The sequence below is a fragment of the Cydia fagiglandana genome, chromosome 9 (genome assembly GCF_963556715.1).
Source record: "Cydia fagiglandana chromosome 9, ilCydFagi1.1, whole genome shotgun sequence".
Lineage (NCBI taxonomy): Eukaryota > Metazoa > Arthropoda > Insecta > Lepidoptera > Tortricidae > Cydia > Cydia fagiglandana.
The window spans coordinates 7,869,298-7,972,780 of record NC_085940.1 but is presented as its reverse complement, the minus strand read 5'-3'; the positions used below and the strand labels follow the sequence as shown (position 1 = coordinate 7,972,780).

Below are 103,483 nucleotides of genomic sequence, written 5' to 3'. Positions count from 1 at the left end.
ACATTTGCTGCAAGGATTGGCTACGTCAGTCACCTGAGAGCGCACCAGCGACGCTCTCAGCTGTAGCATAGCAGTCGCTGTAGCCGAAAACGGCTAGGAGGAGATGATGATGAGTTGGTTGGTTGGTTGGTGGTTGGTTGGTTGGTTGGTTGGTTGGTTTGTTGGTGGTTGGTTGGTTGGCGACAATTTAAGCATTATCAGAAATCACACTAACGCTGTTTATCTTGGGAACATTTTTGGCAAATATTCCGATCTTCTTCTTCTTCCTCGGTCCCTCATTGCTGAGGATCGCGACCATTTATGTATTCTCCGTCTCCATAGTGTGCGGTAATAAGCCATATGGGTCACGCACTTCATGTTGCCGCCAATCACCTTTCAGACAAACAAACTAGACAAGGCAAACAGTATGAGGATTCCATACAAATGACACCCACCTTACCTTATTTATTCTTAAAGCACACTAACTAACACTGCGTTAAATCAGGGGTGCGACGCTCCTGACTTCGGCCAAACTCGGCTTCGCTCGGCTCAGCATTGCTCCGAGCAATTATTAGGGTCGACACAACTTGACGTCCCTTTGCGTACACGACCACAGATAAGATAATGGCTTCAATTTTGACAACCCTAAATAGCCGAAAGGGATAGTGCCATATATTAGAAAGGGACAGCATGATTCAACCCTGAACCGCTAAATGCAAGAGGCTCACCACGCTGTTTTATTCCGTTACAACGCCTTCGAGTGACATAATTTATACCTACATAAAAGGGACCAATTAATTTTAAAATAAATAAACAAATCCAAAATTATCAAACAAAATACAAATTACCCTCATTTTTGCCGTATCTCGAGGTCAGTTTATCTCCAGAACTTTTCACAGACCCTCGCAACCAACGGGAACAGCTACCGGGCCAGAAATGCTGAATTTCCGTGCCACCGCCACACCCTGGCGGAAGGTGCGTGAAATATAAATCAGTTAGCTGTGATTTAGGTGAACCGTCCCGGAAAGTTTTAATTCTGTTTGCCCCGAGCTCTCTGCCATTTAATTTATCAATTATTTATAGCACGCCGGAACTTAGACAGTTTGTTCATTACCTTTTCAATTAGACTATTATCTGGCTGCAATGCCAAGGATAATGTATGGACAAAAACAACTTAGGTTCAGGGTACAGGTTTAAACTGGGAACAAAAGATAGGTTTCTTTTAGCTGGTAATATTAATTAATTCGTGTTAGTGACATAGGAAATGATTATAAGAGTGGCTAATAAATCACTGCATTCCTGGGATTTTTGCTGACGACGGGAATGCGGTAATTTTTGTACCACCCTGTATACATTATACACAAAAGTACGCGTCATTTATTAAAATATCTACTAAAATAGGTACTTTCCTAAATAATCCAATATGGTATATAATACCGCAAGTTAATATTAAGACGCTTGAGATCTGTGTGAACTACAATATGTTCCAATTACAGGCAATATAATTCAGACGCGAGAACACTTCAGCGTAATATAATTACTGTAATTAGAACTGTATCATATTGAACGTAACACGTGTCGTGTGCGCGGGAATTATTATACAGGGTGGAATCGTAACCACTTGAAGGCTGATTTAGACGGCGCGCGAACTCGCATGCGATTCATAGTCACATTGTGAACTCAACCGATCGATCAAAAACCACAATATAATAAAACTCGTATGCGAGTTCCCGCAACGTCTAAACGATCATTTCTAAACTTTTCATCGTTTCAACATAGGTATTTAAAAAATAAAAAACGTATATTTTGTAACATTCCAATTGATAATGACAACTTTTTTTATCCTAAAATATCACAGAAATTTCCCTCGAGTTTTCATTAATTCCAGAAGCAGTATTTGACTATTTGATTGACGTCTGATATTATTGCACAAAACTGTGAAAGGTGACGACGTCGACTGCAAACAGTCAGGTTTTTTATTCGAAATTCATTTAAAATAACGTTGAAGGCATGTAGAAGGTAACATCACCAATGAATTAATAGAACTTAGGAATATCACGAGCCGTCAAAACACAACGTCGAATACGGTTCGTGAACTTACTTACATAGCGAAAATGTAGAAATTAGGCGAGTTTAATGTTTCACGTTCAGAGGCCCAGGAGAGGCATCCGGTGAAACGGGCCCGGCCACGGCAGAGGAACTTTGCCTCGCTTCTCATATTCACTGTATGTGCATTTCAAAACTTGTTCAAATGTGCACTTTAATGCATGACCACAATGTATATTATCGTTTGAGTATATAGGAGCACATTGGGTGGTCATGTTCAGCGCGTCAGCTCTGTTGCATGCATGCAAATATCTCGCTAAATTTATTTTTTACTACTTTCATTGTAAGGTACAGTCCACGTATTGTTCTACAAAAGTTAAAAGGTTAGTTTGATCCTCACTTTTACAAAAGGAAGAGAGACCCCAGCCGCTAGATGTAGGTAATCAGATATCACATTCTCTGCCATGCGAATACGATAATGATAATGTAAAACAAATGAGCATCTTGTATTTATGTAAAAATAAGTAAATAAGTACTTTTTTAAATCGTAGGAGTAAAATTACCAATAAATAAATTATCTCAGCGTGTTTATTTATAAAGAGGAATTTACTATTGCAGTGGCAACATTGTCTTACTTTTTTTGGTCTTGAATTAAGATTTTCAGTTTAGACGTATGTTAAATGAGCACATTATGACTGCCGCGCGTGTAATGAAAACATACAGCTTCGTAAGAACTATTATATAATCTGTAACACAGCCTCCGCCAGAACTCTAACTCTGACCATACCCGTGGTGTCAGCATTATATTACTGTCGCAGCTGACTGTACCTTAACGGGCAGATGTAATGTTAAATGAGCAAAGTGTGGCTACCGCGTAACGAGAACATAGTCTCCGCCCGGACTCTTAACTTTAATCTTTTCCTTGCCATGATCATAGCGTTATTGTTGCAGATGGATGTAATGGGCATGTGGCTACCGCGAGTGCGTAATCAGCAGACATCGTAACCCAACAAACAATTAAGCGACACATAGCACTTATTTTATCACCTTAAGACATAGAACGGCTGTAGAATAGCTACATATTCTAAGCTTACAGGCTCTGGTGACATCAACGTCTTTAAGAGGTCCATGTATAGCTTTAAGATCCACAGTAGCCGTTTTGGCCGCTAATGCATCTTAAGCCGCTAGTGTTATAGCTCAAAGTGAATTCTACCACCTTAATATCTATATAAGTAATAAGCAGCTGCAATTTTCACTTAAGGTTCTAAACAGGCGATAAAAAGTCTTTTATAGCTCCGTGTATCATAATCGCTACTTAACTCTCTTGTATCACTTACAGTCGAAAAGAGAAGTTATGAGTCACCGTTATCGATCATGTAGTCGCAGACGAGCGTTATTCAATACCTTGTACATCTTATACTGTTATTAGAGTCTTAGCGCCATGTTAAGATGACCGATGAATCAATAAGCAAAACAAAAACTATTAATTAATAAAAATCGATACTTTTACTCAATATTGACCTAATGTTAGTATTGTTATAGGGTCATTCCATAAGAAACGCTACCAAAGGGTTGAAAAATTAAAACTGGTTTAAGAAGTCAAAACTAACCTATTTCCATAGAAAACATACCGAACCTTCATGTCACAAAAAAAAAAACCGAAATAAAATGTTTTTTTAAGGTAGCTCCTGTACAAAAAAAATATTTTTAATTTTTTTTTGCATTTAATCCTGTGATGTGTGGTGTCGTTGGATAGATCTTTCAAAATGAATAGGTGTCACCATCAACAAGTTTTTGATTTAGTGAATATTTTCGGAAATATTCGCATCGAAAGAAAAATAATTATGATATCTTCGAGAAACAGTTTTTATTGTTAAGATAATGTATTTTAAAATAATTCAGCATTTATTACTTATATTTTTAATCGAATTTATTAAAAAGACAATAATTTCAATAAAATGAGCCATAATTTCGTATAAATCTGTCTTAATTTCGTACTCGTAACACCCGAAACGAACCATGAGTAACACCCGAAACAGGTAATTTATTTTATTAAAATTAAATAAGAAGTGATACTAAGTGTTACTTCAGTGTTTCAGTAGACTATACTAACTATTATTACTTGACATAAATAAAACTGGAGCTTACTTGATAAAATTCGCTTAATTATGCATTTTGGTACTGATGGTCAGAAGGTATAGGCCAATTCGCGTAACGCCCGAAACAGCTACTTTTTAGTGATTCTCTCGTTATTTCTCTTATACTTTAATAATGTGCGTACAGGAAAGGAAAATATTATCAGAGTAGTAGATGAATCAATAGTTATAACCTCCTAGTTCCTGTTACAATATCGAATAAAACCTTATTTTATGAGTTCAAGTGTAACACCCGAAACGGTGGAATGACCCTATATTTAAAACCGGACTTCACGTATATTGAGTAATTTTTCGATAATTAAATACGGTGGACCACAAATAAAAAAATATTATATTCAGATAAATATGCAAAGGATCAGAGGCCCATTAAAATTTTGTTAGTAATACATATAGTTTTTTACAGTGTAATTAATTTCGCCATCATAAATCCGCAGATAACTCCTGCATCAGAGAACTAAAATAATTATTTGCTTTTATTTATCCGCCATTACATTTCACTTCAAGCTGTCACAGAGCAAGCTTACGAATAATAATACAAAATGGAAACATCTGCAACCAAAGCAGATAGGGCTAAGAAAAAAAATGTGCAATTACCTTCTTGAGTGTTACAAATATTGACTTTAAATGCTAATATACCATCTAAAGCTGAAAGTATCATCTATATGGCCCTACACTACTACTCAAATAGTTATTATTCGCTTATTTGGCACCCTTTTAAATCCTAAGTACTTAATCAATGCTATTACAAACACTACTTTAGCGCTCTTCTACTACAACAGTTTGTAGTCACCTATATGCAACCCATCTAGCTCCTAAAGAATTAATTAACACTATTGTAGCTCCACTATACCGCTCTTATGTCTCTTTTTTTATCCGCTAACCCTACTGTAGCACTGTTATAAATCTTATGGTGATAAAATTTGTGCCCAATCCGGGGTTAAAACGGGGTTATAGCCGGCTATAACTCCTATTTTTAGAGCACGAACAACACCTAAAGAGTAAATAGGCGCTTATATAAATCTCTTCTAACCCTTAAATTTAGCGCCTAATGTTAGTTGGGAATTTTATAACATTTTTGTTGCAGCGGAGTACAGTGTTAACGGAATCGGTATAGATAATTCCCACTGAAATGGTAAATTAAGGTTAATATTAACGCTAATTAATCACTAGGGTTGAAATCGTTTATACCAATTCCGTTAACACCATTCCGCTGCACCGAAAATACTATAAAATTTACGATGTCTGCTCATAAGTTATAACTCATAACGACGCCATGATATAAGTGATATAACCACTGCCATCAACCCACTAGTCGCGCTGGCAGTGAATGTGTTAAGCAGACCACTGACGAGCCTTCCAAATGGATGCCGTTACAATGGATTCATCCAAATGCCGCCCATTTGGATGAATCCATTGTAACGGCATCCTAATATTAAACATTGTACGTTTTTGACATTCACGGACCGATTTTGGATTGCAGCCATGCAATTTGGACTGTTGGAAGGCTCGTCAGTGGCCAACTTTAAGGATGAATAGGGTAATTCTCGGCGGCCACAGTTACTAAAAGTGGCCAGTTACTGAACTGGTCACTTTTAGTAACTGGTCGCCCTAAACAAAAAATGAATTCTATTCACCTATAAACATAATTAATTTTAGTATAAGGTTTCAATAACTAGCCAGCTTTCAATAACTGGCCACCTTATACTGGAGTCAGTTATGTAACGCTGCCATACATGACCCAAAAAAATTTTATTAAGCTATGAGCTTCATCACATCTGATATTTGAGTAATTCTAAGCATTTCTAGCGTGAAGTGGGGGGGAGGGTGGGGTACAAAGACGGCCGCCATCCGTCATCTTTAAAAAAAATCTACTCTGATCCTGGTGGGTACTAGGGCAAGTTTGGTATCATTTTCGTATAAACCAAAGACGTAGAATTCATTGCTGATATTTGTTTTTTCAATTTCATAGTAATTTTACAAGAAAAACGTAAAAAGGTGAAAAATTTGGTTGGAGATTTTTGCTACGCGGAGCCGAAACTACAAAAGATAGAAAGTTGAAATTTGCACACTAGATTACATTTATAAAGTGTACAAGAGATAAGAAGCGATTTTGAGAAATTCAACCCCTAAGGGGGTTAAAAAGGGGATGAAAGTTTGTATGGGGTTCAAGTTTTATTTTAAGCTAGGAATTTGAAACTTCGTAAAACGATATATTATTAAAATACAAGAAAACTAATTTCAGCGTTTTTGAAAATTCATCCCCTAAGGTGGTGAAAAAGGAGTTGAAAGTTTGTATGGATATCAAAAAAATTTTCGAACGCGGGACTTGAATCTTTGTATTTGGGGATATTATTAAAAGACAGGAAAAGTAATTTCAGCGTTTTGTAAAATTCATCCCCTAACAGGGTTAAAAAGGGGTTGAAAGTTTGAATCCATTACAAATCCGAGTAGACACACATTTCTTATTGGCTCCCAGGCTTGAAATGCTTAGAATTACTCAAGGAACATATGTGATGAAGCTCATAGCTTAATAAAAAATTTTTGGGTCAACTTTATAACTGCTTCCGCTATTACACCTGCATTCGATTTTATTTTTCAGCTCATTTTGGCCATATTTTAATAACAGGGAGTACTAGGAGAGCAGTAGGTATGTAAGAATGTAATAATTTTGTTGTTTTTCATTGTTATTACCACAATTTTCACATAAAATAAAAGTAACATCCCTTACCACGCAGACGTGTTAAATTAGCATAGTTTGACCGCAACGAGCGAGCCAGTAATGAGAACTTACCGCCTCTACGGTTCCGAATCCAAACTTCGACTGGTAAATTATAATACCGTTATTTCAGACGACAGGTTAATGTTTGCAAGGGGCGGTTACTGGATACATTTGCCTAAATAATTTATTCTACAAACTATAGAGGCATACGTAACATTATCGTAAGATTAGTTAAGTACGTATAGTTTCATATTGAAACAATTATATCTTTATGTACCTATTTAAAAATGTCTACTACTACTTCTCTGACCTTTATCGATATTTTAGGCTAACGGACATTTTAGCAGTCAGCAGCGGCATTAGTGATTTAACGAGCTACGAGCTCTAAATAATGCAATGTAAGACATATTATTTTAATTTAAAGCACTTAGGTATAGTGCGTCATTTTTTCTCCAGTCCTGTATTTAGTGCCATAGTAAAAGTTGTTCACCTACGTACATACTTAGTTCGCAAAATAAAGCAGTATTTTTTAATGATTATTTGTATAAATAGGTAGATTAAGACCATATTAATTTGCATGTACTTGTTCGCACAAGTACATGCAAACCCTTACCCTTACCCTTGTACCCTTGGTTAACAATCTACTATTATTTGTGCTTACTTCAATTGGGTAGGTTTCAACATCGACCGTGAAAAGTGAAAAGTATCTTACATTCTCTATAATAGCAAAGATATATGTAAGTGTAAATGTTGTACATTGATTGTTCCGGATAATCCGGATACTTTAAAACGCGATATGTTGAGATAGAATGTAGCATGTATACATATTTGAAAAAGTCTTCCATTATTGAAAATGCTTTACGCTGCAATAACACAGATACTTATTACCTATTTATAGGCCAAACGTAGTTTAATAGTCGGAGGACTTAAATTGATGCTTGCAATTAACGTCACAAAATTAGACTCTCCTTTTAACATCTAGAAAGTTACCTTCCTGCCTAAGGTCAACGAATATACGATTGCTTTACAATTGCTTGTCGTAAAAGAAGCGACCGAGAGTGGCCATCACAGTAAACGTTTGTCAGGCTCGAGCTTTCGCTCCTCATGCATTTTAACGTCTAAATACTGCAGTGCATTGCCTATAAAATGCACTTTACTCGATGGAATGTTTCAGCTGCAATGCGATTTATACTATAAATCTGTTTGGCGGGTCGCTCACCTATAAACGAGATGTTTGTATGATCTGGCTTTATTTTTCATACATAATTCATAATTAATTTATTTGCATAAGATAGTGTAGACAACGTAATTTGTGGTTCATAAAAGCTTACATATAGAAATCAACTACTTCGATTAAATAGGTAGATTAAGACCATATTAATTTGCATGTACTTGTGCGAACAAGTACCCTTAAATTTAGCGCCTAATGTTAGTTGGGAATTTTATAACATTTTTGTTGCAGCGGAGTACAGTGTTAACGGAATCGGTATAGATAATTCCCACTGAAATGGTAAATTAAGGTTAATATTAACGCTAATTAATCACTAGGGTTGAAATCGTTTATACCAATTCCGTTAACACCATTCCGCTGCACCGAAAATACTATAAAATTTACGATGTCTGCTCATAAGTTATAACTCATAACGACGCCATGATATAAGTGATATAACCACTGCCATCAACCCACTAGTCGCGCTGGCAGTGAATGTGTTAAGCAGACCACTGACGAGCCTTCCAAATGGATGCCGTTACAATGGATTCATCCAAATGCCGCCCATTTGGATGAATCCATTGTAACGGCATCCTAATATTAAACATTGTACGTTTTTGACATTCACGGACCGATTTTGGATTGCAGCCATGCAATTTGGACTGTTGGAAGGCTCGTCAGTGGCCAACTTTAAGGATGAATAGGGTAATTCTCGGCGGCCACAGTTACTAAAAGTGGCCAGTTACTGAACTGGTCACTTTTAGTAACTGGTCGCCCTAAACAAAAAATGAATTCTATTCACCTATAAACATAATTAATTTTAGTATAAGGTTTCAATAACTAGCCAGCTTTCAATAACTGGCCACCTTATACTGGAGTCAGTTATGTAACGCTGCCATACATGACCCAAAAAAATTTTATTAAGCTATGAGCTTCATCACATCTGATATTTGAGTAATTCTAAGCATTTCTAGCGTGAAGTGGGGGGGAGGGTGGGGTACAAAGACGGCCGCCATCCGTCATCTTTAAAAAAAATCTACTCTGATCCTGGTGGGTACTAGGGCAAGTTTGGTATCATTTTCGTATAAACCAAAGACGTAGAATTCATTGCTGATATTTGTTTTTTCAATTTCATAGTAATTTTACAAGAAAAACGTAAAAAGGTGAAAAATTTGGTTGGAGATTTTTGCTACGCGGAGCCGAAACTACAAAAGATAGAAAGTTGAAATTTGCACACTAGATTACATTTATAAAGTGTACAAGAGATAAGAAGCGATTTTGAGAAATTCAACCCCTAAGGGGGTTAAAAAGGGGATGAAAGTTTGTATGGGGTTCAAGTTTTATTTTAAGCTAGGAATTTGAAACTTCGTAAAACGATATATTATTAAAATACAAGAAAACTAATTTCAGCGTTTTTGAAAATTCATCCCCTAAGGTGGTGAAAAAGGAGTTGAAAGTTTGTATGGATATCAAAAAAATTTTCGAACGCGGGACTTGAATCTTTGTATTTGGGGATATTATTAAAAGACAGGAAAAGTAATTTCAGCGTTTTGTAAAATTCATCCCCTAACAGGGTTAAAAAGGGGTTGAAAGTTTGAATCCATTACAAATCCGAGTAGACACACATTTCTTATTGGCTCCCAGGCTTGAAATGCTTAGAATTACTCAAGGAACATATGTGATGAAGCTCATAGCTTAATAAAAAATTTTTGGGTCAACTTTATAACTGCTTCCGCTATTACACCTGCATTCGATTTTATTTTTCAGCTCATTTTGGCCATATTTTAATAACAGGGAGTACTAGGAGAGCAGTAGGTATGTAAGAATGTAATAATTTTGTTGTTTTTCATTGTTATTACCACAATTTTCACATAAAATAAAAGTAACATCCCTTACCACGCAGACGTGTTAAATTAGCATAGTTTGACCGCAACGAGCGAGCCAGTAATGAGAACTTACCGCCTCTACGGTTCCGAATCCAAACTTCGACTGGTAAATTATAATACCGTTATTTCAGACGACAGGTTAATGTTTGCAAGGGGCGGTTACTGGATACATTTGCCTAAATAATTTATTCTACAAACTATAGAGGCATACGTAACATTATCGTAAGATTAGTTAAGTACGTATAGTTTCATATTGAAACAATTATATCTTTATGTACCTATTTAAAAATGTCTACTACTACTTCTCTGACCTTTATCGATATTTTAGGCTAACGGACATTTTAGCAGTCAGCAGCGGCATTAGTGATTTAACGAGCTACGAGCTCTAAATAATGCAATGTAAGACATATTATTTTAATTTAAAGCACTTAGGTATAGTGCGTCATTTTTTCTCCAGTCCTGTATTTAGTGCCATAGTAAAAGTTGTTCACCTACGTACATACTTAGTTCGCAAAATAAAGCAGTATTTTTTAATGATTATTTGTATAAATAGGTAGATTAAGACCATATTAATTTGCATGTACTTGTTCGCACAAGTACATGCAAACCCTTACCCTTACCCTTGTACCCTTGGTTAACAATCTACTATTATTTGTGCTTACTTCAATTGGGTAGGTTTCAACATCGACCGTGAAAAGTGAAAAGTATCTTACATTCTCTATAATAGCAAAGATATATGTAAGTGTAAATGTTGTACATTGATTGTTCCGGATAATCCGGATACTTTAAAACGCGATATGTTGAGATAGAATGTAGCATGTATACATATTTGAAAAAGTCTTCCATTATTGAAAATGCTTTACGCTGCAATAACACAGATACTTATTACCTATTTATAGGCCAAACGTAGTTTAATAGTCGGAGGACTTAAATTGATGCTTGCAATTAACGTCACAAAATTAGACTCTCCTTTTAACATCTAGAAAGTTACCTTCCTGCCTAAGGTCAACGAATATACGATTGCTTTACAATTGCTTGTCGTAAAAGAAGCGACCGAGAGTGGCCATCACAGTAAACGTTTGTCAGGCTCGAGCTTTCGCTCCTCATGCATTTTAACGTCTAAATACTGCAGTGCATTGCCTATAAAATGCACTTTACTCGATGGAATGTTTCAGCTGCAATGCGATTTATACTATAAATCTGTTTGGCGGGTCGCTCACCTATAAACGAGATGTTTGTATGATCTGGCTTTATTTTTCATACATAATTCATAATTAATTTATTTGCATAAGATAGTGTAGACAACGTAATTTGTGGTTCATAAAAGCTTACATATAGAAATCAACTACTTCGATTAAATAGGTAGATTAAGACCATATTAATTTGCATGTACTTGTGCGAACAAGTACATGCAAATTAATATGGTCTTAATCTACCTATTTAATCGAAGTAGTTGATTTCTATATGTAAGCTTTTATGAACCACAAATTACGTTGTCTACACTATTTCACCCGAGATATTTTGGCGCTCGAACGAAGAGAGAGCGCCAATAGTTCGAGGGTGAGATGGTTACTTTTACCCGAGTTAAACACTCTACTTTTCATTTCGAATATGAGGAAAGTCAAACACGAGAAATGTAGGTTGATATATTATCATTACATTACATTCATTCAATTTTACTTTTTTCAAGGCGCGTATACATTAAGGCCGTTTCAGATACATCCCAATTTAAGATCGGATTGTCTATGGTTTTCGATTTTTTTCGATCAAAATGTAAAATGTAAGCTGTTGCTCGAAGTAAAAATCACTTTCCACCCTAGGGTGGGAAATGAAATTTTCCACCCGGCTATCAGCCTACGAAAGGTGAACTTTCCGAACAGGAGAGATGAAAAATAAATTATAATAATGTCTTGTTATTATACCAACCAACATTGCGCTTTTTCAGACATTATCTAAGTTGAACCATTATAATTAAAAGCCGGCTAACACGAGTCACGCCTCTAGCCTAGTTTATTTAAGGCGCCTGTTTTTCGCGAAAAAGTCTCCATAAAGACTTTCATGTATGCGCATATTAAATAAATGACGGCATATTCGCGCCTCCACAAAATCTGGGTGACGACATGAGAAATTTATGTTGTTAATATGGGGTGAACATACCGTAATTGTTGGAAGTTATGTGATCACGGTAACGAACGGATTTAGGTATGTATTAAAATTTGTATATGATATTAATAACTTACGCTACGTCTTACGTAGGCGAACAACGCGCGAACGCGGCGCGGCGCGGCGCGGCGAAATCAATCCTTTGATGCCCATAGAAGTGTCCTACGTAAGCGATCTCGTTGCGAACGCGGTGCGGCGCGATTTGCACGCGAATGTCAGGCGGCGCGGCGCGGCGCGGCGCGGCGGCGGCCGCTTTCGCCGCGCCGCGCCGCGCCGCGTTCGCGCGTTGTTCGCCTACGTAAGACGTAGCGTTAGACATCACATGATGAGGCATGCTATTCAGGGTGTATTTATTAAATGGAGCACTGAGGGCACCTATCATATCGGAGTGCTGTTACGCGAAAATGGCCTTAGAAAACCTTTCCTAATCTCTAACTAAAGGCATACATATCAAATTTACGGCTGTAAATTCACTGACTAGTGACAGTCGATTTTGACAAAAAAATATGCCAATCAATTAAAATTTTGTACAGGATCAAAAGCTTTTCACATATAACCTCGGTTAGGGCACCAGAAATGAAAGGAAATGTCCATCATACATTCAGTTGTGTAAGCTAATCTTTTACCAATGGGGTACAGGTGGGAAAAAAATCCCAGTTGTATGGTAACAACGTGGTGGGTACGCCCGGGAATAACCTGAAATCTAGTGGTTCTATTATGATGTGTCCATACAACATTATGGTGTAAGCATAATAAGGCATGATTGACGTGAAAAAACATTAAGCATCTTTCATTTCTGGCTTTTCTAGTGCCCTAACCTATAGGCTGGTCTTGGGTAGGGGAGACCAAGGTGAGTTGTGACAGAGGAGAGTTGTGACATTGTCGATTTTTTGGAACCTAATAACTGTTAGCGAGCTCGCAACAGTGTGCATTTGTTAGCTCGTAACTTGAACTAACAAACGCGCGCTATTGCGACCTAGTTTTTAGTTAATAGATTCCAAAAGATCGACTATGTCACAACTCTCCTCTGTCACAACTCACCTCGGTCTCCCCTATAAGTCGTTATGTCTCTTACATAGTCTAATAAAACATGGTCTTCTCTTCCCAGAGTGACACAAGCCTACGTCACAATAACATGGCCGCTATATATAGCGCTATCGCATATTATCATATAGCGCTGTCGCATGACTTGTGTCAGTCAGGTGACCTAGAAAAGACGGGAAGAGAGTACCAGGCGGAGTATATTATTATACCATGGTCTCTTAGGTATATACTTACAGATTGAGTTCAGCGTAACCTTCAAGACGAACTTAGGCAAACTCCACTGTCTCTGAATGTCTATGAAGCTGATACATTATGTATGCCTGTATATCAATGCAGCAAAATACTACGATATGCGCATACATTTAGAGTATCGTGAGATGCCGCATTGCCCTCTGCGGGTAACGACGCATGAAGAGTGGCGTCTAATAGCCGTTCGAGGGTGGATTCTGCCTAGGGGTTATTTTGGTTCCTTAGAGATTAGCCTTATAGGTGCTTGAACAAAGTTTATTTTATAAGCAAAAATGTACGGTTAAACACAACATTAGGGTTCTTTAAAAACGTACACAGGTGTTTTTAAAAGGTTGGCATTTCGGCAAAGTATTGAGTAATATAGTATAGGTAGGTAAATAGGGTAAGCACGGTTGAAACAGTTACAGAATATTTACAGGTTTTGAGCAGTGCGTAGCACATGATTTTCGATGCTGCTTCCAAAGAGAATATAACTAGTATGTACAGTCGCCATCAGATATATCGGAGCGGCCGAGGTTCTCAAAAACATCTGAACACGCACTCTAATGCCTTGACAATAGAGGCGTGTTCAGATATTTGTGAGCGCCTTGGCCGCTCCGATATATCTGATGGCGACTGTACGTAGATGCTGCGCCCTCCAGTGTTACATCTTTCCAAGCGTATATACATATACATACACTTACCGCTTACCTTTTTACATTTACCTAGTCATAAATATTATAGGTGTATAATTTATGAACGCTTATTGCATGAATTAATTGGTTAAAAAAAAGTCCTGTCCGAGACTGTCGGATAAACTAAGTAGGTAACTAATTGCAAGTAGGTAGCTACGTAGGTAGGTAAGTAGGTAGGTGGGTAGGGTAGGTAGGTATTGGTAGTCGGCAGCCCACCAATGTTAAGCACGTTCAACTAAGGCAATTCCTACTGACTTATAAGGGCCACTTGATCCATTCACTAACCCGGGGTTAACCGGTTAAAGGCAGAATTACCATGGTTACCAGTACAATTTGACACTGGGTTAACGGCTTAACCGATTAATCTCGGGTTAGTGGAATGGTGCAAGCGGGCCTAAGTCATATAAGTTATTTATAAAGGCCGCGTCACTGTGACTGCATAATGCTTTTCGGTGCCAATGATGAAGTAGTTAAATCTATCTAAAGCAATTTCGTTTTAGCTTCTCTAATAAAAGTAAAAACCGGGCAAGTGCGAGTCGGACTCGCGCACGAAGGGTTCCGTACCATAATGCAAAAAAAAAAACAAAAAAAAAAGCAAAAAAAAAACGGTCACCCATCCAAGTACTGACCACTCCCGACGTTGCTTAACTTTGGTCAAAAATCACGTTTGTTGTATGGGAGCCTCATTTAAATCTTTATTTTATTCTGTTTTTAGTATTTGTTGTTATAGCGGCAACAGAAATACATCATCTGTGAAAATTTCAACTGTCTAGCTATCACGGTTCGTGAGATACAGCCTGGTGACAGACGGACGGACGGACGGACGGACGGACGGACGGACGGACGGACGGACAGCGAAGTCTTAGTAATAAACAACTTACCTTCTATGAGAGATTAATTTATGTTTGTTCGGCAAGGCGCGGCCAAAACTCATCAACGAGCAATCTAATCCTAATCCATCACAAAATACTGCTTAAAAACTTCGACGTAAACACTCGAATTGCGACTTGAGAAGTTGACAAAATGTATTTTAGCAAGCGCGTTAAATTTGGGTTTTATTGCAAAACTTGGGAGTTTGTATAAATCAAGCATTTCCTCTGCGTCAGTGGATGTATTGGATAAATTATCTTTGCTTTGATGTTACATTTACGTGCAAACACTGTAGGTTGATAAGGAGCCGTTTCATAAAGGCTTGTTCCTAACTAATTTGTGGATTTTTAATACTCGTACCCCTGTATTAGGAAAAAAAACTTCCGCTCTGTAACTACTTCAATGCCATTTTTAGGGTTCAGTACCCAAAGAGTAAAAACGGGATCCTATTACCAAGACTCCACTGTACATCTGTCTGTCCGTCTGTCTGTCACAAGGCTGTATCTCATGAACCGCCGTGAGCTAGGCAGTTTAAATTTACACAGATGATGTATTTCTGTTGCCGTTATAACAAATACTAAAAACAGAATATAATATTAATAAATATTTAAGTGGGGCTCCAACAGCAACTGACTTTTTTGCATAATGTTACGGAACCCTTCGTGCGCGACTCCGACTCACACTTGGCCGGTTTTTAATTATTATACATAATTATCTTGTGAGTGACTCAAGTAGGTACTTAATACATTAAAACAAGGTAAAAAATCAAATGTGGGAAAACTATCTGTCAATCATAAACATGTATATATGTCGGCGGCCCATCGTAAGATCAGGCAGATCGTAATGTTCCTGTGTATTGTTTTGAGGATAGTTACATTAAACCAATATATAGGCAAGATAGGTTCGTTAGGTTGCTTCAGATGCCCGAAGGGTAAACTGCCTACGCGGGGCTCCGTCGACTCAGGGAACGAGTCAAACATTTTCACGTTTCACGATATGCCTAGGAATTTGACGATATGCCTGATCTTATGATCAGCCGCCGACTTATAGATAAAGGTACTTAATTAAAACGAATACATTCATAATTTTCAATTTATTGTATAGATATACACATTCGCATATAAAATTGTCTAGTAAGACTATCTAATAAATTAGACCTAAGCAATTTCATACATAGTACAGTCACCACACGGGAATGTTGAGCCACTTACCACTGTTCGCAACTTGGTCGAATAATCCAAGTCGGGGTCCGAACTCTTACCAGTCTCGTATCACGACTTCGGCCGAACTCTGCTGACCAATGGGGCGGTCGTTGCTACAGTTACGTAAAACCAAATACGGTTAGCCAATGACCGCCCGTGTTTTCTTCGGAAGGTGGCGTTACTATGGTTACGTAATAACAAAAATATTTAACCAATGATTGATAGCGATTTTTCCGGAAGCTGACGTTACTATGGTTACATTACAACATCCGCTTTAGTCCTAGAAACGTCTATTTGACTGCTAAGCTGCTATGTAGAAATTTTCGTTCACTTTCCTTTTAACGGCAGCCATTTCCATATAATTCATAAACTGAAACTCATGTAGATAACAGCTGTCAAAAGGAAAGTGAATGAAAAATATAATTATAAATAAGCAGAAGTTCATTATTTTACGAATATTTTATTGTGTTCTTTTTATTGGAATTTAAAACATTTCTTTGTAATGTTGTCTAATACCCTCATTACTGTCTCGTAAAGATCTATGTCAAAATATTTATTATTATTTAAAAAATATTTACGTTTAACTCTACTATTTAAAATGTAAAAAACATAACAAATAGACCAAAATCTGTTTATTCGTATTAAAGCAAAGAGATATCTAAAAACTAATAACTTGTATATGACCCATCGTTATCAATGACAGCTTGGAGACGCGAAGGCATGGACTCCACAAAACGAGTGCAATAATCAGTTCCTCGCAAGTCTTCCCAAACTTCTTGGCAATGATTTTCCACAGCTTGTCTTGATCGTTCATTTCGATTTTCCCATCTTTGGACCATTAAACCCCATAGATTCTCTATGGGGTTTAGATCCGCAGACTTAGCAGGCCACGGTATGACCGTTATTTCCTGTCGACGTTGATGGAGCCAGTCTTTTACAATCCTGGCCCTGTGTATCGTGCAGTTGTCGTGCACAAAATGAAAATGTGGCAATTCTTCCCGTGGATAAAATGCCCTTACGGTGGGAAGCATGCTTTCCTGTAACACGCTGAGATAACATTGAGCGTTGGTCCTGGGAGGTAAAGGAACCAGCTCACCTACACCGTCCGAACTCATCCACCCCCACAAATTTGCACTGATGCGACCCGACTCCCTGTTTGGTATAACATGGTCTTCCGCATATCGCGTATTGTCATAACGCCAGAGATGTAAACGACCGTGGTCACTTGAATTAAACGACTTCTCATCGGAAAATATTGTCGAACCCCAATCAAAATTTCGGTACTGTTGAGCAAAATTGACTCGAGCGATTTTGTGATCTTCCGTCAAAGCAATTTTGTATGCGGGACGTCTATGGTGAAGATCCATAGAATGCAAATGCTTTCGGATGGTATTGGGGTGGCAATTGAAGCGGTCTGCGAAATAGTTGGTAGATATAAACCCATTTTCCATGTAGCTCTCTCGCATTTCATTGCGTTGTTCCATTGATAGTATCGAGACACCATGATTGCCTTGACGGTGATCATTTATATCTCCTTCTGCGGCATACCTATTTACCCACAAACTGACAGTATTTCGCTAGAAAGGAATGAATAGGTTAGATATTTTCTTAATAAAATCAATGTGTTTGGAAATTATTATTTTGTAGAACCTTATACCTGCACATTTAACGCGTTTGCTATTGCACGCATGCTTAACCCTTGCTGGTGCAAAAATATAATTTCATGTCTAGTTTCGTCGTTTATTGCCGGTGGCATATTTGATTTTTTTACTAGATTTAGATAGCTACTTTTCCGCAATTAATGTTACAGCGAAAAAAAAATTGACAATACTCATTGTCAGATATTTTTTCAAAGTTAGAATTTGAGTCAGAAACTATCAAGTCTCTATTAAACATTTCTATAGCTACTGACAGATTATAGGATTATATGTAGACTATCAAAGGTTATCTACCATATTTCCACAAAGGTTACATAAGTATTCAATTAACGTCAACTAGGAGCTGTGACACATTTAATGATAGTAAAGACAGCAATAGCATTTGTCTCTCTCAATGAAAAAATAATTTGAAATTGCCTGATAACATGGATATTTATATAAATATCTCGACTTGAAAAAAGATCTCGCCTATTAATGTCAGTTAAATCATGGCATCCAATTTGAAAAAAATACTAGTAGATTACTAAACGGTTTTAGACGAATTCATGAAGAACTCTCGTTATCCAGTTTCCGCTAGGAACAACGACATCTAGCGTCTGATTCAAACGAGTAACTTCAAAATTTAATGGCCGTTGGCTAATCCTTTTCGTAGACGAAGGAATTTTTATTACGTCAACTAGTTTTGACATAGTGAAATTTTGACGCAACAAAGCAACCAAGATATCATCGGGTAACATCGGTCATATCGCGATCGTGTCTACTAACGAAAAATACCGAACCCATTATATTACACGACTAAATTGCGTCCATTGCCAAGTGGCTCAACATTCCCATGTGGTGACTGTACTATCTGGTGGATTTGTAAATATAGATAAATATCACGTACCCTCAATGTACACAATACCTATTCAATATCGTAACACCTTAATTTTATAATAATTGTATGAAAGAGTACACAAACTATATGAATGTTAGAATCAACAATAAAATGTAATTATACATAATTCATATTAAAAATTGCAAATTTCATTAATTAATGACATGAAATCAGTACTTACCATAACATATTGTACAGTTGAGAACGTTATTCCGATGTATACTTTTAAAAGGAAGTTCATATGCAGTCTAAAATAAGTTTCAGAAAAATAAGTCAAAGAGTGCAAATAAATTCGTATTTTAAAAGACTTGTTGTAAATGAACTTCATAATTTATTGTTGCGACATCAAATTTCTAAAAGCTATAAGTACACTTATAATAACAAATAAGTGTGTTCTCATCATGCAAATTGATAATAACAGATAGACAATACACATAATTATGTACGTTTGTATGGACAGGTCAAAAATAAGTTAAAGAAATCACTAGATTCAATAAAGTAGGCAGGCTGGTCATACACAGGTTGTATTTTTTGTCTTTTTTGTTTCCGACAGTTTAAGAACGTTATTCATACAAATTTCCGCAATTTAAATACTTCCGAAAACTACGTCAGCACCAAGACCGATGCCGGGCGATGTAAGCCAAAAAAAACCGGTGGTTTGATTTTCGGGTACAGATCGAACACTTTTTTTCGTCTTTTGTGTATACCCAGTCAGATAAAAATTAATACGTTTCTCAAAACTCACATGCAACAGTAACACCAGATATAGTTATTTGAGATAAAAGTGCGGAGAGTGAATTATTAAGTGACAGTGATTTAAACGAACGAAGAGTATTTAAGTCGAGGTTTGTGTTACAAAATGGTTGATAATGCATTAGGCTAGTGCAATCTTAATCAAATAAACAAAAAAAAAATCATTTTCAGAACCAAAGTATACTCAACTATTCCAAATATGGTGAATTTTTAGACCTGACTCGAGACAATACAATTGACGTACAAAACTTAATACACTCCCAATTGCTGGCAAAACATCGTAAAAGGTATTATGGACGCACAGACCTCACGGAATCTTAAGACATATCAGCAGATTGCAAAACCTTATTACTATTGGTCACTCGCTTGAGATTGGCAGTGCCTGTTATACAATTGATTCTTTTATATATATCAGTAGCAAAAAGGCAATGTGCAAAAGGACATGTCCATGAAATAATATTTTAAACGTTACTTTTATATTTTTCCAAATGTGCTGAATAGCTAAGCTACATATGTAGTGTATAATTGTTTCCATCGTATTTTCACGGAAACGTTCCTATTTGTCAGGCTACTTCAGTCAATGTCAGCACTTTTTGTAGCGAGACTGACTGAAATAGTGACACGTTCGTAAGTTTCCGTGAAAATACGATGGAAAATAATTATGAACTACATCTGTACACCGAAACGAGATTTCTATAAGCACAACAAATGTTGAGAATGTGGGTTATATAAATCTAAATTATTGCTTTTATACCTGTTATATAATGGTAAATTCAAATGGAAGTACATAGGAAATGGGAAATTTATACATCAAAAAAACTTGACAGGAACTATAGCTACGACAGTCTCACATAATCAAACCGGGTCAATAAATATAATGTATATTATGCATGATAAGTATCATTAGACAATTCCTTACGTCACATTAGGGAGTCAACACACTTTGCGACACCGAATCAGCTTAAGCCGATCACAATATCAACGAATTGTCGGATGTTTTATAAAGCGATTGAAGCCGTTTGGATTTAATGCAATTGCACTTTACCCTCGTGTACAATACAGATGTAGTGCATAATCCTTCGTATTTTCTCGGAAACGTTCGTATTTGTCATGCTACTTCAACCTCAGTACTTTTGTACAGAGACTGACTGAAATAGCAAGACACGTTCGTACGCTTCTGTGAAAATACGATGGAAAATAATTATGCGCTACATCTGTATATTTTTTTGTAACGTAACTAAGGACGCAGCTTTATTTGTAATGGAAAGAAACAGCAATATTTTTATTTCATTTAATTAAACAGTTAACTGTTTCCCCACTACAAAAAAATTACAAGTGGCATGGCACCTGTCTGACCAGCGCCGAAAAAGTGACTTGCGACCGATCATTCTCTAATATGTGTTGTATGGTTCAATTGTATATAAAGATATAGAGAACCCTTGTAAATAAAAAGTTGTATACATTAATCGTAGATTTATTTCACATTTCCAGCGAGGTTTAAAATTAGAAGCCCTCGCAAAGAAAACATGCTCATCGGCGCTGGTGCGACGGGTCATCACAACACATCATGCGGCCAAGGGGACGATCGCTTGCGCTTCGCCGCCGAATCGCTTTAAGTGTATCACTCTTCCATATTAGTGTGACAGTTTCGTTTCGTTCGCTACAGAGCGTTAGCGATTGGCATGTTGTCTACGGGGCCAGTGTGGTGGGCTATGTCAAGTCGACGAGTGTGATAACTCCCTTAGTAGATGCTCATGGGATATTTTACCTCTTTCCGACTTCAAGGGGCATAATCGCTTTTATCGCAATTACAAAGACAAGATAAAGCATTTTTTTCAATAATGAGGCATGCCTTATTTTGTCTTCATAACACAATTCATGCAATCATCATAGGACTGCAGGAAACCAAGATTGAAAGTTGCCGAGTTTGACATTATGAGCATGTATAATTGCAAAAGATGTTAGATGTGCGACCTACTTGGAGTTTGATTGTCTACCTGTGAACAAAAAAAGAGGTAATGAATGATGTGGTCAAATTTTTAGGGGTTAACAGCTAGAGGTGATTTTTAAGTTCATGGAATTCAAAAATATTCCATGGTTCTGTATAATTAATTGTATTAAAATATTTTACAGTGCATATGGTGTAACTTTACCGCCCTAGGGCGGGATAAAGGACAATACGTACCTAATTCATAAAAAAATAAGTATTCATTTCATTTCAAAATTTGGTAGACCAAAACGGAGATAAAAGATTTATCTTATGATTCTATCTGTAGTGCAAAAAAAAGGAGATACGATTCAAAACTTGTCAGAAATCGATGAAAACCTCGGACAGCCCCTTAGTCGTGGAGTATGAAACAGGTTGAAGTATAAACACCATGTTTATACTTCCTTATTTTTTAATCCTCCAGAAAGAAATAAAAAAGAAGTAGACGATTATTGTTATTACCTCTTCTTGGGCCCCTCGTCCTTGGCCTTCTTGTCGGCCTCGCGCTTCTTGGCGGCCTCCTCGCGCTGCTGGCGGATGATGGCGAGGCGCGCCAGGTCGGCGCGCGCCTGCTCGGTCTTGCCCTCCGCGTGCGCCTTCTGGTACGCCGCCGCCGCGCGCGCGCGCTCGATCTCCTCGCGCTCGCGTCTGACGTGTACACATACACAGGTAAACAATAATACTACTAAAACGTGTTGTTGGCTTTCATATCCAAATTTCATAAAAGATGGCGCTGTTACAAACGCAAACTAGGCAATGGTAGTTCATCATAGAATATAACTGCCAAAGGAGAGAATCAGGGTTGTTCGGACAATATATCGCAAAAATAAAAATGGTATGGAACATGATACAATTTTCTAAACAATTAATTGAAGTTTTTGAGTAAAATCTGGAAATTTTATAAAGATACTGTGTACATAATATGAGTTTAATAAATCTTGTCCTATTTTGAGATATAAATTATTTTTGATGGTTTTGCGAAGATTTGTCCGATCACTGGTGAGAATAAACGATAGGCGTCATAGTCATAGCAATAGAAAAAGGAGGATCTCATATCTTAGTTCAACCCTCAAATAAAAAAGAGAATAAACGATTGGTATTGGTAATTTAGCAACTTATTTAAACACGTGTCTAGACATCATTATTGCCTGGAAAAACAATTTCCATAGCTGAACATTTTTTTTACAATTTTTTTCTAAGATCAACAACTCACGCTTCACGTTTTTATGTTTTCCTATAATCTGCTTATATCCATCGACACAAAAACATATCCCCAACCTCCAAACAAAAAACAATCTTTCAAAATTATGAATTTATGATATTAATAGAGTGCCCACCTAGATAACTGAGGTTTCTCTCCTTCACCTAGTGAGGTATTCAGGTTGGCCAATTTCTTGTTCTTCTTTACCACTCTGTTGGGATTTTCTACTTCAATTAAACCAGAGACTCCCTTTGCTTTTGTTGGGTGCTGAAAAACACAATTTAAAGTATTAATTGAGTGTATAATATTATTATTATACCACCAAAAATAGTGTATAAAATTATTTGCCACCCACACCAAAAGTATTTGCCACCCTGGAATACTTTCCTAAATTGGGTTATAATTTAATAATAATCTTAATCAAACTCCAGTGTCCTTGCTGAGGTAATGGGGTTGGCATCTGCCAAAGGTTTGCACAGATGGCGCCTCCATAGCTTGCCCCTTTCTCTAGTTAAGTTCTATAAGATTTGGCTTAAACAGCTGGCATCCTGGCCATAAAATTCTATTAAAAAACAAGAATTTGACACAAACATGCTGATGCCATCTGCTAAATACTTCGACTGGCCAACCTCATTGGATCACCCTTTCTAAATGTAAGGACTGATTTTAGTTACATTGCGGACTGTTGGTTACATCCAATTTAACCGACCGATCAAAAACTGCAATGTAATGAAACTCGCATGCGAGATCTCGCATCATCTAAATGAGGCCTAAGGCTTGTATGTGTGAGTGGCACCATGACCACAAACAATGAATTAATCAACTAAATATGACCGCAGCAACTGTCACCCCATAGAGCATTGTCAAACTATTGATACAAACAAATTTTAACAGATTTTGATAATGCATTACTATGACGAAACTTTGATAATGATAGATGTTTTGGTGCAACTAGTCTAAGCCTAGGACCATTTGTGTAGAAGAACAGGTTACTTCTTAACATATTAATAGAAGCACAGACTTGATTTTAAGCTTCATATGCTCGTTAATGAGTCAAACAGACACTATGCTGGTCTAAAAAGGGTGTTTTGGCATGGCAGAATTATTATCATAGCAAAAAGTATAATAATATTAAAATGTGACTTACATCTTCATCTGAGTCACTTTCATCACTGCTGCCCGAGCCAGATTTGTTATCTCCCGATTCTGCCTCGCTGGAGCTCTCGTCATCCCCACCATGCTCCTTTCTCCATCTGTAATTCAAATCAGTACCTACTTGTTCAAATTATTGTATTATCCTCCTTCTGTGTCTCCAGTCGATCAAAGGATATTTCGATAGATAAAAAAACTGTATGTAACATACAAGAGTCAAGGTCTTAGTGTTATCCAAAGTCCATCAGCTACTGCTTCGGAAACCAAGGGCCACGGAATGTTTAAGAGACCATCAACATGCAGTCGTGCACACTAGCGCCACTGCTAAATAATCGATAAATTTAACAACAGGTATTGAAAAAACCGTATTTTGTATTTAATTATGTACCTTTTGAATAGAATTGATGAATCCAGCAACATAAAAACTAGTATGATACTAGTTTTTATGTTGCTGGATTCGTCAATCTATGGGTCCAAAATTAAAACGGCCGTTTTTGTTTTCTGTTCATAGAATGAGAAATCTAGAAACATAAAAACTATTTTGATATATTCAAAAGGTATTTATGTAAATACAAAATATAGTACATAGCGTCCCCCTTTTCTAAACATGCACGCGCACGCAGTGTGCACATTGATGGGCTCTTTACATCTCTCTTTCTTTTCTTCCAGCAAGTATTAGGAAATAAATCCCAGAATGCATACATCTAATCACATAAGGTATCACATCCTGTTTTATACATTTTCTGCATGTGTATCTCCATTCATAAAAAATGTATTTCACAATGATGATGAAATTGTATGCCAATTACTCAGATATCAACTTGTCATTGTTTTTATGGCATCTTTATATGTTATGCATGCGGCATTTGAAAGGATTGAATGGTAGGTATCTATTTAGTATTAGCAGAGACAGTTATTTCAAGAAACAAAAATCTATATACCTATTAAATACTTGCAGGCTGAACGCATAATCAGTATTTTGCCATTTATGCGAGGTTACATAGGTTATAATAGCTTGTTTATTGAGTTATGACAGATGAACGCTACATAGCTATTTTGGCATTAACGCGTACTGCCACTGTGCTAAGACGCAGAATATACTTGCTTTTGTTTCAACTCTTCCTGCTTTCGTTGTTCTTCCAACTCCTCGGGGCTGGTGAACTTACGGTTGCGGCCCTTATGATTGGTGTATTTACCTGGAAAACAAAAAATATATGACGTGAAAACAATAAAGCACATTTTCTAGTAACATTGGATCGACATTGAAAAAACACAAGACCTTATTAAAGCGTACTTACCACGTGGCATGTTGAATTAAAACAAAACTACTTAAGATAAATAATATTCAAACAATAATATTAGGTCGTTTAGTGCGCTAGAAGATTTTAGTCAGCAAATTTTATTTCGTACAAATTTAGAGTTGACGTTCTTGCCGGAATTGGAGCACAGATAAGCTAAAAAATATGAAATCGAAAACGTCAACAGTTAACATGATTACGCCAACATTACAAAAAAAAACTTTTATGATTAATGTTACAACCTCATTTCATACCGCATATCACATTATCGACGGTCTTCATATGTCATGTCTGTCAGTTCACTTTTCATTGTCAACGTATTTATAAAACATTAATTAAGCCAATAAATATGTAATTTATATCAGTGGCGACGAGGATTAAAGAAAAATCGTCACAAAATGAACAGCGAACAATTTGACAAATTCCTTGCATTGCAAGCTACACAACAACAACAAATCTCGGACATATTACAATTGCTGTTAACGCAACAGCAAAAGGCAGCTGCCGCGACTCCCACACCAACAACGACACACGGCACGGAGTCGCCCAGCTCTTCGAACACGAACGGTAACAGAAACAATGTTTACAACGGCTTTAAGAGCGACAAATTCAACCCGGATGACACCGCAGTTGAAAATTTTATCGACTATTTCGAAACCAAATGCAAACTTTGGGGCGAGGATGCACGTATCATACAGAAGGAACTGCTATTTACCTGCCTCTCACCGGAGACCTTTCACGAAATTAAGGTTGCCCTTACACCGCACTTTGAAAACAGTACATATGCGGATATTCGAAATAAACTGCTCGACCTATTTAGAATTAAACGCACACGATACAGAGCATTAACGGACTTTTGGAACTGCATACGAAAAGACAACGAATCTATGGAACATTACGCTAACAGATTGAAAGAAATAAGTAAAGATTGTGGCTATAGCGATAACTTATTAGAACGACAGTTACGTGACCGATTTGCAACCGGGCTTAACCACGAACAATTACAGATCGACCTGAAACAAAAATGGCCGGATCTACAAGAAATTCAAGATGGTACGACGAAAGAAGTCACCTTCTCTCAGATTTTTAGCGTTGCTCAATCGCGGGAACGAGCAGAAGGCGATACAGACACACACGTCAAAGTCAATAAGATTAAAAGAAACCCCAAATCTTACCAGAACACGTCACCGCGCAAATTACGGACCCATCAATGCTTGAGATGCGGTGAGCCCGAAAGACATCCATTAAACCAGTGTGCTGCCAAAGCACATACATGCAAACAGTGTAACACACCAGGTCACTTTGAGGATTGCTGCATCAAATCAGGCAAAGCATGCTTACCTAATCGGAACTATAAACAAACAACATTTACTAAAGGAAACAAGCTGCACAAACTTAAGCATGACGGGAGCAGCAGCCACTCGTCTCAATCTTCCTACTCAGACGACAGCGGAGATGAAACGGACGTTGTCTGTCAAATAAGCAAAACTAAAAGCAAGGACAGCAAAAAAATTGATGTTTTCATTAACGACATTCCGTGCACGATGGACTGGGACCCCGGTTCACTCTATTCAATTATTAGTACACAATTGTGGGCGCGTATCGGAGCTCCTTCCCTCATGAAGGCTCCCAGCTTGCGCGCATATGGAAATACAAGACTCAAACCAAAGGGTCTAACAAACGTTACCGTACGCATTCAAGACGAGGAAAAACTACTTCCTGTTGTTGTAATGAAGTCAGCTGACCCTATGTTGTTCGGCCTACAGTGGAGCGAAATGTTCCAGATGGATTTCCCAAAGCCAGTCTATTCCATCAAGAAAACTCGACACGAATCCATTACACTAAAACAACTCTTGGACAAGCATACAACTCTCTTCGACGGCAAACTTGGAAAAGTAAAAGATTATCGAGTAAACATACATATCAAGCCCCATGCTCAACCGAAACACATCCCAGCCAGATCAATTAAATTTTCAATGAAGAAAAACATTGAAGTTGAACTAGATCGTTTGGTCGAAGAAGGAATTATAACCAAAGTAGACCCAAATATAACTCCGGTTCAGTGGGCAACGCCGACAGTTAACGTGGTGAAAACCAATGGCCAGATCAGAATCTGTGGTGACTTCCGCAGTACACTTAACCCTGTTCTTATAACACACGCACACCCTGTTCCTTTATTTGACCAACTACGCCAGAGTCTAGCGGATGGTGAGAAATTCTCGAAAATTGACCTAAAAGACGCGTACTTACAATTTGAAATTGAACCTGAATCGAAACAATTCCTGACAATATCGACACACAAAGGATACTACGTCTACAACAGAATGCCGTTTGGCATTTCGACGGCGCCGTCAATATTCCAACATTACCTTGACAAGCTTCTAGAGGGATTGCCAAATGTAGCAGTCTATTTTGATGACATTGCGGTTACAGGGAAAAATGACAAAGACCACCTTGAAACATTACGTACCGTATTCGAAAGACTGGAACAGGCCGGATTGAAAGTCAATTTAAAGAAATGCACCTTTTTACAGCCAGAAGTCGAATATCTTGGACACACAATTGACAAAAATGGAGTACGCCCTACAAAATCAAAGATTGAAGCCATCACCAAAGCCTCCCCGCCAGCTAATGCCAAGGAGCTACGAGCATTCCTTGAGTTGGTCAACTTCTATGAGCGGTTTATACCACACTTGCACAGCGTCTGTGCTGATCTTCACGCACTAACTGGAAACAGGGTGAAATGGCAATGGACCGACAAGGAAGCTGAGGCTTTTGAACGTGCTAAATTAATGATTGTACATTCTAAACCACTTGTAGCTTTCAATGACAAATGCCCACTTTATCTAGCCTGTGATGCTTCAGAAAAGGGCGTCGGAGCAGTGCTTTTTCACATGAGGAATAATATTGAACAACCAATCGCTTTCGCATCACGAAAACTCCGACCCGCAGAGTCAAAGTATTCTGTCATAGACCGCGAAGCCCTAGCAATATTTTATGGAATTAGAAAATTTGACCAATACCTTCGCGGCACGAAATTTACATTAGTCACGGATCATAAGCCCCTAATACACATTTTGGGATCTCAACGAAACTTACCCAAACTCGCTAACAATCGCCTAGTACGATGGGCTTTAATAATTGGAAGTTACGATTACGACATTAAGTATACAAAAGGTTGTAACAACCTGATCGCAGACTATTTATCAAGAATGCCCAACCCAGAAGAACTGCCATCCAAATCTGAGCTTAAGGTTCACAGAATTGTAGCGCGATTGCAGACTGACAGCATTGGTGATCTTGCACTATCTGAAAGCGTTATACGAGAAGAAACACGCAAAGATATCACGCTGAAACAAGTATATCATCTTATAAAAACTGGTTGGCGTGAGCATCAATACTCAAACGATGTAAAACCATATGCTCGAAAGCGCGGTGAGTTGTCACTAGAAGATAAAATAGTCATGTGGCAGGGCCGTATTATTGTTCCTGATACTCTAAGGAAGGCGACCCTAAAATATCTGCATCGTGGACACCCAGGCATTTCAGCAATGAGAGCACTGGCACGTTTTTACGTTTGGTGGCCAACTATAGAGGAAGATATAGACACGCATGTGAAGGCTTGCCACAAATGCCAAGAGAATAGACCTAATACTTCAGATTTACCAATCTTCTCATGGTCTATGCCAGATCAAGCCTGGGAAAGGATTCACGTTGACTTTGCCGGACCATTCGAGGGCACATATTGGTTAGTTGTATCAGATGCTTTTTCCAAATGGATCGAGATCAAGCCGATGACCAAAATTACGACAACCAAACTCTGTGATGAACTGGATACCATTTTTACTACCTTTGGCCTACCCCAATTTTTAGTGTCTGACAATGGCCCACAATTTATATCTAAGGAATTTCAGGATTACTGCAAAGAAAAAGGAATAAATCATATCAAATCGTCACCTTATCATCCACGGACGAACGGATTGGCCGAAAGGCTTGTGAGGACTTTCAAGACCAGAATGTCATCCAGCACAGGATGCCTCAAAAAACGTTTAGAACATTTCCTTTTCGCTTATCGCATCACACCCCATAGCACCACTGGCAAATCCCCGGGCCAGCTAATGTTTGGAAGACAACTACATTGTGTGCTTGACAATGCCCGACCAAGTGCTAGACGTTCATTACAATACAAACAGATACAAGCAAATGTTAACTCCGACGGCCAGACTCCAAACTATAGACCAGGTGATGCTGTGTATGTGCGAAGCAGGGAGCAGCCGCGGTGGGAGCCTGCCACAGTATCTCGACGCACGCATCGATACTCCTATGTCATTAACACTCCAGTCGGGGTGGAGAGGAGGTATCACGCAGATCATATACGACCCCGTCTGCCTGATCTAGAAGAAAGTCCTGCAGAGCAAACTTCTCAATCATCTATGGTCCCAGTTGCCTCATCGACGCCAGTACTGGGAACCAATAGATCCGCAATGCCTTGCCCAGGGTCAAGAGCTGGAGTGGAACTTGACCCAGAAGTTATTTCAGCTGGCTCACCTCAGAATGAGGCTCCAGAAGTTAGTCCAGCTGGCTCACCTCAGAATGAGGCTAGCGAGGCCACAGCAGCTACACCGATGGCACCGCGTCGAAGCAAGCGTGCCATTAAACCACCTCGTCGGCTAATTGATGAGATGGACATGTAAATCTTTAAAGGCGGACGAATGTTACAACCTCATTTCATACCGCATATCACATTATCGACGGTCTTCATATGTCATGTCTGTCAGTTCACTTTTCATTGTCAACGTATTTATAAAACATTAATTAAGCCAATAAATATGTAATTTATATCAATTAAGATTATTTAACCCGTTAAAATTTAAATATTTCAAGAAAACTATTAAGTATAAAAAATTGCATTGTATTGTTGCAGTTTAATTGTAATAACAATATTTATTTACATGATTTTAAAACTGGAAGAATTTTTTACTAAGGTTGGTCAATAGCACATTCATCCATTTTTAAGAGTAAAAGTTAAGTTGATCATATCTCTTTACTTTTTTTACACGATCTGTGGATACCTGTTTTTTTAAGGCCTGTCCAGACGGAGAGAATTTTTACGCCAATCTGATTAAATTGTCTGATCAAATCCTGCTGTGCGGACGTAAACGCAAATTTGGCGCGCCGAATTTGACCGCCGATTATGACCGATATTACTAATAAAATGGGGTGCGGACGCAAGAATACCAATATATGACGCTAGTATTCGCGTGTAGGACATTTTTTAAATTTAGAGCGCTCAAATAATACCAAAATTTTATAATTGGTGAAAGTGGCCAAATTGGCGTTTGCGTCCGCACCACCTGATTTGATCGGATAATTTAATCAGATTGGCGGAATATTGTTCCCGTCTGGACATGCCTTTAATATCACTAAAATAAATATTATAGTCTGGCAAACCCGATTTGTCAATCAATAAGAAAAAAAAACTATATTCATCCTCTTCTTTTCGGTGACAGTAAGAATATATCTGTCTATGTTTGAAATTAGACAGTCCCTAGCCAAACTATAGTTTGGCAAGCCATTCCCATCAGTAGAAAAAGGAGGCAAATTTGAAAAATGTCTTTTTTTGTTTTCCGAGCTGTTTTCTACTGACAAAGTGGAATAACATTAGTTACATAGTTATTCGTTTTTTGCACGTTTTTTGACAAGTAGGAACAATGATTCTAGGTTGCCATGATTGTTCTTTTAGGTACGTACCATAGACTTAATAATATATAAAGACGGTGTCTCAGCGAGCTGTCACTGTTGCCACTTTTGTTTAGTGTACGATTAACAATGAGGCCCACGTTGCTGTAGCCATGTCGATAAAGTCATATCGATAAACTATCGACATTTCTTGCAATTTTAATTTTACTTCAAAGGCTTAACGATACCTAAAATGACCAAAAACGCTTTTATTCTTTATTGTGGTTAGGTATCAGATCATAATTTTATAGTCACGCCTCAGCAGGGAACCAAGGGAAAGTTAGATATTTAATTAAAATACATAAATACCTCCTAAAATAGGTGTTCCGCAATAATTGAATTATATTATTATATTATAATATATTCATTATCCATTAGCATTTCAATTATGTTTATTTTTAACGAAGATATTGAAGCTTCAATTAATCGCTATTTCGTTCCGCTGTGTAGAGTTTATCGATATATAACATGATTAATATCGACTTTTCACATCCCTAAAAGAGCACACATATACGCTTTTACGCACACATACACAGCCTGGGCGCATCAAGAAAGGCAACACTTGATTTGAAGTCCACCTTGTCAACAGTATGGTTGTCCTTTTTTGACAAACGGCATTTTAAAAGAGCGAGGAGAGAGAAATGATACTAGTTGCTGCGTCGTGAAAGAGAACAGAAAACGTTGGGCCCTTGGTACGTACCTAAAGCAAGGCCTGTTCACTTCCTAAGAAAGTTATGTCCCCAAATAATTGCGCATGTGTGCGCCTGAAGCTTCTATGTGTGCGTTGGCCTCCGAGAAAAAGTTGCGAGTAATAAAAATAAAAACATTTTTCTATAGCAACATTGCTCCCAACTCTGATTTAAATTATCACGAATTTTATACATAATTAATCATAAAACGGGACTTAAAACGCTTAAAACTTAATTACACGCGATTAAGTTTTATAATGAATATTTGCTTCCAACTGTCTTTATCAATGTTCATAAAATATATGGAGGGTAGGTACGTCTACCCACCATAATAAAAAAATATATTTGTCAATGACTCTGTCCAACTGCTGTGGTTAAAGTTCATAAATAATAAATACAACGTAGCGGTACAACCACTTAAGACTGTAAGTCTGTACCTACATAGATTACAGCAATGCACATAGAAAATGTGCTAAATGCGGAGCAACGGCTGTTGAAGCAGCCAGAGTGAAATTTATACAGCTTTAGTGGGTTCAGAAGGAACCGAGTCATAACGCATCTGGAAAGCGTATTAATTAACCGTGAAGAAATGTATGAATACAAGTTAGAAATCTGTGTAAAATGCCGTGTGTAAAGTGTAGTGTATCTGTGTGTAAAGTGTAATAGGTAGGCATGCCTAATGTTATTTGTATAATACTGAAAACTTTGTGAATGCGCTTTATTAATGTCTATTCAGTGTATATTTCTATATGTAAAACATAATACAATGTTATAAACATAAATATGCCTTTTATTTAAATCAATAGTCATACCACACACACAAGGGGTAATATTTGCATCTTTCATATATTTCGTGATATGAAGATAACAAATATGTTTATCAACATAATTACTATATACCTATAATACCAATACCCGCCAGGCTAAACCGGTTGTTAACTTTAGTTCCATTGGTACACATCGAGGGCGCCAGTAGTATAAACGTATAAACGGTTGGGGACATTTTTTTGTATGGAGTTACCGTTCTTCTCCTAGTGAGTATTATATTCTTTGACCTAAAGCCATAGTACTCGCATGTATAGATGGCCAAGCAAATCTTGTCAGTAGAAAAAGGCGCGAAATTCAAATGTTGTATGAGACGACCCTTTGCGCCTACATTTTTCTAATTTGCCGCCTTTTTCTGCTGACAAGATTTGCTTGACCAAGTTTATTTACATATTAGGTCAAAAACAGGATATTTATTATTATTAGATAAATAGTCTTCAACGTTTTTAATGTAAACGACTTTATTCATCTTGGATATTAAGGCCGTTCCCGTACCCAAATGAAATCTACAATCGAGGCTCCCCTCACGCCACCCGTCCCGCCCCTAGATACAATGACGATACAACAGCGCCACGCAAGAAGTAGCGACTTGAAATGAACTAACAGGACACTGATTTGTAAAACGTATTACTTAATACTGAAAAAGCATGCTGCATCTCATAGATGGCGTTAAAAGTTAAAATGGAAAAATAAATGAAACATAGTGTAAATTAAATATTCATTTTAATGAAGTCAACTCTTATTTCAATAATATTTAATTATAAGGGTAAATACAGTTTATATTTAAACAAATTAATGACTGCAAGTTTTCTATAATATTATTATTTATTAGGTATACTGTGCAGGTATATCATCGATATTTATTAAAAAAAACCGGGCAGGTGCGAGTCGGACTCGCGCACGAAGGGTTCCGTACCATAATGCAAAAAAAAAAAGCAAAAAAACGGTCACCCATCCAAGTACTGACCACTCCCGACATTGCTTAACTTTGGTCAAAAATCACGTTTGTTGTATGGGAGCCCCATTTAAATCTTTATTTTATTCTGTTTTTAGTATTTGTTGTTATAGCGGCAACAGAAATACATCATCTGTGAAAATTTCAACTGTCTAGCTATCACGGTTCGTGAGATACAGCCTGGTGACAGACGGACGGACGGACGGACAGCGAAGTCTTAGTAATAGGGTCCCGTTTTACCCTTTGGGTACGGAACCCTAAAAAGTTAGGGCATACCGATACAAGTGCGAAAAATAGGTAATTCGCACATGTATCGTACAACGTTTTACAGTACATAATATGGCCCTTTAAATTTTCGACATAGTTACGTAATGTGCTAATTATCGCACTAATGCGGTAAAGCAGCACCATATTGTAATAGTAAGGTGTATTCGGGTAATACCGAATGTCGGATAATTCCGAAATTCAGATGAAAATCACCCTTAATTCCATCATAATAAAAGTCTCTTTTCGGAACTATCCGACAGTTTTCGACATTCGGAATTACCCGAGTAAACCTTACCTACATTACGTTTACAAGTGCGGCAAATAGGAAATTCGAAACGAGTGGCGTTTTGAATCGACACGAGTTGCGAATTACCTATTCGCATATGTATCGTACAACGTTTTACAGTACCTACATACATATGGCCCCTTGAATTTTCGACATAGTCACGTAATTGCTAATTATCGCACTAGTGCTGTAAAATAGCACCATATGACTGTAAATCAAATTTATTCATTTTACAGAGTTCCATAGGTTCGTCGAATCACTCAAGAGGAACTTTTTTCTCAGGAACGTGTAGAGGTCTCAAATTGAAATTATATCAAATAGGTACTCGGATCTACTCTATTGTCAAATATATTAGCTTTTTTTCTCGTATATCGCAAAAATCCGAATTAATATCAAAATACCGGTATTAATATTGAAATCCCGGGATTGACATGCAATATCGGAAATCAATCCCGGGATTGAGAATGATCCGATATTGCATGCCCTAACCAAGTTTCAACCTATCAACGAATAATAAATCCCGGGATCCGGATATTTCGATATTGGTCCTTCTCAATACCGAAAATGGAATCTTGAGCTTTGCAAGGGTTTCAAGGCACGAGGGTTAAACAAACCACTTCACAACTTGAAATCAATTTTACCTACTCACATGCAATTTTGCACATTTATTCATAAATTAACGTTTAAAAACCGGCATTTTTGTGACTGACTGACTAATAGATCAAAAACCTAACCCACTTCCAGCTGACCTAGAAACTTGAAATTTGACACCAAGGTAGACTATTAGGAGTTTATAAAGGGAACAATCTAAAAACTGAAAATTATTGATAATTTGATGAAGAAAAACACATATATCGATAATAGGCTAGATGACTAATTTTCATTTATGGTATCAATCGATCAGGTATGTCTTTAGGATCAAAAGTCTATATGGTATCCATTGCATTAAAGGAATACAAAAGTTAGAAATGATAGTCAAAGTCCGACAGTCGTACTTCACTCGCGAAACGCCCCGAACAAAACGTCAAGGTCACAGAGAGTCCATCTTGAAGTATGAACAAAACAAGAAAATTGCGATTTTGTCTGTGAAATATTGCGTTTATGTATATAGTTTCCATACAATTTTTTATTGGATAAAATGTGAGGAATCGAATGGTATCCTTATTTTTGTAGTTTTTGGAAGTTGAAAAGAACTTTAATGTTGAAACTTTCAGGCGTTGTACTTTTGTATTATTTCCATATATTTTTTTAATATCCACAATATTGTGATAAATTGCTCATTTGCTATGTATTTTACTAGATTTTGTTGTAAAATTCAACATGTGTCATCATCCCTATTAATTTAGACTTATGGATCAAAAACCTAACCTTCTTGATATTTGGCAGGTAGACCATTAGGAGTATACTCGTATAGAGGAAAAAATCTGAAAACTGAAAATTATTGATAATTTGATGTAAAAAATCATATATTCATAATTATTCGATTAATTAAGTACCTAAGACTTACCAAAAACCTAACCCACTTTTAGATAACCTAGAAACTTGATATTTGGCATGAAGGTAGACTAAAAGGCGTATAAAAAAAGAAAATATTGAAAACTGAAATTTTTTGACAGTTGACCGCGCGTTAGCGAGGGTCTCGTTTTCAGCACAACTGCTTTTATGATTAACACTAGTAATTTCTTACTTTTTGTACAAAAGTAATGATTTCCCAACAAAAACATAAATGTGAAATGAGAGCCAAGTTCAATTATGCCCATGTTTTACTTCTCCAACCAACTGCATTTCTTGAATACCGCATCCTAAGGGTCCATGATTGCAAATCGATTGTAATTTTGTAAAAAAATTACTAATTGCAACAATTCTTCGACCGACGGTTTTGTCAGGAAGCTCTTCTTCCAAATCGAACGATATTTGTAACTGAAAATAAAATATATTGTAAGTGTTAGCATTTACAATTTGTCACATCATGTACAGTCGACGTCAAAGATTTATAATAAGGTGAAAAATGTATACATATATCATAATCACCTACCTCATGGGTATCTTCTTCCTCTAATAGACTAGGAACCCGATAAGTGTCATCCACCTGTGCAATGCGTGGGTTCAAAATGTTTGAGCTGGTCGCCTCACTGTCAAAACCAAAATTAAATAAATGTATGATGTTTTACAGCACATATGGACTTTACCGCACTAGTGCGATAATGCACACACACATTACGTATGTATGTCAAATATTTAAAGGGCTATATGTACTGTAAAACGTTGTACGATACATGTGAGAATAGGTAATACGCAACTATAATTTTCGGTGGAAGTTTGCATGGTAATATTGGTAATGTACATCATATATTTTTTTTTGTTTTATCATTCTCTTATTTTAGAAGTTAAGGGGGGGGGGACACATTTTACCACTTTGGAGGTGTCTCTCGCGCAATAAAAAATCGGTCAACACGCTCAAGAAAAGTAAATCATTTACTATTGTGTAGGGTAGTATAATATAAAATAACTATCAGTTCATTAAAAAAAAACGTAAAAGAATAACGAAAGTACGGACAATCGGTAAATCCCGGGATTTTAATTTCCGGGACTTACTCATGCAACCCTATTACATTTTATCAGTGTACATTTTTAGGGTTCCGTACCCAAAGGGTAAAACCGGGACCCTATTACTAAGACTTCGCTGTCCGTCCGTCCGTCTGTCATCAGGCTGTATCTCATGAACCGTGGTAGCTAGACAGTTGAAATTTTCACAGATGATTGAATTTCAATCGCCGCTATAACAACAAATACTAAAAACAGAATAAAATAAATAGTTATACAACAAACGTGATTTTTGCCGTTCTTTGCGTAATGGTACGGAACCCTGCGTGTGCGAGTCCAACTTGCACTTGGCCGGTTTTTTTAAAATTAAGTACCTCTTGGAGAATATCAAATAACTGATGAGGGCAATGTATCTCGTACGATATTATTGATTGGCGACATTTTATTTAGTTTTCGGCGAACATTTGCTAAGTAGGTAGTACTAATAGCCATCTAGGAAAATAAGTACGAAATATGTCCAAATAATTGAGACTATCAATTTAAAGCATAAAAAGATATAAGCATCTGCACTGATAGGAAAACAGTAGGTATCCAACTAAGGTCTTTTCGTACGCCGCCGCTGTGAGTAGGTAGGTATTTATCGCAACGCACGAAGTTACGCGCGACACAGGTACCTACATATGTGACGTTATCTATGAAAAGGGACCTTATTGTCGATGGCGCTTCCGCCATTATTAACGATGCTCTGATATAAATACCACGCTGCGCGACGCAGTGCGTCGTAAGCGCCATAGACAATAAGGTCCCTTTTCATAGATAATGCCACAATTAGAATTCATAGATAATGCCACAATTAGAATTAGAACTTACTCGTTATTTTGACTGACTTTCAACTTTGATGAAATCGGAGATTCCATTTCCATATTTTGCAGTCTGTAAATAAAGATAAATTGTAGTATATAGTGAATTGTGTTACGTAGGTAGGGCTAAAAAGCACAAGTCAAATAATTATACTCACTCGATGTAGTCTAAAGATATAGTATCATCTTCGGCTGTGAAATTATCCAATTTTCTTCTTTTCCTAGAAAGACAAAAAAGCAAAAAGTTTAGACGCATGACAAATCACGAGCTGAGGTTCAAACCCTCGATAGGTGGATGGATTGCTAGAACGCTTTATGCGTGTAATTGTGTGCGTTACATGTATTACTGTGTGCTCGTATTTATAGGAAGGCCCACTACACCGCAACCGCGTAACTACGACTCACGGACACGCACACATAGACGGCAATGTTTTCTGCTTTGCCGTGGCGCTAGTGCCGCGTGGTGTAAACGTCGCGAATCGCAATATCCTTTTAAGCTATTTGGATGATGACTTGATGACAGTGTTTAACCGGTAGATGGAGCGATTATTAAATTTTAGAATGTTTTAAGTTATATGGATTACTAATTAGTACGATCAAGTATATATTAAATTAAGTAATAATTACTTATTTCACTGTGTAATAAATATACATTTTTACTTACGTTTGTTCCATTGTTTGTTGGAATCTTCTGAGTTGTCTTTTTCGAGATGTCTTCTTTTTAATGAGTTGCTTGTTACCCATTATAGGTTTTGGTGCACACGGTATACACACAACACACACTAGCCACAACTAGCTAGCTAGCTAGGTGCTAGGACACGCAACACAGAACAGTTTTTATAACTAAATCTTATATTTGTTTTGGGGACACGTAGTACAGGTCCGTCTGGCACGAGCGCTCAGCCATCACTGTCTCATTTCGAAAGACGGACGGAGATAGAGCATGCAGGCCGAAGTCAATATTTTGTTACGATAGAATTAGTTGATGTTTATTTATTTTAAAAATATTGCCTCTAATTATCGTTTTTCTAAAGCTGTCAAATTATTGTTATAGTTATGATTGATTTTTCTCCTTTTTTTGTTTCATAGTGTCACATAGTAAAGAAACAAGTAAAGTTGGAGTATAAATTCGAATTGGAGGTTACTTTGGGAATAAATTGTATCGAGCGAAGTGTTATGAATCGTGTATCGAAAGCTGTGTTATGAAAGATAATATAATCAAGAATTATATATATTTTTCCCACGTCTACAAATATCAACGTTTCTTAGAAAAATAGGATAACAATTGGGGTATTTTTACATTTCTGGCTCAGGGAACGGCCTTAAACAACTCATGGTTTCTGGACATCGTACAAACGGACCAAAAAATATCCAAGAGGTAAATGTCCGGTCGGCGTCCTAATAGCATCCCTACACATCGGTCTATTTTTATGCCCAAGATCAGGTTCCATAGTATCGTGCAGGTACTTATTTCTCGACCGACAGGCGTTGCGTAAAACAAAACGTAATCGAAACTCGGTCTGCTTGTAATGAGAATGATCGATTTTGTACTGCACGACCAAAAGCCACAATAAAATAGGTATGAGATTATCAAATAAACACTACCTACTTTATTTACACAACGATGGTGGAAGATGAACCCGAAACCGTAACATGGACCCTTGCAAATTCAAAGGCATAGAAAATCGTTGCTCACCCGCCAAAAGTCCAACAGTCAAAAATTGCTTTATTTACATCTAAATCGTCTACTCAACGTTACATCCGTCTTAAATCCAATACTTAGGGCCAGTTGCATCTGTGTTGCAGTTGCATTTATGAAACTTACCATACAATAAAATTTCGATTTGGTGCAACCGACCCTTAGACAGGCACCTACGTCTTCACTTATTGGCTGTAATTGCGCAAACGTGGCGAACACCAATTATTATTTAATCGATAAATAAAATAGTAGGCATATAATTAGAGACCTCCAACATCTCGACCTTCAGATATTGGTAGTCCTGTATATTGACTTACTTACTTGACCTTTATTTTATGCGCAACAGATACCAACACGGTCCAAGGAATGCCTTTATTTAAAAGTTTATCCTGTTACAGAAACCGCCTAAAACTATACGATTGCTTACCTCGATAAAATTGCTATTCCCATCTCCATCTATAGATGCGCGTTCGCCTCTATGACCAGTATAAAATTAAAACGTGAACTCCATTAACGAACAGATGATTCGAACCTCGCCTTCGAATATACCTTATGGGTTTGTAAGGTCCTTTACTCTTGAAGCTATGTGAATATAGAGCCAGAAGTGGTTATTGTCAAGTCAAGGTTGATCACCAACTTACTATGTAACGTGCGTACACGACATCGAAACCTAATGTTTTGACAATTGTTTTGATGCAGATACCTAAACAATGGGCAAAGCAGAATTGGAAGAAAGTGAGGAGAAAAACAAAGCACTAGTAACCTAGTTTACTGGAACAGCTATCGCTACGGGCCACTTTATAGGGTTGGGCTATTAAATTTACTACGTTTTACTCGCGGGCACCGGGCAGAATAAGTACCAAGGTACAAAAAATAAATAGGTCATTCCCGCGTCTTCTTCATAGGTAGGTAATTGATAATTTCCCAAGTAGCACAGATAGCTCTATAACTACTCACTTTTAGTTCTATCTAACGCTCTGTGCGTATTAAGACACTTATAACAGCACACTCGTGGTCCTACAGCTGTATAATAGATTTCAGTGATATTTATATAGCTTAGGGCTGATTAAAAGCTGCATTACGGCTCTGAAAACTACCATTAATACGCAAAGAGTGATATAAAGGTATATTTGCTACGAACCTATACAGCTTTAAGGGTTATCAAATGCTTTAACCGTTATAAGGTCTGTTTAGTGGATAAAATTACGCCATGTGCTGTATAAGGAGGTAATTGTGGACTTTTATTACGTTGACTTATTAAGGGAGCACAAGTGAACTATTATGAAGCTAATAGATGTATAATGGAAAACATGTGGCACATTATACAGCTTTTCGCTTAACATGTTTACCGCTAAGCAGCTTTTATTACGCTGACTTTTAAGGGACCACGAGTGAACTAATATGAAGCCAATAGACGCATAATGGAACACCTGTGGCGCATAATACAGCTTATCGCTGAACGTGTTTACCGCTAAGCAGCTTTTATTACGCTGACTTTTTAAGGAAGCACGAATGAACTATTATGAAGCCAATAGACGTATAATGGAACATACGTGGCGCATAATACAGCTTATCGCTGAACATGTTTACCGCTAAGCAGCTTTTATTACGCTGACTTTTAAGGGAGCACGAGTGAACTAATATGAAGCCAATAGACCTATAAATGAAACACATGTGGCGCATAATACTGCTTATCACTGAAGATGTTTACCGCTAAAGCAGCTTTTATTTTGCTGACTTATTATAAGGGAGAACGAGTGAACTGTTATGAAACCAATAGACGTATAATCGAACACATGTGGCGCATAATACGGCTTAGCGCTGAACATGTTTACCGCTAAGCAGCCTATTATACTACCATTGAGACTGTGTGTATAGCGGCTATTTAAACGTTCACAAGATGCCTTATAACTGTTTAGAGGTTCACTAGTGTATCGAAAGAACGACTTGGACTTTATAGTGGTTCACTTAAGTATCTTAATCAGATATATAACAGTCGTATGCTGCATATTAGAATTTTAACGGTTCACGTTGCTTTTTAACATTGACCGCCATTTTATTGTATATAACCTACAAAATTTAAATTACTTTTCCAACTTTTAAGGGCAACAATAACGTTTTGTGCATGAGTTCTTAACCTAAATCACTAGTTTAGCACTTCCTATAACGTATTATTAACTTTTTATCTCATAATTCCGTCCAAACCACTAAAGTAGTTTTTACACAATAGCTTATTTATATCATTAATTTAAATAAATCCTGATTATTCTCGTGGCGCATTGAAATTTTCTTAGATAATGTATATATATAATGTCAATAAACTTGCATTCCCAAACATCTTTCTCACATTAATATATAAAAGATCATGTACTAACATTTAACTAAACACTTTAACAAAATGACTTATGGTGTTGTTGCGCTAAAGGTTTTTGCTTCAATATAAATATGTTTTTTAAGGCAGAAGTGTAAAAGTATGTTAATAATTATCTTTTATTCAGCCCAACGTCAATCTTTCCCGGTATTAGGGCGCACATGTGACATATTAACTGAATAAAGGGTAACTGGTGGTCTCTTACCCAGTCAATATACACCTCTTATAACTCCTGTTACCCCTTATAATTCCATTAAATTGCTGCTACACTGCTCTTAAACAGCTATGTGAACTTAAGGCTGCATAATTTGTGCCCATTTAAGAGTTATAAAAGCTGAAAAGAGGCTTATACAGCTCTTATGCAGCTTTTTTATTCCAGCTTCAAGCGTATTCGTACTTCATTATGCGGCTGCTATACAGCTAATCTGTGCTACTTGGGTTGATACCCACGGTATTGGTAGTAGATAGGTACTACTACTGGTTGGTAAGTATACATTACTAGCTTTTGCCCGCCTCTTCGTCAGCGTGGAATTATTAATTTAGATATATATATATATAGGTAGGTATACAAATATCGTCTTTATTAACATAAGACATAAATAGGAATATAAAACTAAAACTAACTACATTGAAAATAACTAAAACTAAAAATTAAAAATACTTACCTATCAAAATTTGGTACCCTCGGGAGGGTGCCCAACACGCAGGCAGCGTTCCCGCGCTGGATTGCGATGGCAATTCGCTGCGCGAGAAAGCTGCCCGCGCGGGGGTCACCCGTTGCCTCCCTCAACCTTTTCCCAAGCGCCTTAAGGAGCATATGTGCGCCTCTGCCCCACGAACCAAGTGTCTCGACGCCAAATGCGACGAATTCGTATTGTATAGGTAGCTAATATTTTATTCAATCAACAATGATTCCCCATACAAACTTCATCCCCCCTTTTCACCTCCTTAAAGGGTCATTTCTTGAATGAAAACTACCCTTTGTCCTTCCCCGGGACTCAAACTAGCTCTATACCAAATTTCAACTAAATCGTGCTCCAGCGCCGGTGCTACACCGCACGGGCGGGACAGTTCCTATTGACAAAGTTTGTTGTGCAGTTGTTGTTAAGTCCCCATACAAACTTCCACGCCTTTAAGGGATGATTTCTGGGATAAAAATGATCCTGTCCTTCCTCGGGACTCAAACAATCTCTATACCGAATTTCATTTAAATAGGTTCAGCAGTTTAAGCGTGAAGAAGTAACAGACAGACAGACAGACTTGCTTTTATAATAGTAGGTAAATTAGTATGGACAGAGTTATATAAGTATATATAACTCCGTATTCTCTTTGGTATGGATTAATCAGGGGTTGCCTGCCACCGTAGTGACGCGGATAGGGAAACGTGTTGAAAATCCCCTTTCTCTCTCCAAAGTTGTTGTAGACTTATCTTGGCCTAACTCTATTACCTACGTAGCGATTTACTTGAAATATTCCTTCTACGTGCACCTATAACGATTCTGACCTGCTTTTATATGTAGGTATGTAAATATATCGATGTTGTTATTAAGGCGAGATGGGCCTAATAGTTAGCGATCTTACACATCAATCAATTAAGTTTTCTATGACTACAAGACTTGGCAGAAAACTTAGTGTTAAATTGAAGCCATATAACAATAAGTCTCAACTTAAATATTTAAAATTGAAAACATCATTCTTAGAATTTAATAAAATTTTACGCTAATAACGTTCCTTAAATTGATGCTTATCTTGTGTTTTTTCCAAGTTTATTGCTTGGATAACATTAAACAGTTAAACTGTATCATCCTACTCGATTTAATCCTTCATTTGTAGCGGTATTGCTGACATTATCATACGGGACACTGGTATTTATTGGGCACTTTTGCAGCATTTGTGTTTCGGCCTAAAATAACACTTTTTAAGGTGATAACACGAAAGGTTTCCAGATTTTATGTTATTGGTACTTTACACCAACATATGATGTATAATTCTAGCATCTCTCTATTAATTAGAGGAAAATTTATAAAAACTTCCACTCCCACTGATTTTCATTTGACCTAGCCTAGTTATCCCCTAGAGGTTAAAGAGTCAGAAGAAAGTCAAGCCTTATGCTAGTTTTAGGGTCAATACATGTGCCAATTAGAAGTACTTATGCTATCAGACGAGCCATACTCTTACCACCAACATGGAATAAAAATACTCATCCTTTTATTTCAAATGAAAAAACGCTTTGTAACCTTACAAGGCAAATATTTATAACAGTTCCGTTAAACAATCACCCACAACGACTACATCCAGTTATGTGGCACTTATTGCATGTTTTGTATGAGATAAATACCCTCAACGGGTCTCCATAAGGAAACCATAATAACGGTTTGTTTGGGACACATTAATCAGCTGTCGGAACGGTATTCGAATCATTGCCTTTTTAAATATCGGAAGGTTTTAGTCCTGATCGTATGTTCCCATTTGTCTCCGTGCGCCCAGGTGTCCAATGTCTGACCTCAAGACCCATATTCAAAAATACCTATACGAAGAGCGCCTTTATACTGGCTTGAGCGTTAGGAGAGCTTTCGGACAGAGAGCAAGTGGAATTACACCCCTGATAGCTCTTAATTAAAGAGATAACTTGAAAAACGGGTACGATCAGATTCATGGCAGCATAAAAGGTGTAAAAACAGTTCGTTGAGGTCTGATTTGTTTGACATCAGTCGTTAATAAAACACAGACAGACGTAGGTCTTAGGTGTTGGACAGGTCTTTTAAAATACAAGAAATAAAACTATGAATACTTAGTTAAAATTAATTAAGTACCTAACGAACTGATGTAGGAATCAGTGGCGGATTTGCCCCTAAGGCCCAGTAGGCCCGGGCCTAGGGAGGCAAGACATTAGGGGCGGAAGTCTAAGTATATGATATGCGCTGAGAAAGGGGCGGCTAGTAGTTAATACAGGGCCTGGGTCCTAAGGCCGCCAAGACTGCAAATTCGCCACTGGTAGGAATGTCCTAACGAATCATAAAACACCTACATACTTAACTCTATATTCTAGTACTTTAACGAGTGCTTTATGTGAGCACAATGTTCCAATATTAAAGGTACCCATATTGATCTACATAGGGAATCTTACTGATAAAACAAATATTTGGAATACCCTAAAAAAAACTATTTGTGCTTGCCCATGTTAATTACGTCTGCAGTACCTAATGCAGCTTTCTCGATTTGTATTATTCTGCTCTCAGTATTCTAGGAGATAAAAAACCTGCTCCAGAAGGATGTATTCTTTATGCTTCAATTTGGGCATATTAGGTATTGTAATTATGAAAGTAAAAACAGGCAACTAATACTCATGGAGACAAGTTTAAAAACCCCTAACACAATTAGGTTGCGCTGTTTCATCACAGTGTTCCTATGGCCACCTCCTGTCTCCATCGTCAGATCAGCTCAATTGGTACCTTAATATTGCCTTGTCATCCGATTTATACATGCATGCAAAATTTCAGCTCAATCGGAAACCGAGAAGTGGATCAAATTTAACTTGCAAGATTTGTTTAAGACAGACAACGGTCAGGTGAAACTAAATAAAAGCTTGTAAAAAAAACTACCATCGGTCGATTCTGATATAACAACTTGTTACGGATTTGATCTTATTTTGTTACTATAATCAATCAAATCAATTTATATTATTATAATCAATGCAACCAACGCATGCACTGACCACCTAATTAATTGATTAATCCTAAATCTGTGAACGCACGTCAATTACCCACACGTTCGTCGAGGTAGTATCAAAACCAGTTCAAATTCGTAACAAATTGTGAAATTCGAATCGGCCTATAGTGCAAAAACTCGGCGTGACTTATTCCTAAATAGTAGAACATTTCAGTATAATTATAGATATACAATGTGATTCCAACCGGATTTTAGTATCAGTGTCAATATCCTAATGAAGGAATACTCGTACATGTGTTCCGATTAGTAAAATAGTTTAAACCTTAACTAATTGCATTTAACTTAATCCTGGATCCTTAACTAACACAAAACCTTATCATTTTATATACCTTCCTCAAGGATCACTCCATAAGGATAAGTGAAACCGAAATATTTTTCAATTTTTTTTTTTTAATTTAGAATAAGGTACAGTTAATGGTGTTCCATATTTCGTATCGGATTGGTGAAAGTATGTTGCCAATTTTTGGGAATTTTGTACTTATGCCTATATTAATAAAAATTAATTCCAAAAGATGTATTGACAACAATATTTTTTCTCACTTTTGCATGGGTGTCCATGAGGCACGGTGCTCGTAAATGAGTAATTGTGTTGTCACCTACTGTTATTTGGATATAAATGGCCGTATTAAATTCAGCTAAATGTTCATTATTAGGACACTAATATTTTATAACTCACTATAAAGAGATTGATGCACGCATAAAAAAGTTGTATCGAATTTTGCTAGATCCCTGATCCTTTATGTCAACCCTTTTGATTCTCGGTAATATTATAACTAACGTTTGCAGATCCGACGAAGAAGTTTCGAATATTGATCCGCTGGCGCTGGAGAGACCCTCGCATTTCGAAGGGTTTATTACTTTTAGCCCATGATTTTTTAAAGCGGATATGAGGTTCTTTAGGTCCTCAATTACTAATTCGTCAAGAGGTAAGGAGCAATACGGACGAGGATGCTCACGTACATAACTTGAATTGTGTCCCAATCGAAGGCGCAAGTGCAGAGACAGATGCGAGTTTTTTCAGCTGACCGATCAAATACCGCAATGTAATGAAACTAGAATGCGTGGTCTCTCGCCGTCTGAATGTGCTCTGAGGGCCGTACGTCTCTCAGGAACTGCTTACTAAGAATGAAAACGAGAGCAGGTAAAACCAATCTTCAATACCGTTTATATGCGTAAACACTGTCTGAGTACCATTTGCCTCGCATCGCAAAGTTTACCATGCATGTTATATGAAATCATAACCTTAGTAAACTGTATAGGACTTGTTATTTAGATAGAGGTAAATGGAAATAATTAATTAATCGAGAAAAAAACAATTGAAATTAAGAATTATAAATTTGAACTGGTGACCTCTCTTTACAATGTTTTATATTTTCAAACTATTACTTAATTTAAAGACAAAAAAAAATATCAAGTGCAAATGCATATTAAACTAGCAGGGGTCGCGTCTCCGCCCACGCGGGGTTAGGTTTCTGTCATATTTACACTTTACAGGGATTGTTTTCCCATAAAGTCCCTAACCCAAATACCCATTTTCATTTTCTCGATTTACCTTATGCTTTAGAGAAATTCGAGATGCTAAGTTTAAATAATTTAATCAAAAACGACAGGTAGGTACCTAGTTGTGTAAGATATTATTGCAGGTGACTATACTGCAACTAAATTATCAAGCTCCGGGAAAACTAGCCGTAGGTGTACCTAATTAATTAATCTTATCTTTAAGTATTGGAAATACTTTTCTTGCTTTTGAAATCTAGACCAGCTCTTGCTTGGGTACTGCTTTAAATATAATTAAAGCCTAATTATTTCACATTTCTTTTTCCAATTAATTAAATATGTTAATAAGCAGCGTACGTAAATAAAGAATTCAAATGAGTTAATGAGCTCGATCTATTTTTTCGCGATCCTGGAGTCAGTTAATTTTGTCGTCGTACGTATAAGAGGCGAAGGAACCACGGCGCGCATCCACATACAGCCTCGTCGAGACCTTGTGCGCTACGCAAGGACGCTCGCAGCCCCCACGAAAAACGCCCACAACCGAATGAACGCGCCCGCGGGAAAGTACACTTTGAATTTAGAACTCGGTTTTCTTTTAAAAAAATAAAAGGAAATTTTTGTTTTGTTTCTAAAAATTGCCAGTTATTTTTATCATAAAGTTTCGTAGAGAAACTTATTGGACTATTGGAGTGACAGTGAGTTCAGTGTGTGGGGTAATCAAGGTAAGAATATTTTGTTAATATTTATTTATTTTTACGAATCTTATCAATCACAATTATGTTTAACATTAACAGTATTTAATTTAGTCGCTTAAGTTGAAGCGCGCGTACGAAACTCTTCGTACGTTTATTATAGTTTGCTTAACACAAATTTTAGTAAATATTACCTATATTAGATGTAGTTTAGTTGTATTTAAAGGGGACAAATGCCTTTCACAGTATCGGCGTGCTTACAATAGGTCACAGGAATTCAATACTTAATTTATGATCGCTCTTCTTAACTCTTTCTGACAATTCGTACAAATTTTCTTTACGATGGGAGCAAACTTGAAAAGTACACGGCTCGTTTTTCCTAAGGCACTATTTGTAAGAAAATATTGAAAGTCGTATAAAATTCTAACACGAAAAATTGCTAATTGTTATTATAAATATACTCGACATACAATTTTCAAACTACCAGCATTCCTAAATTATCTACACATCACACCCAATATTGTAGTACCTACCTCAAAAAAATAATTTTTCACACAATATTATGTTTTCTTTTGCATAGTTCACTGTGATCTTGATCTCTAAGTGGCTCAGTAATAAGTATTAGGTACCCATGATGTGCAATCGCAAATAACTTTTTATCTCGTTTTGCTTGGATGCGTTATAAATGCTTAATAAATAAAGATTGTCACTTTGAGTTAGACTTATAATACATAACAATCAATTTAAACCATATACCGGGTGTGGCCTGTAACACGAGCAAATAATTAAAACATAGATTGTACTCCTCAAACGATGACACTTTTGTTCAACAACTTTCAAAAATTATGAAGTATTTTTCATACAAATTAAATATTATCTTCAATGGACAATTGGACATGGACACCATCGCCACGCCATATCATTCTGATTGACGTTGCTTGTCACGCCTTAAACATAACAAAATTCACAATACATTGCGTCTTAGAATAAAAGTGTATTAAAAATCAAACCACAAGTTATTTTTAAAAGTTGCTGAACAAATGTTGGTCAGTATGAGGAGTACAGCCTACAGTTAATTTTTTTGCTCGTATTACAGGCCACACGCGGTATAGTTGGTCAAGCAGATCTTGTCAGTAGAAAAAGGCGGCATATTTGAAAAATGTAGGCGTCTAGGCGCAAAGGGATATCGTCTCATAGAAAATTTGGATTTCGCGCCTTTTTTTTTTATATATACTTGTATTTTTTTTTATCGAATAATTACGAAGAAAATTTATGCCTATTATTTTTTTCAACACCAACATAGCAAAGATTACTTCGAATGTACCTACTTAATTTTTTGTACAGGTCAATAAAAGTTATTTCATCACTCATTATCCAACGTATTCTTTTTAATAGTTTATTCATCCTATCTTCCAATCCTACGATTAGGATCGCCAGTGAATACATTTGGCGAGTCACCGAGCGCCGCGGTTGTTTGCGATGTACTCGTGTTGTCTCATTATACTATCGTGACAGACCGATTCCGAGACCGCAAAGCTGAATATGATTTGAAGAATTATGTGACTATAGGTAGTAGTAGGATTTCACACTTTTCACAGGTTATTTTATAAAATTCTAGTCCGATAGGTATTATGTAATTAATAAAAAAATACCGCCAGCATCCTTAGTACAATGCCTCAAGGACGTATTTTAGATTTAAGCTAGTTATTAATTTCTTTTACACTGTATGTAGAGGTATCTTGTTTGTAAATAAATTATTCAGTTAGTTCCATTAAAAAAAAATTAAAAAAATCTCTCTAAAATTGGATTTCAGTTCTTACGAAAATAAGAGTAGTTGGTATTTCCTGAAACTACTCCAAAAAGTTACTAGCGGTTGAACCTCTTCAGAACGGTAACGAATTAACTATGTTCAAAGTGCGATAATAAATGAATGTGGATTTTGACTTATGCCTTGCGCTGGTTCAATGGCCTCGCCAAATCGACACCCGTTTCATATGAAGGGTGGAAAAAACACAAAATATAAGATAAATAAATAAGAACCCTACACTCACCCCCCTGTGCCGTGGTGCAGGTCATCCGCAATCAATGTATTCCGCAGTTCTTCCGAAATAAATAAGTTTTCGTGTAAAATTGTCCGCACCGATCGTGAAACTTTAAAAATAATTATATGTATTATAAAATTTACAGATAGGATATCAGAAAATATACTAATAAACACATACCCTAAGTTCGACATTCAAATATCGAAGACCATAAAAATAATGTGTTCGAAATGTCTTCGATATTTGAATGTGGCATACTGGCAAATATTAAAAGGATGACTTAGGGTATGTGTTTATTCGTATATTTATTATATTTTCTAATATCCTATCTGTAATTTTATTAAAGTTTCACATCAGATCCTGTATACTCTGGTAGTTAAACTGTGTATTTCATGTATCGAAATAAAATAAAATGAGCCTCGTGACGAAAAATGTGAGGTTCCACGGCCAAAGGTACCTTATGGCGGCTGTCGCTTACGCTATTATTAACGCCGCTCCAATATTCAATAATACACGGCTGAATATTGGAGCGGCGTTAATAATAGCGTAAACGCCAGCCTCCATAAGGTACCTTTTGCCGTGGAACGTCACAAATAAGCGCAGTCACATAGTTGTAAAGGCATTCGGATCTAGATCATTCCTCACACTGCACTACAATTGTATTTAAAGCCTTTTTCTCCATTTGGCCATACATTGTTAGTTGGTAAGGCTGTGTCCTGTATCGCTTCAGCAGAGCGATTGGCTTGTTTTGAAAACAAAGTATATGATACAGTTGTCGTTGACAATCTATCAAGGGTAGGTACTGATCTTTGTAAGGGAGGATATGAAACATGAAAAATTACCCTTTAATTTTGATTACTTAAACAAAATATTAAATCAGATAAGAAAAAATAATACTAGTATTCACGTGAGAAAGACTACCTAGTATAAAAAAAAATATTTTATTAATTTTTCCAGATAGTATTTACTTTAATATTTGTCTAAAAATTTCAGATATAACTAATTCATTCACCTATCCCTAAATCTACCTAAATCAAGTTGTGCTCTAGAACGTAGATAAGTTTTCTTATTAAAAAATAAGACTTGATAGCTCTCCTAATCAAATTTGGTTTCTTAACTTTATCTATCATTAAAAAAATCGTAACGTTGAATCAAAGCTCTTCATTTGTGGCTAGCCGTTCAAAGTCAACGACGTAGGCAAGTATGAAGGGGCTCACAGATTACCAGTTCGCCGGACGATATCAGCCTGTCAGTTGTTCGGAGCTGTCAAATTTTGCGTTTAACTGACAGGTCGATATTGTCTGGTAATCAATGGGCCCCTTATAAACAAAACCCCGCTCACTCAATGGTTTCAGCCTCACTTGGCGATGCAGCGATAGGGCGCTCACGGCTCATGTTAATTCAATCGATGGCCAGCGTTCCCGGCAGATAGCTTTGCATGGCAGGAATACAGGAATTTTTACGATCAACACTTTAGAGGACTTTTATTTAATGCCATGGGAATTACGGCGAAACATTTGCGGTCGCACCTGTCCTGATAAAAATAATTAGCCTGTGAATGTTGTTACTTTTAAGTATCTAAGATAGGTTGGTACAGTGAGTTTTATTACAATTGCTTACTAAGTACGGATGAGTCGAAGGCGATAAAAGCGTACCTACTGCGGTTTTTGCATAGGGCTTGTAGGTATACAGCGGAATGTCTTGTAATTTATACCAGGAATAGCCCTGCTTGGAAAGAACCTTCCATAATATGTTTTACCTATATCCAGAATTAATTAAACATATTAAGTAACCTATTACTTAATATGTTTTTCACATAAATATTTCAGCTGCGCTGGAGCTGCAAATGCTACAGTATCCGATTACCATCAACTGTTTTGAAGACTTAACAATTTTTTTTAATGATAATTAGCATATTTATTCAGTAGATAAATGGCACGGCAGATAGTGCTGATGGAAAAAAAAAACATAATTTTACGATGCCTATATTTTAACAGCCAAGTATATTTTTGAGTAGTATTTAGATATTTCTTATGGTATCACATGGACCCTGAATAGGGTGTAGAAAATACAAATAATTTAATTAAGTTACAGTTAGGTACTTAACATAGTATACATAGTGGCTTTTACAAACTTATAACTAACATATATAAACTGTGTATAAAACACAAATTTATCACTAAAGTTATATGACCGTATGATGGGCACATACCTTAGTTCAAATTAGAATCAAACTTATTTTTATTGATTTAGGGCCAAAACCCTTGGAGGCCTCTGCTCTCAATCAATCAGATTTCCGGCATCGCGAATACATAATTTTGGGCATTCGTAAAAAATTACAACAATAAAAAGTAAGGACGATACGATTCTAGCAATTGGAGCGATCCATCGTATAATGATATGTTGCCTGCGTAATACATGTTTTTTACGAGTAGTATTAAACGCGAGATTGGCGCGGTAATTATAATGTATGGTTTTTCAATCGCTACCACATCCATGTACCTATAAATTAAAATACTTTGATTTCGCTCAACGGATTTTGGCTATCGTTTTTAAATAGACGTTACTTATCGGTAAGCGGCTATGTTGTCATTTTGCGTTGATATACATTCAAAAATATTGTAAAAAATAACCAAATTAAAAGTTACAGTAAATAATGATTGTCAAAAAAATGATTAGGATTTAAAAAGTTTTATCTTATTTTTGGCCTTTTTTGTGGCTCTTCAATTGCTTTAATGTAAACATGTCATGTTATTATAAACTAGATGTTAATATGGAAAGAAGACAACTATCTTATTATCATTTAATAGCTTATCCTTTAAGACACGTCAGAGTGCCATTTAAAATGCGTGTATTCCTGCCGTATCCCATAATACAAGCCCTAAGCTTATTATACGTCAACAGGGTTGTATTACTCCCACCTCTGCGGCAAGCAAACGTTTCAGGCAAACCAGTAATAACTGACAGCTCGAAATCCTTAACATTCACTTGTAAATCGAAGACACTTATAATGGTTATTCGGATACCAATGCTCTATTGGCTATTAATAGGGAAAGCAAAGCCAGTATATATTCAGATCCAGAAAACCAGTTCGCATCCCAGTTTTATGCCATGGAATTATCGGGAGGAAATGATAATGTCACACGCAAAACGATAGCGATAAAAACAGTGGATGGTATAATTTTTCAACTCCCTTATATTTTCTTTATTTTCTATCCAGTCGGGCTATGAAAGTGTTGTTTAGAATCTTGATAGTAGATACTTTGAAATATAATAAACAGTTGAGAGTTGCGTCCTCTCTTAAAAATCAACTTTAATTTAAATAGGTACACTAAAGTTTACTAAGTAGGTTAGGGCGGGGCCAAAAGGTCCGTGGGCAAAAAAAAACAACTGCCACTTCCAACAAGTTTTAAAAGTAGTAACTGTAGTAAGCAGTGTAAGTAGGTACTTATAAAATTAATTTATAGGCATAAACTTATTATTTAAATATTTATTAATAGTGTTATTTTTTAGGGCGTGTCGTACAAGTAACTTCTAATAGGTACTTATATGAGATTTAATGACAGCTCAAAAATACATAATAGCACCGTTATCGAAAGGTCGTTGACATGTGGACACTTGAGAATTAGACACATTATCAAGTAAAGAGATGCTAATTTGATGACATAGGTGCAAAAAGTTACATGCTTAAGTAGCTAAACAACAAGAATGCCTACTTTTTGCGTAGCAGTTATATATGGCTTTTTTTAGTCACAATAATTAGGTCAACAGGCCATATTTGCTCTTGTACTAAAACTTGTAATAATAATATTGTAATTTTTACAGTTCTTAAGCAGATAGTAATTTTTAAACACTCGTTACGGTTATTTTTTCATTACATTTGCAGACTACGCCTATTAGACTTAGGCAATTAGGTAAATTAAAATAAATAGTATTGGTCCACCAGATTTTCGGGACAACATTGTTCCGGAACCGAAATTTGGTGAATTATATTTACATACGTAGGTATATAAAATACACAATAATAAAATAGCTAATAAGCACCTAATAAAAAATGCAACATTTTAAGTTAAATTACGAGTATCGTAACAGTCTCTGGCTATATACCACAGTGACAATAACTTAGTAGTTCGATAACGATCATTATTTATTGTCAATACGTCATCGTGTCAATAAGTATTTAAATCTTCAAAACTTAATCTGAACATATCATAATGATATGCCGACAGGGCAATTAGACACGTCCCTCCTTCCGATCTGGTTCAAAAAGTAATTCACGCAGTAAAAAATATACATTCGTTTAGTTGTTATCTCGAACCACGATTCAATGTTTTTGCAGCCAGTATATTATGCAAATTGAGTTGCTATTCTTCTGCTACGATCTAAATTATAGCGGTTATCATAACGATCGGTCATCGTGGGTGTTGCCCTCATAACTTAGGTGTAGGGTACACAAAGCCTGTGAAGCACGTTACGCTTGTAAAAGGGCCGCGATATGTTCATACTTCATAGTAATTTTTAGACCCATTCCGATTTTGTCTAGGTAGATTATCGATCGATACGTATCTTATACCTTATACACAGTATTTCTTCCTGATTAGCGTGGCAACCAGATAACAGAGGGCCTAGAGGGGCCCACTGATTAACAGTTCGCCGGACGATATCGACATTAAAATGCAAAATTTGACAGCTCCAAACAACTGACAGGCTGATATCGTCCGGCGAACTGATAACATGTGGGCCCCTTAACCAAGATGATAATCGTTTGCAGAAAATGAAACGAAACGATAAGATAAACGTAAATAATGTATGGAAATGATAGCGTTTCCTTATATTATCGCTGCTGAAGCCAAAATCATGAAAATTTCATGTGTTGGCCATGTGCGAATTTCATAACAAGTCGGAGAAGGTAGTAATACTTATTCCTTTATCGATAAACTTAATTTTCGATGACGTTCGCATATACTAAGTTTTGCCCAATTGGTCCCCTAAATTCCGATATGATGGTCATGTGACTCATGTGTAGATATTTCACTCAATCAAAATAGGGCTCCAAGTCCTCTGATCCAACAAGAAACGTAACCGCATTCTCGCCATCGAGACACCTCATTGTGGACAGGCTCTTACAGTAGGTACATAGTTGAAGAAATGGCATAATTCAGTGTGTGTTGATACAATCGCAAGTCGCGGGACACGGGCGTGTGGGTGGTGTTGTCATAATGTTGTAGGCTTTGCACTATGTATTTAACTTTAGTGTGCATTGAACCTTACGGTATATTTTCAAGATATCTCTATCTCGAAGTATGAAAAGGAATATAGAATATTGGAGCATAGTTTATATCGATAAGCGTCTCACTTAGGTTTAATCATCTCTCCAAATGTTTCATCGTAGCATGGAGTGGGTTTACACTTTATAAAGTAATTTTATTTTATTGATATGAGATGGTAACCGCCACCCGCATGAAACCACGACAAACAATGTACTTATTCTATCTCGTACTCTTCTAAGATTTTTTTTATGTAACTTGCGACGTTTATTTGGTTTTTTATTTTTACTAGCTAATTCCGATGCGAGATGCGAGCGGGTGAGCTGAAATTTAAAATATCTACGTAACTTCGGTGGCAATAATACTATCAAGGTAATCTGATGAGGGACTCAAGGTGGCCATAAATGATCCGCTGTCCAATTTTTCCAAAAAAAAGGTACAGCCGACAGAAACTTAATAACTCTGAAGTCGTAAAATTACCAGTTATAATACTTATAATTTTGGCCTTTAATGCCCTGAATGAAAGTGTTTCAAAGCTTACCGCAAAACCCGGTAAACCACAACTGACGGAATGCGGCACATTTGGCCACGACGCCAAGTAGGTTCGATGGGCAGTTGCGTTGCCAAGAATTCGACATTTCTCCCCCAATTCCGATCGCATGTTGCACTACTTGCATCACTTAGCCTTGACTTTGAACTTTTTATGCGGAAAAGCTTAAGAATTAGAATTTACAAACAATTTGCAGGAAAAAATATAGCTACACACCGTGGAACCAAATAAAGGATGACTCACGTTAGACCGGGCCGTGGCCGAGTAGAGCTTCCGGAGCTTGGTTTTCTATGGAAAGCACCACGTGATTACCGATTCAGCCGTCATAGGTTCGCGAAAAAACGCCGCAAAGGGAGTTAAAACTATGAAAATCGGTACGATTGATTTTTAGACCATTTGAATCAATTAAACCCGAAGCACCAAAAAAATAGAAACAGGAAATGAGTTATGACATCATCTTTTTTTTGTATGGGGAAAAAAATTTGAAACTTATCGTGTGTGGTATTAAATGAAAGAACTTTTAAGCCGATTCTAAAAATATTTCACATCATAACATTTTAGTCATTTGTTTTAATTAGAATAAAATAAAATTCAATACAATACCAAGTTTGGGCTTCTCCAGATACATTTTAAGACTTGTAAATTTTGGAAAATTACTGTGTCTAAATGTCTGGACATTTAGACACAGTAATTTTCCAAAATTGCATGGATGCCTGGGCATCAGAATAAATGATGTTTCTACAAAAAAATCAGAATCAAATTGTCCATGTGAAATTCTAGTAAGTAAAATTACATGAATCATAATATCAATCAAATACTACCGTGACACGCGTCCATAAAAGCCGATTCCCACCGGGTTGTCTGTTTTTGGACGTTTGAGAAGAATTTTAAAGGAAATATGTAAGCCAAATTAGCCCCGGCTTGCCTATGGATATGTTTGACGCGCCGCCACTGCTATCTATACATATAATATCCATAGAGCTACAACCATTTGACTCCAAATTGACAAAAGGAGTCGAACTAAATATGTGGCCATTTTGGCTGCTACAATATATTTGACGCTGACTGTACCTACAGTAAGATACAACGGTAAAGCTTTATATCTGAATGGACACAATGGGTGTGGATTTTGGCTCCGGTTACCTCTTGTCACGCGAGTGACGCGAGTCGTCACGGTGTGTCATCAAATCCTTATCGATCAATTATAGAATAACCGTTCGAAAAAACTTCGATTTGAAAACAATAACTTATTTGCAAACTCAAACAATGATGCGACGGTTTCTGTAATGGATAAGTGGGTGAGTTTTATGAATCAAGTAACGAAGGATAAGGAGCTTTAAAAATTTAAATACTTAATAACAAATAATGTGAACAACAATCGTGTGTATTTCTTTAAAATTATTTGGGCTTGGATGATATTATCAGAGGTCATTTATTTAATTTACTATTTGCGAGTACGTACCTCGATAAATCTACATAAATATAAAGGTATATATTTGTCACTACATCAATTTGACTTTAACCAGGGGTGCGAAACTCCTGAGATCGGCCAAACTCGGCTCCGCTCGGGTCAGCATTGCTCCGAGCAATTACGAGTATTAGGGCGACCACAGATAAGATAATCACTTGAATTTTAACAACCCTAAATAGCTGAAAGGGATAGTGCCATTTTTTTATTCTACATATTTTCCAAATACATACTCGTTTTTTTCAATGGACTGTTGTGTCAACCGACCTTACCTTTATCTGTACCACACCAAGTATTGGCCTCCGCGATACAGGCTTGCCTAGTGCGGAGACCATCGATACCGAAATTGCATCGCACGTTAAGATAAGTTCCTTACATAATAATTAGTGAATAAGTTTGTAAATATAGTTTACTTAAGTTTATTGTACCTACTTATCTTAAATAAATATTTTTCATTTTCATTTCATTTTAGAAAGGGATAGCATGATTCGACCCTGAACCGCTGTCAAACTTCGGTTTTGTAGTCCAGGAAGTTTCCTTTCTGTACGGCAGTACTATTATTTAATTTAAACTGTGCTTTAACTGAATTACATTTGGCGCACTTACTCTTACTGCACGCGAGGAGCATAATATTTTTAGGATATTCCAAATTGAGTAAAATTAAATTTATTTTGTATTTTTATTTCGTAAAATAATCTTTGTTTCCTCAGTTAGGTACTCTGTAATTTACATCCATTTATTAAGGTAATATGATTGTTTTTAGGGTTCCGTACCCAAAGGGTAAAACGGGACCCTATTACTAAGACTCTGCTGTCCGTCCCTCCGTCCGTTCGTCCGTCTGTCACCAGGCTGTATCTCACGAACCATGATAGCTAGACAGTTGAAATTTTCACAGATGATGTATTTTTGTTGCCGCTATAACAACAAATTATACTAAAAACAGAATAAAGTAAAGATTTAAGTGGGGCTCCCATACAGCAAACGTGATTTTTGACCGAAGTTAAGCAACGTCGGGCGGGATCAGTACTTGGATGGGTGACCGTTTTTTTGCCTTTTTTGCATTATGGTACGGAACCCTTCGTGCGCGAGTCCGACTCGCACTTGCCCGGTTTTTTTAGAATATTTATTGCGCAGATAAATTACCAATAGGTATGTAAATTTTGCCAGACAGGATGGTTCCATTTCATGAATCACGACATTTTTGCAGGTTTGAAGGCTGTAACAGTGTATTGTTCATTCTATGAATTAATTAAAGCATCTCTTAGGATATGATATCATTCTGCTACGAGACCTAGTAAAATTTGTTTTAGTTAAGACTGTAATTTTATTAATGTTATCTTAATAGATAAAAGAGAAACTTTATTGGGGCATAAAAATTCAAAATAAACAATAATGAAACTAAACTACATGCAATATGAAACTTAAAATAATCTTATAAGTTAAAAGTTAATAAACTTATAAATAAAATATATAATTTATATTTTAACCTGATTGATATATTTAAAGGTCTCGCTTCTTACTCACTGACATCTATTTAACATTGTGTTTGAATTCAATAACATCTACAAATTAGTATCAATTTGCACTTAAACAATACAATCATCGATCTTTTTTGAAATCAATACTTCTTAATGCTCCACCGGCCGTTAGTTAGATTTTATCAACCAAATATGTCAAGTGTATTCTTGTTATTATCTGTCTAGCTAAAGTGATTGCATATATTTGAAGTGATATTCGACATTGCTTTATAGGGACTTATGATATCGCAAAATAAATGTAGTGATATAACAAAATTTGATATTGGTTTACTTTAACTTTCTATGATGTATTTCGAGTCTTTTAGTTCGGGCACTATGAGAAGTTAGTCATATAGCATGTAGGCAACTAGTTTAATGAAAACGAGTGGAATTGACTATATGTTTGGCAAGGTCGCTGAACTTAGGCGTTTATGGTCCTAAGAAATATAATTACTCGAATGTAAGATCGCTATCGCGGGGTGCTGCGGAGTGAATAAGGATGTTTTGTTTTATTCGGTAACAATGACTGTTTTTTGTGAATGCTCTTAATTAGGCAATAAATGGCATAAAAAGACGAAGAGTTGTTATACCGTTGGACCTGAGTGAAGACCTGTGTAGGTATAATTTACTAATGTCTGAGCCAAATCCAAACTATAAGGGCTACTTGCACCATCACACTAACCCAGGATTAAGCGGTTAAACCGTTAGCCTAGTGTCAAATTGTACTGGTAACAATGGTAACTCCAGGTTTAACCGGTTAACCCCGTGTTAGTGGAATGGTGCAAGTGGCCCTAAATGGAACAATTTCTTTTTTACAGTATATCTTTGTTATAAATACAAATAAAGGCGTACTATTTTATGTACCTACTTGTATGTACGTACAGTATGGATATGATGGTTGTACATGTCTACATGACAACGTGATAAAACGGGGTCCGTCACTTTCTATTCCGTGCTGTTAAAAAGTAATTTTATCACGTGGATAAAACCATCCATAATACGCCGGCACTACACAGTTACATTGAGAATTCATTCGTAGGTTACTCTATTCATATTAAAACATTATTTATTAGTGACTTCACTTAATGACTATAAAATCTACTTTTCAAAGTTTAATCCGGTACATAACCTGAAACATTCATCCCGAAACGACGAGCACTTTCCCATCCATGGTATCCGAATAAACATGGGTTTTACTGTTTTTGACCGATTTCAAAAAAAGGTGGAGGTTCTTAATTCGCCGACCTATTTTATGTATGTTCTTAAGGGGCCCACAGATTACCTGTTCGCCGGACGATATCAGCCTGTCAGTTGTTCGCGACTGTCACCTGGCTGATACCGTCCGGCGAACTGGTAAATTGTGGGCCACTTTAGACATAAATGTTATAGCGGCAGCTTTTAAAACACACAGGTACCTAATTTAAAATGGTCCTTTATTATTTTTCCCATCCTTAGGTAACTGTCCAAAACGGTTCTTTTTTCGCCTATTTAATAGCACCATAAAGTTTATGGTGTTATTTGGTTTGCACGTTTTGCACCTGTGGCGGCTGTGGCTCAATTAGCAACTGGAATGAGTAAACAGGGCTATAACCGCGAAAATCAAAGTTCGAAAATTGCGGGGATTTTTCTCTGTCACTCTAATTACGCCTTCATTGGAGTAAAAGAGAAAGATCCCCGCAATTTGCGAATTTCGGTTTTCGCGGTAGCCGCTCTGTACTTGAATGAACCTTTTCGCTTACTTCAGGTGATTGGCTCTTACAACAAATATAATTAACGATGAGTCAATGAAAAAGCTATGCTTCTTTACGTAGTCCCATTTTAGAACAAAATAAATGGCATATTAACCAGTTATTCGTTAATTACTTTTACATTGACGTGTTAGGAACCGTTAACATCAATTCTTTTGATATTGTAAATTCGCATTAAGATCATTAGTAGAGGAGGTACAAGTACGAGTAGGTACACGCTGTTTCGTTTTCCATAGCCGGTGATCATGTAAATATGAAACAGGTAAAAATGTTAATCTGTGTTAGAGAATTAGGTTTAATAAACGCCGTTTAGGTACCTAATTATTTGCCACTGTTACAGGCCGCAACTTGTAACCTAATTGTTGATAAACTCGTAGGAAATATAAGTTGTTGTAGCCTCTACTTTTTAATATTTATTAGGTAGCCAAAGCCATAATAGACCGGGAGATAGTGACACATTTTACTGGATCATTTGTACCAGTATGGCGGTTCGTCAGGGGTCTAAGCACGTAATGAAGGAAAGAAAAATGATGGTCATAGCGCTGGTACCGGCGGCCCAATCGCATGGGCGTTAGTCTAACGTGTCGGATAAAATACGAGTGTCGAACGATTTGTACCACAAAAATCCTCGTATTTTCCGATAGTCCATAAAAAAGAAGTAGGCGGTAGCGTAATGCCATACTTCTCCGGTGTGACTTACAGCCCGCCATACTGAGGCGAACACATTAATTTAAAAAAAACAATTCAACCATTTGTACCAAGCCAATTTTTGCACAGGTGATCATCGTTGAGCAGCCATTCATGGACATCACCATGCCATACTCTTCGGACGGTTCCAAATGGCCGCCATACCGCCGCAAGGGAGTTAATTTTTTTTTTGCTAAACGATTTGTACCAGTATTGCATTTAAATTTTTGGAAAGTATTTGATAAAATGTGACCGTTATTATAATTGCCATACTTATAGTAGGGGGAAAAAGTGCTGCCATACTTGAAAAACTTATTTAATCGACACGTTTCAAAAATACGACTATGTATACGTTAAATATTTTTTTACAGCATGGCATCATCATATTCTGTTTGTTTGGATACAATTATACCTAAAAAAATATTTCAGATTATAACTACGGGGCGGACGACTGTGAGACTTAAGCCAAGACTTAAAACAAAAAACAATTTTTTGACGATTTGTACCAGTATGGCATTTGGATTTTTGGAAGTTATATGATGCAATGTGACCATTATTATATTTGCCATACTTCTAATAGGGGGAAAAAGGGGCAGCATACTTGAAATAAAAAAAAAATATTGTACACATTTGCCACCGCCTACAGGTATGGCATTATGAGATTTCCAATTATGATCACACAGAAAGTCTTGAAAAAAAATTACAAGATGGTACAAATCGTTTAGCAATAAAAAAAAAATTAACTCCTTTGCGGCGGTATGGCGGCCATTTGGAACCATCCGAAAAGTATGGCATGGTGATGTCCATGAATAGCTGCTCGACGATGATCACCTGTGCAAAAATTAGCTTGGCACAAATGATTTAATTGTTTTTTTTTAATTAATGTGTTCGCCTCAGTATGGCGGGCTGTAAGTCACACCGGAGAAGTATGGCATTACGCTACCGCCTACTTCTTTTTTATGGACTATCGGAAAATACGAGGATTTTTGTGGTACAAATCGTTCGACACTCGTATTTTATCCGACACGTTCGACTAACGCCCACGCGATTGGGCCGCCGGTACCAGCGCTATGACCATCATTTTTCTTTTCTTCATTACGTGCTTAGACCCCTGACGAACCGCCATACTGGTACAAATGATCCAGTAAAATGTGTCACTATCTCCCGGTCTATAAAGTTATCAAATATTTATCAATAATAAAATTAAGTCTCCAAATAAACAGTTATACGTGCCTAATGAAAGAATAAAGAAATATGGCAGTTAGAGGCAATCAAAGTCTAAAGAAATAAATATAGTAAATTAATAAGCTACTACGATTTATACTAGTCCGAGAACCGACGAACCAACAGATTATATGTTTTTTAAGTTATTTAGCATAGCAATTGAGTTTTGTGTATTACATCCTGAGGCATTAAGATTAAATTGGATTTTGAATGATGAACTGATGAATTGTGTATGAACTATGGTTAATTTTGCTTTAACAATAACATGGAGGTCGAACATAATTGGTCTGACCTCTTGTCAAATTACTTGATTACAAAAACAGACTACAAAGTGTGATATATTTTTAACTGATGTAAAAGAGTGGGTTAAATAATAATAGTTAGTTAGAATTATAATAGTTAGAGTTTAAATAAGACAAGATGCCAATCGCTAACGCTCCGTAGCGAACGTAACGCAACTGTCACTGTCACACTAATATGGAAGAGTGATAGAGAGACACAAAGCGATTCCATAGCAAAGCACAAGTGATTGTCACCTTGGCTAGGCCACCAGAGAATAAAATGCCCCCTATAGCTCCCTTTTTACGGAATGACACAAACAATTTATGTGGCAGGATAACCGATTATTTTACGTGTCATGTTCTCCCTAGGCACAACTTTTATAGCCTAGAATTATGCGTCATAAATTTTATGATCTGTAAGGAACAATTGGCAGAAAAAAACATAAATTACAACACTTCTTTTTATCATACGATCCTTCGTACACATATATACCAAGGCCAAATCCCTGTGCCATTGAACCACATACATCTTTATCCTATATAATTAAGACGAAACAATAAGAAAGTGAGGATCTAGCATCGATTGCACAAGAATGGCTACAGAATCGCCGGATGACACGATACGATCGAGCTCCGAGCTCCGTGCCGTGAAGAGTTGCCAAACTAAACGATTTGTGTCGGATTGATTTATTGTGCTTTAACAACTTATAGATTAGCGATAGTCTAGGCCTAGGGAGTGGAACTAATAGCTTAGATAGAAGGGCAGGGGGAAAGGTTATGTCTAATTATTTATATTGTACTAACATTTACTTTATCTTAGAATTGTTATTAGGCCTCGAAATTTAGAAATGTGAATAGAACAAAAAAATGTAGTTATTGTCATGTGTAGCATCTAGATGATACGGTGTAACATCTAGATAGAACCGTAGAACGGTTCAATAATAGTTTTCAGTGTCCGTTACCGACTTTAGCGGAGTCAGTTATGAAGTTGACCCAAAAATTTTTTATTAAACTATGAGCTTCATCACATATGATCTTTGAGTAATTCTAAGCATTTCAAGCCTGGGAGGCAATAAGGGGAGGGGGGGTACAAAGATGGCCGCCACCCGTCATCATTCAAAACAATCTGTTCTGGTCCTGGTGGCTACTAGGGCAAGTTTGGTATCATTTTCGTATAAACCGGAGACGTAGAATTCATTGCTGATATTTGTTTTTTTCAGCTTCATAGTAATTTTACAAGAAAAACGTAAAAAGATGAAAATTTAGGATGGAGGTTTTTGCTTTGAGAGCTAATAACTTTTGTATAGTGGCCAAAAATATCATATAAAAAATACTAAAATATAGCGTAATTCATGCAGATTCTAAACATATACATGTTGAGTAATATCCTACTGCAAAAAGATGGTGAAATTATTAAATGACCGCAGCGCGGGTAGTTGGACTTTCGTTTATCTTGCGGACCGTCGTTTATCTTACAAAATGATCTTCTTCTTCTTCTTCCTGCTAGACCTGTTCCCATTTACTTGGGGTCGGCCTTCCTTGTCCTCAATTTCCATCTAGCGCGGTCTTGCGCTACGTCTTTATTTAAATGAGCTTCTTTTAGGTCTTTTTCAACCGTCGTCCACCAGGTGGTAGGTGGTCTGCCTGAGTTGCGTGTAGTGGTTGGCAGTTTTAGGGCAAGCTTCACCATATGGTCCTCTGAACGCCGTTGGACGTGACCATACCATCTTAAGCGTTTCTCCTTGACCTTTTCGACAATCGGGGCAATCTTGAAACTTCCTCTGACATACTGGTTTCGGATTCTATCCAGTAGCGTGACACCGGCTGACCAGCGTAGCATACGCATTTCTGTGGTGTGCAGCTTGTTCAGATGCTGCTTATTGGTTGCCCAACATTCTGACCCATACAGAACAGCCGGTCTTATTGCGGTCTTATACAGATGCCCTTTTACTTTGAGCGGCATCTTTCTGTCGCACATCACGCCTGTGAGTTGACGCCACTTCATCCATCCAGTTGTAGTTCTGTGCGTAACGTCATTGTCAATTTTGCCGTCATTGCTGAGCACAGAGCCTAGATATTTAAATTGCGTAACCGTAGGTACAAACGTATCTCCTATCATAATCTTGATACTTTCGGGATTGGTGACATTATCGAAAATGCAGGACATATGTTCGGTCTTCTTTCTGCTAATTTTAAGGCCATTGGTTTCCAGTACCTCTACCCAAGAATCCAAAGTCCGCTGAAGTTCCTCCACGCTATCCGAGATTAAAACAACATCATCGGCGTAAAGAATGTTCCAGGGCAGAGGCTTTTGACATTTTTTCGTGAGATGGTCCATGACGGTATTGAAAATTAATGGGCTTAGAGTGGAACCTTGATGTACCCCTACGCTGATTTCAAACTTTTCCCCTTTGCCAGCTGGGCTCAAGACTTGAGTAGTAATGTCCTTATACATATCTTGTATAAGATATATGTAAAACTCTGGTACTAATTGCTGTCTTAGAGCTTCCCAAATGAGATCGCGTGGAACATGATCGAACGCCTTCTCCAAATCTATAAAAACCATATGAAGGTTTGTCTTGTTTATTTTGGCTTTTTCGATCATGATCCTCACCGTTTGAATAGCGTCGGACGAACTTCTCTCTGCTACAAACCCGCATTGATTTTGTGTGAGCGATATAGAGGTTTTTAATCTATTATTTAAGATACGCTCCCAAATTTTAAGCGTGTGAGACATTAGCTTTATAGCCCTATAATTACTGCATTCTCTCACGTCTCCTTTTCCTTTATAGAAAGGGATTAAAATGCTGTTTCTCCACGAGTCGGGCATAGAGTGCCCTTCCATTAGTTTGTTAAACAACTTATACAGCCAAACTACTCCATAGTTTCCGAGGCGCTTCCAGACTTCGACTGGGATCTCATCAGGGCCCGGTGCTTTGTTATTTTTCATTTGATGTATCGCTGCTTTGACTTCCTCTGGGGTTATACTCGGTAGTGGCCCTTGGACTGTTTCGGGTCTGCAGTAACTATAATTTCTTGGATGGCACACATTAAGAAGGTGTTGGTAGTACTCGTTCCATCTGTTACTAATGTCACTATCCTCGGTAAGCAACTTGCTGTTCTTATCATAAATATATTTTACATTTGTTATGTCTTTTGTGTTGGTTTGACGTGTTTTTGCTATTTTATGTATATCTATGTCTGATTTAGCACATTCTAATTTATCATAAAATTCGGCGTTCATTTCGGCCATTGAAATTGCAACTTGTCGTTTCGCTTGCCTCTTAGCATTTTTATAATTTACAAAATCAGACTCTTCTTTGGTTGACTGCCACAACTTGAAAGCGTCCTTCTTGGCTGTTACTGCTTTCTGTACTTCAGAGTTCCACCATTTTGTTTCTTTGTTGGGACCTTTTTTGCTTCTTGTTCGGCCTAGATGTTCTTCGGCTTTTCGGATACAGACTTTTTCAAAGTTATCCCACATTTCCATTGGTGTCATAGCAGTAACATCCATGGAACCAATATGTTCAGATAATTCGGTCAAGAACAGTTGTCCCGCAGATTCGTTTAAAGATTTCCATTTAATTTTTGGTGTCAATTTACGATTAATTTTAAGTGGTTTTGGAAGCTTGTATACGCTGACTAATATTCTATGCTGAGTTGTAAGTGATTCCCCGGGTATGACCTTGCAGTCTTTGTAGTTACCCAAATGTCTACGCCTTGCAAGAACATAATCAATTTGGGTGGCATGTCCTCCACTTTTGTATGTGATTTGGTGGGATTCACGCTTTTTAAAGAAGGTGTTTATGATAGCAAAGTCAAGACCTGATGCCACGTTCAAAATTGTCTCTCCATCGCTATTGCGAGTGCCATACCCGAAACCACCATGCCATCTCTCCGCGTTTGTACCACTGCTACCAACATGGCCGTTTAGGTCTCCGCCTAGATGTACCGTACAAAATGATCGAGTACGAGTATCTACGTAGGTATGCTTACTTTGCTAGATTTTATGATGACGAATAAAATACTTTCATCCAGACATAATTCATCATACAGACATAATTTTATGCACTTTAATTTTAATGCACTTGCAACGATTTGAGTGGGGCCTAGTGTTATTTGACCGGTGTTTTCTGTAAGATGGAGGTAAGTAGGTACGTACTTTCCCAGTTGGGCTCTGCTCGGATAGATCTGGAATGACATTCGCTGTGCTGTGCCCTACCACACAAAGCGAGATGACAGTGCCCATTCCTCTCTTTTGAACGTAGTTTAAGAATATACCCGGGTCCAAAATTTAGACATGCGCGAAACAGTGCTTCGAAAAGTGATGCTATATCACATCACTTTTCCGAACACGTAATGGTACACTGTGATATCACATCACTCATCACTCGAAACATGACCCGACCGTGAAACAGCGCTCGGGCGCGCGCGAGATGGCCATATTACAGCTATCTCTTACAATTACACAGCGCATCTACAGCACTCTAGTGATTCTAGGCGTCTCGGATCCGTATCGGCGATCGATCTATTTATTACGCGTTGCGTTTTGTCACCTTTATGTGAAAGATTTTTTGTTAGTTATTATAAATTATAAAATAATGTAATTATGTAATATGTATGTAAGTTTCGGAGGTAGATAATTGCCTATGGCGCTTCCCGATATGGCGAGTATTCTATAACAATGCGTACATTTTGCTCGCTTTGGTTCTGTCTCCGTAAAGTGGTTCGTTTATAGCCATTTTTTTTAATAGGTCAATCAAGTTAAAGTCACCAATAGTCCGTAAAAAAGCGATTACTCACCAGCACTAATACATTATCAGAATATTGCCATAACGAAACTATTATTTACACCTTTCACAATTTAATTTAAATATATTTGCAATTTAGTTCACTCAGTCAGTCTTTATAAACAACTCGAATTTCTACAGCCAGTCTCGATATGCACTAATTAACAATTAAATGAAAGGATAAACAAGTATTAACTCGTACTTAGTTTGCCGCGAACCGCGAAAGTCAAGCAAACTATCAAACATTTCACAACAATAATAATAAACGGTTTTCTTTTCATCAAATTCAAAATCGCAAATAAATTACTCCATTTGACCGCGTCCTTCTTGTATTATAAGAAAACATTTTAAGCTTTACGCGGACGCATTAGAGTTCTAAATCTATTGCAGAAAATCATATTCGTAGAAATACTAGTGAGTGACAACTTAAACCGCGCCGATCGGCCGAGCGGACCTATCCGAATGGTTCCGAAGATAGCCGAAAGCATCGCAGAGCGAGAGCGAGCGAGCACTGAGTGCGAGTGCGAGCGAGATAACAAAGCAATGATGGCATGGCATGGCGAACAAACATGACACTATCACAAGTGACATTACACATTACGCGCTCCGTGCGTAGACTTGAACTGACCGTTCATATCGGCGAGTCAATGTATTTGGAAATGAATCCATTTCGCGCGCTTCGGCCGGTTGTTGGCGCTCGCGCGCTCGGTGCGGCTCGCGTGATGCGTGATGTTTGAAGTACTGGTTGATTTCGCGGAGAGATACGTAATGCCATATTACGTGTTCGAGAGATATCTCATTTGTGATATTACGAGCATTACTTACACATGTCTACCAAAATTGGGTCCGAGAAATAACTATTATAAATAAAATTATTCTAATAAAATAGCGCTCTTATTTTTGCTGATAATATTAAAACACTATTTATGAGAGAAATTGTACTACTTAGGAAGAGGCAAAATATTTATTTTCACGATAATTTTCATGCTATAACTCACTTTAAGTAATTTTATAGGTACTTACTTGTTGTTTTTAATAAATAACTTCAACCTGCACATAACATTCATTTGGATTTGATTTGGTTTGATTTTGTTTGATATTTTACATTTAATATTTGCTTCAGGTTGGTGTGGTGAAAAATTCTGTGTTTCACTCGGCGGCAAATTTTGTTTAACCCTCGTTCTTTGAAACCCTTACAACGCTCAAGATTCCATTTTTCGAACCACTCACTACGCTCGTGGTTCAATTTTGAAATCTTTCGCTTGATCGGGTATCAATATTAGCACGAGCGGTTAAACAACAACTTTGCCCCCTTGTAAAACAAATAATTATTATGCGGAGAGCTTACATTTAGAAATCATAACAGCTATGTATATTTGTCATACTAATATAGGTTATGCAAGTATGACTTGGTGACAAACCAACGAAGCCCCGCCTCGCGGGGCTTCTATTTTCTGCTCTGAGGGATAAAAGGTAACTAACGAACCTAACCTAACCCAACCTGAAATTGCGGTTGTACATGATCTTATTTGTTAAGCGAGCCGCCCTCCTCTTTAGTCATGGGGATACCTGTGTGTATTTTTTTAAACCTATACCAGAATTATGTCTGTGTACTGGAAACTGCGGACATTAAATATACAGAAAGCATTTTATTCGTCATCATAAAATCTAGCAAAGTAAGCATAGTTACCTACGTAGATACTCGTACTCGACCATTTTGTAAGATAAACGCCGCCTAGCGAGAGTCCAACTACCCGCGCTGCGGACATTTAATAATTTTTTCACCATCTTTTTGCAGTAGGATATTACAAAACATGTATATATTTAGAAGCTGCATAAATTGCGCTTTATTATAGTATTTTTTGTATGATACTTTTGGCCACTATACAAAAGTTATTAGCTCTCAAAGCAAAAACCTCCATACCAATTTATTATCTTTTTACGTTTTTCTTGCAAAATTACTATGAAACTGAAAAAAACAAATATCAGCAATGAATTCCACGTCTTCGGTTTATACGAAAATGATACCAAACTTGCCCTAGTAGCCACCAAGACCAGAACAGATTTTTTTAAATGATGACGGGTGGCGGCCATCTTTGTACTCCGCCCTCCTCGACTAGACGCACGCTTCTTATCGCCTCCGAGGCTAGAAATGCTTAGAATTACTCAGAGATCATATGTGATGAAGCTCATAGCTTAATAAAAAAATTTTGGGTCATATATGGCAGCGATCCGTAACTGACTCCAGTAGTTACAGTTTTGCTCAGTATGATCCGAAATTAACGAAGAAACGACATAATGACGCGACGACGACCGGCGACCATAAAAAGATAGCTAACCTGCCACTGATGTTACTTGAATATGTTGTATGTGTCGAGTTGCGCGATTTGCCCAGAAAATGTGGAAGGAACATGTATATTTATATACATTTCCTCTAAGGTTAACTGGAAGAGATCCCATTCAGGGATAAGTTCGCCTTTGTTGTATTTAATTGACTCTGTAACTGTGTTTCTCGTGTTTATATTTCTATGTACAATAAAGTAAGTATGTATTTACATACATTTATAAGTACCTAAGTATTTATAGCTACAATACCTAAATGATGAAGTCACCGTTAATGACAGCTCACGTCAGATCTGCATGAAAATCGTGATTGTGAAGGAAAACTTAATCTATTACTTCAATTGCACCTTCCTGACAGACAGGCAGCACCATCACTGATTTCTGAAAGGGCGTAAGTAAGCTCTAGGAATAGAGCTACATAGGCCGTGTTTGTAGTAACAGGAACGAGTAGGCCAAGGCATGATGATACCAGCTTGATGGGGTGCGTCATAGCATCATCCTGCAAGAAGTTTTACAGGTTTGATTTGTTTGGTCATGGTAGATGTTACCTTCTCTTTCTTAGAGGTTACCTATCAATTACTAATGTACCAGTGGCGGCGCGTCCATAAAAGCCGGCCACCGGCTTGCCTGTTTTTGGACGTTTGAGCAGAGTTGTAAAGGAAATATGTAGGTAAGCCAAATTAGCCCCGGCTTGCGTATGGATATGTTTGACGCGCCGTCACTGTTATGTACTCACTAGATGAATTTATGAATCAAATATTATTTCTCTTCTGCAGACAGTATCGTCTATGCACTAACAAAGTTACGCCATTTGCAATGCAATTTTGTAGTTGTAAATAATCTTTTTTTTTTCAGCGAGACAAATTCCCTCAGTTGCGTCGTCATTGAAGATAAAGTCCCTGGTCGTCATAACGCGCAGAGCTTATGTAAATAAAACCTGCTTATACAATTAAAAACTAAGTATAACACTTAGTAATACTATAAAGCAATTCCGCGGGCGCAAATAACCTGCATCCGGTGGTATTAAACCAGTTTATTTGCTTACTAGTAAACAAAAGACGAATGTTACAATATGACTACCGCGGACTTAAGTTCTTTGAACAATTTTGTAGCATAGATGGGACTGAAGTCATCAACTATTAAAAAAAGTCACTCATGGCAGGATTACTCTAATTAAGCTTAATTTGTAAATAGGCTATTGGTTTATCTTTAACTACCTATCCGTATCGTATTTTAGATAAAGATGGAAATGAGGCTATGAATATGTCGCCGTGTGCCTGCTATACTGCCACAATTCAAAATTTTTGATTTTCTGGATTATTGCAGATTCGTATTCAAAATTGTTCAATTTACGACCTTATTTCGAGAGCCATAGCAAAAAAGGTCTTTAAGAGCCTTTTTCTCACAAGTGGCCTTATGCATTTGACCATAAATTGTCAGACAATTCCCTGCAATACAGCCACTTTTGAGTTGTGGCTATAAAGCACACGTTTTAAATGAAGCTTTTGAGTTGCGTCCTAGAAAATAATAATTAGCTGAGTTACACATATTATTATTATCGCGTACAGTGATCTTGTTCCTATCAAAGTTGATATAAGTTCAAAAACTAAAACCCGACTACTGCAAATCGCGCTCTAAAAAGTATGAAACAAGATAGAATTCTTATCTGAAGTTATCAAACAGGAAATATTATAAATGTTATAATTTTTTTAATAAACAAATACAACGTAATAAAATGTATTACATTTTTGATATATTTACAGAGATATTCAAAGGATCGCCGTGCATGGTCGTATGCCACGATTATAAACTTTAAGGTAAAGTGGCATACGACCACAGCTATCCTCTGAATCTCTGTAAAAATATAAATAATGTAGTAAATTATACATATTACGTTGTATTTTTTTATTAAAAAAATTATAACATTTATAATATTTCCTGTTTGATAACTTCAGATAAGAATTCTATCTTGTTTCATACTTTTAGAGCGCGATTTGCAGTAGTCGGGTTTTAGTTTTTGAACTTATTTTTTATTTAATTAATTTTGGGGTCATGACTTCGTTACTAACTACTTATTCGAAGTCACTTTATATTACTTTTTCGAGGGCATCCCCAGTACAGAAATACACGCAGAGCGCCACATATATCGGGCTGCGCTATCCTTTGGCATGGAGGCGCTTTCGGCGCCCAGCTTTGGAACGTGTACAGTGCGCCTCCTACGTCGGGCTACGCCCGATTCTATTACTATGAGGGCGCCGAAGGCGCCCGGCTTTGGAACGCGTAGAGCGTGTCTTGTACGTCGGGCTACGCCTGACTCTTTTAGTATAAGGGCGCCAAAGGCGCCCGGCTTTGGAACGCGTAGAGCGAGCTTCGTACGTCGGGCTACGCCCGACTCTTTTAGTATGAGGGCGCCTTCGGCGCCCGGCTTTGGAACGCGTACAGCGAGCTTCGTACGTCGGGCTACGCCCGACTCTTTTAGTATAAGAGCGCCCAAGGCGCCCGGCTTTGAACGCATACAGTGCGCCTCGTACGACGACGGGCTACACCCGACGCGTTGAGTATGAGGGCGCCGAAGGCGCCCGGCTTTGGAACACGTACAGCGTGCCCGCACGTCTTTTGTACGGCTGTTTCATGCATTTGCCCGGATTTGGTAAGCGTCCAGCGTGTCACGTATGTCGACACTTTTAGTATAAGAAAGTCGAAGTCGCCTGGCTTTGGACTGCTTGCAGCGCGCCACGTACGTCAGGCTACGCCCGACTCCTCTAGTATGAGGGCGCCGAAGGCGCCCGGCTTTGGAACGCGTACAGCGAGCTTCCTACGTCTCTTGTACGGCTGTTTCATACATTTTGGCTGATCTGGACTTATACCTATTTACGTTATAAAATATTGCAGGTCATTAAAAAAAACACTATGTTTATAGCGGCCAAACAAATTTATTTTGCAAATACCTTCTTGTATCGCCGTAGTCGGGTAATACGCGGATAGAATCCAGAGCGCTTGTAGATTCGTAGTTCGAATTACCTACCCGATAAATTAATGTTTCATCGGGTGCATGCAAGCAAAGCCGGTCGCAAAAGCTAACAATATTTATATATTTGAAATGTGCTAACTGAGCTCTTTCAAATGATATACATCACGTAATCATTACTTATTTTTATTTTTTTCGTTCGTGACTTTATGACCTCTGAGGACGCCTTGTTAATTTTTTTTTGACTTCATATAGCCTATAACCAGCGGACGATTAAGATAATTCGAATGACATATCGTTTGTCAAATTATAATGTGTACTTTAGAAGTTATGAGGGAACAAATGAACATACATACATACATACATACATACCCACATACATACCGGTCAAAATCATAACCCTCCTTTTGCGTTGCCGTAGTCGGGTAAAAATAAAGGGATTTTAACGATTTTGGTGTTTTTATTTATATTTGCATGGTAACCTTTATCCAATAATTTTGTGTTTAAATTTGGCCGCATCTCAAAATCTTTAAAAAACGTTTCTGCAATACGGCCACAACTCTAAATACCTGTCTTTCGGGCCTTGTGTCTTAAAAAATATACATTTCTTTTAAAAAGTGGCGTGGTCATAAGGAAGGTTATATCATTCCGAGTAAAAAAAGCTAAATTTTAAATTCATAGACCTAAAACTAAAGGAGTAAGATCCTATTAAACACCCTGAACTATACTCTCAAAACTTTGAGACGCGATTTCTCGAAAAAACGGTTTTTTGAGATGTGGCAGTGTAGCAGGCACACGGCGAGCTAACTGCGGCCCCCCGCACCCCTGCGCCGCCGCATGCAGCGCCCATCAGAACATTCTGTCATTTTCACCGAAGTCCGGACAGAGTTCATTTCAAGTGTCACCAATAATAAATGAATCAGGTTTCATTCCTGTTTAGATCACCGGTTTTAGCAAAAAAAAGTGTCTGTGTGTAGTGAACAAGTGCGGACGAAGCGAATTGCGGTTTAATTGAAAATTTATACATATGTTGCTAATAGTGATAAGGTTATATTGGAGTGTTCTGTTTGTGTGTTGTGTTTGCTACCAAAATGATCTCTGTGTTAAATTTATGTTATGTACTACTAAGAATAAAACGAATTTAAAAAGAAAAGTTTGTTTTTACTTTACTCATAGTAATTAGGATTGAGATTTTTCTGTTTATGTTTCAGGCCACCACACCTATACCACAAACATCATTATTGCGGACTAAGCCAATGTAGGTACTTACTGCCGAGTTAAACAGAATAATGTTAAACACCTTAGGTAAGTCTTCGTCGCAACAAAAGCATGTTAAAGCGAAGACACACCTAAGATATTTAACCTAACTCTGTTTCACTCGACAGTATATTACAATTTCAGTCCGCAATAATGATTTACTAAACACAAATATAAAACCCGTTAAACTCTACAATATATATAGTAAACAGAACATACTGTTTATTTCATGCCACAACAATTATATTTAACACAAACATAAATCTGGTATTCTCCAATACTGCATATAGTAAACAGAAATTGTTGATTATTTCAGTCCGCAGTCATGATATTGAACACTAATGAAATATCTGATAAACTCTACCCTGTCCTATAATGATGGCTACAGATAGGTTTTGTATACTACACAAAATTTATTGTCTACGATACTAGGTAAGTGGGTAATAGGAACTAGAAATGATGTTGTAAAGAACTAGAATTTTCTATTAATGTGTAAAAAAAGTCTAGTTGTCACATATAATACAATAAAATCAAGTTAAATTTACAATATTCTGGTAAAGAACACTAGATTTTTTTCTCCGTGTACGATGTACGATTTGATCTTCCTTTTAAGCTGTAGTGAATTTTAACTGAAGCTGATACTCTAATACTCTAGTGAGTCTAATAATCGCTACGTGCACAAGGCACAACTGAAGGTCTAATCTAATCTTGGGGTTTTGTCTCACACTTACCGTATTGTTCACATATCACACTAAGCAAGGCTTTCCACAAAGCAACCGTCAGGGAGAAGTGAAGAGCTGCCATAGGAAAAATTAGTAAGCGGAGTGACGATCCTCAGCAGTGAGGGACCGACTTAGAAGAAGAAGACCATACTTTTATAAAGCTGTGTGGCCGATCCTTTATTCTACTTAAAACTTAATCCAGTATTCTTAAGTACCTACCTAACTTTATACCGCGATCAAGCTCTTAACACGCTGATATGCAACGGAAGTTTTGACATGACAAGATAACGCGTGTCGTAACGGCGAATGAAAATGGTTGTATGGGGGCACTTATTGAGCGATAATAAGCTTAATTGATACGGTAAAGTTACTTTAAAGCACCAACCCATATAGTTTCACCAAGTCCGGCTGTCCATCTGTCCGTTAGTTTGTGGATTGACAATGAACCCTGGAATTACAAAGATATAATCTAGCGATTTGGTATTCAAAGTGAGGATAATTATTTTTTTGGTATTCACCTTTCAAAAATTACGAGTATTAGCATAATCTTACACTGTAAATGTACTTATTAACTAGTCTTTATTAACGAGATGTTTCTTTTGTTAATTACTACTGCAAGGATAGGAATTACCTAGTACAAAAACGATAAAAAGCCGCCCAGTATTTTTACACCGCCAAAGCTATTATTTCAGTCGCTCACCGAGCCCAGGCAAGTCAATACCATTATAAATGCACTCTTAGGGTCGGTTGCACCAAACTGTTCGTATCGTTAAAGAGTTCGCAAAATTTTTATGTATAGAAAGTTTCATAGTAAAGCGCCGGGGCGCGCCGGCTGACGTTGATCAGTCTGTCAAATATGGTTGGTGCAACTGGCCCTTAGATTCAGCGAATTTTCGAGCGAGCGCGCGTTTTAGCATAATTTGGTACTTTCGCCGTCAAAAGACGACTATCGATAAGATAGCAGTAGGTAATATTTTTAATTTACAAGCAAAGTTAACTCTGGACATCAAATGTTATTACCATATTTACTGTTGAGGTCCAAGTCACTGATTATTCAATTTTGGGGTCACAGTACACTGGTTTGCCCATCGTTCGAGTCACCGCGCCCGCGCAACAAGAGCACACGAGCATGCGTAGACGGCGGCGGCGCGGCGTAGCCTCGATCTTGAACTTGCTACGAGTTGTGCAACCATTACACAAATGACTGCCTTCTGTAATGCGTCTGCGTAATTTTAGTAAATTTTGTAAACATTTTAGTAAACATAGGTTGTTCGTAGTAAAAATACGAATGTGGATTGTGGAAGGGTATCGTGGTTTTATTTATGTTAAGATAATGAAAAGTAGGAACTTAAAAACATGATTATCAAGAAAAGAAACAATATCGTCATTGTAGTTTTGTAATAGCTTAAACGAGGCTAAAATAAAGTGCTCAAACCAAAAATATATAAGGCCTAGAGTGCCCAGGGATCGTCCCTTTGCTATCGCAACTATGGCAAGTAAAGTGTTCAACTTCGGCCTTAAATCCTAATGACTCTGATCCAGTGTTAAAGGAAATAATTAAGCGTATGATTTGATGCGCGTTTTTACATACGCATCACACGTGACAAAAACTAAACGACGGAAAATGGCCAAATGCGGTAATCGTTTAAGCTTAAGAATAAAAAAGTTAAATCCGGGTCTCTTTATGCAACATCACACTAAATTAGTTGATGACATATGTCATGTTATTTACATGCGCATCCGATTCCTTAATTTTTGTTTATAAGCTTTAAAATTTTTGTTTTTAAACTTTAATTGGCGTCAAAAATGTAATCACCTATTAGATTACTATTGTACAATAATACAGGTAGGTATTCGGCGTAATACCTAATATGGTTACAGATCAGCACAATTATGTATGAATGGTAGGCATATAAAAATGGATTAGGATGAAAAAAATTTGAATGAAGAAAATTTTTATAATTTGATATACGATGTAAACGGTATTAAAAAGAAAAATTCGAAATCTTTATATACCTATATCAATTTAGTTTCAACGATGCCACAGATGCCATAATGTTTAAAAATAACCAAAAAGATACTTTCTACAGTCTATGCTCAATCTACCATTGCAAAACGAGTTCCCGTAGCTCAAGTTGCTCCTAGATACATTATCGACAATCTGGTGGCCACAGGAATGCAGTTCTTGACCACCGCATCTTCACGAACCTGTTCGTTCCATGTGTGGCAGTAATAACTCTGCGATGCTAAATGCAGTTTTACTCTCGTTCCCATAAAAGTAAAAGGAGACTTTAGTTAGTAATGAGTTGGACGAGACTTGAGTCTATTTCAATACCTATATCAGTCACTCGATACAGACACATTTGTATGGAGACATCTGCTCTGCAGGCCTATTATGGCTGCATTTTTATCGTGGAGGATAAAAAAAGCGTAGAGCTCGAGTTTAAGTTAATATGTAATAGAATAGCTAATAGTCGGGTAAAAATCGATTTAATTTTAACGATGATAAAAGACATATAGTTTACATAGAAGACCATTTTTGGGTTGCACTTGCAACAAAGTAGAAATTTTTCGAAATAATAATACAGCATAAAAAGATTTACAAAACAATGCCCGGGAATGTGTGCGAATACGATAATAGTGATTAAATTGAGTCAACGGTTGACTGGAAGAAATCCCTTATAGGGATAAGCCTTTGTACATAATATCTATTTTCTTTTATTGTGTCTTGATCTGTCTTTAAGCACAATAAAGTGTTTACGTAGGTACGGTACATACAAAATTGCGATAAGCTCACTAAAGACGATTCTGAACAAAAACAGCAAAAATCGTATCAAAATAGAGAAATTCGATGAAAATAAGTCGTGGAAAATAGCTTTCCTACCTATTTATTTTATGTAGTATGAAACGTGATCGTGATTTTACTGTACAGTCCGCAGCAGAAGTTGCCAAGCGGGCCAGGTGTTCAAAATGATCTTCACGCGACTTTATTGTCAAGGTAATTTTGAACACCTCGCGCGCTTAGCAACTTCTGCTGCTGACTGTACAGGTGTAAACCCTCTAGTATCTAATAACTTCACGTCTTCATGACCATATGAAGCTTAAAAAATATAAAAACTCATCACTGTGTTATTAGTAAATGCAAATGTTATTAGTGTGAATTGCAATTTGCTCATAAGTGTAAACGTGGATCTCATTTAATTGTTTGTAATAGGATCTGATAGCTTATAATAGAAGCAAAGTGATACAATCATCATAGTTCAGCTGCTTACGATTCCTATTTCACATAATTGCACTAAATGTACATATCATGTAAATTTCATTCATTCTTGGTAGTAGGTAGGTACACTACGTACCTAGTTCAGGCAGGTGACTCATATTTTTAAATGCTGATATCGATTTTTGATTGGAGATCCTTTCCTTAGAACCATTTATAGTTGGGTGAATATAAAAATTAATGCATGAATCATTTTCAATTTTCGTAAAACCTAATTCGGTAATCATAATATGGCCTGTATTATGAGCAAAAAATTAAACTGTAGACTATACTCCTCATACTGACCAACATTTGTTCAGCGACTTTTAATAATAACTTGTGGTTTGATTTTTAATACACTTTAAAGTTTATTCTAAGACGCAATGTATTGCGAATTTTGTTATGATTAAGGAGTGACAAGCAACGTCAATCACAATGATTTGGCGTGGCGATGGCGTCCATTGAAGACAATATTTATTTTGTATGAAAAATAGGGAGTATAAATACTTCATAATTTTTAAAAGTTGTTAAACAAAAGTGTCACCGTTTGAGGATTACAATCTATGTTTTAATTATTTGCTCGTGTTACAGGCCACACCCGGTATAAGATGCTGGTGAGGTGCATTAGGGCATTTCGTACCTAACGAGGTATAATTTCAAAAGACGAATATTTATTACATTATTAGAAGCATTTTATACTTTGGAAACCTATATATGAAGGCGCTTTGGTAAAGATTGTAGCCAAAAATATTTTTTGTTTCTATTGCTCGAGTATAAAGGTTATTACCTAATGAATAAAGTTCATAAGTAGATATTTGATTTTAGAAATTATCCGTAAAGTTACCCCAATACTCTTCACAGATTATGCGCCTCGAATTCCACAGGATCGGATCTACTGTATCAATCACACCTATTCAATGCATCGTACCATTCGTACCCCATCGTCGGCACACACAACTGACCAATTTTAAACCTTATTACAACGAGCAAAGGGCTACCAATATTCAGTTAAAATTTTAAACGTATGTTGTTAGTCTATCGCAAGCTTTTACGAGTTAGATAGCGAAAAGTGGGCCCAGTTAGCGTGTAGGTGTACTTAGGTACCTAGTGAAGATTAACTTTGCCTTTATATCACTGATATATATAAAAATAATGCCAGACAAACACATAAAACATCCGCGCAGCTTATACAGAACCCTCTTTATTTTACACTATTTTTTCCTATCCGTAATCATTCGCCAAAGGCACGACGCGACGTTTTGTTTTTGCCGCGCTTACCTGGTTATTCACTCGTGACCTTTAGCAAATGCGTGAGGAATTACCCGCTGGGAATGCAAGGGAGATGGCGGTACCAATTTGTTGTTGAATAATCTTACAGCAAGGGTTTAAGATAATTATCTGGCCTGGCCCTGAATATCCATCGCACACCGAGCGCCAGCAAACGTTAGCTCGCACAAGGAACCAGGGGGCCGATTTTTGAATTTCGATCACTCGATTTCGTCACTCGAAAATCGGTGGAAAACGGCGAAAACCTAATTTTTGAAATATGGACGCTCGTTATTTGAAATCTAGTGGTATTGACCACTCGATTTCAATTCTATTAGTAGAATTTAAACGCCTAGTAGTGGAGATATCATTTAACAAAATACACGAAATCGAGTGGTCGAATTTCAAAAATCGGCCCCCAGTATAATGTGATCTCCGGGTAGGTTAGGATAGTTAGTTTAAATTCCGAGGTTACAATTATACTGGTTATATCGAGACAATTGCTTGCTAATGTAATACGAAGAATAGTCCAGACAAGAGCCCATTTATGCTTACCTTTCGTCTACACGGATTATTTTCAGTTTTGTTGCTAATAAGATTTATCAGGCGCTACATTTGTTTATGCAAATACGATGGATGTGATAATTCTAGGACGCATACATGTTCGCAGAGAGGTTTGACTGCCAGTACCTGAATCACTGTCATATGATTCACGTGCTGGTGTCCAAGCCTCTCTAAGGCTCTTATTGTTTGGTGTTTTAGTATAAGTTAGAATGTAATGATTTAATTTATTTTAATTTTAATGTAAATAAGTTATTTTAATCTTAATCTTAATTTTAATATCAATGTAATATGATCCTAAGTTGGTCGAAATAAACGATTTTATTATTATTATTTATTATATACTCGTAATAGTCGTAATGTTCTTAGTACAGAATATTAAACAAGCAATAAATAAACCGGCAGTGTCATTATAAAGTTGCGGTGCTGATCAATTGTTATTTATATAATGGTGGTGCAAAATACGTTATCAAATAACTAGTACTTATTAGAATATTTTTCTATGCTTACACGATTTTTCGGTTCCATTTGTTCCATAGACCGTACCTCTACAACCATTTATTTTGACCAAGTCCCGCTCCATAAGTAGCATTTACTGCATTTATTACGGTTAAAATATCAAATCACTAGACCTACCTGTATTAAAAGATGTGTTTGGGACATTGGTTATCCGGTAGTATCTATTGCTACAAAGTGCATACAAACAAGTTCTTACTAAATTGGTTCACTGTTTTTGAAGTTGTCGTGTAGGATTACTGACGTGCCATCACGTCTGAATAGGCCACTGTAGCTGTACAAGAGCACGTTCGTTCATACAATTTTCATCTTCTGTAGAATGATATAATAGGTAATCAATATAATTGTCTCATATGGCCAGTAATAAAGTACACGTACACACACATTATAAAATGGCTAATGTGTAATTTTGGAGTGTATATTTAGAACAGCCAATTACCTATTACTTGATTTTGGAGTTGGCTCACTAGGGAAGTTGATACAACCCATTAATCTGGCAAAGTATGGCTGCAAAGGCTGCAAATGATGAAAAACCTTCTGTACCTTTAGCGACAATACATTTAAAATTATTTAAGGGTGCAAATATACAAAAACATAGACGCCTAGGTAGTTGACACTTGGCTAAACTCGATATAAAAGGAATAACTTGATAATTTATATTTTTATAATAAAAAACTGGTCTCGCACTGTTTTTAACCATAAATTTTATACAATAATAGATCAAGATCAACACGAGTTCAACCCATCCCTTGCATTCAACGAAACTGTATAAATATAGGTACTATTCGATTCGATATCTTAACATAGATGTATATGTACAAATTCAATTAGATTTTTGAATTCACAGAGATTAAAGAAAGTTACAAATTCGAAATCACAAAAATCTCCCTGGGTCTAACGAGTATAGAGTAAATTTTCCCAATATCGTTAAGGTGTTATACGAGGTTAGAAAACTTATTCTTTAGAGATGAGGATCGAAAAAACGTCTAGATGCGCGAGAGTTCGCAATTAAACGATCTGAGATAGCGGTGATGAATGTGGACAGGCCCAGGCCATCGCCGGGGGCGTATGCCATACTCTTTATATGACTATGTGAGTTGAGGCTTATGGTGTTATTTACATTAAATAAAGTAATAAGCTCAGTTTGGACACTTGATCATTTTGTGATATCACGTTCACTTATGACTTATGAGATATAATGTAGGTTAAACTCGGTTAAGTCAGGTCGTTCAGTAACTGATTCAGGCGGTTAAAATGTACAAATTGTTTGTTTACTTTTATATAAATACCTAAAGATACAGACTACAGAAGGAACCCTAAAATACAGAATATAAACAACAGTATTTAGTAGGTGTTGGTGGTAAGGGTTTATTTTTCATATGCCGTCTCATCATGAAAAAGGTTGAAACAGTTACTCGAACTTCAAAATCAGCACTCGAACTAACTTTAAATTTACCATCATTCCCTTAATTATATGAGAAAGAAGAATCTATAACCTGAACACGCAATTTTAAGTATGGCGAGGCATCCAGAACCATCAAGTACCTATTATGAGACGTGCACTGAATACAGTCACCAGTTTAATATCCCAGGTTCCCAAGCGAATCGAAATTTTATATCATTACATGTCATGCAATTTCAGCCTAATGGGCACCTCGTTTTAATTATAATGACTTAATGACTTTGCATAATAATAAATGGTGAGTAATCGGTTTATTTCTGGGTATTTTGAGCGAAGTGCGGGGTCAAACGAGGACGTTAGCATTGGTTCGCGTCCGATCTTGACCTACAGCGCATGCAACTTTGAACAACGGAGTTATGTAACGTGTAATTGAGTTGTGAAATATGAGACAACAATGAACTGACTTGTAACTTTATAAACTGAGTACAGTCACCTGCAATAATATGCTAACTACTTACACAACGGAGGCCGGAAGAATATCTGATCTTATTTGTAGAGTCATAAGACAAGAGCGTTATTTTTGCGGCCCTCGATCAGTAACATATTATTGTAGATGTAGATAACTGTACACAGCCGAGCTATACGCACGAAGAGTTCAAAATGCACTAACTACAACAGTTTTAACTTGTAGTACAACTATGCATTCCACCTACTTAGGTACCTAGGTACTTTTAATTAAATAAACTTCAATGGAGGTTAGATCTCTTTTTAAGGGGTTATTTACCAATGTTACTAATTACAATCAACAAATTACATAATTAACATTGCCTTAATTTATTTATCAGGTCGACCTATTCAATGTCTCATGGCGTAAACCTAACTATTACCTGGAAACTAGCTTCTTTCATAGTATCTAACTTCTATTCTCACGTAAGTACTCTCTAGAAGGCGCGTATAACATTCCCTTGGCGATGTTGAATCCAGGATTTTACAACTTCAAATCGTATCATTCTTATCAATCCCGTCACGATCAGAAGTACAGCTTTGGGTGTGACTGCCAAGATCGTGTCTTTAGTGAACACGAGTGTCTCGAAATGGAGACGTGATTAAAATAGGGGTCGTATTATAACGTAGTATTTACCTAACTAGATAGTCCGTCTAAACGTCGGCACAAAGAAGGTGTTATTTTAACGTCATAATTTCATAGAAATTTGACGTTTACGATAACACTTCCATACGCTGTGATATCAAATACAGTGCAGAGTTAGCTTAGTCGGACTCTATATAACTAAGTTAAATAATATACATATATATTTAAATTTATTAAAATGTCAGCAAATTCGTCGGCATCTTTGTACAAAAAGCAAGAATATAATTAATCGTTATTTGAACTATTCTATTTGTTTCAGGTTGACACGGCCGTGTTGGAAACGATGTATTATTGAGAACTATCATGGAAACAAACCTTGGGATGCATAAGTTCTTACCATTTCTATTGCTCGGTCTCTTCACCAGAACAACGTATACAAACAATGGTAAATTTTCTAATATCTATCTTCATTTATTTTCATTTTTTTTATTGGTTATTCTATCTTCAGATAAACTATGACAGTCCTTTTTAAGACCTAGATACCTACCTAGTTGACGTTTTGTACCTAGTCCAAGCGCCGTAATAGGTCCTTTAGTACCTAAATAGCTACAGGCACCAGACAATACACCGTGTATTGTTATTTGTAGTAATAATGACTAACTACCTTAAAATGTTTGAATAGGTGCGCAATAATAACAATGCCCTTATTTTGCAGTTTCCATATCAGAGGACGTACGTCACCCTAGAGTAAGCGGCCGTATAGTCAAGCTATATTCTGGCATTAAACCAGAACCAATCCTATGTTCTGGTGAAGGCTTCCAAGAGGATCCGGTTGACTGCGCCGTCTTCTACAGATGTGTGATAGGAGCTAACAACAAATACACCGTTTTCAGAGTATGTTACCTACAAAGTTTTAAAGTAATAGAAAATTTTACATACCTGCTTATTCCCGCGATCGAAAAGAATTAAATACCTTCTGATACAACCTCTCTAGCATTTACTACCTGTCCGCTTCGTGTTGGCCGTTACATTGTTGACGTCACAATACTAAGCGGTCCTGGGTTGCTAGTTCGGACTTCATATACACCTGACATACTGAATTGCTATATAGGTAATTGAAATATTTTAATTGTTTTCACTTTGAGGGCAACAGGAGTTTCTTCTCTATAGTTAAACATAACCTTACTTATTGAGTACTTCACAAAATTATAAATTTTAAATTATTTTCAGTATCAATGCGGACCGGGCACAGTATATGACCCTGACACAGAGATATGCAACCACCCTAAAAGCACAAAAAGGGTTAATTGTGGTGGTTATGCAGCACCACCCGCTGAACCTGTCAACGAAAATGAAATAGATGGATCACGTGCAGAAATACCATCTCCAATAAAAATAAATCAAGTTTACCCTGAACAAGCAATCAAAGCTGACGCTTCGACTATCTCGACCCAAAAAACTTGGTCTTCAGCCGATTACAAAAGTACAACAAGTGCATCTACAACCCATTCATGGACAACCACGATAAAGGAGCTTCTTAGAGCAACTAGATCCCCAATGCCTCGTCAGCCGACTCCAGAGAGTGGAGACCCGTGTACATCTGACGGATTTATGGGTGACAGTGAAAATTGCCGAAAATTTTACAGATGCGTAGGCAATGGGCGAGGTGGTTATATCAGATACGAATTTTCTTGCAGTGAACTGACGATTTGGGATGATGAGACACAAGCATGTAATCACGCATGGGCAGTCAAAAAGAGAAGATGTGGGCGAGGTAGTCCAGATGATGAAAATAAAACCATCAAATCTGATTTTACTAATGCTGACAATGAAGTGAATTCAGAACAAACTATTCAATCACAATTACAAGTAGCTTATGGCTCTAAAGTTAATCAAGTACAGACACAAATAAGCAAAGGTTCCGTGATACAGAATCAAACACAAATAAACTATGGTGAACGAATAAAAGAAATACCTAATAGTTCATATACAAAACAAAACCAAACTCAAATAGCACATGGTTCAGCTGTAAGTCAGACACAGACACAAATTAATCACGGTAATAAAGGATCCCAAACCCAATTGCAAATTGATCATTCCAAAGAATCTAGTCAAAGTCAAACACAAATACATGAAACAAACACCGATCAAACGACAGCTTCTTCATATCATGGAGAAACACAGCGGCCAAACAATGAGAAACCTGTCACTGGGAATGAAAATAATGAATGTACTGAAAGTGGCTTCATGGGAGACTCGGACGATTGTAAGAAGTTCTACAGGTGCGTTGACAATGGAAGAGGTGGATATATAAAATACGAATTCACTTGTGGAGAAGGGACTATATGGGATCCTAATGCAGAAGCATGCAACCATGAGTGGGCTGTAAAGGACTGTAAAAATAAATCCCCATCACAAACACAGACTCAAACCACCACAACAACAACAACAAGAAAACCTACCACAATAGAAACGATTCCCGAAGAGAATGAAGATGTTGGGTATGGTGGTCAAAATCAACAACCGTCTCAAACAACAACGCACCAAGATAAAACGTCGACAACTACTGAAAGTAGTATAGCTACACAAGCTACTGAGGGTAACCATATCTCAAGTTCCACTAGTGCACCCGGTGAAAATGTTTGTAGTTCCAGTGGATTTATGGGTGACACTCAAGACTGCAATAAATTTTACAGATGTGTAGATAATGGTAATGGTGGTTACACTCGATATGAGTTTACATGTGGTGAGGGTACGGTGTGGGACTCAAATTTGGAAGCATGCAATCACGCTTGGGCAGTTGAAAAGTGTGGTAAAGGAACGCCAGATAAAAATACTCAAGGTCCAACTACTACAACAGACAACATAATGCAAGGCGCAGAAATCGATAACGGTTATCCATCACAGAGTGACAATAATGTTGACCAACCAGACCAAAAACCAACAGAAGCTACAATGCCGAGTACAACAAGTACAGTGACATCACCTTCTTCAACAACATCATCACCGAATAGCAATGCTTGCACATCGAGTGGATTTATGGGTGATAAAAATGACTGCAGAAAGTTTTATAGATGTGTTGATGACGGCAAAGGTGGTTATATTCGTTATGAGTTTACATGTGGCGAGGGTACTGTTTGGGATCAAAGTATCGAGTCATGTAATCATCCATCTAATAATAACAAATGTACAGGAAGTGAAACAGCAACCCAAGAAACTGAAAACGAAGGCACAACTCAATCATCATCTACTGCGCAAAGTGACAGTGATACAGAAGAAAATAATCAAATCACTAGTACCGCATCTACTGGAAAACCAGCAAACAAACCAGCACCTAATAAAGACTCTTGTACTAAAGAAGGATTTTTTGGCGACACAACGAACTGCAAAAAGTTTTATAGATGTGTAGGAAATCAGCAAGGTGGTTTTACTAAATATGATTTCACTTGCGGAGAAGGCACAGTATGGGATCCAGAAATTGACGCCTGCAACCATGAAAGCTCTGTTAAAAAAGAATGCAGTGCACTAACCGATGATCAAACACAACAAGAACCAGGAAACAGTGAAAATGCTGAGAGTAGTACATCGCAGCCGAGTACATCGGGTACATCAGAGACTACAGAAAAGACTGAACAAAACCAAGGTCCATCTAATGACGCTTGTGAGTCGGAAGGATTCTTTGCCAATTCAGCTGATTGTAAGAAGTTTTATCGGTGTGTTGATGATGGTAAAGGAGGCTACACTAAATACGATTTTACTTGCGGTGACGGTACCGTATGGGACCAACAGTCACAAACGTGCAATCATGAGTCAGGTGAGAATAAATGCTCAGTAACTTCTGAAACAAACGCTACTGAGAACCCTCCGTCAGAATCAGGAAGCACCACACAAACTGCAGACTCCACTGATTCAACCACATCTACGACTAAACGCCCTAATAATGAACAATCTAATAACAAAGACCAATGTGAATCGGAAGGTTTTTATGCCAATTCAAATGACTGTAAGAAGTTTTACCGATGCGTAAGCAATGATAAGGGAGGGTACACGAAATACGATTTCACTTGTGGAGAAGGTACGATCTGGGTACAAGAAATACAAGCATGTGATCATGATAACGATATGTCTAATTGTAGTTCTCAAAGTTCTGCTTCTACTACATCCAGTTCGCAAAATGGGCAAGATGAACCTACCACCAAAGCCTCTACCACTACAACCCAGTCTTCTTTCGGGACGGAAAATAATGAAACATCAAGTGATTGTTCCAATAATTCAAGTTCCAGTTCGAATAATTCCCAGTCAAACGAATGTAAAAATGAAGGATTTTATCCCAATAAAAATGACTGTAAAAAGTTCTACCGATGTGTTGATAATGGGCAAGGAGGGTACACCAAATATGACTTTACTTGCGGCGAAGGTACTGCTTGGGATTCGGATATACAAGCTTGTAATCATGAAAATCAAGTGAAAAATTGTCAAGGTTCACAAAAAGAAAACCAATCAGAACAAGGACCTACTGAACAAAATCCATCTCAAACAACAGAAGCAACCAGTACAACTAAAACATCGACAACCGAATCTTCAAATGAAACCAAACCACAAAACAGTAATGACAAATGTGAAAATGAAGGGTACTTTGGCGACAGCAGTGATTGCCAAAAGTTTTACAGGTGTGTTGATAACGGTAACGGTGGTTTAACAAAATACGATTTTACGTGTGGCGAAGGCACTATTTGGGATCAAGATATACAAACGTGTAATCATCCAGGTGATGTCCAAAATCCATCATGTAATAATAATACAACTACCACATCTACAACTACTGAAACCTCAAGTGAAACATCGTCAACCACTACTACGGGATCGCCAACAAGCTCTTCGTCATCATCCTTGTCAACAACTGAAAGCTCATCTGACTGTTCTCAAGGTTCCACGCAAAAACCTCAAAAATCACAAGTCAATTGCACTAAAGCAGGATTTTACGCTGATCCTGATGACTGTAAGAAATTCTATAGGTGTGTAGACTGGGATAATAATGGTCAAAGGTTTTCGGTTTATCATTTCGAATGTGGAGAGGGTACGATATGGGATCCGGAATTGGAAACATGTAACCATGAAGATTCTGTATACCCTCCTCGTGACTGTTCTGGGTCTCAAAATCAGAATACTGAGGAATCTACGACAACAACAACAACTACAACTGAAAAATCAACAACTCCGCAATCAACGACAACTGAAGAATCAACAACGCAACAATCTACAACTGAATTGTCAACTACACAAGAAACATCAACGACTGAAGAAAGTACGACTGAGCAAACTACTACTGAAAAATCGACAACCACAGAAAAAACTACAACCCAGCAATCTACTACGGAACAAAGTACTACAGAGAAATCGACTACTACTGAAAAGAGTACTACTGAACAAAGCACTACTCAGTCTAGTACCACAGAGCAAACTACTGAACAATCGAGTACTATGGAGCAGTCTACTACAGAAAGGACCACCACTGATCAGACGAGTACTACAGAGCAATCTACAACGGAACAGTCAAGTACCACACAACAATCAACTGCCAGTGAGGAAACGACAACGGAACAATCCACTACTGAGCAATCTACTACGACAACTGAACAATCTACTACGACAACTGAACAAAGTACCACTGAAGGAACGACTGAAAGTTCCACAGAACAATCATCAACTACGGAAGAATCGACCACACAAGAATCAAGTACAACTGAACAGTCAAGTACATCTACTACAGAACAAAGCTCTGAGAGCACTACAACAGAAGATAATCAGGATTCTACTACTGAAAGCAGTTCCTCAAGCTCAAAAGATTGCCCAGAAACGGAGGATGATCAATACCTTTACGTGTGCCCGACTTCATTTAAGCGGCATCCCAAGTATTGTAATATGTTCTATCAGTGCACTGAAGATAATGATACCCATGACCTTGACATAGCTGTTTTCAAATGTCCTAATGACACAATTTATGATGAAAGTAAAAATCAATGTGTTGAAGAAAAAAATGCTGACAAGAAATGTGACGGCGAGAAAGCTGATAGGCGAAGAGTAAAACGTCTAGGTGCCAACTACAAAGAACCGGTAAGTGAGCTAGGAGTTTCATATTAGGTTATTTTTGTGAAATTATACGAAAATGTTAAATGTTTGATTTATCGAATACATTTTTTTATTACAGATTGTCGCAAGCAAAGAACCTCTTACTTGTCCATCAACGGGTCACTTCCCATTCGAGAAAGCCGAATGTTCTCCGGCGTTTTTGAAATGTGATAAAACGAAATCTGGCAAATTGAGAGGTTATGTAAATCAATGTCCCGATGGATACGTTTATTGGTCAGTGAGCAGAAGATGTGAAGCGAAGTATAAAGTAAGAGATTGTAAGAAGACCACTAATGACTGGAGCGGACGATGGGATATACCAATAGAAAGAAGTAACGTTGCTACATAAGATAGTAATTTTGAAATAACATGTATAAAATGACAACAACAACAAATCAATCTACCTTGTCTACTTGCATTTGTGCAATATTCTAATTATCTAGTTAAGAATCTGTATATAAGTAGGTATTTACGGTACTCTCGTGCCTTAGGGTGGTATTCCATCTGTCCAATATCTTGGTCCAATGTGTATTTGTGTCTCACTTCTGCTGTGATGAGAGAGTGACACCCTTAAGGTTGCCTCCAGAATCTCGCGAACTAAATTGACAGGTCAATGTGCACAAAAGATACCACAGTTTGGCCAGTGCTGTTCATATCGATATTTTCAAAAAAAAATTAATTAGAGAATATCGCGAGAATTCACCGCTAGCGGCGCTACTGTTGCGCGGTCAGTTAAAATGTATCTTAAATTATTTTACGATAAGTAATTTAAATTATTTTACAAATGTTACTTGGTATTTCGAAAATTGAGCAATTTTATAGTTATCGATACAATGATATTGGATAAACATATTGTAGGTAATTAAATAAATATTTTATTTTATTTGTTAGGAAAACTTACAGCTAGAGTAACAAGTTGTAGGTTATAACATAGAAACAGTGATTTTGGCTCAAAATACAAATAACGCCGACCCAGACGGGGAAATAAGATAAGATTTTTCATTTATTTTGTGTGGTGTGGACTTAAAATTTAAATCGTCTCGGTGATCCCTATTGCTTCGATTGTAAAGAAAACCAGTCCCTAAACCTGGACATTCAAGTTGACAATTAGGTCAGAATTTAAATACAGTTAGACCAAAACAGTCTGCAACGATTTTAATAGCCCACGCAGTGCAAGTATTATTTTAAAAGTCAAAATTCTATGAAATGATGACGTATTAAATAACAGTTGCACTGCGTGGGCTATCAAAATCGCTGCAGACTTTTCTTGGTCTAACTTTAACTATCGATCAATCTCATCTACCTGTCACATTGTATAAAATTAAATCACCAATTTTAGATTTATGGCGACAACCGCGAGCTCTTGATATAAACAACTTGCCCCCAAATCTGCATATTTGTCAGTTTCACATCCACCTCCTGATTTGATTGGTAACGTCACAATCTTACAATCGAATCAACCACTTTTCTCGTCACATTCATACAAATCGAAATCGTTTGTGACCCCTTTATAATTATCACATGGGTAGTAAGTGCATCTTACTTATCGATATCATTTTATCGACATATACCCCTGCCTATTTTTTCTTTGCTATTCCTGGTATCATTTTATTTGTCAAACTCATGTCAATTTAGTTCGCGAGTTTCTGGAGGCAACTTGTAGTGGACTAGCGATTTATTAAGTATTTGCATTCACAGCAAAGACATTTCGATAAAATTGTTCGTATTTAAGTATCTAGTCTCGTAAAAATTAAAGGAAACATTTTAGACGTCAATTATATTTTGCTGCCATAATTTTAAGTCGAGGGTTTACTTGTGGTCAAAATATTGTCACATATAACATTATTTTGAGCACGACTTGTGTATAATAGGCTAATAAATGACTATTTTGTAAGTGATTTTGGCTTTCATTTTATTAACAACTTTATCAAAATACAAACAATAAGTCTAATAACCTATAATAAATAGCACAATAAATTATAAACACTAATTATAGTAAAATAACGTCAATACCTTTGCAAGTAGATAAAAGCCCATTACAAAACAAAGACAGCTCTGTGATAATAAATTCTTTCAGCGAATCTTCCTCTATTCGATGTTTCGCATTGCTGAACACGCTCCCTAAGAACGCGTGACAAGAGCTTTTTGTAGCCAAAATATTACCTTTCAAATCGATAGTCAAGTTTTCTACATCAATACTTCTCGGGGCATTATCTTCTGAATTAGACGGAGCCTTTTCAAATTGTGTTGGTGCTGAAATAATCATAGGTTGTATTACATTCCCTGTTTCGACATTTCCTTGAGTTTCTTCCGTCGATATGGTTCTTGTACTTCTTTTAATTGAACTGAAATCAGCAGATTCTTGCGTGGTTCTGTTTGATTTATCATGAAATAAGAAATCTAAAAAATATGGCAATATGTAATTTGATATCTGTGATTGGTTGTTTTCAGTTGAGTGATTAATTATTGTTGGGTTATTATCAAGCACTGATTTGCTTGTAAGATTGGAATTGTAGCTATTACTTAAAACGACTGTTTCAATGTTAGATGGTGCCATTTCTAACGTAGTCAGACCCTGCCCGTTTTCAGCTTCGCTTAAAACGTCAGGTTGATTTTGGCGCACAGGAATATTCGTTTCTAAAGCGTCTATTATATCTCGAATATTATTTACTTTCTTTTTATATTTTCTTTTGTGGTTTTTCATTTCTTTAGGGATTTCTATATCTTCTATCTTATTGTTAATGTTACTAGTTACATTTGGCTTTTTCCGCTCTTCGTACGTTGAAAGAAGGCTGTATAACTTTTCTATATATATGGCATCAGGCGATCTTGGTGTTAAAATAATAGGATTGAAAGCAATCCCTCCTTTATCCCAAATTGATACAGCTCTTAAGAAAAATCCGATCAAGTGGTTTGGCAACTGTTTCCAATATTGCTGTATAGGAGATCCGCCCAAGTAGTTTGATAAGCTAGCGCGTTGTATGATAATATTAGATTTTATTTTACTTGGAACTCTATCTGATTCAAATACATTATGTTCTGTCCAAAGAGAATTCATTGCATCTTCATTATTTATTTGAGCCTGGTGCATAGCTTTTTCAGTCGTAAGCGTATCATTAATCACATAAATTAGATTGAATTGGTAGTGCAAATATTTGCTAGCAATAATTTCTATATAAGGCAGATATTTGTTAACCTCTACTTCTTTTTCATTATTCACAATAACGTGCATACAAACTTCAGGTAAAGTATTTTTTCTTTCAGTCACGTAGTGCGGAATTGGTACTGAACCGGTGGTAGGGAGCAGAGAGTAAGTTACTACACTACTATATAGTACAAAGGTCATTAAGGCAAACATACCTATGCCTATCCACCAGTAAGTTACGGATGACGACCAGTAATCTGTAAATAAATTAATTTAAAATTGAGCTATGTAGATTGATGCCTACGCAGTTACATATTAGGGAAGAATCGGTGTAGATAAATATCTTAAATCGTTATATGGTATTATAATACCAACTCAATTAAATACAGTGAAACATCCTAAACAAAGGAACAAATAAGTGCCTACTTTCCTACACAAATCGTGAATCGAGTCATCAAAGTTAAAAGTGTACATAATACCTGGCCAATTTTTGATGACAGCCGCTGCTCCCTTCACAGTGTTCTTTGCTTTGCCTCTGTAGCCCATGTGGCGTCGAGGTAACCTGAACTCCTGCTGTACTTCTTCGTCAGAAATGTCTTCACGTAGGAGCGGTCGGTGCTCCCTCAAGTCACTCATAACGATCCATTGATGAGTCTGTAACGTTCAAGATAATGAGTTTTTGGCAAATATGACATTTTTGGTACAAGCTTTTATTGCTGACTGTACTTTTCTTTCTAACTAATACTCTTCGAGACAACTCTAACAACCCCAAAAGCAATTAGTTTGAGTTGTTCTATCACAGAGTTCCCATGAGAACCTCCTGTCTTCATCATAAGACCAGCTTCATGTTATCATAATATTGTATTGTCATCCGATTTAGGTACATATTACTATGTATGCAAAATTTCAGCTCAATCGGAAAGTGGATCAAATTTAGCTTCTAAGATTTGACTCACACTAATTAACCGGGCAAGTTAAATAAAAGCTTGTAAAAACCATAAAAATGGTGATTCAGCGGCGTTTTTTCCTTTATAAGTAATATGAACGTTCGTAAACAGGAGACTCGAAGTAAGGCCGGTGCTAGTAAAATCAAAGTTATTGCGAATTCATCAAAAGCAAGATTAAAGTTGAAATAGGAAAGTTTAAATGGAATTTGATATCTCAAAGCCGTGTCACATTATGTAACGTTTTAGCTGCAAGAATGGAAACATAAACTTTGCTTGACAGTACAAAGACCTGCTTAGACTTCGCGGCTCAAGTGATCGAGTCAGAATAAGAAATAGTAGGTTCTTCAATTCTATCTACACTACCTACCTATCAAACGTTGCTGAATGGGTAGGTATCGGAAGATTTTTCTTTGAAAGATCAATAGACAAGATTTAAGGTATCTATCACTCATTAGGTATAATAGTTATGTAATAATATGAATGTTGGTGCCAATATTGGTTGCACGATATAGATGCGAAAGTAGCTATGTTGGTATGTATGTATGTTAACTTTTCACGGCTAAACTATTGAACCAATTTCAATAAAGGTGATTAAGTCAGGTAGTTGGTAAGCTAAGTAAGGTTTGTATTTTATGTTGAATAATGAATAAATTATTAACAAAGATAATAATTAATAAATATAAGTAAAGTAAGTAGTTTAAATACGAGCTGATCATATACCCATTTTAAAAGTGACAGTAAGGTGAATGTAAGAACTTTTGGCGAAGAAAATTGAAAATCAAAAAGACAATATCTCGGACACCTTACACAAATAGTTATAATGCAATTATTAGTAAATAACTAGAATTCATTTGTTTGCATTTTAATAGCCGACTTGGGGTTCAAACGATACCTAACTAATAGCTAATAAATAGTTAAAATAAAACTGAAACTAGCAACCGAAAAACTACCACTAAGATAAAACCCAGGAAAAACTGCGTTGATAAGAACAAGATAGTATTTTGGCGACAAATACATACGAATCATGTTCATTACTTACCCAGTGAATTAATTAAATAACAATATTACCTAAGTAAATTCTAAAATATTATCAAATTGCAAAATCAAATTAAGTTTTACAGTTCCTGGGGCGTTTTGTGTCTTATGTCACTGAAATTTAGTTGTCAGATGTCATTATTAAAGGTTTCTACAGCCATTTCATGCAAAGTAAAAAAACCTTTTTTGATGACAAAACGCTGAAAGGACTAGCTAGGATTTGCCAAGGATACCAAGGATAGGTTCATAGAATAGAAAGTTCATGCCCCATGTTACCAATAACAGAAATAACTCTGAAAGAAAACATCCATAACTCAATACTTAACAAATATTTGTGATGAACACACTAATAAATGCCCTTATATACCAGACTGAACGTGGGGCCTCTGTGGGACCTCCTGCAATCTTGCTTCGTAGGCAAGATCACTCACTACGGACTAGTCCTTCCTCGCTCGGTTTTTACCACATCGGTAGTAAACAAGCATTCGGCCCGCCTGATGGTAAGCGGTTACCAATACCATACACTACGGACGCCTGTAACTATAGGTACAGGGGTGTTACATGCGCATTGCCGACCCCAAGCCCAACGTAGTCAGTCAAATACGTTAAAAACGGTAATAAAATTGTACTCGTACCTCATATATTCGAAGATTATGTCCAAAATCACTATTAGGTACACTAACACACCATCCAATGCATCGAAATTAAATATGTGTCTCACTTAAACTATTCACCTAATTAAACAGTAGGTCGCTCTTGTAAGGACTGCACATCAGTGACGCCACACTGGAAGATGTTAGTCATTTTATCCAACAGCACGTTTTTACTTTCTGCGATAAATTCAGTTTGTTCAACAATGGATTCGTCTCACGTACAGACATTATAACATTTGTTGTTGAATCAGCATGGAAAATACTAAGTTAGCGTGAAATGTGTGTCAAGGTGGCATTGATACAGCTTGTAAACAATAACATGTAGTCTGTTTACAAATTAAAGGAATCAGCCTCATTTTAGTTCCACGTTCCCAGTTGCAGCCTAAAGAAACCCTAGAGCCCGAGCCGATTGAGTTGGTACCAAAATCAGTACGGTGCCGCGGCACCGTACTGATTTTGGTACCGGCATGCCGGTGCAATGCACTAATTTGAAGATGCATCCTCTTTGGTTATTACCTATTGTTATTGAGAAAATAAAAATAAAAACTGCTCTTGTCAAACAATTTTATATTACGAACAACTTTAAAATTTTCAGCTAATATTGCGCCCATGTTTTGAAGTGTCTATCCTAAATAAATTGTTACACAAAATATATTAACAAATAGTCAAGGAAATAATAAGTGTGTTAGTAACATTTTGACATAGGTACATATTATTAATTTCAATGTAACGGGAACCTATTCACAGTGCATTGTTTAACAATGATTTTAATCTGGTATCTTGTCAACTGGACCGAGGTCCCAAATAATACTCCATCATTCAGGAGCTGAAGGAAAAATTGAGTCTCCTGTGATTCTTAGTATTATTTGAAAACCATCATTTTGCGCCTAAGTATTTTCGTCTTAAGAATAGTGGACGTCCGCTTCTCCATACAAACGTAGTCCTCATTTTCCTCCCTAGATATTGACATTATAGAAATTACGCTTACATAAGTTATTGTATAGGTATTTATTAACCATAACTACGCCTCATGTTTTGACTTTTTTTATTATTATAAAAGGACCGACGTACAAAAGGCTCTCATTATTCTCCTCTTTAAAACTCCTTATTCTTCAATATAATAAATCGAAAAAAATCAAACCTATAGGGACATTGCGTAACAATATTTTCTATAATGCTAAGTTAATATCCAGAGAGGAAAATGGGAACTACGTTTGTATAGAGAAGCGGTCACGTGACTTTGTCCTTTGTCCCCTTTCGTCTTAACATTATGACATTATTCATGAACTTTTTTTTGTATTTTCTCTTAGTAGGTATCTATGATGGAACGTCCACCTGAACCCAAGAAGGACGAGCAATGCCCACTACTGAAGGTGGAGATAGGGATGCCCGAAGCTCCCCGTCAGCCTACTGTGGTGCCGCAAAACTGGAGTGTTACTTGCGTGCCGAAGAAATCTTTTTTGCAGAAATGGCCTGGTACCGATTTGGAAGTTTGTTGTCTATTAAATAACGTAGATTAAGTATGTAGAGTATGTTCCATGCAACTATCGTTATAAAAGTCTAGCCTCCAAAGACTGCTTTAAAATTTTTCTTATTTCTTTTTTTTTGGGTAGCCTTTTTGTGAGAACTTACTTCTGCAAATTTCGTATCGTGCGCCTGCTAAATTAAAGTAGTGAATGTTACTGTTGTAACTTGTAAATAACATACTTTAGGTACCTATTTAGTAAACGAAAATCACGTAGTCGTAGGTAACTATTTTTCTAGATATTTTACGAAATGTTTTTTTACATCTGCTTTCAGAACTCCTATCAGCATCTGGGTTGACACTTGTTTTGCTGGGAATGTCGTTTCTGCTATTTAGCGCTTTAGGCATGTCGGCGTACAGAAGACAACCACTATTACTTCATTACAATGATGGAAAACCAAGCAGCAATGTATTCCTACATCATATTGTCAACAAAGGATGTCGTTTGCCACTAGACCTGTATTCGCAGTATCTTGAATCTATGGCTGTCACCTACCCGAGCCTTCGCTTCAACGTATTCTTCTTAGTCGATGATTCTACACGACATCCTTATTATATTTCGAGACATGGGAGGTTACCTAGCAGATGGTTTGGTTTTCCAAATAAAGACGTGTTCCATAAGCATTCATGCCTAAAAGAATTTGAAAGGAGATATCCCAATATTAACATCACTATTATGGCTCTGAACAAGTACATGGCAATGACGCCACTGCGATTCAAGTGGAGAACTATCCCGGTGTCGTATTTAACATTTTACGCTAGAGTATTTTCTGTTTGGCAGAACGGCGGTATCGGCATGGACTTGACTACCTACAACAATCAATTCAGTAATAATTTCCGCTTCGACCAACGTATCAATGAAATTTTGAAAAATCACAACGACGGGCTCCCTGTAACAGATTACAATGTAATGCTTCAAGCTATAGATGATGAAGAAGAAAACTCATTCAAATGCTTGAAACAGATGTTAAATAATACCATGTCGATGTTTAATAGCTTTTTCTCATTTGGGCTTCCACAACAAATGGAGCTGTTACCTTCTAATGATACACCGATTATAAGAACGCAAAGAGCTAAGAGAAACGCCGTTTATAACTTTTATGATATTGTAACATCTGAAAATACTACCAGCACGGCCGGAAATATGTTGACGGACAAAATGCCAATTGCAACTATGGAGAATGTAACTAATAACTTAAAAGAAAACCGCTCTAACGGTGACTCATTGAAGAGTGAAATTTCTCAATCAACCTCCGAATCGGTTAATATAACTTCTACCGAGACCATGATACAAGTAGATCAGGGACCAGAATTACAACTCGCGTCAGTGGGACTCAACAAAAGCAATAATATCTCAGAAGGACCTCAAGCTGTTCTGTTTTATGACATTTCTATAATGACTGATAAGTTCAGTCACTTCCTATTCCGTGAACCAATATGGCCAGCGTTCATGCTTTCTGAAAGTGACCCAAAAAGTGAAACCGTGGAAGACATCGCCAAAAGGAATAATACGAAGATCGCAGCGCAGCTCGCCCTAGGCTCAGATGGACTATTCATCGCCGCTACCGACAAGATGCATCCATTTTTAGGAATGCTGATAACCGCGGGCTTCCAGAGAATGCGCCCTGAATTTGCCATTCAAGATACCCTTATCACCCAATGTTCTGGAGTATACAAAAACCAACCTTATTGTAGCATTTACAATTTTTGAATGACGACCCGGGACGTTTTTAATTTTATTTTGTTGTTTAATTGTCATTGTTTTTCGTATATGTTTTAGTTAAGCCTTATAATATTTACTTTAACAGGTTTGTGCATGTCTAAATCAAAAAGGGACTTAAGTACTTTATTCAAAAGATTCTAGTGCGTTGCTAGTGCTATTTAAGCGCCCTTTTGATTTGATGTTTCAATTTAATATGCTATTGCATAGTTGGTTTAACAATAAAACGAAAATTTCCAGTGACGCCTATTCATTTTGCTGAGATCACGATCAGGTGTACCTAGTTTTTAGACTTTGTATATAGGTTCCAGATTTTATAGATCACGGGCCACGCGTTTTTAGGGTTTTATAGTTACCTAGAAACCAACTAGAAACCCTTATAGTTTCGCCATGTCTGTCTATTTCTGTCTGTGGTTATGGCATTCTCATTCTCATTCGGCGACTTTACTCCTGCCGCCCGCACTTTCCCCGCCACCGTCGTCTTTAGTCGTCCTACCCCGTCGCCCCCGTACCGCGCAGGCGAGGACTATACGAGGACGGTCGGTCTATTCTATAGTCGACGCCAGCCTTTACTGTTTTATATTCCTAGATACATATGTGTCGCTTAACTTCAAACTCGGGTAAATCCATTGGACCCTCTCAACAAATATCTACCCTATTACGTTTAACCCTTAAATGCATAGTGATGTATATAGCTATATATACATCACATGTTTGATGGCTCGTGGCTCAATATTCAGATATTTAATATAACGTTTATTACTTTTTTTAAATAAATGTGACATTTACGTAGTAGATTCTGAACGCATCCATAAACTTTTGATTATTTTTTTTTCTGTATTATCATATTTACAAACTTTGGCGCGTAAGTTGCAAAACTGATCGCCACGAAATTTTCAAGTTTAAATTTCATTAACAAATAATTAAAAACACTGGAAGGAATAATTGTTTCTGAAAAGGAAATAAAGTAAGTGGAAGGTATATTATTAACAGGTTTGATAATAATAGTACTGTTTTCTAAAAATTAGTGTTTTATATGTGATGCGTAAATACATCACCATGCAAAATCGGTCCTAATAGAATTCACTGTATTATTTCGTTATTTGAATAACTATTGAGAAGTTTTAGATATTATTTTCTTATAAATTGGCATCCGTGGTATTGGAAATTGGCAGCGTCAGTTGAGTGTGACGCTTTAATATAATATTATTGACTCTAGTCACAGTCATGTAGTTAATAAAACAACCATATGCTATAATTTACGACTTTACTTCTAAATTAAATAGAGGCCTGGCACATCTTACACAAAAAAGATCGGGCAGATATCGTTCTATGTCATTGTAATGTGCTAAATTATTATTGTGCCCACATTTACACAGGTCTCCTATTAATATTATATTTTCTTCTTTTAGATCGATTATCCAAATTGGGAGAACATCGTATAACAATTGGCATAATATACAATCAGGAAGCCACAATCTAAAGATTGATTGTTTGATACTGTTGACCTGTAATAAATTAAACAACATTTGCTACAAACAAAAAATATAACTATGTGATGTTAATAATAAAAGAATAAAACAAGTACTTAATACATTTGAAAAAATAGGCAGCTTTTCTAGAAGTGGCTTTTCGCAGTTCTTTTCCATGAAGTAATCCACCTTATTTCTTATAATTTCGCAAATTTGCCAATAACAAAAATTAAACAATGTTAAATCGTCAGATTTCATCATCTTTAGTCGATCTACCTAATTTATGCTTTTAACAAAGGTGAAACGAAATGAAAATAGGTGTTTTAACTTTGCCACCTTTTTATATTTTTAATTTAAAAATAACCAGTTTTTTTTTTCAAACTATAAAGCACTGCCCTCAACCTCTCTGCTTAGCCTAAAGGTTGACTGACTATAATTAATTAATGATATTAATGACTATTTTTTAGGGTCAATAATTAAAAAGAAAACAATAGTTTCAAAGAAAATTCCCCAAAAATTACGTTTTTTAGTACTAAGCTTAGTTTTGCAAATACAATTATTGGCGTTTTCTATTTTTTGTTAGGATGGCGAAACGGCTACAAGATAGGGATATCGAACAATTATTGGCTGCGTTAGAAGATGGCAACGTGTCTGAGGATGGCTTGGATGACGAGAATGATGATGAGGATTTATTTTACACCGATGCTAGAGAAATTTTGAGAGACTTACTGGATGAGGAAGCTTTTGACGGTAGTCGTGGAACGCACGAAGAACGTACTGCTGATACTGAACAGGATGATAGCGATCCACCACTTGTTGAAGATAGGCATGATAATCAACATTTCGACAAACGGAAGCTTATTTGGAAAGTAGGCCATATGTCTTACGACGAAACTAAAATAACACCTGATTCCGACATCATTGAATCCACCGACAGAACAATACAAGATCTTGATACGCCATATCAATGCTTTAATTATTTCTTTACACCAGATTTTCTCCAACAAATTTCTGATGAATCAAATCTATATTCATGTCAAAAAGACCCGGCTCGTTCGCAGAATATAACACCTAAAGACGTCCAACAATTTATAGGTATTATTTTATTTATGTCTGTCCAACAATTCCCAAGTGTGCGGGCTTATTGGCATGAAAAATACGGTTACGAGCCTGTGAAAAGCGTTATGCCAGTAAATAAATTTGAGCGGATACGAAGTTTACTGCATTTCAATGATAACACAAAACATTTGACAAGAGAGCACCCAGATCACGACCGCTTACACAAAATAAGACCAGTAATAGAACATCTAAATGAAAAGTTTTCATCAATACCAATGGACCAACGTCTCTCTGTAGACGAGCAAATGTGCTCTACCAAAATCGGCCACTTCCTCAAACAATATCTACCTAATAAACCTCATAAATGGGGATATAAGCTCTTCGTTTTGTGTAGTCTTATGGGTTACGCATACCGTTTTGAAGTTTATTCCGGGCAAGAAAAGAAAGATAGACCCGCAGGCGAGCCGGACCTGGGAAAAACAAACAATGTAGTCTTACGTTTAGCCAGGGTGATTCCGAGAATGAGAAATCACATAGTATTCTTCGACAACTTCTACACTTCATTGCCTCTGGTTTATCATCTGGCAAAACAAGGAATACACTGCGTTGGCACCGTGCAGCAAAATCGACTTCCAAACTGTCGTCTACCGGATAAAAAAGAGATGTTGAAGGCATCAGTTCCAAGGGGAACACATGAAGAGAGGATTACGCACTTTGACGGAATTGACTTTTCGGTGACGGCGTGGAAAGATAACAAGATAGTTACGCTTTTATCTGACTACATTGGTTCCGAGCCGATGGGAATTTCCGCACGTTATGACAAAAAACAAAAACAAAAAGTGGAAATACCTTGTCCAAAAATTGTGCAAGAATATAACATGCATATGGGTGGTGTGGACCTAATGGATAGCTATTTAGGCCGCTATCGTATCAGGGTCAAAAGCCGTAAATGGTACTTGCGTTTATTTTATCACCTTTTGGACTTGGCGGTAATAAATTCCTGGATTTTAATGAAAAAGAATTGCATTGCAAAGGATGTTCCAACAAAACAACTACCGAACCTTGGGCAATTTCGCAATGAATTGGCTGATGTCCTTTGCAATATTGGATTAACTTACGGCATCAAAAGAGGACGTCCAAGTAACGCTTCCATCGAACAAGGACTACAAGCGAAGAAACAAAAAGGAACTAGTCATCCTCTGCCAAGCGTCGATGTAAGAAAAGATGGCTTTGATCACTGGCCTATGATTGATACTCGTCTTAGGTGCAAAATACCTAATTGCAACGGGACAACAACCTGGTCTTGCTCAAAATGTAAAGTGCCTCTTTGCTTGAATCCAAGAAATAACTGTTTCACAAAGTTTCATCAATAAATTAGTAATCTTCAGACGCTTAGTAATGTTTAGACGCTAATGCATAGTGATGTATATATGCATCAAGGCTTTTTTTTGATAAAATGTATGTTTTTTAATTACTATGATTTTTTTCTTTATTTTTCCCTGATTCTATCCAACATTACTGATCTATTTGATTTTTTTTGAAGTAATACAAAAAATCATGCATTTAAGGGTTAATACCAAAATCGCATAATCTGACAGATGGATTTACCCGAGTTTGAAGTTAAGCGACTCATATATATATATATATATATATATATATATATATATATATATACTAGCTGTTGCCCGCGACTTATACAAACTATGCCCTTATACAAAGATTCAAGTTCCGCACTTACAAAATATCTGATCTCCATACAAACTTTCAACCCCTTTCCCACCACCTTGGGGGATGATTTTCAAAAATGCAAAAATGTAAAAAGTTCAAGTTCTTAGCTTAAAATTAAATTTACGCTCCAAGACGAACTTTCATCCCTTTTTAACCCCCTTAGGGGTTGAATTTCCAAAAACGTTGCAATTACTTCTTTTTGTAATCGGCTATTATGTCTTTCTAAGAAGTTTCAAAGCATTTGTAATGGATTCAAACTTTGAACCCCATTTTAACCCTGTTAGAGGATGAATTTTACAAATCGCTGAAATCACTTTTATTGTCTTCCAATAATATCGCCAAATACAAAGATTCAAATCCCGCGCTGGAAAAAATGTATGATATCCATACAAACTTTCAACCCCGTTTTCACCACCACAGGGGATGAATTTTCAAAAACGCTGAAATTAGTTTTCTTGTATTTTAATTTAATACCTTTTTACAAAGTTTCAAGTTCCTAGCTTCAAATAAAATTTGCACCTGAAGACGAACTTTCATCCCCTTTTTAACCGCCTTAGGGGTTGAATTTCCAAGAACGTTTCAATCAAATTTTTTTTGTAATGGGCTATTATGCCTTTCTAAGAATTTTCAAAGCATTAGTATTGGATTAAAACTTTGAAACCCATTTTAACCCTGTTTGGGGATGAATTTTACAAAACGCTGAAATTACTTTTATTGCCTTTTAATAGTATCCCCAAATACAAAGATTCAAGCCTCGCGCTCGAAAAAATGTTTGATATCCATACAAACTTTCAACCCCTCTTTCACCACCTTAGGGGATGAATTTTCAAAAACGCTGAAACCAGTTTTCTTGTATTTTAATTTAAAACGTTTTTACCAAGTTTCAAGTTCCCTGCTTAAAATAAAATTTGCACCCGCAGACGAAATTTCATCTCCTTTTTAACCCGCTTAGGGGTTGAAATTCCAAAAACGTTGCAATCATTTTTTTTTGTTATCGGCTATTATGCCTTTCTAAGAAGTTTCAAAACCATTTGTAATGGATTCAAACTTTCAACCCCTTTTAACCCTGTTAGGGGATGAATTTTACAAAACGCTGAAATTACTTTTCCTGCCTTCAAATAATATCCCGAAATACAAAGATTCAAGTCCACCACTCGAAATTTTTTTTGATAACCATACAAACTTTCAACCTCTTTTTCACTACCTTAGGGGATGAATTTTCAAAAACGCTGAAATCAGTTTTCTTGTATTTTAATAATATATCTTTTTACGAAGTTTCAAATTCCTAGCTTAAAAGAAAACTTTTACCCCATACTAACTTTCATTCCCCTTTTAACCCTGTTAGGGGATGAATTTTACAAAACGCTGAAATTACTTTTCCTGTCTTCTAATAATATGCGTAAATACAAAGATTCAAGTCCACCACTCGAAAAAATTTTTGATATCCATACAAACTTTCAACCCCTTTTTCACCACCTTAGGGGATGAATTTTCTAAAACGCTGAAATTAGTTTTCTTGTATTTGAATTTAATACTTTTTCACAAAGTTTCAAGTTCCTAGCTTAAAATAAAATTTGCACCCGAAGACGAACTTTCATCCCCTTGTTAACCCCCTTAGGGGTTGAATTTCCAAAAACGTTGCAATCACTTTTTTTTGTAATCGGCTATTATCCTTTCTAAGAAGTTTCAAAGCATTTGTAATGGATTAAAATTTTCAACTCCTTTTTAACCCTGTTAGGGGATGAATTTTACAAAACGCTGAAATTACTTTTCCTGTCTTCTAATAATATCCCTAAATACATAGATTCAAGTCCACCACTCGAAATTTTTTTTGATAT

The 103,483-nt window shown here is 36.9% G+C and overlaps 6 protein-coding genes across 9 annotated transcripts; 3 read left to right on the top strand and 3 right to left on the bottom strand.

Moving 5' to 3' along the window:
- Window positions 1-19,999: 19,999 nt before the first annotated feature.
- On the bottom strand, window positions 20,000-25,280 carry LOC134667238 (28 kDa heat- and acid-stable phosphoprotein-like). The gene is made up of 6 exons (XM_063524565.1): window positions 25,125-25,280; window positions 24,932-25,022; window positions 23,822-23,927; window positions 22,811-22,941; window positions 21,936-22,121; window positions 20,000-21,483 (listed from the first exon to the last, which is right to left on the bottom strand). Exons 1-6 carry the CDS (start codon window positions 25,132-25,134, stop codon window positions 21,480-21,482), a joined length of 528 nt encoding a protein of 175 aa, XP_063380635.1. The 5' UTR covers window positions 25,135-25,280; the 3' UTR covers window positions 20,000-21,479.
- Window positions 25,281-25,522: 242 nt separating this feature from the next.
- Window positions 25,523-29,818, top strand: LOC134667753 (uncharacterized protein K02A2.6-like). The gene has a single exon (XM_063525171.1). The coding sequence runs from the start codon at window positions 25,523-25,525 to the stop codon at window positions 29,816-29,818; it is 4,296 nt and encodes a 1,431-aa protein (XP_063381241.1).
- A 3,469-nt stretch (window positions 29,819-33,287) lies between these two features.
- LOC134667624 (uncharacterized) lies at window positions 33,288-38,598 on the bottom strand. The gene is made up of 5 exons (XM_063525048.1): window positions 37,954-38,598; window positions 37,448-37,510; window positions 37,300-37,362; window positions 35,921-36,017; window positions 33,288-35,805 (listed from the first exon to the last, which is right to left on the bottom strand). Exons 1-5 carry the CDS (start codon window positions 38,031-38,033, stop codon window positions 35,632-35,634), a joined length of 477 nt encoding a protein of 158 aa, XP_063381118.1. The 5' UTR covers window positions 38,034-38,598; the 3' UTR covers window positions 33,288-35,631.
- Window positions 38,599-47,236: 8,638 nt separating this feature from the next.
- Window positions 47,237-90,259, top strand: LOC134667246 (mucin-5AC-like). Of its 2 annotated transcripts, none has more exons than XR_010098617.1 (6): window positions 47,237-47,307; window positions 82,552-82,677; window positions 82,948-83,126; window positions 83,463-88,346; window positions 88,441-88,853; window positions 90,025-90,259. XR_010098617.1 is itself a non-coding variant. In XM_063524574.1 (6 exons), exons 2-6 carry the CDS (start codon window positions 82,596-82,598, stop codon window positions 88,708-88,710), a joined length of 5,073 nt encoding a protein of 1,690 aa, XP_063380644.1. In that variant the 5' UTR covers window positions 47,237-47,307; window positions 82,552-82,595; the 3' UTR covers window positions 88,711-88,719. The 2 variants fall into 2 exon arrangements, 1 of the variants encoding a protein (XP_063380644.1); XM_063524574.1 differs by lacking the exon at window positions 90,025-90,259 and having other exon boundaries at window positions 83,463-86,307; window positions 86,650-88,346; window positions 88,441-88,719.
- On the bottom strand, window positions 90,257-94,307 carry LOC134667254 (uncharacterized). Of its 3 annotated transcripts, XM_063524587.1 has the most exons (4): window positions 94,124-94,307; window positions 91,986-92,160; window positions 91,722-91,763; window positions 90,257-90,614 (listed from the first exon to the last, which is right to left on the bottom strand). In XM_063524587.1, exons 2-4 carry the CDS (start codon window positions 92,140-92,142, stop codon window positions 90,352-90,354), a joined length of 462 nt encoding a protein of 153 aa, XP_063380657.1. In that variant the 5' UTR covers window positions 92,143-92,160; window positions 94,124-94,307; the 3' UTR covers window positions 90,257-90,351. The 3 variants fall into 3 exon arrangements, with proteins under 3 accessions (XP_063380657.1, XP_063380655.1, XP_063380656.1); XM_063524585.1 differs by having other exon boundaries at window positions 90,257-91,763; window positions 94,124-94,286; XM_063524586.1 differs by lacking the exon at window positions 94,124-94,307 and adding an exon at window positions 93,493-93,613 and having other exon boundaries at window positions 90,257-91,763.
- Window positions 94,308-94,698: 391 nt separating this feature from the next.
- On the top strand, window positions 94,699-97,625 carry LOC134667237 (uncharacterized). Its single transcript, XM_063524563.1, has 3 exons — window positions 94,699-94,821; window positions 95,452-95,617; window positions 95,942-97,625. Exons 2-3 carry the CDS (start codon window positions 95,461-95,463, stop codon window positions 97,375-97,377), a joined length of 1,593 nt encoding a protein of 530 aa, XP_063380633.1. The 5' UTR covers window positions 94,699-94,821; window positions 95,452-95,460; the 3' UTR covers window positions 97,378-97,625.
- Window positions 97,626-103,483: the final 5,858 nt, after the last annotated feature.

Excerpts from the sequence above, each read along its gene's own strand:
- LOC134667753 (XM_063525171.1), top strand. The coding sequence starts at position 25,523 with ATGAACAGCGAACAATTTGACAAATTCCTTGCATTGCAAGCTACACAA.
- LOC134667254 (XM_063524585.1), bottom strand. The coding sequence starts at position 92,142 with ATGAGTGACTTGAGGGAGCACCGACCGCTCCTACGTGAAGACATTTCT. Across the intron at positions 91,764-91,985 it reads TGTCATCAAAAATTGGCCAG|ATTACTGGTCGTCATCCGTA; the intron begins GTATTATGTACA and ends ATTTATTTACAG.
- LOC134667624 (XM_063525048.1), bottom strand. The coding sequence starts at position 38,033 with ATGGGTAACAAGCAACTCATTAAAAAGAAGACATCTCGAAAAAGACAA. Across the intron at positions 37,511-37,953 it reads CAACAAACAATGGAACAAAC|GAAAAGAAGAAAATTGGATA; the intron begins GTAAGTAAAAAT and ends TTGTCTTTCTAG. Across the intron at positions 36,018-37,299 it reads AAAGTCAGTCAAAATAACGA|TGAGGCGACCAGCTCAAACA; the intron begins GTAAGTTCTAAT and ends TGGTTTTGACAG.
- LOC134667246 (XM_063524574.1), top strand. The coding sequence starts at position 82,596 with ATGGAAACAAACCTTGGGATGCATAAGTTCTTACCATTTCTATTGCTC. Across the intron at positions 82,678-82,947 it reads AACAACGTATACAAACAATG|TTTCCATATCAGAGGACGTA; the intron begins GTAAATTTTCTA and ends CTTATTTTGCAG. Across the intron at positions 83,127-83,462 it reads ACAAATACACCGTTTTCAGA|TATCAATGCGGACCGGGCAC; the intron begins GTATGTTACCTA and ends AATTATTTTCAG.
- LOC134667237 (XM_063524563.1), top strand. The coding sequence starts at position 95,461 with ATGATGGAACGTCCACCTGAACCCAAGAAGGACGAGCAATGCCCACTA. Across the intron at positions 95,618-95,941 it reads TTTTTTGCAGAAATGGCCTG|AACTCCTATCAGCATCTGGG; the intron begins GTACCGATTTGG and ends ATCTGCTTTCAG.
- LOC134667238 (XM_063524565.1), bottom strand. Across the intron at positions 23,928-24,931 it reads CAGGAAGAGTTGAAACAAAA|ATGGAGAAAGGAGCATGGTG; the intron begins GCAAGTATATTC and ends TTTGAATTACAG. Across the intron at positions 22,122-22,810 it reads GAGAAACCTCAGTTATCTAG|ACGCGAGCGCGAGGAGATCG; the intron begins GTGGGCACTCTA and ends TGTACACGTCAG.